At 38.6% G+C, this 121,896-nt stretch overlaps 1 protein-coding gene across 1 annotated transcript; it reads left to right on the forward strand.

The window, feature by feature from the left end:
• The first annotated feature begins 24,332 nt into the window (after positions 1-24,332).
• LARS2 (leucyl-tRNA synthetase 2, mitochondrial) lies at positions 24,333-111,780 on the forward strand. The gene is made up of 21 exons (XM_069860002.1): positions 24,333-24,455; positions 28,108-28,358; positions 30,158-30,286; positions 39,184-39,275; positions 43,071-43,131; positions 50,635-50,724; positions 54,835-54,978; positions 65,748-65,855; positions 67,059-67,218; positions 70,505-70,609; positions 73,599-73,714; positions 74,693-74,976; positions 77,981-78,079; positions 80,309-80,446; positions 88,985-89,088; positions 90,277-90,459; positions 92,680-92,849; positions 93,882-93,959; positions 96,109-96,220; positions 105,005-105,132; positions 110,631-111,780. The coding sequence occupies exons 2-21, from the start codon at positions 28,125-28,127 to the stop codon at positions 110,808-110,810; spliced, it is 2,715 nt and encodes a 904-aa protein (XP_069716103.1). The 5' UTR covers positions 24,333-24,455; positions 28,108-28,124; the 3' UTR covers positions 110,811-111,780.
• Positions 111,781-121,896: the final 10,116 nt, after the last annotated feature.

Consider the following 121,896-nt stretch of genomic DNA (forward strand, 5'->3'; position numbering starts at 1 on the left):
TCAAGTGAGATCACCTTGGGCACGGAGCAGTTTAGCCCTGTTCTGTTCACCTCTTACAAGGAGGCTGGAGGGAAGATGAAAGATGCTTCTCCCCACCCTGCAAGTTACATGGATGCTTTTCACTACAGGAAAATGTCGCTGTGAAATTAAAACAAAAGCAACTGCCCTTCGTGCGAGCTTCAAACAACGCTGACAACTTGAACATTGAAGCAAAGCTCTTTCAAACCAGCCTTTCAGTAGGAGCAGCTGTCTCTCCCCAGTGCACATTCCTCCAAGGAGCTGGAAAGCAGTGACAACTGGAATTCCCCCGGAAGGCACCAGCAGCCACTGAACAGAGCTGAGGGATGTGCTCCCAAGTGCCCTTCATAAAGGCAGCATGGACATGCCAGAATGGCTCCACTGCTGCTTGAGACGAGAGGTGCTACTGAAGTTGGCTATGGCCTCCGAGGAAAGGGACAATCAGTTGCATTTTATTTTTATACCCTGAGCTTTCATCTTTACACTGATAAAGGAACAGCTGCCTCTAATCTCACTTCTAAACCCCAGGCCTGGTATGGCGACCTCTGTGGCATCATGGTTGCTATCCTTAACTGGCCATTGAGATTCAAATGCCAGCTATTATCCTTACGGCAACTATGCATGGCATTAATCATGGGTCTTTTTTGCTGCCTATTTAATTTTCACAGTAGCAGTTGGAGTCTGAGAGTCAGAGAAAATCACTGCTGTCACTCCTCTTGCTAAACATTCATATTCACTCACTAGAGGCATTGTTGGTGGCTGTGTTGACACTACAGGTTTCATTTCCAGAGACTGTTACACAGTGATGCAAACTGCCAGGGGAATTGAAGCACTGATGATTAATGCGTAGTAAGGTAACCTGTGGACTAGCTGAGCCACTATTCCTCTGGAAAGAGTGGCTTGTAGTATCTCATTTATATAAGAGCAATGAGACACTATGGCCTCAGAAGTGCTGTGGGCTGAGTTCATCATTTCCATAATAAATGTGAAGAGGGGCATTGGGTTCTTTGTCAAAGTAGGCAACACACAGCTCTTCCCTCCATAGATGAGCCTCGGCAGAGGCCACGGAGGTGGGGCTGTGGGAAGGCAACCTGCTCTGCCTGTATGTAGACCTGCTCCAGCAAAGAAACAGCCCTGTGATATATTTCTGCCTTTTGGAAATTAACAGGGGGAACTTAATTTCAAATTACTACAAGAACATGGGAACAAATCTATTAGTATTATGTGTGGAAGCTCTTCCACTATCAGTCAAGGAAGAACTCAACGCAGGTGTAAGAAAAATTATACGTGTCTTCCCTGAAGTTCATAGTTAAGCACGAAAAGGCATTCCCTCTTCTTTTTGCTAACTTTTACTAGAATCAAAGAATTCCTTCCAAAAACTTGCCTACCACATACTTCTATGTGGATCAGTGGAGGCAATGCTGAGTAAAGCCATCCGCCTGGAGGACAAATGAATGTCTGGGAAAGAGATGCCAAATACCTCTTGCTTTCCAGATGGGAAGGGACACAGAGCAACTAAAGAAGATATATCTCAGGTCTCTTCCACTCTATGAAGGTGTGATTAAAGGGGCAGATGCCCAACATGCTGACATGGAAAAGAAGCAAAGGTTTTCTTCCATCACCCTGTATTATGTTCTAGAATAGCTGTAGGATTGAGTCTTTTCAGATATATGACAAATACCTACCTCAGATATAGTTAAAACCTTTTTCCATTTTTATTGTACCAGTAAATCACCCCACATACCTTCCACTGAAAAGCAGATCTCTTTGAAATGAATCACCTGGGCTAATACTTTGGGTTTGAATGCACTGGTTATGCTTTGGTATTCTTGATTCCTGCTCTTCAAAAGTTCATAGTTATCAAGCAATCTACAAAGGCAAATATGAAAGCCTTCTATACCAGCACTGTAGTCCTGATTTGTTGGGACAGTCCAAAGCTCGGTTTTATTTCTCTGCTACGTTTTTTCTTAATCTGTTTGTAGAATACCTTTTTCCTACAATATCCTTACATGGCAAAGGCTAATCTGAAAGACTTTTGTTCACCAGGCATTGCCTTCCACTAGCAAGCATATTCTGTTAGAGCTATAGTGTTCCACTCTGGTTGTTTGACTGCCCATCTATGAAAGCCAGTAGCTGGCCCACTCTCCTTGAACAAGGAGATAGTTGAGTCCCTTCAAGATAGGAGTCCCTTCAAGACCCTGTTCTTCTGTTGGTTTGCAAGCTAGTTCTGAGCTAGTAATCCCCTCAATATAAATAGCTTTCCTTTTGTTTCATTGCTATAGTCATTCAAGAAGGAAAAGAAACCAGAAGACATCTAGCTGTGCCAGTTAAGCAACATCTCTGCGATTTGCAAGTAACTTGTACATTAACTGCCCATTCAAACCAATGTTTTCATTACCCTGTTTTGCTTCTGCAGTCACAACTAGCTTGAGAAAGATTGAGCTGTTTATGTGCAACTTAAAATGGATGTCCAAGACATCATTTTTTAACATAATTGTTTTGAATTGCTGACTGATATTCTACTGAACAGGCACAGTTACTCAAATGATGCTGTGATAGTCATGCTTTGTTTTCTGTTCAGTACCAGGAAATTTGTCTCATGAATATTAGACGTGCTGCCATCTGCAATACAGACATTTCTATCAGCAGATATGACCAGGAAAACGTATTGTTTGTGAGAAATTTCTTCTTAAAATAAGCACTGTCTCTTAAAAGTGAAATAGGAGAGTGATATGTAGCTTTAAAACCATTCTTCTAGTTAGTAGCAGAAAATAACCCACATCTGTGACTATTTTGTAAGGCAAATACCATTGGCATGGAGCAAGGTGCTAATCCCCTCTCAGCCCAAATGCAGTTTTTGAAACTCCACAACAGTGTTGGGGCCACCTGCTGCAACCATATTTAGGACCAACCTTCAGAAGGATTTGAGGGTTCCCAGGTGATGGTCCCAGCTCCATTCACCTCTGAAGGGGTATGAACCTTCCTTTTGTTCACATGGTGGATAGGAGATGCAATAGCAAGGGGCAGGAATATAGCATGGACACTTAAGCTACTGAAAGGGGAAGGAAAAGCTAGCATGGGTCAGATCAAGGGGCAGGATCAGACCTTATCCTTATCCCAAAGAACTAACCTGGGCAGCTTCCATACACCCTCTGAATAGCACAACAGACTTTCTTTTGCAGCTGTTAACCAAGGGAGTGAATCAGAGCCTGTAACCACTAGATTAACATATGACAGCTCTTTGTGTCTTTCTCTTAGCACCAAGTCTTTTGTGCCTCCAAGAGACCATTAAATTGACATCAACTTTTTAATATACTTGCTCTAATGACAGGATTTTTTTTACTCCTAGCTGCACCCCTTGCTTTAGCTTCAGACAGGGCCTTTAACTTTTTAAATGCTGCATGGGTGGTAATGCATTAAGCACAGACAGTAACTGCCAGTTATCATTTTTTCCCACAAACTCACAAAGGGAGGAATATTTTGTCCACTCTGTTAGACATGGAATATGAAAAGATCACTGATTCAGTCTCTAGCACAAATGAAGGGGCAGAAACCTGTGGCCAGGAGGCAGGGGGACAGAAACAGGGCAGGAACCTCTTAGAAAGGCAATAGGAAAGTCAACTAGTTGTAGTCTGTGAAAACAATAAACAGTAAGTAGTCCACCATTTAACCCCTTACTTGTTTTGTCATAGTTAGTCATTAAATCTCAGCATGATGAATAAAATCCTCATTTCCAGAAGTGCTTAGTTTCTGGTTTGTCTGAGGGAAACAACTTGAGAGGCTTTTTTAAGGCTCTTTTTTTGGTTTTAAGGCAGGGCCAAACTTGTCTCTAAAAGTTGCTGCTTTCTACCGGGAGCATCAGAAACATCTGGCAACTTGGACTTCCAGATAAGAGAAACAATCACTACTGGCACTGAAAACAGAGAAAACATCTTCCCACACCCTACATTGGCGTGCCCCGTTGACAAGAACTCAAGGACATTCCATTATCTGCTGTTGGTCAGGAGTCAGCAGGGCATTTCTGGAGTCTTGTACTTCACAATGTCCATGGAAAAAAATAATCTTATAATCTTAGCTAACGGGGTGAACAAAAGTGTGAAGCACTCCTCTGCTTTCTGAGAACAGGACACATAAACTGAATCGATTTCCACTTGCCAACTTGTCATTCTTACCCATATGCACCTCCTCGAGCCAATCTAGTAAACAAGAAGGGAAAACTTTCACACCAGGACTCCCAGCAAAGCAGAGGGGAGTCTACTTAGCAGAGGGAACTATGGAGCCAGTTGAGGGTCACTGTCCTGGTGCATTACCTGTGCTCTGCTCAAGGGACAGCATCCTCCAGGCAGTCCCACTGATGAATGGGCTTCAAGGGCACTTTTTCTTGGGTGTGAGCATTTGATAGCAGAATCTGAGCTTTTAAATTATGATTTCAGATAGGTTTTGTCTGGGTTGCTTTTTTTTTTTTTACTTGCTCAAGCTACAAGATACATGAGCCTTGAGAAGAGGAGGCTGAGGGGGGACCTCATTGCTCTCTACAACTACCTGAAAGGAGGTTGTGGAGAGGAGGGAGCTGGCCTCTTCTCCCAAGTGACAGGGGACAGGACGAGAGGGAATGGCCTCAAGCTCCACCAGGGGAGGTTCAGGCTGGACATTAGGAAAAAATATTTCATGAAAAGGGTCATTGGGTACTGGAACAGGCTGCCCAGGGAAGGGGTTGAGTCACCTTCCCTGGAGGGGTTTAAGGGACGGGTGGACAAGGTGCTGAGGGGCATGGTTTAGTGATTGATGGGAATGGTTGGACTCGATGATCTGGTGGGTCTTTTCCAACCTGGTGATTCTATGATTCTATGATTCTATGAAAGCCACAGAAACTTAGGCAGAGAGCATAATCTGGAGAACACATGTAGGATGCACTATGGGAAAGTGTTGGGAGAAATTTGTGGAAAACGAGCAGAAGAAAATTATTATCAGTTGTCAAAAAGATTTTCTTTACAAAGTGATAGTCTAATCAAAGGAAGTGGTAAGAAATCCTGGATGCCTGGACCCTACAATTAGGGTGAAGAGAGAAACAGTCTGCACTGACTGGGCATGTTCTTCTTCCCCCAAAACCCGTAGCTCTGAGTCAGCTCTTTCATAATTATTTTACAGCACAGCTCACTATGCAGACTGCAGGGTGAGGCCAGTTGTGTGGCCATTTCTGCCCCTAATGGCCTGCTCTTCTACAGCCCATGTAAACCAGTAAGAAATATTCTCACTTGAAAAAAGGCCCTGAAATATAGCTGATAAATCAGCAGCAGTGTTGGCATTGCATAAAGGGCAGGGTGAATAATAATAGCAACAAAGAACTCCTAGCATCCAGAAAGCATGGCAGAGGTTAGGCTTTGTTCAGGAGAGGTTTAAATGTTTTAAAGGAAAGCTCAGCCGGGCAACCATGCAGGGAGCTACTAAAAGGCTTGGTTTCAGCCACAGACCCTGGGTGCTGGGTGCTGGCTAAGGATGCTGCCATAGAGCATGGCCTCTTCAGCACTTCTCCACATGTCTCCAAGCATGCATGTCCACCACAGGTGGTTCAGCCTGTACGGATAGGCTGTTAAAACTGAAACCCCCTCCTCAGCAGCCTGCTAAAAGGTGCCTCCAGCAACCTGCACTCTAGCCAGCTCTTTCTCCCCTCTCCAGCAGCCACCTCGACAACTTTCAGCTCAGTGAAGCTGCCACCATCCAACCTCATCCTCCACTCCCATTGCAGTATGTTGCCAGACATTCCCCTGCAGACCCTAACCATGTTCCCACTGGCCGCTGCATTCCCAGCAAATTCTCTCCCCATCCCTTCAGGGAAGCCTTAGAGGAACACATTGCCACAACTATCTTCACTGTCGAATGGCTCTTTGGATTCTGGACAGACTACAGTATTCTCAAATGTGTTTGTCCTTCGCTGGATTATTTCTGAATTCCTTCAACAATTAATTCTTGGTCTGCACCCTGACTCACTGAGTGCTGTACTTCTCTTAAGTAATGCATGCTAATGATCATCTGCTCTGGATTTCATAGCTAGTAGTGGTGAAAGATGAAAACCCAGTACTGCCTATTATACTGTGAATATGGTCAGATATTAAAAAGAAACCAACCTCCAAGATGATATCTGTTGTAGCCAAAGTTCACATATTCCTTTATGAAAAATTCAACTACATGAAAAAAAAAGACAATTTGCAGTAGATGGAGGATGAGTCATACTTAAATATACAGACGAATGTCACTCAAAATTCTCTCTTTTCCCTAGTCCTTGCTGGTTTGTGAGTCCAGCCAGGGAGGAACTATGATCAGATAATAAATCTCCATTTTCTTACCTTGCCCTTCAGCATTTCATCAGAAATAACAGTAAAATCTGGTGCTCTTTTGACATCATGCAAATAACATTTCCTGGCTTTCTTCTGCTCTCTCTACTGTGCTTTATCTTCCACTGCTCAGCAGTTCTTCAAATGAAGCTAATGTTTAGCTGCAAAAACAAAGTGTATGGAGGATATGCGTGAATACAGAAAGTAGCAGGACTGTTAGTGAATGGCCTTTCTTTGAATAAACTGTCCTCATTTCAGTGGTTAGTGAACAGCTGCCTGCCAGCTGAGATTTATCAGCTAAAGACAAGGTGATGCAAAATCTAGCAAAAGCAAAAGAGAGCTGTGAAAAATGGAGGATTTATTTCTAGATGTAGTTTGGGAGTGTCCAAGCCTGGTCATTTATGCGTAGGATGCCCAGGTTGTGTATGAGTAGCAGATCTGCTCCCAGCAGCTCCCATTGGGAAGAAATGGGCCCCTGCATTGAAAAGACACTGCTGCTTGAGTGCCAACTAGCAGAAGAAAGCAAAGCTAAAGCCCTGAGACAACTGCTCATGTTGGTGTCTGGCACAGTCTCCTGTACCTCTGAGCTGCAGAACTAGATCAGAAATTCAAACAGAAGGAGATCAGAAACTTAAGAGAGACATTATAGCATTTCTATCAGAATGGCAAGTGCTTCCTTGGATGATCCCCGATTTGCAGCTGCTGAGCATCTTCCCTTTACTCTTGGTCACTTCAGTCCCTTGGTCACTTCGACTAAAATCCAAAGCCAAACCAGGCCTTCTGCCCCAGCTGTGCAATGCCACAGGCAGAGCTGGAAAGATGCTGGACCATGGAGGGAGGGAGGATGCTACAGCAGCCGTGGTTGTCTGTGAGACATGGGCGTCCTTCCATGGGCTCACATCTCCATGATGTATTTCTGAGGACTACAATTTGCTGTAATTCAGAATGAAGTGATTGCAGTTTTGTAGGGGAAGAATAGCTTGCCAATACGTCAGCACACCTCCAAGGCAGCCACAGCTGGATTGTCAGTGACTTGGTGGCATGTGAAACCAGGTTGCAGGAATGAGACAGGGAACATGGCACCTATGTAGGTCTCCTACGAAACCATGGAAGAAAAAAAATGAGGCCAGGATCCTGCAGACAGGAGAGACAATGGAGAGAAGCATGCAGACGTGGAAACCATCTCCCATTGCCCAGGGGAGTTTGAGGGTGAGCTGTGTTTTGTGCAATATAAACTTTCAGCATCTCCCTGGGAGATTCTGTCTTCTATAAGCCTATGTTGTTTTTTTCTTATTATATCATTCAGACTTCATGTACCTGTGAGTTTCACAGCCGAGCTGGATCCTTCGGGAGGATGCTTGAGTGGGGTCCTGTGAGGCTGCAGCCTGGGACAATGGCAGGAGGTGGTGCAGAAGAGAGTGGGGCGGTGTTTTAAAGTTTTTTCATATGGCAGTTGGTATAAAAAGACAGATGAGCTGACTAGTGGGGAATTCACCTGGCTCGCAAGCAACCATGGGGACAGAGTCCTGCAAGGCTGTTGATTCTCCTTGGCATTGCAAGTCCCTGAGCCAGAATGCACCTGAACAGCTTCGGTACTATCATTCTGGAATGAGAGGGATACGTTGTGATGAACAATTCAGCAGCAAAAAGGCACTACCAAAAGCCTAGGTGCTTTGTTTTTTTCTTATTATATCATCCAGACTTCATGTACCTGCGAGTTTCACAGCAGAGCTGCATCCTTGGGGAGGATGCTTGAGCAGGGAACTGTGAGGCTCCAGCCTGGGACCATAGCAGTGAGGGAGGGCATCCCAAATAAACCATACCAGGCAAAGTAACAAGAATACTAGCCAAGAACCATGAAGACTACTTTGAAGTTAAGTCTAGGGGTTTTTTTGTCCTTCTTTCATGCCTCAGGATGTTCTGACTTCTGAGGGTTTTATGGTTGCTCTGGCAATTGAATGATTCTCTGTGGGAACAAAAATGTTATTCACAAAAATGCCTTGCGAAAAAGTGACAATTAACTGCCAGCAATTTTTGCAATGCTCACTGCAATCACAGCTACCACAGCAGTGATTAAAACCAAGTGCCAACCCCTGCAGATATATGAGGGAAATCACTCATGGTCTCTTGCAATTACGCATGCTCACAACTCACCAGAGCACCCTGGCTCAAGTCTGGCCAATAAAGCACAGAACAGGTTTTTCACATGTTTCTCCACTAGGATTTGGTGTTAATGGAACAGGATGTTCCAATAACCTTTTAAAAGGTTAGACTAATTCAGCTGTTTGAGTTTGCAAGAGCCAAGCTGTGTTGGTCTGGCTATTGGATGACAAGCAAAGAGAGTGGCGTAGAGGGGAGTGGGGTAGTGTTTCAAGGTATTTTCACGTGGCAGTTGGTATAAAAAGATGAGCTGACCAGTGGGGAAATCATCTTGCTTACAAGTGACCAAGGGGACAGAGTCCTACTTGGCATTGCAAATCCTTGAGCCAGAATGCACCTGTACTATCATTCTGGAATGAGAGGGATACATGGGGATGAATAATTCAGCTGTAAATCAGCACTCCGACTGCACAGCATTTTTTTCTGGCTTTCTATTTTTAATTTAGATACTCCCACATGTGTGTTTGGTGGATTAGAGACATATGAGAAATAGGCGAATGTGGCTGATGCAGGCAGGTAGCAGAGCCTGAGGGTGGTGGAAGCTGAACCTGTCCTGTGAGCACCATCCTGGAGCACATCCTGTGCCACCTTCCTGCTGAGGGCAGCATGGAGCTGAGCACCTCTAAGCCCTACTTACTTCAGCAGGAGCTGAAAGTACTCAGCACTGCTTGCTTGGATTTGCAGCCCTGTGTTGGCAATCATAAAGAAACAGCAGAGATGCCCAAATAGTTATAGCTGGGGCTGGATTTCAGGAGATCTGGATTCAGTTTTGAGGCCTGCTACTTATTTCCACTGTGTAAACCTTGTAAATCCTCTTTCTTGTATTTATAGATTCATTAGTGGGAAAAAACTTTACCATTGATTCCTTTGGTCTGCCTCACCCAGCTATAAACCCTGGGGAAGAAACCACTGCTGCTTGTTTCTAGCATATTTAGCTATAGAGGATAACTCACAGGGGAGCCTCTTCTGTTGTAAGGTGGCATCTGCCTATCACATTTTTCAATCACAAACATCAGAGGGAGAGAGTTGTCAAAATGGCTTAAGATGAAAAAAGTTTTATCTGCAGCAGCTCAATGAGGAGGTGGGGGACTGTGGGAAACAATGGAAATCCTGTCATGTGTGAGAATCTTCCCCCCGCCCTTGCTGTGTATACAGTGTTTTCCAATAAATTACTTCAGATGAGATCTCATACTAATATTAACCATTTTTACAAAGTCTAGACTGCTTTTGCAAGTCCCTGTCTGGTAGAGGCATACATGTGCTCCTGCAGACTCGAGGAAAGCTTTGAAATTTAGAGTAGTTCACTCTCTTGTTAAGTCATACAGTATCCTAACTCTTCAGCACTAAGCCACTGGATATGGTGAACAAGTATTTGAAACCCAAAAGTGATCAACTAATGTGAGATCATTCTGTAGATCACTGCTAGGGAAAAGCATCCATGTTTCCAAGGAATGGTGCACCATGCTGGCCCTTCTCAGCATCTAAAGAAAAAGTTTTATGTAAGAAAGGCCCTTTACTTCTTTTTCTATTTCTTGACCTTTATGATCAAGAAAATTCTGGACTATTGCTTAATTGCTCAATTCTAGATCAGGAAAATCTGCTTTTGCTCCCAAGTTTTTTTAGCGAAAAGAAGGGAAGTAGAAAAGTAATCCATAGTGATGAAGAAGCCAATATCCCTCACAACAGAAATTTTGTGAACAATGTTTTACAAAGCCTGGTGGTCAGTTATAACCATGCAATTTCCAGGAATTAAAAGCACTCTTAGTTATGCTTCATTCAGAGTGTAGGTCATTAGCCAACCAGCTAAATGTCTAATTAGCTCCGTTTATCATACACCTTTGGCTTCCTGGCTTCTCCTAGGAAAACAATGAGCACCAGCAGGTACACACCACATGGTGACTTGTCATACGAACATTTTATGAAGAGTAGCTGCAATTTTAAAACACAAAACAACATGCCAGACAAAGGTTTCTCTTTCTTTTCTAAAACACGAATTTAATCTCCAAAACCTGTACTTACCTGCAGCATTCAAACAGCAAGTCTTCAGCTCTAAAATGAAGTCTGGCTCAAGATACAGAACTCTTGGAGGCATTAAGGCAGAAAGAATCTCATTATATCATTAGAAAGCCAAGACTGTCTAGGGATTATAAAGCATTTTGTTTACAGCTGGTTCTGCACAAGATATTGAGCCATAGCACTGGCCCCAGAATTAGCTTTTGTATATTCATTGCACACCATTTTAGAGTTTCTAAACTTTTATCAAAAACTAAATTACTTTTCTTCTCTGTAATGGCATGTCTAAAGGCATGCTGCAGACATCTTATGCACCTTCTTACCCACCTACTTCTCCATCACTTCCTGCAGATTTATGGAAAGTTTTTGGCATGTAAATTTTTTTCTAGCTGGTCTTCTCTGGTTTTATTAAAGCTCAGATGGATCAGGAGACAGCCACTGACCCACTTTCAGCCTGTGAATAAGCCATAGTACAGTCATTTGGTGGAATTCTATCAGGAAAACACTGACATTTGATTTCCCATCAGTGCTTTGATAAGTTATAGACTGATGATAGACTGTGTTAGACATCTCCCAAGACATTTGTGCAGCCAGCGTACACTTGTGACACTGGATGTATGGGGGTCCCACCACTCATGTGGGGAATGTTGCTGCTCTCCAGCATGCCATGAGTCCCAGCACGTCCTGTGGTCCAGAAGCTGCTGCTGAATGATTGTCCACAGTTTACTACGGGAAATATCCTGTGTTGGATTGACACCTCAGCCACAAGCCAGCTAACATGGGAGAAGTCCTGGGATGAAGAAAAGTGAGGAGTACTTCAAACAAAGCCTGAAAGTGCGTAGAAATTACTCCTTGACTTTTCTATCCTTCTTTGTACAAATTAAAGGCTATTTTTTCACCATGTACAGCAAAGCACTTCTTACAGAACAGGCACTAAAAATTCTGGACAGGCCTTAAGAAATCTAAGTGTTGCATTCACACAAAGGCAGTTCTAATGTGGGCTGGGGATTCTAGGTGTCAAGCTTCCTTCTAATCTTAACTCTTCTAGTGGGCTTTTGAATGTTAAAGAGTAGAAAACAATATTTAAATTAGCAAAAAGTAACAGTTTAAGTATTTGGTTTGCAAAACATATTTAAAAACTGCAAACATTGTGTGCTTTGCTTAGACTCGGGAATGTTAACAGAAAAGAATGTTCAAAAAACCCTCTAGAAGTAAGAAAACTTAGAAGTAGGAATCTGACTGCATGGGCTGTATGTATGGAGTTCCCAAGTGGTGTTTTGGTATTTTGTTTACTTCATGTAAATTCTTCCCAAGTACAAGCTGAACCAAAAGAAAAAAGATTAGAATTTGGCTACTGAAGCAACTCTGTGCTTCTCATGTAGGGCACAACCACAAGATATACAGAGCAGTCACCTCAGCATCACAGTGGGTCTACATAGCTAGAAGCAAAACTCGCCTTGATTTCCAGAGTATAACTTAGCATTATTGAGTTTATTTATGGCAACAGAGTCTAAATTGAGCCATACTCTCCAAAGATAACAATTATTAAAACTTGCACTTTGTAAAAAGTCTTATGTTGGAAAATAACCACTTAACATTTAAAATACATTTTCGGTTTTTAGATATATGACATAAATCTAAGTAATCTTTTATTAAGAAGCAATATACTCCATTTTCTTACCAATTTTTTGCGACATCTTTTCCTATAATTTCAGCTACAAAGAGAAAATGAGTGGCAGGTTTTATAACATCAAATCCTGAAAATGAGGTGCTAATTAGTATTTAGGAATTGCAGTCCAGAGTGTTCAATCCTCCTATTAGTTATCTAATCATTGGGAAGCAAGAGGTTTTCTATCTAGTACCAATAGATTCGAATAGCATATGCATTACAGCTAACAACCAAGACCATTCTATGTAATTAAATTAATATCTCCACTGTCGATGTGACATTAAATATACCTATTTGACAGTCACATTAATAAACAAAGAAAAATAGAAAAAAAATGGACAGAAGTTAAATCATGGTAGATGATCATTAAGAAAGAATGCCAAACTTCAAATGGCATACACGATGCTTTACTAATCCTGTTTTGATTCCTTTTCAAAGAAAATTAAATTAAGAATTCCTTTAACAGGACTTACCACTGCAAACAGTGCTAATGAAGAATATAAGGTAACTGCAATTGCATGAACAGGGGATGGAAACAGCATCATAACTTTCCCAGTTGTAACATATGCAGTCTTCTAAAGCTGCATAATAGTCTCTCTGCTGGACTGCGAGCAGGCATCCTCTCTTCCCTGTGCATAACCTCCCTGACAGAGCGGCTTGCTGGGTCCAGTAGCTACTTGTGCTTGTGCTCGTCCTGCTTGGGCTCCCCTACCTAAATAGCCTTCACTATTTCCAGACCTCATATGAACTCTTTCTGGGACTTGGGGCTCCTGGCCCAACATTTTTCCCTCCTCCGCTTTGCTATTGGGCTGAGAGTCTGGCTTTAAAGAGCCAGTTGTTAGTGACTTCACTCCTCCTAGGACTTCTCCATTTATCATCTCTTGTGTTTGTTGATGATAGAGTCCTTCCTGCATTAGCAGTGTGGCACACAGATTTAGACAAAACATCACACTCAGTTCTTCATGAAATTTCTTACACTCAAGCTATCAAGCTATTCTTATGCACTGTTGGCTTTTCTGCATATTTTCCTCCCTGTCCTGGCATTATGAGAAGCATCTGGTTGGTAAAGGAACATAAAAGTATTAATTTTAAAATGCAGATATGTCCTGCAGCTTTCACATCCTTGTAAGAGCCCACCATGCCCAAAGAGCACAGTGGAGCAGGTTGTTGATAAAAGCTATACTTATGGGAAGCCATCTCCCTTCTTTGGCACCTTCTGTGGACAAGAGAGAGAGCAGAGGTCTGCCTTAAGTACCCTGCATTGCCACAGGATGAACGTCCTCCCACAGTGCAAAGCGTTCCTCAACTAAAATAGACCCTGGTAAATACTGTCCCCAGCCTCATGTCCGAGGTGGGCTCCACAGGATCCTACTTGGAGTTCCACATGCATCTCCTCACTGGCCCAGGGACAAAGTGATCCAGACAATCTGGCTACCTTAGGTATAAAATAGGCACAATGTCCTGGCACAAAGACACAGTCTAGCTGTCCTTTGCAGCTCTACCTGCTTTATCGCTCCAACAGCAAGGAGCTGCCATGGTTCAGCTGTGAAAAAATGCTGTTAGGGAACAGTGTTGAGTCTCCACCCATGACCACCATTCCCGGCCTTAGATCATTCTTGAGTGAACAAGTCGGGGGTTTATGTCAATAAGGTACAAATTGAAGTATATCCTGTGCTGAAATTGCATGCCCTTTGGTTGAATCTGGTTTTTGGACCAGGAAGGCATAGAGCATCCTTTCCTGCATTTCTCTAGCGAGTCATTTCAATGGGAGGAAGGAATGCTGAGTGAGCTTATCCAGCACATCTGGTACACCCGCAAGCCAAGCAGGCAGTTTTGCTGAAAAATGTGCAAAAGAACCTTCCCCCTGTTGAAACTTAATTTTTCTTTTTTATTAAAGCATAATGAGTTTTGAAGGGGGAGCAGAAAGTGATTTACGGAAATGCCAAGTTTGTTTTACATCTGTGAGACCCTCAGGCTTCCCACTGCACTGTAGGATGAATAGCACGCCTGTTTCTGCCTTACTTTGTGATTCACAGCTAATTGCTAGCAAGTAAGGCTCCCATTTTAAATGTTACTTCACAAGGTAATTTCATTTTTTCCTAGGGAAATAAGGACTTGAATGACTAGCTACAGTATTTCAAAGGGCCACCTGCATTACCTAACCTAGACCAGACCATAGCTCTCCACAGAGATCATGCCACATCATCTTTTCTGTTAACAGGATGACTTTAATTCCAAAAGTTGATAGTTATTGGAGGACCTTTCTGAATCAGCAGTGAGAACCTACTGTTGCTTTCCACTTTGAATGTAACATGGTTACTTGGGCTTTTTTTTTATTCTTTTTCTTACATAGCTCTTCTCTGTTACTGGTCTTAAGTGAACTGATACATTCCTAGAAAGAGATCAGTATCCTACTATAGCCTTTGTTTTTTAGACTAAGAAGTACTTAATGTCATCTCTCATATGACATGCTTTGTTGTGCCTCTGCCTTGATTGCAAATTCATCTTTCCTACAGAAAGATGATAGCAGTTGTGTTGCAAATATGCACTCACCCATACCTTCCACAACGAAACTTTCTCTTTTTACTGGAAATACCTTGTCTGTTGTATGCTATGAGCATGTTCACATTCTTCATGGCTTCATAGTCAATTCATAGTCACCCTGTGATCATCTATGACAGCCAGAGTTCTCCCCACCTGAGTCATCTCTCATCTTCCTTAAAGAATATTACAAACACTGGTCCTAAAATTGGCCCTTGAGGAACTCACAGTAACTTGCTTCTTTACTCTTCTTTTTTCTTCCTTTTCCTCTGCCTTTTCCATCATTCAATTCTTCCCCACCTTTCATGGCAGGGGGCTTGGAACTAGATGATCTTCAAGGTTCCTTCCAACCCTAATGATTCTACGATTCTATGATTCTATGATTCATGTCCTCTGTTAACCTCCATCTGCTTTTGCTTCATTAATATTTTTCCATGTAGGAGCATATCAAGTGTTTTGCTAAGGTCCAAATGAGATTTATCACATTTTCTATTCTGAAAAAAATCCATTGTTTCATTTAAGGAAAGCTATCAGATTGTTCTGGCACCACGTTCCCCTGGCAAATCCAGATTCCTTTCATCTTGTTTTCTGTTTAGCTAGAAAGAATAATTTAATCATTCTTTCTCCTTTGGTAATTATACTGTGTTTATAAATACAGAAAAAAATAGGTAGATTTGATTTATTTCTACCTAGGTAATTTTTATGCATAAAGATAGAAAACATGCATATTTGTATGTGTATATGCATGTATATGTTATGTGTTTATATGTATATATGTGTGTAGGCAACATAGAATCATAGAATCACCAGGCTGAATAAGACCCATTGAATCAAGTCCAACCATTCCTATCAAATACTAAACCGTGCCCCTCAGCACCTCGTCCACCTGTTAAACATATACACATGCATGCAAATATGTGTATACAACAGCTTCCAAGCTGCACCAAGCCTTTAAGTAAATATTAGCATTTTAATTTTCCATACAATAAAGATCAATTAATGCTTATTAATTTCAATTAATGCTTGTTAATTTTAAGATTTGCAGATATTTTCCTCCTAGTCTACACCAGTTCTTCTTCTGGAGCCAGCTGACAGCCAGCTGACAGCCAAGGAGACAAATCCAGTGTGCAGGATGATTTTACCCAGCACTCAAAACTGTTTCCTGTTGTCAGATATCATTACAAAGTTTAAGTGCAATCTAGTTGTTGGATAATTGCAGTGATGAAGTTTAGCTGTCAGAGTAAATAGCTGTTTTAATAGTCACAGTGAATGGAAAATGTCCATTCACCACCTAATTTAAATACGAGGGTCTGGTTCTTAATGAAAGAAACATCATCACATGACAAGGGTTTAATTAATGAGTGGCTGTCTTGTTATTCTCTTCTGTCTAACACGGTAGCACACATGTTTGTAATACACAAATGTGCTGTGAAAGATGGTGGGGAAAAGGGGCACAATGCTATAAGGTGACCTTCCTAAGAGCTTTGCTAACAGCTTCAAGCAGCTGCAATTGCCTGCCCCTTGGCTCACAACTGACCCACCATCTCAAATGACAGGCTTTGACAAAAGTGAGAAAGAAAACCCAGGTTTCCAAAATTTGCATTCCTACCTATAACAAGGAGCTCTAATCTTCCCAGATGCATTTGAGTTGTGGATAACTTAATGACAATATGCTATCACCATAACCAGAGTCCACCAGCTTGTGAGGATTGGGCTCTTAGCTCTGTGACTGCAAATTCAAAACTTTAAGCACTCTTACAAACAGCTTTTTTCCTGATTAAAAGCAAGAAATGCAGAGCTTTGAATGCTGGAAAAAAAACTTTGCTCACCGCTGTGTATAGCTAGCTCCAAACAACAGCAAAATTGTGCTGGCGAATTAGAAGATGGTAAAGATGAAAACACAGCACAGATTACTTTGCTTGAAAACTGGACAGTTGATGAAAGGCAAAAAATAAAAAGGATATTGATTTTGATAACTTCTCCCCACCTACATGCACATACCTATTCACAAACTTTAGTTTGAATCAGTAAGAAGCTGTTAACTGCCACAGATGCTGGTCTGATACCTTTGCGTGAAACATCAAGGATGTGCATTTTAGATTAAATGTACCCCTCTGCAAACACCCAAAAGTATACAGGTGCTGCACAAAATTCCCTCAGAATAAGGCTCACCTATGACTCAACATGGATCCAGTCCCACAGCCCAGCTCCATGCTCAGGGGCCAACATCAGCCTGCTAAAACAATACTGGTAAAGACAATTCCACTGTTGGGTTCTTGCACCTTTTCAAAATTCTTCAGCATCATTCAGCGTTGTAATAAGTAGGGGACAGGTTCATGGATTTTGTAACCAGACGGGGCCATCCTGGTCACCGAGCACAGATCCCTGGATGGGGGTAGGTGAAGTTGTAAACTTCTTATTTCACTGATCTCTTTTTTCCATTGATGTATTCTGTAAGTTCTTCTTCATCCTGCAAAACCAAATAATGATAAGCCTGTGTTGGTTCGAATTACAAGAACCTCCTCTGTCATCAAGGCCAACTGGAGCGGGCATCAACCATATCATGTAACACCTGTTACAAGTTAAGCCCCACCCCTAATAATGTGACCAGTCTTGCCCAAATCCATTCCTTCCCATCCCAAAAGCATAACTTTATCTCTTCTATCTGTTTTAAGAATTTATTCTTCCATTATCACAATATTTGAGTGCTTCCAAAATAAAATCTATGGCAAAAATGAAGCTTGTATTGGTCTTCATGGGGTTTACTCAGAATCCTTCCCTCTGAGGTCTAGGCTCAGATGGTGGACGCGGCTTTGAGAGGTGATTTTTTTTTTTAAATTTAGTCTATTCTTTCTTGGGGGTTAATATTCTCAAATGCTATTATTCACATCCCTGCAATCCAATCACCTCCATGCTTTATCTGCCCTTATGTTTTAAAGCAAAAACATGAAATATATGTATATGTAAATAAAGGCAAAATGAAACTCAGAAATGAAACATGCTTTCAAGGAGTTTAATAGAAAAAAACAAGCAAACTCTTTAATTACATGAAATGGGGCTGGGATTTGAAGTATGCAGGCAATAAAAATTATTTTATATTCCAAATGCTGGTTTTAATGTTGTTTTTGTAGGAGGCTGGAAACATACTAGTCATGTTGTTGATGTAGGAGCAAAAGAGCAATGCCAGGAAACACAATCATCAATTCTGGAAACTATCAGCAAAGACAAAATTATACTTGTACGGAAATCTGGGAAGCATGTCTATTTAAATAGCAGACAACTGGGCACTTCTGCACATTTCCCATACAGGAACTAATGAATTACCTAAGTACTTAATCATCTCCAGGCATTGTGTCGAATAACAAAAATGCTAACAAACATGTTTGTGTAAATTCTAAAAGATTAAACAGGGGAATATCAGCCTCATGGAAAATAGTTTATTCACAAGATTATTATTAAGACAAATACAAATGTCATTATATCATTAATTTCCCATAACGAAAGGAGACCGAGAAAACAGCCCAGGTTAGCAAGCAACGCCCATGTGGTGTAGGTCCCTGTTTGGAACAGTCTGAGGATCTCTTGTATATGTACTGTTACAATACACTCCACTGTTTGTGAGGTTAATAGGCTGATATTTTGTCTTGATCCCCTGGCACGTCTGGATGCTCTCAAATGTAGCAAGGCACTTAGTATAAACTCTACTGCTTCATTTATTCGACTCACTCAGAAATTAAAGAAAAATGCAGTTCCCTGAAAGCTCCCTATAATTTTTAGCACTGTCTCAACCTCCCTCTCATTTTAAAAGAGCATTGCCCTGGTGATTTTCTCAAACTATTTTTCTGTTTGTCATACATACAGCAGGCAAACTACCCTCCTTAAACAACTTGGACAACCTTTCACTTATCTGAACATGCAGACAAGAAAACCTGACCTGCCATTGCTGGATGAGGAACATATCTTAGAGAGGTTAGCACACTTGAATAAGACCACAGCAAAAGTCAAGCAGAAAGCTTTGGTGTGATTTTCATTGTGCTTTTCAGACCATGGGACAATAATCCATGGCCATTTCTAGGACTTAGTGCTGACATAGGATATGGGTACCAAACAATTAGCATTTAATAGGCAGAGAAGTCACTACTACTCTTAGCACGAACATATCAATGAACAAGCCCAAATGCCAAACTGTAAATCTGCAAGTTTTTTATCTTTGTAGATTATCACACTACTCAAACTACTTTTGCTCTTCCTTCTTTCTGTGTACACGTCTAGTCAGTATTGGTTTTTCTTATCTAGTGTTAATTTCTGTTTACAGATAATCTTGCATCTTGTTTTTCTTCTTCTGATATTGGCTGCCTTCTTCGTTATCAGAATCCAGTCAGCAGAATGAGATTCCATAAAACGTGAAAGTGACACAAATGAAGAGTTCAATGTAGTCTTGGAGTAAGTTCCCAGTAGCATCTTGGCAGAAATAATCTTCTACGTGTCCTGAAGTAACACACATTCAAACCTGTGTTGAATGAGCTTGGCTTGTTTTTCTTGATTAGCTATGTGTTTAGCAGCTAATCAGAATCGTATCTGAAAGTCCTCCCAGAAGAAAATAAGGAATAAAAGAAAACAACAGTCTTCATTTTTTTACTTTTCTCCAGTTTATTTTTTGGAAATTGTGGGTGCCAAGTGGCACCTAGAGCCAAAACTTGGCACAATGCATGTATAAACCCCTCTGGAAATACCCATTTTAGCAGTATCAAAAGCTATATTAGAGCTTGACCCAAGCCCAGTTTGAGTTGTTGCATAATTTGGTGAACAACGAAGCGCTGGCAGCTCCACATGGGCCAAACCTGTTTCCAAAGTATGGAGATTCTGCATTTGTGAACAGCGCCCATCTAACTTCTTTGAAGGCATATAAGATTGTGATAAATTTAATATTAATCTAAACAGATTATCCTCAGCTTCAAGCAAATGAAATACATAAGTAGATTGTCAGGATGAGAAACCCATATTTTAGTGAAATGAACGGATTAAAAAGATAAGACAAAGGTCTGACTACTCAGTCAGCTATAATCTTGATGGCAGGCCTTGAGAAATATAGGTCAGTGTGTTTAATGTTAGATACTTCAACTGCCCAGAGTTTTAAATGATTTTTAAAAATCATAATTCTAAATCTGAGAGAGTGATTGGACTTTCAAAATTTTTTAAGATAAGATAAAATAACTCTCTCATTATTTTTCTGCCTCCACTCACTCTGATCTCTACTATGTTGCCCCCAGTCAAGGTGAAAGGCACTACACACACAAAGCAAAGAGGTTTTCATAGAATCATAGAATAGTTTGGGTTGGAAGGGACCTTAAAAATCATCTAGTTCCAACTCCCCTGCCATGGGCAGGGACATCCCACTAGGTCAGGCTGCCCTTTGCAAAGAAGGACAGCCAGGTCTTCCATATGAGATCCCTTCTCTTCGGAAGTGGGGACCTCTCAGGTGCCTGAGCCGAATATGACAGGAATCATGAATCAGGGTTGTGAGCTGCCATAGTTTACAGCCCACCCTATGGATGAAAATTAAATTCAACAAGGGTTCATCTTAATAAGGCCAGGCAGGGTCTGGGTACACTGCTCACTCATCTATCTCTACCAGGCAGTAACCCCTGCAGAGGGCAGGTAGTGAGTGGGGACACAAGCCCTCAAACAGTCCTACCTGAATTTGTAGGGGTCAGGGATCAGGGTTGGTGTTGATGAAGGAATTCAGACCTAGTTACAAACAGTAACAAGATAAAAATCAAGGCCAAAAACACAAGCAGTAATAGGGTGGCAGGAACTTGGCAAACAAAAAGAGTGTTTATAACACTGTGCAGGTTCTTGAGGATCTGTTCATAGCAGGGATACTTTGTAGCTTTTTAATGAAGAAGGTAGTTGATCTTCTGTTAGTTTAAAACAATAAGATTGGAATGAAGTCAAGAATCCATATCTAACATATCCCTGTCCATATCCAAAATTAACCATAGGACATTTGGAAACTACAAATCACACCAAGAATATTACATGTGAATAAGACACCTCCTGCTTATTTGATATTTAAGTAGAATGTAGGTGTGCACCTAGGGATCTTTTACCATGAAATCACAATGAACCAATAAGAAAAGTGATTGTATCTTAGTTCTTTGTTTGGATGTCTAAAAATACTCTATAATCAGACTGGCAAGGTGTGCTGGCTGTGTTGAATGCTTGGCACCCGGTTTTGCAGAACTGAGATAAATACAAATATCTCGACTCTGTGTATTGATTAGGTTTATGCATACCAAAAGAACAACTCTATTTTTGGGACAACTGTGCGATGGAAATTATCCTTCGACATGAAAACACATCTCAGGTGGTCACAAGCTCTCATTTATCCTGAGGTAGGGTCTCAGGCGAGGACTTCACTGCCTGTTCCTCGACGCTGCAAAATGCCCCATCCTTCCCCAGTCCAGGAACTTATACAAAAGCAAATTCAGAGAGAGATTTGGAATGGGAAGGTCACCACCACTGGCTGAAAGGGAGATCAACAGGAAAGCAAAACAAAATTATGCAGAGTTGTGGTGAAATTGTAGTATGTTATAAGCAGAGTAAGAATCAGAGCTGGTCTCAATTCTGTTTTTGCTGTTAAAAGGTCATAATTTAAGCATACTTGACAGATATACACAACCAAGCAGAAAACTTCCACTCACTAAATACCTATATTTAGTCATATAAGAAGCCCCTCTATCTAGACTACAAAAAGGTTAACCCTACTGTAGGCATTTGCATTGCATAAATAGATTGTGTTGGTTTAAACTCTGCAGAAAACACAATGGTGAATAAAAAGGTTTAAAACCGAAAACAATTGAAAGTTGCCAGCAGGAAAAGGGCACAATCCACAGGAAAAAAAACCAGAACAACTCCTTAGAGGCTACTACAAGCTATTTGCAGTACTTAAAAACGACTCTTAATTGCACAGTGTTGACAACTGGGTAAGATGATGTTTTCCAGACAGAGGTAGAATTAATTACGCTGCTCTAGATTGTTTTTATTGACTTCTGCTTTTTTTCTCATTAGTCAAAATGACACTACAAAACAACTATTGGCTTTATTTCAGAATCTGCCTTTAAATAAATAAAATTCTAAAAATTACAGAAGGTGAATAAAATTATTGAATACAAAATGCTACTCAAGATCTAGACCTACAGTATATGGTCACCTTACAGAGTATCTGTATATGCTGTGGAGGCAAGAAAAAAAAACTGGTCTGTTCAGCCTGCAGAAGAGAAGACTGAGGGGAGACCTCATTGCAGTCTACAGCTTGCTCGCAAGAGAAGAAAAGAGAAGCAGGTGCTGACCTCTTCTCTGCAGCAACCAAAGACAGGACCAGATGGAATTGCAGGGGCATGTGCCATGGGAGGTTTAGGTTGGATAGTAGAAGGTTCTTCACCCAGAGCGTGGAGGAACACTGGAACAGGCTCCCCAGGGAAGCAATGATGGCGCCAAGCTTGACAATATTCAAGAAGCATCTGGACAATGCCCCCAGACACATGGTATAAATGTACGGGTTGTCCTATGCAGGGAGAGACTTGATGATCCTTGTGAGTCTCTTCCAACTCAGGACATTCTACGATCCTATGATTCTATATTCAAACACTGTGGAACTTAGATTCGATCCCAGTTAATTTGATATTTTTATTTACTGTTGACTCCCTAGGTTTGCGCGTTAAATATTGAAATACAAAGATACAGTGACAAATTTGTCCTCACAGTGGCCCGCACAAGCTCCTTCTGATCCTTAGGAGTGCTCTGTCATGTTACTGGGGTGATCAGCCTGCTTTTGTCCTCCATCCTCCTCATCAAACACCTACTGAAACATTTGCAGGGCTGATGGGCTGAGGACTTTAGAGCTATCAGGCCACCATTCCCAAGGCAAGGACAGCAGTCTCGTGGGGTGCTGTTCGGTCTTCTAAAATGCATAGCTGTACCTATAGCCATTAATTAAAACTGTTGCTACCAACCTCCAAGTTAAGTTAAAGAAGAAACAAAGGTAATGTGTGGTCACTACTGAAATTAATAAGCCATGGAGGTGATTCGCAGTCTCCTCTTGTTCTCCATCTTCCCCGACAAGATCTCCCAATGCTCTGCCTCTCAAGGCAGAAATGTGGAGAACAACCAGCAGTGGATGGGGATCAAGTCAGGGATCACTTGAGCAAACACAATCCTCACTGCTCTACAGGATGGGAGGGGAAGCATCCCAGGGAGCTGAGAGCACGGGACAACATCACAGTGAAGCCACTCTCCATCATCTTTCAAAGGTCATGGAATCTGTGGAATCTCCCTGACAACTGGCACCACTCACACATTGCAGGTCCTTTTAAGAAATGGCCAGTGGATGAGAAGAGGAACTAAAAGCTGTGCCCCAGAGCGTGTCCACTCAGATCCCACATCTGGGTGTTGGAAAGAGGAGGTGACCAGCTTTACCCAGGGTAGGTTGTGCCTGGCCACCTTTTTGGATGGCCTATTTGTGATGAAAAGACAGAATTGCTGGATGTGGGGAGAGCAGTGGATAGTAACTATCACTGTTTAAATTACACTTCTGCCCTAGATTTTGCAGGGCAAGTTCCCAATGTGGGTTCCATGGGGATCCTGTCTAAAGTGGCCATCGCACCTAGCTGGCTATCAGGAATGCTGCCCTTTTGGAGGGCCATGCTTCCCTCCCATTCTGCACACGGTGAGCCCTGAGGCCTGGAACCATTTCATCCTGGCCAGCCAGGTGCCGAAGTCCCCAGTACCTGGGCTGGGCATAGAACGGCTGGGCTCAGCACAGCACGGCTGGGCTTGGCACAGCTTGGCTCAGCACGGCATGACAGGGCATGGCACTGCACTGCTGGGCTCAGCACCGCTCAGCACGGCACAGCACGGCTCAGCTTGGCACCAGTCGGCATGGCATGGCACACCTTGGTTCAGCGCGGCATAGAATCATAGAATCATAGAATAACCAGGTTGGAAGAGACCCACCGGATCATCGAGTCCAACCATTCCTATCAAACACTAAACCATGTCCCTTAGCACCTCGGCCACCCATCCCTTAAACACCTCCACGGAAGGTGACTCAACCACCTCCCTGGGCAGCCTCTGCCAGTGCCCAATGACCCTTTCTGTGAAGAATTTTTTCCTACTGTCCAGCCTAAACCTCCCCTGGTGGAGCTTGAGGCCATTCCCTCTTGTCCTGTCCCCTGTCACTTGGGAGAAGAGGCCAGCACCCTCCTCTCCACAACCTCCTTTCAGGTAGTTGTAGAGAGCAATGAGGTCTCCCCTCAGCCTCCTCTTCTCCAGGCTAAACAACCCCAGCTCTCTCAGCCGCTCTCCAGCCCCTTCACCAGCTTCGTTGCTCTTCTCTGGACTCGTTCCAGAGCCTCAACCATCCTTCTTGTGGTGAGGGGCCCAGAACTGAACACAGGATTCGAGTATTCGAGGCACGGCTCAGCTTGGCACAGACCTGCTTGGTTCGGCTGGACTCAGCTAGGTTGGGCTGGGCCGGACTCGACTGGACTGGGCTCAGCACGGCCCCCTCCCTCCAGCCCCCGTCCCCCCTCCCCGCACGCACGCACGCACGTGACGCCGTGCGTATGCGGCGCGCGCGCCGTACGGCGGAACCCAATGAGACCAAGATGGCGGCGCACAGGGAGAGGAAGGGGAGCTGAGGGCGAGCGAGAGGCGCGCAGGTAATGGTGTCCCCGACCCCTCTCCTGTCGCGCCCCCACCGGCCCGAACGCCGCCCCTGCCTCCCGCCCCGGCGCCCGCAGCTTCCTCGGGCCCGTGGCTGCTCCGCCGCCCGCCCCTTGGCTCCGAGAGAGCCGCGTGGTCCCTCCCCAGCGCGCCGGCTCATCGACTGCGGGGGACGCCGAAAAGGCCGGCGAATAAACTCTGCAAGACTCGTTTTAGAAAGCCAGCGCTCTTTATCAGGGCTGGGCAACGCGATTTCCATCTGTCGTGTGCAGCGAGACGAGAGCTGGACAGGATGTATTTCCCACCCACAAATGTATAAATTGTCCCAGAAATCTTATGCAGGTTCTCTTACCTTCCAAGAACTGACTTTAATGTTATTATGAGTTTCATAGCAGTCAAAACTCTCGCTAATTTGGGGCTTTGGAACCAGTTCTGCCTAACCTTGCATTTGAGATAAGAAAGCTCCATACAGAGGAGGTTACAGAAGACACATCTACTCAGCACAGATCACACTGCACACAAGACTTGTGTCACCTCCAAAGAATTAACATTATTGAGAGAAAGCATGCTTGCTGTCAGAGGAACGTTCTGTCTGACTTTCAAAAAACACTGCTGTTTAGACAAAACATAACTCTAGCTTAAATCAAAATATTCCACTTTTTGGAACAGTAACTACTTCTTGTATTGCGGGAACATTTTTGTTTACTTTTCTTTAATTCAAATTTGAGCTGCAGGGAAGTTTCTTCATCAAAAGGGTTACTGGGCTGTGTAACTGATAGAAGAAGTAGATTCTATTATAAAAAGCAGGATATGTTTTATTTAAGCTAAAACATACCTCATCTAAGTAATTGTACTGTTTGAAAGTTAGACAGAATGTCCCTCTGACAGCATGTTTTCTTTCAACACAGTGTTTTTTTCCAGATGCTGTTCATTATTTGGAGATGGTAAAGTCTTGTGTGCAGAGGGATAGGAACAGAAGTCTCTTCTTCTGTAACCAGCTCTGTTTGGAGCCTTTCCCTATCTCAAATGCAAGGTCAGGCAGAGCTGGTATCAAAGCTCCTAATTGGCAGGAGTTTTGGCTGTTGTGACATTCATAAAAATATTAAAATTAGTCCTTGGAAATTAACAGAACATGCATAATATTTCTGGGAAAGCTTCTACACATGCGTGTGAGTGGGAAATACATTCTGTTCCAGCTCTTGTCTCACTGCACATGAATGATGGAGATTGTTCCTTTCTGTTGCCCAAGCCTGATAAAGGGTGCTTGCTTTCTAAAAAAACAAAGTGTGTCTTAAAGAGTTTTTTGCTGGCATTTTTAGTATCAGAACAGGGAAGTGGGTGATTCACTATCCCTGGAGGTATTGAAAAGACGGGTAGATGAGGTGCTTGAGGATATAGTTTAGTAGTGGACTGGTACGGGTGGACTTGATGATCTCAAAGGTTTTTTCCTACCTAGTGAAAGGGATTTGCTTGTCTGCCTTACTTTTAAGATGAGTGAAACATGCTGGCCCTTGCCAAGCAATTTTCAGTACCTAAATTTAGTAAAGATCTCCTTTCCTGTGTGCTTATTGCATCTTTCTAAAGCAAGGTCTCAATCTTTGTTCCTTGCTCAGTCTGACCTCTTTACCCTCTTTTTGGGCCACCTGACAGAGTTGGACAGTCTGGGCTTGTAACGTGCTCCTTTGAAGACCCACACAGCTCTGGGCTGAAATGACCATGACTGGAGGAGGGAGGGGCGCACCCTCCTTGGTCCTCGTCCCATACACACAAGCCTGGAAAGGCGAAACGATCTCCTGCACGTTACGTTTCCTGGCATTGGCGAGCGGGCTTCTTTTGAGCTTTGTGTGTTTCATTTGTCTCCAACAAAGGATACCTGTGTATGTAACATTCATGTATTAAAATACATCAATAGTAAATCAGCAATGCTGAAGGTAGCCTACTGTAAGAATGGGAAGAGCTCCATTCTGTTGTAAAATAAATTTAAATAATTGAAATAAATTTAGAAGAAGCTATTCATAAAAATAAGCAAAACAGCAAAGTATTGAATGAAGAAGTGTAAGGTTATGGAGGGGGAGAAATTAGGTATCTCCTGAATAACTCGGGTCCACCTGCACTGGGCATCCTGAATTCAGTCATGGATTTGTTGTTGTTACAACTGTGAGAGATTTTAGATATTAGCAACACAAAGTTCAAGGCACTGGCTTGGCTCATTAGGAAAAAATTCTTCACAGAAAGGGTCATTGGGCACTGGAACAGGCTGCACAGGCAGGTGGTTGAGTCACCTTCCCTGGAGGTGTTTAAGGGACGGGTGGACAAGGTGCTAAGGGGCATGGTTTAGTGTTTGATAGGAATGGTTGGACTCGATGATCCGGTGGTTCTCTTCCAACCTGGTTATTCTATGATTCTATGTAAATGAAAAATGTTTGAGAGAGCCTATTTGATAAATAAACAGAGAAAAGGTGCAATTCTTTATATATGTAGTGATACAGGCAATGAGGGCTTGCGTATGCATATATAGTGCATGTTAAGAGTGTGTAACTCCCACTCCAGCTATACTGGGGACCTTGTTTGGGTGGTCTAGCAGTTATTTCCACTGATAATGTTGCTATCATATGGGAAATAACTAAATAAAACTGTTTCTTATACAGAGTATCTGTACACAGAGATGGTCTGATATAATACTGCAAGAAAAATTATGAACTGACAGAAACAGCTTGTTATAGTCAAGTATATAGATCGGAATATAAAAAAATAAAGCAGTTATTGAGGATATGGATATAAATATATATAAATATATATATAAATAAACAAATAAACTTTTTTAAAAAGGAATTAGGAGTGGAGATGGGGAAGAAATCTCAGCCTAAGATTTGCTTTAATGCCATACTTCCCACTGTAGGAAGTAAAACCAGTAAATAGCTTGTTAAAACTGATTCTGAACTTGCAGACTGTTTGATTCTTCTCACATCTGAGTACTTTTATTTGAGAAGGCTCATTCTAGAGCAAAAGAAGAGTTGTTTTAACAGGTTTTTTACTTGAAAGAGAACTGAATTGCTTTACTTGCTTGAGTTGTTAAATTATATCTTTTCTAAACAGTAAGTTCTTCATGTAGTTCTCGCTGAAAACTATGCCGACGAGGAAGCCTTTAGCAAAATACTGAATTTAGACTGTCTAGTTGAAATCTGCTAATTATAGTCATCTTCCTACATTTCTTTTCAGTGATGACAAATTCAGTAGTTTTACAGGATAATTTCATCCAACATCCTCTTCTCCTTATTTTCATTCTAAATTTTACTAACGCCCTGATAGCCATCTTCTTTTGTACAGTCAGCCAAGTTTCTTGAACCTTCAGTTGTCTGAACCTGCTTTTATGGGAGACTGAATACAAGTATTTTATCTTATTAGAGAAGAAATCTAATGAACATTTTTGTTTTATGCAAGGGCCACAGTTATTTCTCCTGGCTAAAAAATAAATGCTTTTATAATTCAAACACATGCTAATAAAATGTAAGTACTACGAAAAACAGCCAAGTAATCTAAATCAAACTAAAATATGTTTCATAGCTACCAGTTTTCTGTATGACCATAATAACCACTGAATTCCTGTTGCATGCTGCAGACTGAAATACATATTTTTGTCTTTTTCAGATATCATAACCTTAAGAATGCAGTTGGTTTGTCAGAGAGTTGGCACTTGTTCCTCATGTTTGAAGAGACAACTAAATGGCTTCCTGGGATTAATTAAATGGCAGAGGAGACTGATTCCTTCCTGTGTCAGGACTATTTACAGTGAGACAGGGAAATGGGAAAAAAACTATGGATTGGAGACAAGAAAAAGAGTTGAAAAGTGGTGGCTTCCAAGAATAAAGGATGAGTTCTGCAAAATATCAGAAACTGATGTAAGCATTACTAAGAAGTTTGGAAATTACTTTTTTGATATTTTTTGTTTTCTCAGAAAGAAATTAATTGAAAATTACTTATTACAGTTGGCTTATAATGATAAGATGTATATTATGTTTCAGAGGAAAATACTGTTACATGACAGTAGATTATTAAAAACAGTTGATGGCATAAATGGCAAAATAATAATAAAAAACCCATGAGGCAAAACAGGATCAGCAAGGTATGAGCTTGTAAATTCAGGAAGTGTTTGAGTAGTCAATTCTTTGTATACTATACCACATTTAGGAATTAATTATTTAAAGTACTAAAAGAAACATTTTCTACATTCATAGCCTTTGTAAGCAATTAATTTTCTAAAGATCTAATTTGAAATGGTTATGACACATCTACTACCCTGCACATTGTGATTCATTAAAATCTGTATTAAGGGAAGATGAGTTTTAAAGAATATTTTTTGGTTTACAGTATCTTTAGAAATAATGAGAAACTTGCAGGAAAAAAAAGTTTTCCCATGCAATAAAGGATGTTGAAAACAATTGTAATCTCAGTCTCTGACTCTTTTTGCCTTCACAATTATGTTCAGTCATGTAGGTATAAAACATTTTTGTGCTCCTTCATGTTTGTTTGTTCTTCTTCCCTAAGATGTGCCCCCTCTCCAACAAAAAAAAAAATGTTTCATCAAAATGTTGAAGAGAGAAGAGGGGAATGCTTTTTATGAGGAAGAAAACTGGGGTGAAAATGGTGTTAATGCACACGTGTAGCAGGCAAAATGTTCATTTAGGCTTGCGTCTTTAGTAGGTATCATATGTATCATACATGTGCTAAGTTCTGAATCATGCTTTTTAATTCTATTTTTGTTTTATCCTTACTGTTGAAGTAAATTTAATAACATCTCACATTAAGAAGCAAATGGTGTATAGTGCTGCAGTGAAGCATTTCAGATTTTTGCTGTTATTGGACAAAAGCAATAAAGAAGTAATATTTAATAAATATTAATAGAGTTTGTTTCAGAATTGTGAAAGCCACCTATAAGTTTATTTTTCTATTAACATACGAAAAATACCGTAGGAGCTTATCAAGCCTATATCAATAATAAATTCAATGGTAGTCATGATGTATTAGGAATAATTTAAGTGAGAGGGGTAATGCTTGATTTCTTTGTAACTTTTGTCAATTCACTCAAACCTAGCTAAATGAATTGTTGCTTTCTTTTCCCTGTGCAAGATACTGCTTGTAAGATGTCGTTGGATCGGAGCATGCATAGTGGAAATGAACAGTTTCACTTCAGTGGTTGTTCATGCAATTGCAAATGATTGAGTCAGTCACTCAGTGAGTTACTGCAGTCCAGCTGACAAAAGGCAACTGGCCTTGAATGAGCTCCATGTTTGTTGTGAATATGAAGTAAAATACTTACGTAATCTTGTCAAGTTTTCATTTTTTTGGTGGGACAGTTCAGGAGCACCTCGATAATCAGTGACAGATGCTATGGTAGGGAATGGTGATTTGCTAAGCTGCCATTATGTTAATATATCTTTTATTGGGTAAAAGTTGATTAAAACCAATTTTCAAGTGTCATATAAATACTAATATAAATTGATGAGCTAGCAGCAAAGTCTAGCAAAACATTTACAACCCCAAATAATTTGATCCTAGTAACTTTGTCTGTACTCATTTGGATCAGTTCCAGCAGAACCATGTGTCTTTTCGTGGCACTGTCATTTATAATGTGTGCATGTATTTATTCAAGTGAAATGCTAACTTGTGTAGTTATAACGTTTTAAAAATCTCTTTCTAGAAATCAAGACCAAAATTTTATGTGCTTTCTATGTTCCCATATCCTTCTGGAAAGCTCCACATGGGCCATGTTCGTGTCTACACCATCAGTGATGCAGTAGCTCGGTTCCAGAAAATGAGAGGGATGCAGGTAAGAAAAGATCGGCAGTAGGACTGGATGTGAAGAAGGTGGGGGAGAACTGTGGTCTGAGTGCCAACCGTATTAAAGGGGAAGAAGATATTGGGTAGGGAGGAAATGTTAAGACTCTGGGAAACAGTAAGAAGGAGGAATATGGAAAGAGAATACTCGAATTTTAGGGCAGGGAACAAAGGAGAGAATTGGCTGTGAGCAAGAATCGAGGATGAGACTTGGAAAGGAATTCTCTCTTAATATATGAGAGAAGGAGCAGTTCAAGAATATAGGAACTAGACCCTCAAAAGTACAAAGATGATGAAATGGAGAAATAAATGTTACTTGCTGGTTGTGGTACTAAGTGCAATTTCCTTGCTACAAGTGCTGCAGAAGTGTAGCGTTGCCTGGATTTATCACCATCCATGAGATTCTTAAAGGTATTGTCACTGAATTATTCAGTGTGCTGCCTTTCCAAATACTATTTATTTTATGCCAATGAAGAACACGTTGTGCACTGAATACATGCTATTGCTTTACAGAAATGCGTTCTCGTGCTTTTAAATTTACAGGAGAAAATAAATAACTTCCTTAGGCTTCCAGTGAGAAAAAAACCCCGTATGTCTGTTGTAATGCTAGTATTCCTAACTCATCTGAATGACTAGGACTTAGATCTTATTAAAAAAATAGAGCCAACTCGGCTCTTGAAGGGAATTATGATTCTTGCTTGATGTTAAGACCACTGGAGATGTTATTTCAGCACATAGATCATCTCTTACCAATAACAGTGGAGATATCCATTACATTTCTGTTCAGAGAGAAGAAAACATGCTTCCTTTTCTACTACTTAAAGTGAAAATAAGTGTCTACATCCAGTAGGATGCTGTAAGTGGTGGCTTTTGAATACAAGGGAAGTAAGCACCTTTAGTAGGAACCTTTGGAGAAAATAAGAAGGTAATATAGTTGCAATGAAATACAAGAACCACTACGAAGGCAAGTTTTTATTTCCACGATTGCCTGTTTTTATCCAGTGAAGTTCTGGAAGTCTTTTAAAGTTTTTAAATCTTATATTTGAGCTTGTTTTTTCATTTCATGTAAAGATTACTTTGAAGGATATTAGAGTGCCTGTAGAACATGCTGAATTTCTATAAATACCTCTATCTTCTGTTGTGTTAACCACATTGAACATCTATTTATGACTAAAGGTGGGCAGCCGAAGAATGTAACCTTCATGTACAATTAAGAGACATTAAAGTTCTCTCAAATGGTTTTCTGAGTATGTCTGAAAGACATTGTGTTAGTGATGTATATTAACTTGCTGGAACTTACATTTATCTTAAAAAAAAATTCCATTATTAGCCAAGCTGATTTTTTCATTACTTAGAATTAAAGTGTTTATAATTGATTTTCTCCTTACAATTAATTTATCAGCTTCTAGATGTTTTCTGTGGTCATTGTCACAGTTGTCCAGTCTGTTAAATATTTCTTTATTGTGAAGTTTGTAGGCTGTGACATGGTTATGTCTTATCATACGTAAAATTTGATATACACAAGAAAAATATTTTTCCCTGTATTTAGGGAACTACTGGAATTCTTCAGTATATAACAAGATAAAGAATGCTTTAGAAACTAAAATATGATTATGCATAAATTTGAAATTATTCTATTGAGGTTTTTTTTTCCTTACTGGACATGCAGCTTTAATATTGCATGTTTGAAAGTTCAGGTACTTCTAATTTTTCCCAAGTCAAAATTCTAAGCAGAAATGAATGCATTTTGGTTGTTCAAGGCAAGTTTAGGATAAAGCTTTTGAGGAGTAATTGCTTCCATTGTTTCCAAACTAACAAAAAGGAAGAATCATTGAAAATAATCTTAGTAACTTTATCTCTGCATATAGACGTAGAACTGGCCTTGGTTAGCAAGTCATAAAACTGTGCTAGAAGCAATACAGATGAATTGAAAGTGTTTGTCAGGCATCAAGAAATGATGGGCTGTTATGAAAAAACAGGCAAAACCTTTCAGACTCACAGTTCCCAGGGAAAACTTCATATTAGAATGTATATTTGTTGTGTAATAAACAGTGAGGGAAAATCTATATGGTTTGTATGTAGCTGACTAGTATATATAATTGAGTAAGAGAATAATATACGTTGAATAAGGTGGAAGTATGTTTCTTAGAGAATGCCTTCATGAGAGAATAGTAAATTAGTTTCATATTGATTTAATCTGAACAAGCAAGAATTGTTTTGTTTTTACATAAGTAAGGATAAGATTGAATGCCTTTACAAAGGGATTAGAGATCCTTTAGTAAATTGGACCCATTCTTTGATATGCATTAATGTAATTTCTTCATATTGGAGGTAGTTTGATATCTTAATTGGAGAAGTGTTAAATCATTTAGATGCTGCGTTTGTTTTTTTTTTCTAGAATGGAACATTAGTATTTCATTTTTTCTAACTCGTTAGGATCTGATTTTCTAAAATATTCTGGAAACGTAATACACACTGAAGTCTACAGAAACCTGTACTTCACCAGTATTTTAAGTGGGCAAATAAGTATATGTTGCTTTTCTCTCTTCTCTCCCCTCACCCCCCCTTATTTTTGGGATAACTACTGTTTCAACATAAAGCTGTAGATGATATAGTTGACTAATGACACTGAAATGGGCGATCAAACAGATTACCTAATGAGTAGCAGCCTTTTCTGAAACATGTGACTGGCTGGTCATTTATTAAATGGTGTGCAGGGGTGGGGTTTAGTGGAACTGTAACATTGCAGTAACCAGTCGCTTTTTCAATGTGCTGATGAGTGATAAACTCTGAAACTTGAAAACGCTGAAAATTTGCTAAACTTTTCAGTAGGAGGTATTTTAATGTTTGTATTGCAGTAGAGAGTTAATCAGCAGAGTTGTATTGATACAGGGCCAGCACGCTGTGCTGATGGATAATGAAGTCCTCTTTGTTTTCACCTGGAGATCTGACCAGTGAAGCCTTGTCTTGTTCCAAAACTAAAGTACCTGTAGGCAATTTATAGGAAACAAACTCTGTCATGCACTTGATTGAGTTGCTGGGTAAATGATTTGTAGAATACATCTGTTGTAGGATAAGTTGTTTACATTCTAATTACTGAAGATGAAGTTTGAAGTCTTTGCGTGGGAACTGTAAACCACAGAGATTACTTCACACGAATGCAGTGAACTAGTCTCTTTCGAAAATGTGTTAAAGATAACATTTTTCTTGAAGTGCAATTAGAACTATTTTTGTGTATGGAGAGGTCTAGTCACAGTTCTTATTACTAACATGGTTCTTTGAAAATGCTATGAAAAAGTAATTTGAATATTTGAAATTACAGTTTGCTATCTATTAGTACCAATGCAGACCTAAACTGTGAAGTTTCTCGTTCCATTTTCTCCATAAATTTACATGCATGTTGTGAATTCAAATGTACAAGTTTTGTAAGAAGTTAAGAGATTTCCTGTTTATTATTTGAGAGTGCCATGTACAAGTTAGAGATATTCATGGTGATTTTCACCATGGCAGATTTCCAGTCTCCTGCTGTTTGGGGAGTGTATTTACCATTGCTTTATCATCCTATCATTATCACGTCTTTGATAAATTCTAAAGTGGATAATTTGTGCCTCTCAGAGGACCGAGAATAATTCCCTTAGCAGTCTGTAAGGAGAGAGTAATTCAGTTCAGTAGTTCCTGTGATATCTATTTAATAAAATTTTTAATTGTAATTGATAGCACAGCAAGATTGTCATATGCAAGTTGTGCAGAAATGAGAATGATCTTTGAACAATTTAGGGTGAGATTCTGTACAACAGGATCTGATTTCTTAACTTTTACTTAAACTGCTCCTGATAGGTGGGATTAGAATATTGTCAGTCATGTTTCCACGGTATTCCAAAGTTACTTGAAGAACATTTTCATTTTATCGAGAATACCTTTATTTAAATCGGATATATTTTCATTCATTTTTCCTTTCAGCACTGAATCTTAATACTCCTGAAATTGTGAAAGTGAGTGGTATCGAAGAAAGACAGGCAAGTTTTAATTAAAACTTTATAATGAGTTCATCAGTAGGATGAATTATTTCAATACAGTTCCATTTTGTGATGATCATTAGCTGCTCTTCACCATTTTTTTCTGTTAGGCTGTTGTGTCCTTTTGCTAGGTTATTTTCTGTGGTATAAACCAGGTGGAAAATGTTACGAGTGTCCTGTGTGAATTGAATCTTATTTAAAATTAGTTTTCCACTAGCAAGTACTGAAAGTGTTCATTAGCTCACTCTGTTTCATTTTGAAAGAAAGTGACAGAAAATGAGATTTTTTTTTTAAATGCAATTATGTTATACAAGAATGTGTGAGATTAAGGAGGCGAGTGATACTTTTGTTCTATAAATGTTTATAGTAGTACGTGGACGCAGAATAATTTCTTGTATTTGTTCTTGTGAGAACAAGAAATAAATGAGAGCATTTTATGAGCTGAGTTATGTTTTGATAGAAATCAGTTTGAGTTGATTATTTTTTAATTTGAAAGTGCCTTATCTGAATGCAAATATGCAGCATTCTGTTTCAGACAATCATTGAAATATCCCTTGTTAGAATGTATGCCTAGTCACAGTTTCATTATTTTAATCTACTTCTAGGTGTGCCTTGTCTGCTTGGGGTTTTTTTGGTTGTTGGTGGTGGTGGTAATTTTTAGCTGTTGCCTAACAGTGTTTATTACCTAGTGCACTTAAAAGACCGTCTAGGCTGTATTCATTCAGGTGGAGAAAGTTGCTGCTGGAGCCAGAGCTGTTTTCTAGCAGCTGGAACCCATGACCACAGATCATCTGTTTTATCAGTCTATTTTGGTTAATGCTCATGGAGCGTGACATGGGGCTACAACTAGAAACAGGAATCTAGAATTTGCTGTATTGATTCAGATCACTATCTGTCAGCAGGCCACTCCATTTTCATTTTTGGTTCTTTTCTCTTATCACACATTCTCTGAAATAAATTTATTTATTTACAGGCATTTTTGACACCGATTCTGCTGTCTTTATTAAAATTTAGAATGCATCGATCCCAATGTAAGAAAGATGTGTCAACTCCCTCGTCGCAGTTTTCAGTCAAGAGAGCAAACAAGTTCTTTGTTTCCTGACAAATATTAAGGAAAATTCACTGAATTGTCTGTCCTAGTTATGTTGACAGAGGCAGAGAACTTCCTCATATGAGATCATTGTCAGCTTTGTGTTATATAGTACCTGCTGCTCTCGCCTACTAATGTCAGTGTGATGGGCTGATTGTTATGGCAGTGAATAGATGAAAATCCTTTGAAAGGAAGATCTGAAATCTCAGAAATGAATTAATGGAGTTACCTCATATTCTGCTTCATCCCACAGTCGTGTTAAGAGCTCTGGCCATCATCGATGCCAGATTTTTGACCATGCTTTGAAATGATTCTTACAGCAATGCTTCAAGCTAATATTACATCAGAGTCTTTGGGATCTAAAATGTTTCAAGATGTAACTTTTTTCCTTTTTAACAATCTGCTCCTGAAAAGACTGCTCACTGTGGCAGTTGCAAAGCACTTTGCTCCCCACATACTAGTAAATAATTTCCTTGCAACTTCATCTCCCTGTGCAAAACATAGTATGCCGAGTGGTAGAAAACACCAGTCTTCAATAGTTTTCCTGCCAGGTCATCTGATCTTTGGATGATCTTAAACCCTCTGTGTCAAGACTAACCTAGCAGTTTTAACCAGGAAGAATTCATCTGTCTGCTCCATTGTGAAGACCAGAAACACACAGCTGCGTTTGGTCATAGTACTGGCTTCTGCTGCCTTAAAATGACTGAAAATATAGCCTGCCTTCTTTTACCAGGTATAGACATCCTCAGATGTATGCAGGTCCCCTGCCTTTGCAGGATATGTCCATTATTTTTTTTTCTTTCTTCTTGCGGCTTAGACAAAATACTTTCTGTACAGAGAGATGATGCTTGGAAGAATGGTCACTGTAGTGAGCAGAATTGATCCCTTAGTTGCATAAGGTTTAGAGACTGCTGTCAGAAGCAATCAAGTCAGCATTCAAGAAAGCAGATGCCTCTTTTTCCTTTTCTTCTGCTCACCTGGGATGCGAGAGGCAGCAGTCATATTTTCCACTAGTTAGAGCCTCTGACCAACCCATCAAGGAGCTGCAAGGAGTACCCTTTGGTCTTCACAATTGCTTTCTTCCTATCTTTTCTTTGTTGTGAACATTTGAACTGTTACTTTATTTTTTTGTGCCAACTTCTGATGTGTTAGTAATGTATTTTCTTTTCCTCTTCCATCTCTCTTGAGATTTTTGATGCTTTTCAGAACTCTCTAGTTAATCTCAGCCTTGTGTTTTATGTTGGCTACGTAGAGTTAAGATGTAATGCCAAGTGCTTTCTAGAGACCTTGATATTTTAACTGTAGATACAAAACACACATTCCAGCCAGAAGCAGCTGACCTATTGTTTAGACAAATGCATTTCACAAACCTTTCAAATCCATTTACGGTAGAGAAGTAAAAGAGACAATAAACTTGAAATAATTTTCTAAACCACTGTGCATGTTACATTCATCTCTATAGCAACTACATAAATAGATCTATCCTGGAAATTAATGTGAGGATATTTTTAATGTTTCTTTCAATTCAGGTTTCTGATTGAAACTTGAATTAGCATTGTTCTTCACCCCCTTAACTTGAAGGATGCTATTGGTTGTTAAATTGAACTGTCTTTTGAAAGTGATAAATGAATACACTGTATGATATTTTTAATATACATTATAGAATTGGAAAGATCTCTGTGAGCAGATAACTCCGGCTAGTGCTGATGGTGCAGTGATAAAATGTCTGCACATTAGCTGTCTGGCATATCAGTCAGACCTTTTGGGGAGCCTGTAGCCGATAGTGAATCTGTTCTTCCCTCACCCTTTTTCTCATGAGCGTAAGGAATGAGATTGTGCCTTCCTTTTGGCTGCCTTTATATCCAGGAGATCTTCAGAAACCATTTTTTTCAAAAATTAATCAAGAGTCATCTTTTTAATCTCACTTAGTGTGCATCAGCTTATAGTAAAAGAGGCTATTTACAGGGATGCAAATGTCAGGCATTCGTCTAAACAGATGGGTTTTAAATAAAAGAAAATATGTATTGTATACCAAAAAAACACTCTGATTTATTTTATAATTTCTGTCCAGAGGCAGAAATAGTAGTGGTCAAAAAGAGCTGAGCTGCGAAAACTAATATTTTATTGTGTCCTTAATAAATTCTATTGAGATTTGTAGTTTATATAAAGTTTAACTTTCTGATGGGGGAGAGGAAGAGGAGGGGGGCAGGGGAGAGGTGTGTTTCAACGAGGCGTTGACAGGTGGTTTAGGCTCCAAGTAACGCTTGCAACGTCAGGAAGCAGGGAGTTAGGAAATCTGACTCTCATATTTTCTGGCACTGTGATATGAGGAACAATGATCCATCTGATTATAGGGAAAATGCATAACACAGCATAGAATTCTGGTTTCTATTAGATTTATACATAAAAACTGTGTTGTGTATGGAGCCTTACTGTGCTGGCTTGAATCACAGTTGGTCCCAGGTTAATATCTATGGTTTCATTGCTGCACCAGCAGGGTAATGATATACAGCAGGTTTAGTTTTAGCTCAGTATTGAAAACAAGAATGCTGAGGAGTCGTATCTGTCAAATTCTGTTGCTTTTATGCTGAGCTGACGCCCAGGGCACCTTTATAAAGATGTCTATAAAATATTTTTTATGAAAGAATCCGTTGAAGTCAGAGGATTGGAAGGTTGTGGCAAAGAAGAATAAAAATAACTCATACTAGTGGCAAAAGTAGCTTATGTTTCAGAAATGAACATTTCTTTTTCATGGAGATAGCTTATGAGATTGGTATTGCTGGGCTTGTTTTCTTACTGCTTGCTTGCTTACACTGAAGAAGTTCTTTATATTTTTAAGGGTAAAAAATCTTGCTGTCTTAGAACCTGTAAAAAGTTACCCAATCATATTTTGCTATTTTTATATTTGTGTAACATTAATCATAGTTATTGAATTTATAGCACATTTGTAGGTGTAAGAAATGGGATTGGTTTTGTCAGGTATCTAATATGTAAGTGTATTTAATGACAGCATCCTAAGTACTGGCCTTTCTTTCACTGGTCCTTAAACAGATTTTTTGAATACATACTGCGTTGCTAGATTATTTTTCTAGATAATTTGTGTCTTAATACGAAAGATATGTATCTGTTTCAACAGAATTTATCTGTTGTATTTTATTATCTATTAGATTTTTTTTCCCACCTTTCTTTATTTGTTGTCATGAAATGCATTTTGTCGCTCTGCAGACTGTATTTACAAAAAAAAAATTAGTAAAATTTGACAAAACCAGATTTCCCCTTCCTTTTCATTTTATCTGTTGGATTTAAGGTTATCAGAGAGCATTTTTCTTTTTATGCTTCAATAAAAAGAAAAATAAGTAGGCTGCACATCAGGTACAATTATAAAATGGTTGGTTCAATTAGTTTTGCTTGCTTTCTTCTTCTTTAGGATGAATATTTGATTCTGTTTAGCATTAGCGTTAATGCTGATTTTGGCCACCATACAAATTTACAAAGGATTGATTTTTGGCATTGTTAACCTGGTATTGAAATAGTTGTGAGGATTTATTATGTGATAATTTAAGCTCCCTCTGTCATCACATTGTAGATAGCAAGTGTGCTTCATACCTAGCTGAGGTGAGCATGTTTTGACGAAATTCAATTCAGACAAGATAAATGCTAAAATGCAAAACACCAGTTAATTTTAGGGATGCAAAACATCGTTTGTTATTTAGAGGCCTGCGTATGTTCTTGATGCCAATCCAGAAAGTTATGTAAAATTGTGTTTTTCCTTTTTGCTAATAGGTCATAAATCCAATGGGGTGGGACGCATTTGGTTTACCAGCAGAAAACGCTGCAGTTGAACATGGGCTTCACCCTGCAAGCTGGACACAAAGGTAGTTTTTAATGAATTTAAGTAAAACATTTCTACCATGAATATCTGTACTGTGGCCACCATAAACCAACAAAACAGAGCAAAACCAGCGTAGAAGTAGAAGGGAGGTGGTACAGAAAGAACCAGAGTTGTTTGCCAGTGTTTTATGGAACTGCAGATGATTCAGTTTTGAGAAACAAGTGTATCAGGATGATTTTCATCTCAATTACTTTTAACTTGTAAAAAGGTAGAATATTGAAAGAGTGACATTTCTCAAACACCTAAATCAGTGAATAAGACAGATCAGGATTTCGTTATGGCGAGTTATATCTTAGGATAGAATTCACTTTTGAAAATGACAAGCTACATGGTTAGGTGTTCTAGCAGTTTTTGGTACTGTACAAAAGAGAAAGATTTTTCATTTGAGACTGGGACTTGAAAGGTGATAAGCTGTGAAAATTTTGAGCTTCAGACCACAGAACAGGATGTTGTGTTCCCCTAATATTCTTTAAAGACAGGAAGATATATAAATAACCATTAATTTCTATAAATGATTCACAAAAACAGTCTTTTTAAGTGAAGCTGTTCGTTGTGCTCTGGGTGCAGTAATCTAGCTGTGGTATCTTTTTGGACCTTGATTCATTTCCTTCTTTGATAATACTGTTTCTTTTAAGTTTTTTTCATGCTTCTGGTCTCATATTAAGATACTTGACACTTTTCCAGCTAAAATATGATGGTAACTGATTTCATTTATGGAGAACGCATGAGTGCATTGCGCACACATTCTGAATTATTTGTATTCATTTTTAAGAATTTCCTTTGTGTATGTATTAGATGGGAATATGCATAAGAACCAGTTACCATTGACACACCAAACCCTGTTTTTGTTCTTCTGAAAGTCTGAAACATCACTGTGTTGTGGGCTATCAGTTATGGCTGGCTATAGCATGGTCAGTAAATTGAAGATTTTTGTCTTCCTTCAGTAAACCTACTGAAGCTCAGCTGTAAAACAGATCTATATATCTGTTTTATCTGAGTGCTTCATTTTTAACTTATTTATCTTGATGGAACCTGCACCGGATAGAGGATTACTGTGATCCTTAGCTACATGACAAATGAGGCACAAAGAAGCAGAGGTCTAGTTTTGAGACGAGACTGACATTAAGTACTTGTTAATACAAAAGGGTCAGTGTTTTCCACTCCTCTCTATTAAGTGGACCATCCTTACCTATTATACTAGCTTTGGCACTTGGTAGAACATCTTGTTGAACTGACTCAGCTTGTTAACTCAGAAGAAAGCTGTTCTACCATCTGACTGAGTTGAATTGGCTGAACAGAAAAGCAGAGAGTGTGTGAGAAAGAGAAACTGCAAAACAAAGTGCCCTATCAGCTCAGCCTGTCTCATTTAAGCTCAGTCATATCAAAAAGCGTGTGACAGGGCACAGCCAGACCTGATTTTCTTCTGTTACTTTTTGGGCTTTTTGGTTTTTCTCTTTTCTTGTAAATAGGTGCATGTTGTTCCATATACTTAAAGCAGTTCAGCTAGTAGTTTCAAGAACAAGATGTTGTTTCCTGGAAGAAAATTTTGCTTTGGAAATTTCCTTTGTACTGAAAAGAGTGATTGTCTGATTTTAAGAGTTAAATAATAAAATTATAACAACGAACTGAGACACATCATAGAGAGTGATTACAGCAACCAAAAAGGAAAATTATTTACATACCAATTTTTTTTTGTTATACTAAGGAAGGCAGTTTAAAATCTGACCACTGTCTCCCATTTTCTTCACTGTCCCTGTCCTGAATGTTTCTCATGCCTGCAGCAGGTATGACTGAACTGAATGAGAAGCTTTGATGGTGTGATAGCAACCTGATATGTTTTAGTTATCCCTAGAGCAGAGCCAGCCACCCATGTAAAAGGGGACACACTGTAAGTGTTTCAACTGAATTGGCTTAGGAGTGAACAACCAGATTTCAGATCATCATAAAGTTCTGAAGAGGTGATTTAAAAAGAGCTCCAATTGATTCTTACTTCTTAAATTCTCAAAGCTAGGGATAAAAACATAAACCAAATTGAAGACAGTTGCTTGTATGAAATGTTTGTTAGTAAGAATTATTATAATGGCAGAAGCTTTGTGAAAATACACTGAAGTTTGAAATTTTTTTTTATTCATATGGTTCATTTTGAGTGGGAATTTAATATAAGCAGTACTACTGAAAGTATGCTTTCTCCCAGGGGAAGCTATGAGTCTTTAAGAGGATTTTCTGGTATAGCTGTACTGCTATGACCCTGCTGGCAGGCCTGTTCTTGTGTAACTGGGACTCTGCAACTGTTAATACAGAATACTTGCATTACTCAGTTATTCAGCAGTGCAAGTTTGTTCTGGGTCAGAATTAAATTCTTGATATCATGACTGTCAAATTAGCCAGTGTGGAAGGACAGATGATACTTTATCTGACATAATGCATTTTAATAGGAAGTTTGAAGTCCATAAGAAATTTTAAGTGATTTTGAAGTGTGTGAATGGATTCACAATGGGTCTCTAGTTGATACTGTGAAGTTGTATTTTAATAAGCTGGTTTTAGTATGTTTTCAAACTAAAGCTTCATTGTATATTCTGGTGCATATCATTTCATATTATGAATATAATCATTTAGGGGCAAGGTCTAGCCTTGCACTTTCACAGTTGACCTGAGTTTATCCATGGCTGTGCTGCCACCAGAAGTTTGGGGGTTCCTTGTCACCTCTCAATATACAAGTTCCCACCACTTACTTTCTTTTGGCACAGCTGTTTTTGCAGCCACAGTATGATTAAAAGGACAATGGAGTCACAAATTCATGTTCAAAGACAAGGGATAGCTCTTGAGGAGGCTGAGGGGAGACCTCATTGCTCTCTACAACTACCTGAAAGGAGATTGTAGAGAGGAGGAAGCTGGCCTCTTCTCCCAAGTGACAGGGGACAGGACAAGAGGGAATGGCCTCAAGCTCCGCCAGGGGAGGTTTAGGCTAGACGTTAGGAAAAAATTTTTCACAGAAAGGGTCATTGGGCACTGGAACAGGCTGCCCAGGGAGGTGGTTGATTCACCTTCCCTGGAGGTGTTTAAGGCACGGGTGGACGAGGTGCTGAGGGATATGGTTTAGTGTTTGGTAGGAACGGTTGGACTCGGTGATCCGGTGGGTCTCTTCCAACCTGGTTATTCTGTGATTCTGTGATTCTGTATTGGTGTAATCAGCCTGTTGATCAGAGGGAAGCAAAAACGCTGGTGGATTAGGGTATGGAGAACATTTTGTAGAGCACGTCTTTCACTGAATGAGTATGGTGATTCCACTCATCCTATAGCCACATGATCACCAGAGCCAAAGCCAAATATAGCCAGGATAGCACTTCCAGGACACACTAGGATTAAGCTGATAGTGGAAGTACATCCTAGTGCATTGTGAAGATTTTAGCGTGCCCTTTGTCTCAGCTGCTGAAAAAGAGAATTAAAAATAATGAGAAATGATGCATCAGGAACATTTCCCTCAAGCTGCAGTGCCATGTATGCTTTTCAGTAATGGTTAAATCAAGAGAAGAAAAATCATTGTTTTGTACACACAGCCATGAAAATGGAACCAGAATATGTCAGGGACTTTTAAAAGAACTACTTAAGATTAATATTCTGACACTTCCTTGAGTTCCACTGTTAGTAAGATAATAGCGTTTAGACATAAGCTAGTGCTTTTGATTTCAAAGAACCCTACATTCAGCTGATTTTAAATATGACGTTATGCTATAAATATTTTTAAGTTAATAAATGTTTTAATTTTTTTATTTTGCAGTAATATTCAGCACATGAGGGAACAGTTTGATGCACTAGGTCTATCTTTTACATGGGAAAGGGTAAGATTTTCTTTTTTTAAGGTTTGCTACTTTATGATATGATGGAACATTGAAAAACATGGAATTTCACCATTTTATTTATCACAATATAGAGGTGACCAGTTTAGGCTGTTAAACTGTAAAATTACACTTGATAAAAGTGAGAAGTTGAGCTTCTCTCAAGCTTCTTATCAAACTTCTCTTACTTTTGATATACTGACATCATCTGATAATCAAAGTAGTACTTTTCTGTGTTAGAAGTTAGGCAATAGTCTAAATAGATATTTATGAAGCGGCATGCCTTTGTCTTAAGGTGTATATACGTTTTGAGGAGTGTTTTTCTTCAATGTGTATGTTTTTATAATATAATCAACAGTTTCAAGCTAGTAGCTTTATATGGGGGTTTGATTATGTCATTCTACATTTGAAGCATTAGTCTGCATTTTTTGTAGGTGTTTCATATCATAACCATTTTGGAAAACAGAAATTTTATTTAAAACACTGATGCTGAAAAATCAGATGTTCACCTTAGAAACCTTAGCAACATGATCAGACATAAGCAAATGTCATTTTCAAGATAAAAAAGAAATTAATTTTTGAAGCAATTGTGAAGTTATTGAATTTACCAGTGAATCAAAGTCAGTCAGTACCTTTATATTCTCAGCAATAACCACTGCTTATCATCTTAATATGATTCTGAATAGAGTGATGGAGATGCTAATCTTGGACTTTTATAGCAGTATTGTAGACCTGAAAAGGAAAAGGATTAGTTTTCTGGCAATCTGAGACCTACCATCTGTTTTCTTTTATCTTGAAGGTGATTTTGTTTATTTGTATTCCCCATATTTCATCATGTAATATATATTGCAAGATTTTCAGTACAAGCCATTTTAGTAGGATTTTCATTTCCTTGATAGCCAGAAATTTGCTCTGAAAATAAACAGTTTGTTGTGGAAGTCGTACTGCACACATTCTTGACAGTTGTTTTCTTATATTTAAAACTGTTAGTATCTCAGAGATTTTCTGTACATGTAATACAGCAGTACTTCAAAACAGTGGAAGCATATGTGTAGGCTGTATTATGGATTGTACCAGAGCTGAATGTTGCAGAGTGCCTTTCAAGAAAATTGTGAAAATGCATGTCTGCATATGGAATTTGTTTAACCCTTCCCTTCTGAAGAAGAGAAGAAGGAACTGGCATTACTGAAAACCATGGCCGGAAGTACAAAGGAAAGTAATTTCTTATCTCTGTGCCTGTTCTTTGAGTCTTACTTTCACTTTTCTAGTAAACCGTGTTTTGGTTAATGAACTTTAAGAAGTGTCTGAATACTTGTGGAAAGAACTTTGATGCTGAGCAACAAAGTTAATTTGAACAGTTGTGCAATTAAAAGAGTTTAGAATTCTCAAGGGACGCATAGATCTTACCTTTCCCTTGAAAGGTAAGGTTTTAAAACAGCTGACAAGTTTTCTTGAAACACAATGGATTTGGGAGTTTTTACTCCTTAGCTTATTAGTTAAGTTCTATTTTGCCTAAAAAGCCTGCCTTATTAACTGGAGCAAAAGTGATCTGAATGGTAACCATTAGAAATACATGTGTTTATTCATTGCAAAAACTGTATGATGCATGACGTATAGCTTGATTACATGATCTCCACATGCACAAGTATTTGAGGTAGCCGTGAAAGAACTACCTTTGGAAGCAGAGTGGCTAAGCTGTGGCAGAGTGTATTTTCCAGGCTGTTAAAACCTGCTTCTCTGCAAGGCTAATTAGGCTGGGAAGAGCATTTTACTGCCTCAGCCGTGCTGTTTCTGGGCTAGCTCAAACATCTTTGCACAGCAATGCACTGAGCTGTGCAGGTACTTATCTTAAAAGTGAGCTCTTTGAGGTAAGACATATATTTTTTTTATTATTCTGTACTTCTGTAGCACTAAATCAGTGTCTTACAAAATACTGTGACAATGTAAATAAACCCACTAGTGTTTGTGACTCCTATGAAAAATACAAGAAAACAACTTTTTATATGGGTTAGTCTAATTAACTAAGAATACTGTACAGCACCACAGTTTGGTTTTAATTTAATTTCATTGATGTAGATTGAATGTCTGGCTTCATTGTGCTACAGAATAGTACCTAGCAAACATATGCTGGAGGGAACACATTCCCTTGCCTTAGATCCCTATCGTAGTGTGAGCTGAATTGCCTTTTGGAGGTGTGAACCTTTTCTGTTAACTGCCTCTGTCCTCTGTGGCAAGCTTAGAGTATATGCCTAGATGATGTGAAGGAAACTTATATAAATGTTACCATTTTACAAATGTTAAGGGGAAGAAAAAGTAAGAAAGTAATAAAAAGTGCATTTTTAATACCTTCTGCATTTAGCTGCACTGAAGAACCTGCTGCTTATAAAGTCGTGTCTAGTGTTCAAGAAGGTCCTGTGCAGGAATATGAAGACTAGTTCTAGCTTTATTGCTTGATAAAATTATTATGAATAAACCCCAGCGCACCTTGAATGCTAGAAGTTTCCTTTTATTTATCTGGAGTTTTTTCATTGTTCCATCTGCCTTGCATATCAAATGCAAAAGTATTTTTATGTTGTAGCAGTTACTGAAATTACTTAACCAGTAAAGCACCACAAATAGAGCATTATCAAAAATTAATTAGATTATTTCAGAAAGCCAGCTTACAGAGACACTTGAAAATCATTCTCCTAAACAAAAAATGTAAGCAACCTAAAATGGTAATTAGATGCATAAAATTAGCTCTGTAAGTACTTTGCCTTAGTTTTGAATACTAGTAGTGGTCTGATATTTTTTCCCTGAAACATGAAGGTATTTTAAGAGCCCCAAGTAAAGAATGTTATATTTTTGAATGATTTTATGGGTTTGGGGAGAGATTTTTAAAATGAATAAGAGAGAAGAGAACATTTCTGTTTTGAATATTTATATTTGTCTGCTCCAGAGTTAAAAATGTGTGGTTTGAGGATGGATGGAATGTCTCTGAAAAGAAAACATTTTACACACCTAGAAAACAAAAAACAACATTGTGGTTATGTTTTGTTTTTAAGATAACAGTAATTCAGGCATTCCTGGTGGTCAAATTCCTCCAAAATACCATCCCAGACAGCACAGTAAACTGCCTGCCTCTTCTTTTAACATGATTTTCAGGGGAATTAGGCAATAATATTTTCAAAGATTCATACCATGAGCAGCAGGGGATAGAGGACACGTAACATTTTTCCTTTCTTTCACTCAGGAGTGCGTCAGACTGAATGCATGTTCCCAGTAAGCCATCAGTTCACCACTGTGTTATCAGCTGTAACTTTCCTCTAGAAGGTAGCTCATACTGCCAACATTTTTTAGTCCTTTGAATCCAGGCGTGCAGAGTGACATAATTTCTTGCATAAGAGAAATGTACTCCTTTTGCTTTGTACATTGAAAAAAGATTAAATCTTTGGTAGATTTTCTTTGTGCAGATATTTTTCTATTTAGTCTTGAAGTTGTCATTCTCGTGCACTGCCTGAGCATGCATTAAACTGTAACAGTAGACAGAGCACTACCTATTAAATTTTCTCTTTATCCACATATCACTGGTAATCAGTTACCCTACTTGTAATTAAATAAAAAGGGAAATAATTGATAAAAATCTACTTTTTTTTTTTTGCGGGGAAGGTATTCATGCTCTAAAATGTAGGCACTGCATGACATTTGCATTTGTAGCTAATAAAGCATAAAACTAAGGGTCTGTGAAATACAAATATTCAAATTAATTCAGAAATGTAGTTTGATCTAGTTCTAAACCTCTGAAATTCAAATCATTATGCTTCCATATGAGGTAGTGCATGCCCTTTAATACCAAAATAGGCAAATGATAGATTGTAGAGTGTTTTATCTTCCCACATAGGTTTTGAAGAAAATCCATACCAACTTTTTCTCCTCATCACCTTTTTAACAGGTATCAAGCGCAACATGGCTATTTTCAGCATAGCATAAGACTATGCTAGAAATAAAATTTTTAGTCATAAACTAGGAAATTACTTCTCTGAATTCTAGTTATGTTATTCACAAAGCCTGGTGGATCATACAACAAATAAACGCTTTTACACAGCCTGTAAATGTTACTTTTATTTAAAAACAGTAGCCGTGACAGTAGCTTGAAGATGTAACTTTCTTAAAAAACAAAGAAAGAAAAACACTTTTAGGGTCAGAGCTACGTAATAGAAAGTGGTAAGCATGGAATAGATTTAGAACAAATGATGATTTATAAAAAAAGGTACTTGAAAATTACTTTTTTTTTTTATTACTGACCAAAAACTTCCATCCAATTTAGGCGTTTTTTTGTTTATCCAGGATTCTTTACTGTTAGTTTCCTCATATTTTTGGTAGCTGGAGGTTTTTTCCTCAGGTTTTTTAGTAATGAACAGCTCTTTAACCTTAACATGAAGTGGTTGCTTCCCAAGTGGCACTGCTGTCAAATCTAAATTGTAATACTGCTATTTAGTCTCATAGCTGAGTATTTACTTGCTAAAATAAATAAGAAATTAACCACTACATTATGCTATTCGTTAGGAACATTGCTGTGCTGTGATAAAGGGATTACACAAGGCGGTTTTTGGTAAGGTTAGGGATCTGTCACTTCCATATATTGGCAATATTTTTAAAAGCAGGCTACTTTTAAAGGTGGTTTCTTTTAATTGATTTAATGAATTGTTTTGGTGAATGAGTGTCCTTCCTGCAGGAATAAGGAGGAGTAACAGTAACCAGGAATAAAGTTGCGTTTTGGTGACAGGACCAGATACTCTTTAACTAGCAAGATGACAAAAGGAAAAGGGTTGGGGAGAAGAGGGAGATGCTATCCCTTCCATTTTATGTGCTGGGGGGATGAGTTATCACTAAGTCTGTCACAGAGCACTGAAGAGCACATGCAGTAGGCAGCTGAGCAGCATATTTCATATTTATAAAAAAGATTCTTATTTTTAGTATTCATTTTGTCTTTGGAAAAATATGCTAAAATCTTGTTTATATATATTCACTGAACTGCTTTATGATGTGGAGTTCTGTATGTATGCTGTTACGCTAGTGCTCAGCTCACAAATGAGAAGCAATAAAGTTATATTTTTTGGCAGGGTGGAAGGGCTCCATCATGCTATTTTGCAAACTCTTGTGTAAACCATTTTCGGTATTTCTGAGTTCAGTCAGTTCTGTTAATGCACTGCAAACTTTTCCTGTACTCATAAAGTATAAGTAGGTATGTTAATATTCACCTTAATCTAAACATGATAGCAGCCTAATGGAAACTTTTTACCATACATTATTTATTTAATCAAGATCAGTAACTGGCATACATGGAAAATTATTTTTCACCTTAAGTCTTAGTGTGCTAAATGATAGTGAAAAAAACCAAAACTCATTTTAAGACTGACGAACAGTTGCTGACTTGTCATCAGCAGCTCATTTCACTTGGTAGTGATGTAGTTTGTCTTTCTTCATCAACTTCGAATGTCACTTCAAACCTTCAAGGTTATAAAGTTAAATGATGAACCTGAGTGATCTTTTTGCAGCTCAGTGACCACAGAGCAAATTTTCTTCAGTGATAGTCAGCTGTGTTTCTTCCTAAATGTGTCAATTTACAGCCTGTGAGAGAGTATGTATATGGGATTCTGTTTCCAGGAGTTAACTGGTACCTTGTAGCTCAAACTTGTGTAGTTTGTAGCTCAATATAAACATGCTTCTTTTGATTGAGAAATATCATCTCCTTTTCTTTCAATTAACACGTATCTACTGCTCAGGATCACAAGGACAAATCTTGGTCCATTTTACTATTTTTATTTGACAGTTCACTTCAGTTGTCTTGCCCGTTTGCCTTTTGCTGACATAATCTTAAATTATACCAAAAGGTCTCTCTTCTTTTGTCTCTGATAGAACAGTGATGAAGCTCTGTTGCCTGTAGTGGCATCACATTGGCAGGAGAACTCCCCTATGTGGCAGAACAGGAGAAAAAAACCCACATCATTTAAATGGATGCTGTTTAGTTGGAGAGATGGGAATCAGACTTTCGTCAAGTGTTTTTTTCAGAGCAAAGCACAAAGATTTAATCAAGCAACTGTTTTTCATGCCCAAGTCTTCACATGCTGTGCAGAAGACTTGCCATTAAATGTCTCTGGTCTTGAAAGCCTCTTATACACACTTTTGAGGCATAGCTATTCAAAGTTATTAATTGTTCAAAGCAACATTCCAGCACTGGAATATAAAGTTGTAGAAAAAGAATAAAATTTGTATGCTAAGAGTGTTTCAGATGTCATTTGAATAGCAGCTGATATTCCTGATGTTGTGTGTATAGGAAGCTTAGGTGATGGGAGAGCCTGGGTGAAAGACATTTCTCTTTTGGAACTATTTTACGTAGTTGATAACTATTTGCAAACAGAATAAATTTTATCAGTGGCTGGCTGTTAACCTTGGAACTCTAAAACCAAGAGAAGTTCTTGATTTAAAGTTCAATGTAGTAGTCCTCTTCCACTTCAGTAAGTACAAATGTGGTCAAGCAGAAAGTTTATAGAAACGTTTCTTCTTTAAACAAGTCCAAGTTAAATAGGAAGGCTGTCTAGGAGGAAGGTGTGATTTGTTTATTGTTACGTATTTGTAATTGGAACTTAAAGATTAAGTTCCATGGTTGTTTACACTTTGACCAAACTTCAAAATATGTGGGTGAAACTGTATGTGTATCCATTGTGCCCAAAAAACACTGTGCTTGTGTTCAGAAAACTGAGAATCTATAATGACTTAATCCTGTAGTCATCTTTGCATATTGAGATGTTTATTTGGCATGCAGGGTTTTGGGGTTTTTTTGTGACTTTTTCCATGACATCAACCCACAGCTTTCTCCTCCCTGAAGCTGACCTTTTAAAATAGTCACTTTTTTGACCTTTGACTGTGACATATCCTTTGCAAGTCTTTCATCTTGAAGTTTAGAGTCTTACCCTGTGTTCATTCCCGTCTGCCCCATGTGCTCTATTTGTCTGCAGCCTCAGTTCCTCAGTCCTGTTCTGCTGTCATCCTGGATCTACTGCTTCTGCCGTAGGCTCCTCCAGTTTGCTAGCTTCGCTGCAGCCAGCTCTCAGCTGCCTCTGAGCAGTTGACAGACTGTTCCTGTTTTTCATTGCTGAGCAACAGAGGAAAAGGCAGCATGGCTAAGATGCAGTTCTACTTTCTTCTGCTTTTGCTGTTTCCCTGGTCAGACAGCTGTGGCAATTTCCATTCATTTTCTGTTCTTATATCTATCAACATTGATTTCACAGGGTTCTTATATCCCGTGTTAACAGGGAAATTTTCCTTTGCACATCAGACCCACACAAAGCCCATGTTCGCTAGGTTTTTGTACAGGTGAATATCACTCATTATAAACAGTACCCAAAATTGCATTTATGTTTTCTCTGTGACATCTTTTATACACTCTTGAATTAATTAAGTTTAAAAACATAAGGAATTACTAAAAAGAGCTTCAGGAATTTTTATTTTATTTCATTTCTGCAGGAAATAACCACTTGCTTACCAGAGTACTACAAATGGACACAATATCTCTTTCTTAAGCTTTTTGAAGCTGGGCTAGTGTATCAGAAAGAGGTAGGTACAAACTTTGACCTTTAATACTTTGCAGGTGCACTAATTCAAGTCACTCGTGGCACATTTCTGGATTGTCCATTCACGTTCATTAAGTGGATATGTATTTATTATGCTCTATTGGCTGTAAATCACTTCAAAGTATATTTTTTTATATATAACTGAATTTTATATATAGGTGAGTTCTAAATGTAATTAACTAACATGAATAGTTATGTAGCAAGTCAAATCAGAAATTTTTATTGTCAATGATTTACATTGGAGTGCAGGATCAGAATATAGCTGCTATTAGTTTATTTCATGGCTTTAATATGGAATTTTCTAGGTCTTAAATTTCCTTTCATTGAAACATATAAGACGATGTGATCATAAGGAGTCTGTTTAGCAGCAACACTATTTAACTGTATGTTACTGTGATGCTGTCTCAGAACTGATAGGACTGGATAGTTGGAGATCATGTGCCTAACTGTCCAATTCCTAGACCTCATTTGTAATCTCCAAGATGTTATAGATCTATTAGATGCTGTAAGACTATCACAGCTGTTTTTCTTAGAATAGATTAAAAAAATGTTGACCCTATAACATTTTGTAAATAACATCTATCAGGCTACCTGAAAATGGAAGAGTTACATTAACTTCTTAAGCAGGAGGTGAAACAAAGATGTTAAATGGGCTTTCCAAAGAATTCTCTGTATATCCAAGGCAACACAGTTCCAAAATATGTGAACAGTTGCACCTAAGCAAAGCTGCAATTCAGTGAATGTTTCTAACTTAAAATGGAAACTCAAGATTTCTGTAATATGCTTTGGCATTTCATTTGTATTCTGTAGAAACCAGGAAACTCCATAGGATATAATTAGGGGCGTCGTCTAATTGTTCTCTGAACTCGGAGAAAGAGGTAGATGGCGAAAGGTAGCATTTGGAATGGTGGGGTGTTACTGAACTACTTCTTCCATTTCTATTGGCAAGATATATTCAGAGATCTTAAATGACAACCAGCAAAAAGATTAAATATTTGATATGTCCTAACATGTTGGGTTTGGGGGCAGGGGTGTTGTATTTTCTGTAGTTATTTTCTTTGTAGTAAAAAAATGAAAACCCTAGCTTTGTCACAACAAACTTATTTTTATCTGTAAATTTGTTTCCTTGACAAGTAATCCCAGATGAAGGTTTGTTGCTTTGTTGGAAGCAGTGGTGATATGCAAAATAAATTTTGCATGCAGGCTCCCAGTACTGTGGGATCTTGGAGGCGTTTGGGTACCAGTGATTGGATCTGCTTCCCTCTTAAGAATCAAGGATCAATTTGAGGACTTAAATCAACATCTGTCTGCTTGTTGGGAGTAAAATCTCTGGTGGATATAAACCAGTTGCTTTTTGGCAGGAAACAGATGGCAGAGAGAACCTGTAGCCCTGGGTCCCTTCAGTCACATATACTTAAAGCAGGCATTTATCCCATGTCTTCAGCCTACCTGCAGTATGTGTTAGGCAATACTTTTCCACAGCTTGGTCTTCTGCTTTACAATTTCATTGTGGTTACAAGGAGATAATTCATAGCTTTACTGTGGTGATAAAAATAATACATGTAGAGTGTTAGTCTAGTTAATAGTCTGTTACAGGAGTATGTGTGTCTGGCCAGAGATTATCCTGGTAGGGATACACAAGCTTGGTATATCTGGGAGCTGGAATCAGTGAGAGTTAACAGTGTCTGCCTGGGTGCTGCAGCATCCTTAGAAGACATCTTTATTCGCTGTAGCAAAATCCTCTCTCTCTTCTTCCAGCAATACTGATCTAGTCAATGTACTATGGAGATTATTGACCTGGCCAGATGTGGGTGTCTAATTTCGATTGAGATTAATTTGTGCCTAGACTCTGGATTTCGTTTAGGTATCTGTAGACTGAAGTGGAACCATAGACACCAAACCTAGAGATGGATACCTATGCTATAGATAACTGAAGTTAGAGATGATGAATCCTATGTTAAAAGCATATGGTCTGCATTGGTGTAGTGAGGAGATCTAAATAATTTGTGGTCTCTATACACTTTTGCACTGTGATTTCTTTGTGTACGTATCATTTAACAGCTTTCAGAGGCTGTCATTGTCAAGAAGTTGCCTGTGTGAAGTATGAGTAGGAACAAAGGATTTAATGTAATATCCAGGCTCTGGATATTAGTCAAAAGGCTGTGAGAGATGGAAGGATCAAAATGCACTCGCAAACAAGGCCTTTCAGCTGTAGACTTTTTAAATGTGTATTTGCTTTGTTTTGCCTGATTTATTTAAATAAATCTTACCATTATTAATCATGAGGATATATTATGCTAAGTAATTGTACTCATATAGATCAGTTCGGTTACCTTCTACAATTTTCATCATAAATTTGATCCAATATCAGCAAAACAGAAACAGTATTTTTTCTCAACTTTGAGTCATAGCCAGTTTAAAACATGCATATGCTAATAACTGCTTTGTGAAACTGGCATTTTATTACTTCTTAATATTTTATTACCTATCTTTCTTTAGCTGTTATTTTAATGTAGTGGTGTGAGTTTTTTCAGAACTTTTGGATTAAAAGATATTATTTTATAGCCAACTTCATTATGTTACATCATTACTGAAGAATTTATGTGTATGGAAAGTCTAGAAATTAGATCTGTATTAGTGGAATATATTGATTGCTTTTAATTTCCCAATTAAGTTTTAGAAGCCTTTTATAAGAGACAATGTGGTGTTATTGGTTGGTAACAGATAAAAGATAGGCATACTGTAAAAAGTTTGAATTCCAGTGACACAGTGAATTCACACAAGCTTTGTTTCAGAGTGAGTTTATTTTCATCAAAGAATGACTTTTATTTGTTTCATTATAATTAATTTTGTATAAATCGATTTAGGTGATCAGACTTCATGTGCACACACGCACATATGCACTGATAATCAGCAACACTATTCCTAAGGAAGAGGATCCATCCATCTGTCTTCCTGCTGTCCTCACTATAAGATTTCTAAACTAGTTTTTATATTTGCTCTTTGTAAGAATATGTAACATATTTAAAACTAAGTAGCATCAGTTGTTTGAGAACCGGGACATTTCTGAAGGTCATCAGTGATACATAAAATGTAAAGTGAGGAGAGTGATTTGTTTTCAGATCGAGATACTAAGTTCTCCCCATATCCAAATAACACATTTGAAATTTTCAAATAATGTCTAACATATTAGAATGCAATGAAGCTGAAGCTACTGTCTTGCAGTCAGGCTGATTTAACTTTGATTTAATTCAAATACTAAGTAACACTTAAAATAATGGATTACTCTTCTTTATCTCTTTGGGGTTTGTGTGGTTGGGTTTTTTATTCTTTCTGTTAATCTTTTTTCAAATTAACGTCTTATATGGAACGCCCCTTCTGTTACGACCACTAGGATTCTGTTGCATTCTTGGATCCTTCATGATAAATTATCAACTAAATTGTTCAGCACTGGAGGGAGGGAGTTTGATTTTTGCTCACTCTCCAGTGTGTTATGTCTTATATTTCAGTTAGCAAGGTTTGTAGAGTTGAACACCAACATTTATTTTGCTTTAAATTTTCTTTAATGTTTTTGTATTGATAAAGAAAGATGGTTCCAAAAGCAATTCAAGCATTCAATAGAAGTTATGTACAGGAAATACTGACTCTTTCACTTGAAATATAGTTGACCACTATAATACTTCTTTGTGATTCTGTCCTCTCAGTTTGGAGATCCTCAGTTATTCATGTCCCTCAGTCTCTGTGCTTTTAGATTTGTGGTGGACAGCTGTTAAACATCAGACTGTGTAGTTTGCAGTACAGTCAATTGAAACACTTACCTATTTAATATTCAAGTGTCAGCCTATCCTACTAGCATGACCAGTCAAGGCACATACTGCCAGTTCCATTCTTGGAGTTTCTGAGTTCTGAGAAGGTGGAAATTGAAAACATCCTCAGTTGAGTCACTGTCACTGATTCAAATGGACGTTATAAAAGCATAGAAAACTCCGTGTCCCGAGGAACGTTTCTAGGTAATTCTTCTGGTGTCTGAAAAGTAAGATGCTGGCTTTGAAATAGCTACTGAAAATACTTTTTCTTCCTGCTACTTTTTTAGGCCTTGGTTAATTGGGATCCAGTGGATCAGACTGTTCTAGCTAATGAACAGGTGGATGATAATGGTTGCTCATGGCGTTCAGGAGCAAAAGTGGAACAGAAATACCTCAAACAGTGGTTTATCAAAACTACTGCTTATGCAAAGGTATGAGAATATATTTTTTGGAAGTTACGGTAGCACTTAAAAGAGGTGAGTTTTCATCCAGAGATATTAATCAAGCTGAATGTGTTCTTTTATATATGCCTGTTTGTGTAGTATATAATTTTATAGTAATATATGTGATCTATCCTTGTGTATGTATATAAAATTTATTGTTGCTAAAGTCTTTCTGTTCACATCTTTAAGATTTTAATTAATTGGTGTGGGATTAAGATTTGAATTTTTTAAAAAAGCATAATATAGAGGTGAATGAGTGAATTGTGCATTCACACATTGTCTTCCCTGTTTACCATTAAGTGCTTTGCTGCATATTTTGAATGTACAACCATGCAATCTTTTGAACTAGAAACTTGTTTAGCTAGTCAGCCCGTTGGACTTATGAGTGTGGTATAAGCCTCTTGTTAACCTTCATTTCCACATGTCTGAAGCAGAGTTCTTTATGTTGAAGATCATCTGGACCTTCTGTTATACTTTACTTCATTCTCTATTTAATTATTTGTAATTTAAAAAATATTTTCAAGTTATTTGAACATCTCCCTTTTTAGAAGCTCAAATTTTTATTGTGATGGCATAGCACAGTTTTCACACCTAGGAAAGTCTTAAGCAAAACTTTTGGTTTTGTGCTCTGTGAGATAAAAGAATCAACTTGCTGTTTTATCTGGGTGAAGTTTTTGTTCCATCCAAGTTTTCTATGTATTAAGACTTCAATTACAAATTGAGAAAGTTATTTCTAAGAAAATATTAAAAATCCATCTTTGATGTTTTTTGGAGGCTCAGAGGCTGAGATTCAAGAGACCAAATTTCTACCATCATCTAAGGATAAGAAATCCAGATCTGACTCTAGGTCCATTCATAATAAAGAGAAAAAACATCTATATCCTGCCTGATGCTTTGATCTCACACACACAAAGAAGGTACTTGAGGTGCATGTTTTCTGTGATTGTGCTGTCTGTTCTGGCAGTAAGGAGGGAACATTTGCTGTAGTGGAAGGAAAAATGGAGTATATCTGAGCAATCACAAAATGAGCACAATATTCTGAGTGTTTTCTCGGTGCTCTTGTCACCATATTTCATGATCACCTTTGTGATGTTTCAGAGGCTGCCTCAACTCACTGTTTCCCTCAGTTTGAGGCTGGAGCTTTATTAGAGTTCCTACCTTTGCTGGCACATCTTTTGTCTATTTTCTTTATAGAGGTTGTAGGAAAAATGGGTGGTATTTCTGGGTTGTACTCATAAAGACCAAAAGACAAGACTGAGGAGTTTTTCAGTAACCTTGAAAACGCCCTTGGCTTACAGGGTTATTATGTCTTGCTTAATATCCACTTCTAGGGAGGAGGATTCATCTATTGTCTTTAGTCTCTAACCAAAGAAATGTCATTACAGGAAAAGCATCAGCTCATGGGCTGATCATGTCTCCCACATGTCATTCTCCAGTAAGTAGGCTCAGCTGATAATGCGAAGAACTTGTGCCTCCATAGCAACCTCTCATCTTCCCAAAGAGGTTACTTCAGATTACCTACCTACATGAAGGGCAAAAGTGCAAACAACCCCTTGTTCTTGAGCATCTTAGTGGCATCATGAAAGACAACTGCTTCTACTTCTCATCTGGGGATAAATATTTACATCAACCTCTACAAAACCTTTATGCATAACTGCAGAGGTCAGTTGAGTACTCTACAGATCTCTCTGTTTCCCAAAATTTTGTTCTGTGCATGACTGATATTCTGTGAGGTGTATGATAGCTGATGAATGATGCCACATTGCTCCAAGCTCAAGTGCTTTGGCGAGCGTTGCCTTCATGTGCTCCCACTTCTTGTACTGTGACAGATGCTACCAAGTATCCGCAGGTGGTTTGGATTTTCGTTTTCACTTACCCTCCACTGACTCCCATTTTTGCTGCTTTGGTTCTGGCATATTTTGAACAGTCTCACTCTGCTTCTTTTGGCAAGGGTTTTAAACATTTGGTTGTAGAGGGGGGAAATTACATTTTTTTCCCCCACAAACCTTGAAATAAGATAGCAGATTACCAGACTCTGCTTCTAGTCCAGTATCTGGTATTTAGATGGATTTCATGCTTTAGAAGATTAAAATAAATAAATTCTATTTTCCTTTCAAGTTGCAAGAGGCTAGATTACATAGCATGTTATATCTTATTTTCTGAAGACCATTTTGTCCCTACAGTTCTGAGTGACCCATGAACAGCAAGCTGCAACTGAAGATTGTCCATTGGAGGGAGACTGCCTCTGAGCTAATACTGGTCAAGTACTTCAATCTCTTAGAAGTTCTGCACCCACACTGATATAACCAGGAATCTTCACAACAGCATTTTAAGAGAAGCCAAATTACAGATCTTAAATGCTACACTTTGGCTCCTCTTTCTGAATATCTTGACTAATTATCCTCAAAACTCAACTTTCCACACATTTGTTCATTCCTTACAGCAGTCATCCCTGTACTTTTCAAAGGGTGAAAAGTCATTTCTTCTAAATCTGATTTTTTTGTATGCTTTTTCTTTGATTCAAGCTGTTGACAGTTGTACTGAATCCATATCATCCTAAATAGTGTTTGAACAGCTATCCCTCTTCCTACCCTGTTCCTCAAGCCTTCTTCCCCACCTCTTTTCAAAAGCCCTTGACAGGATGCTCCACATTTTACAGAGCTTGTCCTAACAGGACAGGTGTGGAGGATAGAAACATCTCTTTAACTTTAAGAAGCTAAAGATCTTTAATCACTAATATGATTTTAGGATTATAATATTAGTGGTGATAATATCTTCACTTCAGCAGGGGGGATTATTTCATGTCTCTTAATCTTGAACACATGAATTTCCATAAAGAGATTTTCCTGTCTTACATTCTGGACCAGAATCACTACCACTACAACTTCCTTTTTTTGAAAGTCTTTCCTGTTCAGAGACTTCAGGTATTTGTGCTTCTAATGATAAATATGTACAACAATTAGGGTTTTTATCCTTAGCTGACATGTTGACAATGAACACACATGTCTAGAATAACACCAGGTTCTTTATGGATCTCATTTCCCCTTTTCTTCAGTTGTTTGGGACTCACCGTGAATATGCGTATAGTGCCTTCTCTGCAGTTATTTTCAGGCACCTGAAGGCTCAGGATACTGGGGTAATAAAAGCATATTTACACAAGCTGGGCTTAGATGGTGAAGGTTCCTTAACGGTGCTCCATATGACAGACTCCTGTAAATGGGAAATCTGGGAGGACATTATGTAGATGAATGGGACTTGCCTGACCCCAAGGTCTTTATTCTTCATTTCTGAGTCAATTGCCTGTTGAACGTCTTTTGTCTAGCATTGCTTCTTTTGAAGGTATTCAGAAGGTTAAGGCAAGATGGTGCCAGATCCATGTGGTCAGAATCATTCTGATCCAAAGACCCGTGTTTTCTGTTAGCATACAGTTGCTTTTAGGTCTTTGAGGCATACTACCAGAATTCATATCAGAACTCACCTGGGCCTTGATTTCCTTTATCTTCACAGCTTGGACAAGTTCATGGGCACGGAGCAGATTTATTCATTCCTTATGCAAGATGTTTGGGAGAAGGTAGAGAGCTAACTGGTTGAGGCTTTCAGTGAGTTGTATGGCTAGATCTCAGTTATCCACTGAAGTTTCACTACTTCTTATTTTGAAATTAAAAAATGGGAGGCAGTAAGCAATTATCTGATAGTGATTTAATCCTTGCATCTTTTGGGGAAGATTTGATTTTTTTATTTTCCTGCTGTGGCTGGTTTTAGACTCAGATGGTTAGTATTCCTTAAGTATATTCTACTTCTCCCACTCATTTTCTCCAGTGAGGCCTTAATCTAGTTTCAATATCTCATGGAGAAAACCATTCGATTCTGGTCGCCTTTTGCTTTGCACCTTCACAGTGACTATTATTTCTTCTGAAAACCTTATAGAAGTCCAAGGCCAAATGTCAGAAAATTCCACCTTCCTTGCCCTTTTTCTGCAACAAGGCTCTCTGCATATATGTTCCCTGTTCCTCTCAGAAGTTATCCCTGAATTGTGTTTAAATTGATATAGTAGGAAAGCATGTTGAAAAAGAGCTTTATTTCTAGTAACTTTTTTTCTGTGTGGCTTAGAGGAAAATGTAAGTCTTTATTTCATAACCATGTTTCATAGACAAAGTTCCATTTAAAATAAACTTAATGAATCTGCTATCCCCTAATTCTTCATGCAAATTACCAGTTAGCAAATGAGTGAATATGAATGCATACAACTTATTCTCTACTTGGAACATCCACAAATTATTTCGTTGTAATTATTCAACCTAATTTATACTGCATATTGATGATCTTTCTAGTCATCTGTGTTCCTCTCTTTCACTCATTTATCATTTTATGGTTTTGCCTGTATCTTGCAACCTTAAATTAAAACAAATGCTACTAAGGATAATCTTCATCTGTAATGCTTTAATTATTAGTCAAATAGCAACAAAGATTTACATAATCATTGATGGGCGGTGAAATTATCTCATGTTTTACTGGAGTCTGTTTCATTCCTACACACGCTGTTCTTTAGATTTCTCTTGTGTCCAGAGGAATCATCTTCTGTGTATTTGCTTTGATTTCTTTATTGTTACTGCACCAGCCAGTCTTTCTTGAAATAAAAAATGCAGCAAATAAAGCATTGTTTGCTCACAGGGCAATTTATCGTTGACAATGAATCTTTTTTGAAGGTCAAAAATATTGACCATGCTTTAAATGCTTAGGAGAAAGCATTTTGGTTATGTAAAGTAATAAAAGTAATCATGACCTATTTTTTAAAATGTTAAGTATATTTGAAATGGCCTAAAAGCTTTTATGGATTTTTAAAGAACATTTTAATTGTCATTTTTCTTTTGACAGATTTCTGTGATAAAAGTATAATGCCTTAACTGATGGTATTGTTATTCAAATTGTTGTCTGTGCATTTAAGATGTTTTAGCTAAAACATTTAGTTGCTATGGTTACCCAGCTGAATCTGTAGGCAGATTCATTGGAAAAATCTATCTGTAAATGTTAGTATTTTCTGTGTGTACCTGTAAATCGCTATGTGGTCTTTTATGCAGTCAACTGAGTCCTGAATCTATAAGGTTTGTCTTTGCATAGTACCTTTTCTTCCTAAAATAATTTGATACAATATTTTTTCATATTTTGCTTTTCAAAAATCACCTAAATAACCAGGAAATTATCTTTTTGAACAAAATAAAAAGTAGAAACAACTTTGAAGCCTCAAATTTTGCCTTAAATCATCTCCCTTTCTGCACAACAATAAGACAGCATATGTATGTTTAATTTAAATACTAGCAGAAGTGACAGAGCCTACAAAATTGTGCCGCTCTAATTTACCGTTGCCATACAGATAAGTAGTATTCTTTTTCTTTTATTTTTTTAATTTTTCATTCATACATTCAGAGACAAATCCCTACATTCTGTGAAGGGCAGGAATGTAGATGTCTAGCATGGTGTGAACTCTATGAAAGGGAAACAGCAAAAGATCTACAAGTTCTTCTCCAGCTTTTCTCTGGATTTGCACTGTATCTGACAGCCTCTTTGTCTGGTCGGGAATAGAATTGGAATTGTTTTATGTTATCGTGTTTTCCTTGTTTTTATTTATGTTCTATTTTATTTCTGAGATATCAAGCAGAGTGGCAGTGAAATGTAATGAAACTGAAGTTCTGCGTTTTAGGATGTTAAGATCTTGACAGTACTTTGGATTTTATAGCATGAGCTAATGCCTCATCATTGAGGAAAATAGAAGTGCTGGCTCTTTAGATTTCATGCTTTGCATCTGATTTTTTCATTTCCCATGCTTGAGTTCTTGCTCATGTTGTCTTCTTCCAACAGAATGGGCCTGAGAAGCCTTACTTTGAAACTCTTCATCTTGAGTTAGGCTGAGAGCTCTCTCCTGGACAGGGACAAAGAGCACTCTCCCCACAGTTTGCTTAGCAATTCATTAATGAAAAAAAATGACACCTGTTTTGTCAGCTTAGCAAGGCAGAAAATTGTTTGTGGATATCCAGACCAGGCTGATCTTTTCATCTTAGTTTAAACACAGCTAAACACATTTGATGCTACAGGAATATGAATTTAAATTCCTGTTGGTATAAGATTAACCGAAACAGTGAATGCTCAGTGCTGCTAAAAATGATAACAAATGTTTTAACAAGCTTTTATATTTATGGAATGAATTACTCATTTATGCCAAAGACGCATTTCATTATAGTGGAAAGGGAATATCTTCTCTTTGATAATTGCTACAAAGAGGATAGCTCTGGAGAGCAAATCTGACTTTACTTTTTACTTTTGAGGAATAGTTTATTTGCCTCAGTTCTTCATAATCAAACCAGAGATGTGTATCAACCATAAATTACATGATAAAGAAAGGGGAAAACTGATGGTTCAGATATTTACAAGGAAGAACTTTTAAGCACATACAGCATCTGTGTTGTTGCTCCTTTTTAATGTTTGTTTTCAGTATACTTCACACCTGGGAAATAAGAGTTAAAAGTGACCTATGATAGTACAGGCAGAAATGACTGAAAGTGGAAAAAAACCCAAAAAAAGCAACAAAAAAATGAAACAAGGAGAAATTGAATGCAAGCAGAAGCTGTACTGCATAATCACAGTAGGAACTGTGTAACAGTGCGCAAAATAAAACAGTGGGCAGCCTAACTTCAGTTTTACATACCTTAGTTAATATATTAAGTTGTGTTGAATGATTTTATGTAGTCTTTAGCTTTTTTTTTAGTCCTGTTATGTTGCAAGTTTGTCAAAATTTTTAAAGTATCTTCGTGGAAAAAAGAGTAAACATTTGGCTTTATAGCTTACATTTAGGTTTTTCACTTTATTTCGTTTACTGTCATGGAGGAGTTGAAATCTTCTCACTAAGTATGACATTAGTGGCAGACATTGATCACACTAAAAATTTCAATTTCCCGAGTCAGAGACTGATTTTTTTCTCTGCTCAGCAGAATTCTCCCTCTTTTAACTACAAGCAGAGAGGGAATTTCGGAGTTGAGATACACTTAGGAAATTATAAAACACTTCTGTTCTTTAATTTTATTTACTTTTTTCTGCCTGAAGATTGTGAAACTGAAGTTCTGTTTCTGTACGAATTTTCAAAAGAATAAACAGCTGGATATATGAGATCAGTTTTCCACTTTCCATTATTTCTAGTTTCAGACATGGTCATTGTGTGATGAATTTTCAGCAAACTTATCTTGATTTTGTGACTCTCTGCTCATCTGAACTGGTTAACTTTCATCTTCTAGCTATGCCAGAATTTTCTAGGTGTTCCGAAAGAGTGAAGCAGTACTGTGAACATCAGTTTATCCTGAATGTTTAACCTCTCCAGCACTTAAGTCAAACTTTCCCAGAGGTTTAAAAGCCTTGAAGTCATTCTTATCCCTGAATGTAGCTTTGATTTCTTTAGCTTTTTCATGACTCTATCTTCAGATCTGAAAGACTGCCAAAATGTATTTACGCTTTACCTTGACTTGTGTTTAATTAAGATGGGAATAATTTCTCCTGTAATTAGATGTTTTTGTTTTACATTTTATCATCTCTTCCCGAGCCATGAAAAATGAAAGTATAAAGACTGCTCCATAATGTTTCCAAGTTTGTCACTTTAAATCATCCACAGAGATTTCAAAATGAAATTTATTTGATAAGGTTATTGCTCTCTGCTTACTGGATTGTAATGCTGCTATTGTTCTTTGTCCCTTGCAGAATCCAGCATAGTTTTACTTTTATTTACTTGCCTGCGTGCTGGGAATCTTCTTGATTGCCTTTTCTGGGTTACCTAGTTAACACAGTGGTGGCACAGATGACTAGGAGTTAGATACATGCCCTTAAGGGTCAGAATTTTTGTTTAAGGAATTGTGTCAGTACTTCCAAAATAACAATTGGAGCCGAATTCATAAGATGTTTTACCAGATGTGGCAGTGATATTAGAAAAGAATGTGGAGGCAAAATTCATGGAGTTAAATATTTAACTCTTTAATGATTGGCTTATTATATTCAGGAATGCTAATGTTGGTCAGATTCAGTTCAAGAGTTTCCTAAACTGGCTACATATAACTTTTAAAAATTAATAATAGTTTTAACATGTATTTACAGATTTGTGATTTTGCAGGGTGTAATATAACTGGATTTGAAAATGAAAGGTTTTTTTTAAAGGGTTTCCATTAAGCAATTTTTAAAAACCTCTTTATTTGCATGGATGAATTTTGAATGTACAATGAATTAATGGGTGTAAGAATTAATGTGCTTTTCTGCCTTCCTGTTAATGAGTATCCTAGGTTAATTTATCATACAGAAACACTTACTAACATGCTAGCAGTATACATACAATATTTTTTTTTTGCCTCTATAACAATATGTAAAGTGTTTGCTTTATATATATTTAATTATCTACTCCACCTGCTATTTGTAGCCTTGATAAGAAACCGAAGTAGTGTGTTGATTACAAAAGAACCATAATTCCATATTGAATTTTTTAAGGTTTTTTGTTTGTTTTTGTTTTATCATACTATACTACTGCTCATGTGTATATAATGGTTTGTCTTTGCAAACCTTGGCTTGTCATCATGCAGAATAAGTTTTATCTTTGTTCAGGTGAAGCTTCAGATGGAGCTTATTGATTCTTACTGTATTTAGCTGCATGAAGCAATTGCATTATTGGGAGAAGAATGTGGCTAAGTCAGACTGTAGCCTATAGTTCCTAAAAAGGCCACCTAGAGTTCAAATCATTATCACACTGGTGTTAAGGATCTTGCTGTATTAATCCTGCAGTGAAAAACATTTAGAAAGTTTAGCTGGCAAGCAATTACAAGCTGTACAGTTTCAGTAGATCGTATGCACATTTAGCTGCTTCTGCCAGCAAAATGTAATGTAGATTAGGGTGGATATTCAAGCAGAAGAATTTATAAACATCTGCTAATGTGTCCAGCAAGTTCTGTACGTACTGCCACAATTTCACTCTTTCTAAAATGCATAAAATTCTTACAAAGAATGTTTCCAAAGTGCTGTATACTTGTATCTCTACATCTATCTATATATCTCCAGTTATTTATTATGCTTTAGTAGGTATATATGTACATGGGTTTCTCATGGAAGATAAAGCTTATTAGTCTCTGCAACACTAAAATTAATAAGACTAATGAAATTTGGAATTCTCTGTGATATGGTATACTTGCAATTGTGAGCTGCAACTGATTAAAGTTACAGTGTGTTTCAGAACCTTCTAAAACCTTATCACTCTTTTATTTATAAATCATCAGAAAATGAAATTGATTCGTAAGGATGCAGAAAGCAATAATAATCCCAAGTGGTTGTGTAATTTTATGATTCATGAAGGACATATCCTTTGTTGTATTTTGAATTATAGACATACAACAGAGCAGTAACTAGAAAGTAATCTTTATAATGTCTTTTATGCATCTTACTTTGAAATATTTAAGAATGTAGTTAAAATGCAAGAGTTGGGGGGGGGGGCAAAAAAAGAGTTGTGTATTCACTGACTACTATGTAATGACCCACTGTTTAATTTGATCAGCACGTAATAGCTACTGCCCATTCTTGCAGGTTGTTGTCAATCAATGAGATAAGAAAGAGCTTGCACATTTGGTATTGGGACCAGAGTTGAAGGAAAAATTATTCAACATGTTACCTTATTCTTAGACTTTAACTGTAATTGTTCAGTGTATCCACCATCTGTCTGAGTGACTCATGCCTCTGGCTGTACTCTGCCAAAGTACAGAATTTGGACAGTCATGGAGTATTCTTAATACAAATTTGAAATTATGAAGTGAAAAATGAGATGAGCTTTGAGTTATCCAGCCCTTTGTATGTCTTCTCCTTTACTTCTTTATAGATTTCTTTTATTAAAAACACACTGTTCAAATGGTTTAGGCAAATATTAGTTGAATTGGAATAGTCTGTTATGCTTCCATGCTACACATCAGAAAGCTCATAAATATATGGATCTGTCTCTTCCTTAGTATAAATATACATAGAAGTTACAGGCTGGTTGTTAGACATTATGGCTAACAAAGGAGCCAACACTTAATTTCTTCCCTGCTGCATAATAGGTTATACTATTGTTGAAATGATGATGTGGGGGTTGGGTTTTGGTGTTTTTTTTAAAGGATGATATCACCTAAAGATCCCACTCAATTTTACAGCCTGTTGTTCTTGCTAAAATATCAGTATGAAATATGAAAAATACATAGGCAGCTGGAAACTCAATTTTGCCATTTTAGGTCAGAGCTTGAAAATTTTAGGTCATATGAGTGTGTTTTATCTGGTTGCCATCTCCGTGCTGTTGCCTAGAATAACTAATCCAAGTGCAGGTTTCATACCTGCAAGCACATCTCTTATGTGTCAGTAATCTTGTTCAGCCTATTAGATCATTTAGATTTCCCACTATTTACACCCACTGGGAATGTTTTCTGTTTGTTTACTTATCAGGTTTTTCTTTTGTGTTTAAAGTTTAGCCCATTCAAAAGGAAGGCCTCTTTTAATAGCAGTAGGATTTCTGTTGGATATGTCTTACTTCTTGGCTTGTGCCATGTTAATTCTGTTCTCAAAGAGATTAATTTGGAGCAGCAGCAACAGTATAAAAACAGCTCACTGTGTTTTTACCAGCACCTTATCATTTTTCTGTTAGTTATAATTAAATCCATAGTCTTAATTTGTACACTTATAAAAGCTGAATGTTCTAATTCTTTCGTTCATTGCATCAGGCTATGTTTGATGGTTTGTCCGATCTCCCTGAGTGGTATGGTATAAAGGAAATGCAAGCAAATTGGATAGGTGACTGTGTTGGATGCTCTCTTGACTTCTTCCTAAAGGTAAGTCAGAAATATCAATGCTGCTATCTTGATTGGGCTAGCCACAACCCCTGGAATGCGTGATGGGAACAGATTTTCGTATCAAAAAACCCCGAAACCTGCTAAAAGAGATTATTGTATGTTCGTGCACAGACCAGCACAGATCCTGAAGAACACCACTTGTGGATTGAAGACATGCTCCTTGCTGTCCTCCTTAGGAAAGGGTTTGTGTGTTCCAAGTGCAACATTAGATGCAAATTGGCTGTATGTATTTGTGTGAAAATACATGCCAACTAATAAGCATTCCTGAAAGCCAGGACATTTAGGGGAGTACTACCAAAAGCACTATCAAGTAAGACTGCACAAGTCAGCCCTTGGGCTTCAGAGTTTTATTTTGCTCATTTACTTTGATCTAAGATTATACAAGTGACTTCTTATTTTGAAATACTGATTTTTGGGGAACCTCAATTTAAGATAGCTTAAGCTTTCTTAATACTTCTGAGTTGTACACTGCTAGAAGGTGTATTTTTGTGTTTAAGGTTTTTTTGACAATTGCTTCTGAAAATGTATATCAATATCTATTGTAGAAAAATCTCATCCTAAAACCCCCCATACACTCCACAGTTAATCGACTGAAAAATATAGAGTCTGTTGATAGTGGTGGGTGATAATTCGTAAGCAGTCTTCTAGGTTTATTACTCTCATTTTATGTCCAGTTGTTTTAATGCTGTGTCACCTTTTATTATTTGACTCCTCTACATAAGTTGCAGCATTGCCTTAATCAGAGGAGTGTGGTGGAAAGCCTAGTAGCTGAGAATATCTTAAATTCTTTTAGATTTCAGAGGTAACATCTTATTTCCATTTCCTGGGAACCGCATGAGTATTAAAAGGGAGTAGAAGGATTCCAGGTTACATAACCAGGGATTTAATTTGGATCAGTAGCACAACATAATATTGCATATGATTTTAGAATATCAATATTTTTATAAATATTTGGATAAACTGAGGCAAGATTGTATAGCAACTTTCTCAAGGTCTTAAATGTAAATTTTGTCAAGATTTTATTCTGCAAGCTCCCTATAGTGGGAATACTTCTGGCTTTCTATTCAGAATTTTAAGGGTGATATATGTTAGTTGCATAAAAACAAAGGGGAATCTAAAACCACTGCACTTCCAATGGAGAAAAAAAGAAATTAATCAGGGATATTTTCTGCTCTTTTTCAGGTTAGTGGTAAAGTAACAGAAGAGAAGCTAGCAGCTTACACCTATACACCTGAAGCCATTTATGGAGCTTCTCATTTATATATCTTACCAACTCACAGATTGCTGCATGGGAACAGCAGTCTCAAGGAAGTCTTTCAGAGGGAGTTCATCCCAGGAAAAGGTGATATTTTTCTGCTGCATTTTTTTGTAGAAGAGTAAAAATTGTAGAGAACAGTCTTCAGAGAATGAGTGTCAAGCTGAGCATGAGCTGTTCCTTTTGAAAAGCAAAGGGTCTTTTTATTCTTTGTGTATGTCACACAGAATCACGTCAGCCTGTCCTGACTTCAGATACAGTAACAGCAGGTACCTTAGAATTCTTCCTTTCGCAATGGCTGTAAAACTTCATAGTGCATAAAAGCAATGGAATAGATTCTTCTTTCCTCATGTACCAGAAGTGAATAGTCCAAATCTGACTGTGTCAGCCTGTTGGAAATTCTCATGGCTTTACAGTAGTTTGTTATTAGCACAAAGACGGCAGAACCCACTCTTGCACCAATGATGATGTCTTCCTGCTGTAGGGAATAGAAAGAAGGAAAGAGATCACTAGTACATAGCAAAGTGGGTCACTGGTAGATTGCAAAACAGTACTCTGTTGTGCAGAGCCTTAATTAATACAAAATCCTGGTGGAGTAAATTCAGAGTAGCCCTGTGGTAGGTCCTGACTTGGACAGAGGATACAAAAAAGAAGTAATTCTTTAATTGGCGTAAACTGGTTTCCTGAAGGCTTCTGACATCATTCTGCCATTATTTATCATCCCTGGCATACAGGTTTTTTGTTATTTGGAAAATCTGAACATGTTAAGAGTAAATACAAAGTATACTGAACATTTTTTTGTTTCCACTTCAGGATGCTGTTCGATATTTACTTCTTCATCACTGGTAAATGCGTGGCTTCATTGTCTATATAATATCTGATGTCAAGAGCAATGAAGCAGTAATCTCAAGGGAATTTGGGACGGTTGAACAGAATCTACTTTATTCTTGAGTGTTTCATTTCTCTAACCTTAATATAAGTTCACTTGCTGGCAGAAAACTGAGTGTGTTGAGTATGTAGAGCCCTTGTCTCAGAGCTGAGCAAAGCCTGGAGCATTTTTATTGAGGAACAAAGGAATCTGCAGTTCTTATAATTCAGCCAAATCAAAGCACTAACCCCAGAAACGCACATCCATGTGCGTACCTGTATCTTTGTTGGATTTTATATTTTAAGACAAACCACATAGGTGCTAAACTTGTTTTTAATAAGAACTACAATGTATTTTTTTAGATTTTTTTTAATGTGAAGATACTTCTGTGTGTGTGTGTGTCTATTAACAATAGGCTTTACCTTTGGCTAAATTAAGAAACTCTTGTCCGGAATAATGACAGCCAGAAGACTTTGAAAAGGAAGTCTTAAGGTGGACATAATTCCCAAATTGTAAATCTGCTATTGCTGTGTAATCCTGCTACTTCTCAATATACTTATATGCATTCTTCTGTTGAAATTGGCTGATACTTCATACTATTTCTCGAGCATTAGAAAGGCACAGACTGGTATTTTTCAAAGAAGGGAAGTTAAATAATTTCTACATGGACTTTCCAATTTTCATTTCAGTCCCGATACGTGTAAAGGGTCAAAAATGGCATTTAAATAAAAAGAATTTTTTTTTGTTTGCCTTGGATAGACCGTATTTTCTCATTAACCAATATATTTTAAAAAGATTCCCCAGTAACATGAAAATGTTAATTGTTTTCTTTTCAGTAAATTTAGTCTTGTAACTCCCTTTCTTCACTGTGTTCTTATTTAAATAATTCACAAGGTGTGTTTTTGTGTTTTATAGGAGAGGGGAAAAAAAAGATGTTAGATGGCAAAGTAGCTTAAGGTTCTAATACCTTTACTCTAAGAGTACAGCTCTGTATTTTAGACTACTATTATGTAAACAATATTATGTAAATAGAGATGAGCAACCAGTTTTAAACATGCTTATTTTTTTTTAGCCTAGCAGAATTTGTATTAAGTTAGAATCTTGTAAGTCTTCTAGTTTTATCATTGTGAGGTATCTGAGATAAAGATTTGACCCTTACATTGTTCATTATCCCATTATAATACTATTCATACGTTGTTTTACATTTGAAACTGTAATATCACCTCTTTACAGCTATTAGAGTAATGATGTGAGCAAATGAACAAAAGAAAGAGTGCCTTCATAAGCAGGAGTTATTATTTTGGGTTCCAGCATAAAATCAAAGGTATTGCTGGGTGGAAGAGAGAGGTTATTTTTAAAAGCAGATTGTCCTACCCACCCAGCATCCTGCTCATCAGGCTTTTTGCTTAGTTGCTTTAAAAGAGTGAAATTATTCCTTTTATACATTTTTTTAAACAGAAGAGGAAAGCTTTGTGAGGTGGTTTGAACATGAGAAATTATATCTAGAACATGGCTATCTCGGAGAACTGATATTTGGAAAAGTAGTTATCATATATAAATAAATTTATTGTTTCTATTATCAAGACTGCTGAGATATAGTAGCCATATTCTCTAAGATGCTGCTACTTCATTTCAAGAAGACTTCATGCATGGCAATGCAAGACTGAAATTTTCCTAGGCTTAGCTATGAAGATAGATGACAGGAAGCTCTTAGCAGTCTGTATTATAATTATTTTAATTATAAATATATTTTTATTTATAAATATAAATTTATTTATAAATATAAATTTTAATTATAAATATAAATATATGTGGACCAGAAACAGGTCCACAATGAGATGTGAGGTTTGGATCCTCAAAACCTGGAGTATTCAGGATTGATTTTCTTCTTGCTGAGCCACCAAAAGTACACATTGTAAATCAATTTTAGTTTATCAGCCTTGATTCTCTTCTCTCTCCCCTTCCCTGTGGACATAGGGGTTCTCATCTCTGACATGAATATTCTGTTTGGAAATCAATCGGTTATTTAGGTTCCTGTTTTTACACTGCTGAATATTTCTCATGATTTGTAGTTCTTCTGTAAGAAAGCAAATCATAAGCCCCTTCAGTTTCATCTGAGTAACTGGAATTTTTGCTTAATTTTGTAATGTCTCCTAGTATATAATTCAGGACTTCCTAAAGCTAATTCATACAACTCTGCAGCACACAAGTAGTAGTGGAGGACTTTTTTTTTTTTTCTTTTTTTAAGTAGTCTAAATACTCTGGTTTTATTCAGGTGTTTGTTATAAGTATGCTTTCTAATCATGAAAATTATTATCAGTCAGACTTACTGAAGATTTTAATATTTCTGAAATTTTAGAAATATGATTAGGCTTTTCATTTCATATTTAAACAAAATTCTAATTTAAATTTCATGCAAGTTTCACTGAGTTTTTATAGTAAGTAATGTTCTTAGCTTATTTTCTGTCATATTTTACTTACTGCGATCATTACATTTGTTTTCAGACTCACTTACTTCAGTGACAGCTGTGAGTTTGCTTACCAATCAGGAAATTCCTGTAGTCATCTCAGCAAAAGACAGTTTTGAGAATTTTCTTGATACTAAAATAGGTATGTGACATTTAATGTGTAAGTGAAATAGTATAGTTTTCAATTGCTGTGTATTGTTGCGGCAAATCTTTCAACATGGTGACTCTCTTCTGGACTTTGGAGTGTTCGTTACTGTTCTTCATACGAAAAGAAGGAAGGGAAAACTACCTATGTGGAATCTTTCTGGAGGACAGATTTTCAGGATGGTAAATTTTAATGGAAATATTATAAAACTAATCCATTTAATGGGCTAAATTTGCAGACTGGCATATCTTAAGGGGATCGGTTACCTACAATGCATGTGTATTTCACTGTCTCTCATCATTCTTAATTGAAACAGAACCGTACCATTGTTTGACTTAAACATTTAGCAATCAACCCAAACTTTTAGCTTGTTTTGTGTCTTATGTTTGCATAGATTTTGTATTTACATAAATTATCAAGAAATGTTTCAGGCAGTAAATGTACGAAACTTCCAAGCTTGACTTTTATCTGATGATATTTGTCTTGAGATCAGTAAAATAATTCAGAAAAGGTAATAATTCTGTACAGGTAGTGTTGGATGGTTATCTTGGACCCTTTGTCTCTAAAGGTAGCATTAGGACTGAACATCCATAAATGAGGGAGAGGAGCATCACTACAGGACACCCTTAGTTGCCTGGAGTGGGCTTCTCTTCTCAAACTCATCCTATGAAGCAGCTTTTACTCATTTCCTGTGTAGGGAGCCTAGCCTTTCAACTTAGGCAGGTAACTAAATATGGTTAGATGATGTGACTGTACTTCTTAGTAAAACTAGAAATTGTACTAACTTTTAAAAATTGTGTCCATTTTAATCTGCAAAGCCTATCTTCACCAACAGCCCCCACCAAGCTCTTTGATTACTGTGGTGTTTTGCAGTGTCTCATCTCAGCTGCATTGAGTAGGCAATGTTCTGTGCTGGTCCTAACAGGAAATAGTTCTTCCCCCTTTCCGCTATAGCCTTATCCCTTAAGTCCCTTTTGTTGCCTCCCTGTCGTTGATACTCCTTTCCTGCCCTGGAGCTGCTCCCGTTCTCCTATACGCTGCTGCCAATGTTGGCTGTTCATGCACAACAACTGGACTGAATAAAACCAGCTGTCTGCGCAAAAATGTCTTAAATGACTGTCACAAGGCTGACAGAAATTATCCACTTGGGCAGTGTACCTTCCTTATAACCTGTCTGCATCTTACTCTTTAGGAATGAATCTGGTTTTGAGAGCCAGAACCTTCCCTTGTGTAAGAGAAGCCAAATAATTGAGATACCTAATCTTATCTTTTGTTAAAAGCTTCCGTCTTGGACACTGGCACAGCACGTACCTTAGCCTTATGTCTGTTGGAAACAGCCCAGCTCTTCCCAGGAAGTTCTGGATGCCAGCTGTTGAGCTTTGTGAATGTACATGAATAGCATCATCTTTTCAAAAGAAGGAAGACCAAAAAGCAGAGCCCACTTTTTTTTCCATTTGCAGAGCATATTGTGAAACCACCTGTTGCAGGCTGCAAGGCTCTCTGACAAATTAAGATACATACATTACTCTACAATAGGGCCTTGAAATGGCAAGAGCGTACGTCTGCTGGAAAGATAAAATAGCAATTCCTTATTTTGCTACTTAAGAAGTTATTTGTCACAGGGGAATTTTGCTTGGTTTCCTTTAGTTATCTGCTTCCAAACTTCCATATATTGACAGAGTTGATGTATTTGCCATAGGACCCCTTTCATTGCTTGAGCAAAGATAGTTGTAAAACTGGTTCGAATTTAAGTCATTTGTATGTTAATACTTCTAATGTGCTCAGGAATATTTTGAGTGGTTTTTATTTTTTTTAGATTTCAGCAACCTGATGCTAAAATTAACTTGTTGAAATAAGTTTCTTTGCCTCTTAAAGGTGACGGCAAATGTGCAAGATTGGTCAAAATATTAAATAAAGTATCACTGAAAGGGAAACTATGCAGAAAGATGTATATCCCTGTGGAAATAATAAATCTTTTAGTATCTCAATCTTACTCCAGAATACATCTCAATAACAAACTTAAGAGATCTCTTAGCTCACCCTGAAAGGTAGTCCTCCAAGGTAGAACAAAGTATCTTTTAAAATACATGCAGCAAAATCAGAGGGAAGTTGTCATCTTTTATCACTATGAATAAGAAATATTTAAAGATTGTGCATCATTTTATGGTGCTGGTAGACTGCTGTAATAAAAAAGAGATCTGTGTGGCTTAGAAGAACTACTTGAGTACAAGATGCATAACCCAAGTAATAAGATCCAAAGGGAAAGATAGTATCCGGGGCCTTGAATACTTTAAGTTCTATGATTGACTTGAACAGTAGGAGGAGGTGCTCTCTGTAGCTATGTTCTGAGTAGAAAATTGATGGGGTTTTTAATTCTTTTCCTGAGTTTATAAACATATTGTCTTTCATAATAAGTTATGGTGATAGTCATGTTAGAAACTGTTGTGTTGTGGTACATTTTAATAAACTATAAAATTAGAAAGAGATTAAATTTAGTGTTGAAATGAGAGGACAATTTCAGCTATTTTAGTATTTGCTTCTCTTGTTAGCAAATATAGCTTAAATTCATATTATTAAAACATATTATATTTAGATAATATAATTTAATAATATACTTTAAATAAAATATATATTTAGATCATATAATGTAATAATATAATTTAGTTTTATTTATCCAAATTTTATAGCTTTATTTTTAGGCTTTTTTCTGAAACATCTTATTTTCAGCCTTTTCTGAGGTAGGATATTGAAAAACATTTGGATTACAGAGAAACTGGGAAATGGTATTTGTAGTTATTGCTGCTTGAAATTTACTGCTTAAAGAACATGAAAATATTTTTCTTGTTCTTAGATTTTTAAACTCCTTTGGGAAACATAAGTTGTTATAACAAGAACATCATAGAAATAAAATGCTTTATCCTGAAAGTGATGAATGATATCCATGTTAGTCAATCCCAGGACTGATTCAGTTTCCCCCCCCCCCCAGGAATACCTTGTACAAGTGCAGAAGATGCTGCAGTAGCAAAGAATCTGGGCATTTCTTTCACTGAAGTTATTGAGACATTGCCAAATGGTTTGGAGAAAATTATTAATTCTGGAGAGGTTAGTATACAAGTATGGAGTTCTTTCCAAACGATGATAGTAATGCAAACTAAATCTGTTTTCTCAAGAGTGCCAAATACTTTGTGTGATTAAAGAGATTCTTATTTTTTTTAAGAATCAAGCCAGGCTTATGCTACAAATTTTCTAGGAATAACTAGAGCGACGAAGTATGTTTGCTCTTCTGTAGCAATAAAATGTTTGTTTTCCTTTTGTACATGAAAGGAAAGAACAGTATTGGTCTGAGTTTTATAATGGAAACTGAATAATGAAACCCATGTTAAAAGTCAATTCTTATTTCTCATCTCAATACATTTTTAAGCTAAATATTAACATATTAGTCTTTTTTCCATATACTCACTGAAGTGTGGTGTAAGCCTTTATGGTAACATATCTTCCTGAAGTGACATAGAAATCTTAGCTTTAAATAAAGTATGTATGGTGGTATAGCTTTTGAAAAAAATGCATTTGATAGCAGAAACAAAGCGCATATTCTGTTACTTGACAGGTAGAGTCTAAGTGGTTAAGGTGTCTGTGAAAACAAGACTGGAACCCCCCCCAATGAATGCGGGAGAAAGAAAGTTGTTTTACCATCTGCATTTCCTCAGTCTTTGCCTTGTGTTGACAATACTCTCAAAGTTTCATACACAGCATTTGATTATAATATCAGCAGTAAATCCAAGTATCTGCCAGTCAAGGCTGAGGGGGGTCTACAGCTGTTTTCTCAGCCTTGTCCTATTCAGGCCATCAAGAACATTACCCTTTGAATAAGAGCCTTTAAATGACTGAAGCAACTGCTATGTGAATAATTTCTTGGATAGAAGGATGTTAAGCAGCAGGAAGGGGAATATCAATATGAAGCTCATAAACTTTGATTCTCAGAAGTTGCATTTTTAACTTTTTTTTCTCTGTTCTTGCATTTTCACTGACAGCAAATATAAATTTTTTCTTTCTTCTGCTGCTTTTCTGTTTTTTAATCAGATCACAGGCATGACTCGGGAGGAGGCTTTAAAAGCTATTACCCAGCAGGCCAAAAAGAAAGGAATAGGTGGAGACCTAACAAGTGATAAATTAAGAGACTGGTTAATATCTCGACAGCGGTACTGGGGAACACCTATTCCTGTCATTCACTGCCAGGTGTGCGGCACTGTCCCTGTGCCTTATGAAGACTTACCTGTGGTGTTGCCCAGCGTAACCACATTCACAGGAAAGGGAGCCTCACCTTTAGAAACTTCTCCAGAATGGGTGAATTGTTCCTGTCCAAGGTAAGGCAATGTGGCATTTACTGCAGACTGGGAAAGGTTGCTTTGTACCTGCCTGCTTCTTGTGCTCTTTCTGTAAATGTTGGCAACTGACCACATTGAGACAGGGTACTGCTCTATAATGATGTATAGTCTGACCCAGCACAGGGTTTTTTTTTCCCCTATATGCTCTGTAAAACTTTTTTTGCAACACAGACACCCACTGCTATTCTTTCAATAACAAGCCGAAGCAAAGCTCACTGGTTTTAAGGAAAGGAAAAAAGGGAAAAGAGAACAATTTTCTCCCCATCCTCCGTTTCTTAACCATATTTCTCACTTCATTTACTACAAAAATTTCTTTATCTTTCACCAGCAGAGTTCATAGAGAGCTTATAATAATTATTGAATTATTTCCTTTGTTAAAGAAACTAATCATGTTAATTTTCTTAGCGGTAGTGCAACAGTAGAGTGTTTCCTCAGCTACATAATTCTTTATCATGAAGAATCATGTTCACTGTGTATTAGAGATCACAGCATTGAAGGAGATAGTAGCTACATGCATCTTGTCAGTGTTGTAATCTTTATTGTTTGTAGCCCAGCTATTTAAGAAATATAACAGCCTTAATTAAATAGTGAGAAGTAAGTCATAAAAATCAGTTGTCTAATCTTGAGGGCTGCTTAGATAATCTGTACACCGAAGTTTGCATACAGGTTCTGCAAAAGAGCATGTTAGAACATGAGTTATCCCAGAGAAATTTTATATCAGCAGTGCAATCCAATGCTGCTGCTAACAGACTGACCAAATGGGAAGGACGTTATCAGCCTGCCAGGCAGGGGAATCAGGTGTAAAAATGGCATTAGGGCTCTCGTTGATAACGCAGCAGCAGTTTCATAACATCTCCCTGTACTTTAAAATTTGCAGGGTAGAATATCAGTGTGGTTTTTGTTTCTAATCAGGTACCTTACACACAGCAGTTCCATGGTTCTCTGGGGACATATATTTTGACCTTTGTTGATAACATGACCTTAATTCAAAAATGATTTTGTTGTTTACCAGGCAACAAGGTACTTCAGATGTATAGTGAAATGTTATGGTTTCTGGATAGTTATTGTGACTGCCCTACTTAGAAGTTAATCAAGGGCATTTCTTTAGTCAGAAATAAAAGCATGCAGGATTAGTTTCATAGTGGTAGTTTTCTGAAATTAGAATTTTTTTCAGTTCTCAACTTTGTCTCCTTTATTCTCACCTATTTGACAGCTGTGTTCAGTATTGCTCATCCATTTATCTGCTGCAATTCCGAATCCTTCGAGTTATTGCCTTTGCATGTGCAGTCCTCCTTGGTTTTCCTTGCTCTGAGAAATTACTTCATCCCTTCCTTTAGTCTTTCTTTCCAGTAATGTTTTTTTTCATTAGTTATATTTAATATCTAGACTTAATAAGGAAAGCAAGCTGGAAAGCTGCAAAAGTTGGTAAGTATTTGAGTGACGATAATGTAAGCAATTATAAGTGGGAGGAGTTGCCCAAATTATTAATTGTTATTCAGGTCCAGGTAATTGTGTTAGTTGTCTGAAGATCATATAACGAGATTACAGTATTGTGTCTGTTGTGTAAATATTGAAAAGTGCCCATGCTGTCTGTGTCTTAGTGAGCTGTGTCCATTTAGAGTACAGGCAACATCAGAAGCATGAAGCAGATATAGTTGTGGTTCAATGACTGTGAAGTATTCTTGCTTTTGACTAAAAAGCCATTCTGTTTCAGTATAATAGTATTATTTTACGTTGACCAAGACTCTGCTTATATATACAATTTAATTAACTGATTATTCTCTATTAAAAAGCACTTAGAAGTACATTATTCCCATTGGAAAAAAATTTGCTGGTAGAAAAGGACCTGGGGCAGAGACAGAGAGAAGGAAAATGTTAATTTGTGATAGTCTCCTAAACTTGCCTCAGCAAGCCAAGCTGAAGCATCAGGCAGACAGGCAGATACACGTTACAGCTCAGTAATCAAGCCTGATCACAGACTAAATATGTGTTTGGAAATTATTAAATAGCCAGTGCCCATTTATTACATATATTTATTACGCATATACATCCATTTATAAATTGCATACATTTGTTACATATAGCGAGCGGTACTTATGAACAAGTTCATCACAGGTTGCAAAGTTTTATTTGTATTGGAATAATCCCGTTGTTTTAACAGTAAAAGTTTTAAAGAGGGTTCCTTTATAACAATTGAAAGCTTATTAAATGTTATTGTTGGCTGCTACAAACAAATAATTTATATTCAGGAAGAAACTATCAGAAAGCAGCCTAAGCTTCTAAACTTTATTTTTAAAGTGTTTCTCAGGATTGCCAACATATTATAACTCAAGGCAAAAATTGATTTACTCTAGTCACAAATTAAAATTGTGCGACAAGTTCTAGAAGAGATTTGCTACATCTCAGTGAAAGCTGAAATTAGACTAAGTTCATTTTTTCTAGAGATAATAAATTGAATCTGCAACGACCTTTTTATACTGACAATCAGAAAGACAACCACCTGCTCCTTCTGCTTAATGTATATAAAATTATTTGTCATCTGGTGCCTAATGTGGGGGATGTGTGTGTATGTGTGTATACATATAGATACACACATACATATATATATTCAGTACCCATTAACACTATGGCAAAATATACCTATCTGTGTTTAAGATTTTCTTAGATTTTATCCTTATAAAATGGCAATTCTAAAAAATTCCAGAAACATACAATGGAGAGGCCTGTCTGATGCAATGCTGTCTTCTGCTGTTGCTTGGTGTTATAGCTGTTCAGGCTTCTTCTTGGTTTGTATTTGGTTTGGTTTGAGAGGGACAGGGGGCCTTGTTACTGGTGTTGGACTTTTTCTGGACATGTAACTCTTGGGACTGTTCAGACCTGTTCAGTTTTCAATCTAAATGTCTTCATGGCCACTCTGTGCATAGTTGTTTTCTTCTAAGCATGCCGCTTACCTAAAAATAGGTTGTCCATCTCTCTTGCTCAGGTGTAAGGCAGCAGCACAGCGAGAAGTTGACACCATGGATACATTTGTTGATTCCGCTTGGTACTACCTGAGGTACACGGACCCTCACAACACAGAGAGGTGAGTGCTGCAGGCACGGGTCCGTTGGGTGGGTAAGCCCGCTTCATGGAGCGAGGGAAGGAAGAAAGAGGAAAAAGACCAAACACTGTGGTGCTTCTGGCTTGTAACTACCTTTGCAGAAGATGACATAAACACCTGGTTCCTCTGATTGTGGGTCCACACTGTGGCGCAGCAGAGGGTGGACTAGAAATTGCTCTAAAAATGTGATATTTGATTGCTTCCATGCCAGAAGATCTGCAAGAGCCAGATGTGAAGACACAACTGTGTAAGCACATGAGCTACAGGACTAGGGGCAGAAGTTTGTGTGAGAGGGTGTTATGGGGCAGGGCACAGAGGAAGTGTTCAGCTGAGAAGCTGAAGATTGCCCTTAGTGTAGGATGTCAAGAATGACAGCCTAACTCTAACCCTAAGCACACTCTGTGCCTACAGACAGTGCTTTTCCACCAGTAGGAAGAGGAATAGACTCATTTAACAACCAGCTACCAAGAATGGCAGCTTCATTTCTCTCCATTTGAATTCCAGTAACTCTTGCTACTTCCTTGAGCACAGACCTAAAGTGAAGTGGCATCGCAGCAGACTCCCGCTGTGTCAGCTCTTTGACTACGTGAATAATTAATGAAAGGAGACTTTTTATATGCTGTGTGTTAGTGGCTACAGCATGAAGAGCTTGGGAAGACAGATTTAGTTATTTACCTGGTTTTCTGCCTGTAGTAGCACTGCTGACAGCACTGTTTTTTTCCAAGGAGGAATTAGTGGAACAGTTCTACTATGTAGTCTGAGGGAGACAAGAATGAGTCATGTTTTTAGATATTGATAAGACATTGTAGTAGTGTTTGGGGAGTTATTTATTTATTTATTTGTTGTCCAGAGCAGTGTCTGGGTTCATTCTACATACCAAGTGATTTAATACAGCTGGGCTATTTATTTTTATACATTGACAGCACCAGTTTAGTTAAGCTAAAGAAATATCTTCTGCGAATACCTTTATCTCACATCTATTTTACTTATTTTCTAGTGATACTGTAAATTTATTATTAACTTTATTAAGTTATGGAGACTGCTTCCTCTCCAGTAACAATTTAAAATATTTTTTGTGCAAGGACAAGAGATACTTTTCCAGAAGTTGAATCAGATGTAAAATTCAGCTGTCAAAATAACAGCTTAGTGTAGCTAAATCTGTTTTATATTGAAATAACATTTTTATGGACTTCTACACTTGATTACTACCTCCATTTGATTTATTGATTTTGGATTTTATTTAGCTAAGCTAGGTATACATAAACTCTTTATTTCCATAAGTCATATTTCACAGGTCTAGAATTTGGCAAAATTATTCTGCTTATTTTGGAACACTGTGAACAAGTTAGTTTCGATTTGTTCCACTGAAGACATGAATCCCAGATCCATTATTTGCTTCTGGGCTCATCTGTGAGGAAAAAGCATTGCTATTACAAAAATTACAGATGGAATAATCAAACAAGCTGACAAAACAAGTAGATTTCTTAGAAGGGTGCCATAAAGCATGCAATAAAGAATAACTTACATACAAATGGTATTTTGAAGGCAGAAGCCCATTACAGGAGACGTAACAGTATTTAATGAAGCAGTAAGCAATGCTAGGAAACTATGCAGGTGACCTCCAACGACATAGTAAATATGCTCTAAATGACAAATTTACTGTGAATTCATAGAGCATCCATCTGTTGAAGTACGGTGACCCATACAACGACCAACCCGACTCTTCAAATGATTTGCAACCTTATAACAAACTGCTTCATTGTCCCCTAATGGTAACAATGCAAACCTCCAATTAAAAGAAAAATCAACTGGTTTTGAGTGGGCATGTCTTTTGTCTTTCTTTTTTCTTTTTGTAATATATTTGTATGTAAAGCTTGATAAATACTAAAAAATTTAAAAGCAAGCCACAGGGTATCTATGTAAAATCATTTCAAGAATAAACAAGTGTTTTCATCACTTTCTCAGGTAACGTGAAATCTTAGTTGCTTCCCTAAAATGTATGAAAATAATATTTTTGTGGATCTGCTTTTCAGGTAATTAAAATTTTGTCTATAATTTATAAGAATATCACTTCTTAAAATTAAAAAATCTGATAACAAAATAGAAGTTATATTACACGTAGTGATATCTAGTCAAGTATAACGAGCTACTTCAGTGGATCTGATCCTCATTTTTCACATTGTATTTTTTTCTATAATTGTGTTTTTTCAGGCCCTTTAATAGTGACTTAGCAGACTTCTGGATGCCTGTGGATTTGTACATCGGAGGAAAGGAGCATGCAGTAATGCACTTATTTTATGCAAGGTTTTTCAGCCATTTTTGCCATGACCTAAAGATGACAAAACACAAGTAAGCCTTATGTATTTCTATAAAAAGCTTTCAGATTTCATTTGATTAGCAAGGATGTATTAGTATATTGTTATGATGATAGAACATTACATTGAATAAGCCTGAATTTTCTTGTTTGTCAGTCTTGGCTAACTACTTGGTTTCTCACAGTCAGTTGCATTTTCTGTATGCATATAAGTATAACATTTTCATTACACGAGTATTAACTGGCTCAGAGCAAGTGATAAAATGTTGGTGTAAATTGTCAGCTTGCAAAAATTTGTAACTTCAGGCATTCTGAGTAGTGCTATTATTTCAAATTAGGTAACTTCATGCATAGTAATGCTATTAATTTCAGTGGAACCATACCTATGTAGAAAAATAAGCACTCATAATTCACTGCGCCATTGGAGCTGAGCAGCACAAAACAGTTCTTGATAAGCAAAAGCAGTGTATGTGTCTGCTGTCTATTTCTTTTTCATTTGATAACTTTTATATGTTTACTTTTAACTATTCTTGTTGCTGATGCTACTATAATCTAATTCATCATCCTCCAGCTTTGTTAGAGGTAAAGTTTGAGGCAGGAAGGTGAGTCATCTGATGCTCTGTTCTTTGTTCTGTCAGGTTCCCAGCTTGACATCCCCATTTCTACTGAAATTCTGCCCTTTTTTAACCTCAAAATGCCGTCACACTTCAACAGGGAGAATACTGGTGTCAGAATAGTGAAATACTGCCCTATGCTTCCCCATCAGCAGAAACATTTGACTAGATTGAATCAAAATGAGTGATTCCATGAAAGTAAGTGCTTGGTAGTTTCTCAGCTGGCAAGTCATATATGTTCATTCTTTACTTGTATCCATTCTAAAAACTTGATGTAAAAGAGAAACCTACCTGCACAGGACACTGAACTCCCTTGAATGCAGCACTTTTCTACAAAACCAGAACTTAATTAGTTGTGTGCCAGAAAAAGATGGACTAGTTAGTGGAGCTGGCAGAATATTTCCCTAAGTTCTTTATGATGATTTGAAGAAAACAGGTGATGCATTTTCATCACTTATCCTTGCCTGCAAAGTAGTTTGCAGTGAAAGCTGTATTTGAGAATTTGGATGTGAATTATTTGTGTACCTGTGTTTCACCCTGTTGCCTTCAGCTTGCACAGCTGCAGCAGGGAGGCTCTTCCTTCTCTAAGAGAGTGGTTCTCTTGAAGCAGATGCTTTCTGTCATATACATTGTTCCTTTAAGCAGAGAATTTCAGAGCTTCTCCTTACAAGGAATTTCAGGCTTATCAGTTCTACAACAAATTTGACAATGCAAATCTATCAGCCACCCTGTGGAGCTGTGACACACAGCAGCAAAATGTTCTGTTGCTAGTCAAATTCTTCCACCTCCCAATACATTAACTGTGGTGGCTGAAGTATTGTCACTGTGAATTGAGATCATGAGGAAGGGGAAGTTTACTTGCAAAGTGGTCCATTCTGGTGTGCAAGAAAATGAGGAGGTATGGAAAGTGGCCAGCCTGACTGAAAAGAGACCTCCTGAGTGAGCTCAAACACTAGAAGAAGTGCATGGAAAGGAGAAACGAGGATGAGCTACTCCTAAAAGAATTTGGAAGCATTAACTGGGTAGGCAGAATCGAACTAAAAAAGGCTATAGCTTATCTAGAATTGAAACTAGTGAAGAACATGAAGGGCTTCTGCAGATATGTTGACAAGAACATCAAGGAAAGCGTTGACCTGATAGAAAATCAAAGAGCCTGATAGCAGAGGATAATCTTTGCCTTGGCCATTGCTATTAAGGTTTGTGCATAGTAGAGGAGTTTGAGGGAGAGAGGTACTACCCACCGTAGAGTAGGATTGAGTCAAGGATCACTTAAGCAAACCAGACATGTACGAGTCCATGGGGCTAAACGGATACTGAAGGAACTAGCCTTTGCCATTGTAAGGCTGCTGCCAATTGTTTTTTGGCAGGAAGTCCCATCTGGGATACTGAGTCCAGTTTTGAGGCCCTCCAGTGTGTGGGACTTTATCAAACTGGAGAGGGTCCAGTGGAGGGGCACTAAGATGCCATTCACCCAGGAGGAGAGAAGGCTAAGGAGGGAGTGTAATTGCAGGATAATTATAGAAAGGGCAGAACCAAACTCTTCTCAGAGATGTACTGAGAAAGAAAAAGGGTAACAATCAAAGTTTGCAGCCAAGTCCAACTAAATAGAAAGAAAATAATTTCAATAGTGGAAGTGGTCAGACATGAACAGTTTGACCAGAAAGGTTGTGGGATCTCCATCACTGGGTATTTTCAAAACCCATCTGGACAAGGCACTGAGCAACCTGAAGTTAGGTCTGCTGTAAGGCAGGGGTTGGACTGAATGGCCTCCAAAATTCCTTTCCAACCTACATCTGTGGGTCTGTGGCTGTATGAAATTGGAATGTGTTTTGTTAATACTCCACTGCGACAGAGTAGTAGCACCAAAGCACTGTGCCTAGAGAGATCTGAATATAGCATCAAAGAATCATAGAGTGGTTTGGATTGCAAGACACCTTTATAGGTCATCTACTCTGACCTCCCTGCGGTAAGTGGGGACACCTTCAACTAGATCAGATTGCTTAGAACCCTGTCCAACCTGACCATGACTTTTTGCGGGGATGGGATTCTACCACCTGTCTGGAAAATCTGTTTCAATGTTTCGTCACCCTCATTGTAAAAAATGTTTTCCTTATCTCTAATCTAAATCTACCCTCTTCTAGTTTAAAACCATTACCCCTTGTCCTGTTGCTACAGGCCCTGCTAAAAAGTTTGTCCCCGTCATTCTTATAGGTCTCCATTTAAGTATTTAAAGGCCACAATAAGATCTTCCTGGAGCCTTCTCTTCTCCAGGCTGAACAACCCCAACCCTATCAAAATTTCTCCATAGGAGAGATGTTCCATCCCTCTGATCATTTTTGTGGCCTTCCTCTGGATCTGCTCCAACGAGTCCATGTCTTTCCTGGGTTCCAGGAGGGCTCCAGAGCTGGACACCGAACTCCAGTGGGACCTTACCAGAGCAGAGGGACAAAATCACCTCCCTTGACTTGCTGGCCATGCTTCTTTTGATGCAGGCAAGGGTATGGGCTGCAAGTGCATATTGCTGGCTCATGTCCATGTTTTCATCCACCAGTACCACTAAGTCCTTCTCCACAGGGCTGCTCTCAATCCCTTCCTTCCCCAGCCTTTCTTGATACAAAAGGCTGCCCCAGCCCAGGTGTAGGACTTGCACTTGCCTTGTTGAACCTCATGAGGTTCACACAGGCCTCGTTCTCAAGCTTGACCAGGTCCCTCTGGATGGCATCCCATCCCTCAGGCATGTGAACTGCACCACTCATCTTGGTGTCATCTGCACGCTTGCTGAGGGCACACTCAATCCCATTGTCTGTGTCATTTGTGAAGATATTAATATGATAAGGGCAGTAAATTAGAAAAAAAGCCTCTTAACATCAATGAAAAAATACTGAAGAAGCACTGTGTATGTCTAGTGACAATAGCAGAGAAAATCAAGATTGCTTTTGGTAAAAGTAGTTTACAAGACTATGGAAAGTTCATTGGAGGCCCTATACAATCCAGAAACTGTTGCGCACGTGAAGATGTTACAGCATTGCCCCTAGGATCAGCTATTTGTACTGCTTATAGGTGTGCTTAGACTGCAAGATGACTGTAACAAAATCATCATACATATTAATTGCTTGCTTGCTTTAGCTCTATGCACTTAAAGCTTTATGTTATTTTAATCCATGAAGTCAAATTAGGATTTTGTTTTGATGTGGAGATCTCAACTCTTTTGTAAATACTGCCCCATGTCTTAAATACATTTTAGCAGTGGTCAGAAGCCACTTTTGCTCATTCTTCTGTTAGGATTGCTCAAGGGCTAGCCTGAGAGGTCTGGAAGGGGTGATTAGAAACAACAAGCTTATCGTTAGAAAGCTCAAAGTCATGGTGTCAAAGCCCACTGTTCTGCAGGAAAACATCAAAATGTTAAAAAACACTGCCCTCTTGTGCATTTTCAGTCTTTCTCTAACAGCTTGTATCTTGTTCACTGATTAAATTAGTAAAGTTCTGCTACGTTTCAGTTAATGAGAGCTGCCACCATTTATAGTGTTATTGAGTATCCTGACAAATGTTTATGATTCTCCTATTAATCTGTAGTAGTTTTCATTTCGATAGGTTTTCTTCATGGAAATTTTCATTCTTTGGCTCCCGTCTACTGACTTTCAAACCCATTGGAAATACTTAATAATAATCTTAAATTCTGTACTAATGGCTATTAATATAATAATGATGTTGAAAACAAAAGTTTAAAATGTCATAGTTTAGATTTGCAAAGCAGTCTTTTCATAGCAATTATTACAATGGCAATATTATAGGGCATTCACTTACAGATGTCACACATGCTTTCATAGAAGATGCAATGCTTATAGACTTCTAAAATTGTAAAGGTATCAATTTAGTTTAAATATCCCTTGAAAGTGGGCCATGATCTTCTGTTTTATCTATTTTAACGCACTGGGCTGGAGATGGTGGGAAGTGCTGTTCATTCCCTCAGTAATGACAAGTAGAATAAATAGTACCCTCTGGGTATTGGTACATGTGACAACAGATTAAGCCCAAATTGATGTAATTTTCTTTTAGCAATCTGGTCTGTAAAGTGCATCAGTTCTGGAATTAATTCAGAAGCCAGCTAGCCCTCTCATCTGTGAAACCTCTGGGCGAGGGGCCACATAGGCAGAGGGGACCAGCAACCTCCTCATCCATCCCAGCTTCATCCAGCATGATGTATGTGTGCTGGCATACTTGGTTACACCTGCTCAACTGCTTTATTGCAAATACAAGTTACACGGAATTTGGCTCTTCCCTAGAGTTTATAATCAGTTCTGTCTAATTGAATAATCTCACACACTCTCTCTGAAGGACTGTAAAGCAATAAAAAAGTTTATTGTTGCCATTAAGTCAGCAGATTTGACTGTGACAGAGAGCAAATCTATTGAGCAAGAAGGCACTATTTTTTCATAGCTGCATTGCAGAATAAAAGAAGATACTTGTGTGACAGAAACAGCTTATTCTGTAAGGGTAGAGTATTAGAGCTTCTCTACATTCATTAGGGACTTTATCACTACAGTTGATTTTAAATAAAAGCACTCAGCTATTGACTGTGTAAAAAGTTGAACATTCAATAATGTTTGATCTTTTTCCTGCCCAAAATGATCAGCTCCCCCATCCTCCAATCACTTCTGTCCTTCTACAGGACTGCCAGATTGTTACAGATAGGTCTAATTGCAGATTGCACAATTAAGCTGACAGTCACCCACCAAGGTTTTGTCTTGACTCTAGGACACAGTGTCAGGCACTCTCAGCCTTTCTTTACATGTGGGATGCCAATATACGCAGTGAGCTCCCTGGCTAGAGCTATTCCTTCTTCTGAGTCCACTGTTTATCCACTAAGTCCTTCCAGACAGGTCATCTGTAATTGGATTGAAAGTCTCACTAGTCACTTTGCACAGAGCAGAGCAAAGAGCCTCAGAACATGGCACTGAGCTGGAGTTTGATCTGTCAGTCACACTTGCTCTTCCATCCATCGTGTGCTCCTACGTGGAGAGATTGGTCTGTCATCGAAATGTGCCTTTGTATGAACGTTACTGAAGGGAAAAGGGTAGATTACACACTTTGTGGCTAGCACAGCTGATCTTTCTTGGAGGTGTCAGGCAGACTTAATAGGTGGGATTCCATCTGATATATGACACAATCAAAACCTGCGCACAACTAAGACCACAGTGCCCATACTCTAGCGTGGGCAAAACCAGACTGCGGGCAGGGGAAGGTATATCTCGTTCCATCCTTACAACTTGAAATGGGATTGAGTGTTCAAAGAAACTCAAGCCACCTCTTCACAGTGCCAGAAGTGTCTGTCTGTCTGAACATAGCTGAGTTCAGTTGTTCCCAGTGGTGTGGCTCAGGAGGTATTTATGACACCAGGCCATGAATGGGTGCTGTAGTGTTTAGATCAGAATTGCATCACACCTGATGTGCTGCAGTGTCCTGGCAGTCCACTTCCATGGCCAAGAAACACATCAGTTTCTTAAAAGGGGTAGGTTTTAGGTGTGTGGTTTTATTAATATAAATGAAAGTGTAACTTTATATGTGACCATGAGATGGAGCCACCACATCACTGGCAAAATCACTGCACATCAGGAGTAATTCAGTACAGGGCTCAATCTGTTTCTGAGCCCTGTGTTTATTAGATGAGCTCTGGTTTTCTCATTTTGGGCATGTCTCCACTCTCCTGCGGTCTCCTGTTAGGAATATGTGAGGGTTTTTTCCTCCATGCTTGGTAAAGTATATTGTCTGCATTTTTGTAGCCTCTGTCAGCGTAAACAAAAATAGGAAATGCTCACTCCTGCCTTCAGCTTATAATAACTTGGCGTATGATCTGAACTCCCTCTTTGTCATTAAAACTAAGTGTTCCTTGAAAAATCACTTCCAGTAGAGAGCCCTGTCTGGTTTGGATATTCTCGCTATCTCATTAGCTTTATTTTAGATAGCAGCTCTTTTAATAACTGCTTGAGATCTTAAACAGACTGAAGTACTGAATGACGGGGGGAAAATTCTTTTTGTTTTTCCTTGATGTAATGTCTTTAGTTTGTAGAAGGGACTTATTCTGAACAGTTATTTCCTGAAGCATTTTTGCAGCATTTGTTGATGATAGAATTACAAGGGTTTTGTTACCATTATTCATCTTCTAATTCACTTTTACTTCAGTTCTCATCTCCTAAATTCTGTTGATTTCTTTCTAAACAACAGGATTTTTCAGTCAATCTGTGAAATATTGTCTAAAAAATATTTCTAGAGACAGTTGAATTGCTACCTTTGCTTAGCATTGTTGATAAAACCAGGTGGCACGGTAGAGACAACACAAGTGCTGCTTGACAACTGAATTATACATCACTATGTGCCAGTACTTGCACAATATTTACAAGTATGTAAAATATGCAAGGAAGGAAACTCATGTTCAAACATGAATATGTTGAAATATGAAGCCTATCACTTTCTCCCAGTTTAAGACTTCTGTTTCAAGTATCTCCTTCCTTCAGAGTCATCAAAAGGGTTTGAAGACTAGTACTTGTAAGATATCTGCTTTGTTACAGTTAAAAGATGCATAAGTGTTACGTAATTTAATGACACTTTATTATTAAATACATTACTGTGTTTTAAATCAAGGGATAAATTGTTACATAATTTATATTTCCTAATAATGCAAAATAATAAATTAATGGCTTAAAAGTAAGTAGTACTTTGGATTATGACTTTTTTGGACATGTGAAGTGAAATGTTTTACTGGTTTTACTATTTCTTCTTAAAATAGATTTATTCTAGCTTTTTGAAAAATATGTAAATAGGAGTACTGCATGTGGTGCATATGTGGGTCTTTGTTAGGTGGAAGTGGGGAGAATTCCGATTGCTTGTTAAGCACACATGTGAGCATTAAGAGATGCAAGTCAGTAGTAACCAGCACTGATTGTCATGGCCTCCAAAATGATGGTCACCAGTGTCCCCATCTTGGAGGATCCCATGAGAAGGCTTCCCAGGCTGTGTATGCCTTCTGGGTCTGTCTCCGTACCTCTTCCCTGGCCCCAGCTGTTCTTGGGGTTGCTGTTAGAACCTGGCCTATTGAGTGGGGGCCAAAACCTCTAGAGATTAATTTTGTAATCTTTTTCTCAGTGAAAACAGCAACAAACATCTGAGTCGATGAATTAGAAATGCAAGACTGTTAAAGGAGGTGGCCACGATAATGTATGTGTCAATCACAGCACTGTTTACTTTGAGTTTATTTCCTGCCGAGTGCAATACTGCCCTTAGCTTTGGTGCTTGTAAGGCTCTTTTTTCTTTATTATACACACATTTGATGGGAGTTTACCCTTCCTGATGTGAATTTTGCTAGAATAGTAAAGTCCAAGATGCTAAAAATTTGTCCCCTGACCTATGAATTTTCCAGCATTGCTATTTTTCCAGTGTACTTTTTTCTTACTGCTAGTTCTGCAAAGGGACAAAGCAGGCAAGTGCTTACATTAGAGAAACTATGTTCTCTGTTTATAGAGAGTAATTTGCAGTGAGATTTTAATTTGTCCAATATACTGTGCTCCTCAGAAAGAAGCTAAACCTAAATATTTTTAAGACTGTGAGGCCAGTTACTTTGAATGCTTTTACACATGGAGATCTAGCTAGATTGCACTGCTGGCTAGGGAACTTTTGTATACCATTCATATGCTAATTTGGAAAATAACATTAGAATAGCTGGGTTTGAAATCAGGGCGCAAGAATGTGTGCAGAATACAAATAAATACATAGCAGCCAGCCACCATGAATAAATATACAAAGTACTCTTTCTAAGGTGACAACCAACCATTTATGTGTAGTCAACTTAAAATTATTGTTTCATTAAATAATTGTTCCTGATCGGCTCAACACCTGAGGCTTATCAGAAAGTATGCTTTTGACAACTCTTTTCAACAGATAAGTTTCTTTTCCTTTCATCCTTAGGGAGCCTTTTCATAAGCTCTTGGTTCAAGGTCTTATCAAGAATCAGACATTCAGATTAACAACAACAGGCCAGTGTTTGAAGAAAGAGGAGGTTGATCTCACTGGTAAGAAACACTGTATGGTAAAATCAGCATGGGTGCATCCAGAAAGTCAGAGACTGTTTTGGTGTACAAGTCTCAGTGCTGGGAAAATTTGGAAGAGAAAATGAATCCTTGTAATATTTAAACTGCTGAGCAACTACTGTGGGGTTTGGATTCATTTGTGCTGCTTGAGTGCACAGGCACCCTACTAATCCAGCAGCTTCTAATTGCATCAAAACACAGAAACAGTGCTATGGTATTATTTTGTCTCCCATGTGGTCCAAAAGATCAGAACTCAGTTTTGTTAAAATACTGCCCAGCAGCTTGCTGAGTGGAGCTAGTAGTGCCAGCAAATGGACAGTTTGCAAAAACATTGTGGCACAGCTGACACGGTTGTTGGTATGTTCAGTAGATATTAAGAGTGCAAATGTATAGGAAAAAGGGCTGTTTCTCATGTTCTGTCTGGTGTCTTCACTGCATAAGCTGGAGCAGCAAGTCCTGGCCTAGGGACCTGTAGCAGCAAAAGTGGTTTGGTCATATTTGCCTCCCTCAAGCACTCCTCCTGAACAACCTTGTTTTCACTCTTCTTCTGTGTATGAACCAAGTAAATCAGTTAAAAAAACAAACCAACCCCCTTACATTTACCACTGTGTGTTATCCTATTTTCTTCCAGAAAACCTAGGGCTTTTCTGTAGCAGATGGTTTCGCTTGGTTGCACCTTTATCAGTGTGAACGCCCATTTCCATCTCTCAATTCATGCAACAGAAGCATGTTCATGTCAGGATAATGTACTGCAATTGAAACCTATAAATCTGGTGTTTGTAAAAGCTAAGTGCAGATCAGAATTGTACTGAACCAGTATACCTGTCTGGGAGGTTTTAAATGTCATGGTTATAGCAATGCTTGAATCTCAAGGGGGCTATCGAGGTGGCACATGGAATGAGTGCCAGATAAAATTTCCAAATGGTAAGAGGCATTCTGTCATGATGTAATGCAAGCATTGGGATGTTACTTGCGTTAAAACATTAAAGCAGGAAAAGCTTGGGAGGGAAGAAGTTGTTTACAATGTGTGTTTTTCCTCTTTAAGCTGTTTGGAAACTGGAAAAGCCCGCTAGGTGTAGTTCTTTCTTCTAATGCCTAAAGAACAAAATCAATTGCTGTTACAAATGAGCAAACTTCAGTTCAATATTTTGCATATGTCTTAATATTTAGGAACTGAACCAGTTCACCTAAAAACTGGTGAGAAGCTTCAAGTTACTTGGGAAAAAATGAGCAAATCTAAGCACAATGGAATAGACCCCGAAGAGTTAGTGAAAGAATATGGCATTGACACCCTACGTCTTTACATTCTGTTTGCTGCTCCTCCGGAACAAGACATTTTGTGGGATACTAAAAGTAAGTAGAATTGTTTCTATCACTTGATTTCATTTTCTGTCTAGTGTGTTGTATTTTAAACACAAAATTAATACAGTTGTTGATACTCAAGATTTGGAACAATTGAATTAAAAGGGTATAATAAGCAGGATTTATTGTTTGTCTCTTTTAAAAGAGAGGGAGTCACAAAGCTGTCACTGAGAGGCAGGCTTGCAAGCTTATTTCAGGCAGCTTACCTCCTGTTAGCTAAAAGCATGTATGAAAAGTGCTACTTAAGTGGTATTTTCTTCTGCAAACTTAGACCTTATTCTCTTATTTTGTTATTAGCAATGATTAATTGCAAATTATTATTTTAAGATTATTTTCTTCATTATAATCTGCTTTTTAAAATCATATCAGATTACAGATAAAACTTTGCAGTATTTTATTATTTCCCTATGTATGCAATGGCTTTTGTAAGCTGAACTATAAAATACTTCTCAGAAGAATCTCATTAGAACATAATCAGAGTTCCTAGTAACTAATATTTGTACACACGTGACGTTTTTATGAGCTTATAAGTTAAGATTTACCCTCCTACACATGTATTTACTGCCATAATGCAATTTGTCATTCTGACAGATCTTAATTTCTTTAATCTACTGTGGTTCATACATTTTAATGTAGTCTTATGCGTGCATTTAAATCTAGCTCTCCTGCTTCATACGGCTTTAATAAAATACTCCATGCCTCATTTCAAAAGGTGTGCTACTTCATTCTTGCATTAGCTCCTTTCTACTTAATTCAACTTAGAGTAATCATTATTGCAGTTGATGTTTGTTTACATTCGTATATGTTCATTTATACATTATTGCACTACTGTATGTACTGGAGGAGCGGGCTTTATGACTTTTCTCATTTGGCTTTCTGTCACTATCTAATCACACCAGTACAAACCTAGGGATGTGAAAAAGTCTCTTAAAAGAACCAACCACTTGGAATCAAGCTTTAACTCCTGCATCCCTAACAGCACACAGGTATATAATTCCCTCTGAAGCAGCAGATTCAGCAATGCACAATCTTTTTGTTGTATTTTTCCATCTTGAAAACTGAATAATTAAATCAGTGTGAAAATTATGGGTACAAAATAGTAGTTGCAAAGTATGCTAGAGCTTGGTGGTTAAACTTTTTTTAAGAAAACTAAGCACATGCAAGTATAACATTAACAAAGAATGCATCTATTCATTCAAACCAACCTGTTTACCACTTGAGAAATACAAACAAAGATTTTGGAGTCATGTCATATTAAAAGTGTATTGAAAAATGTGAACAAAAGGAGATATTGGCAGCCTAAAGGTACTGCCAGGGGAAGGAGGGAAATGGAAAGTAGGTGAAAAGTATCGCTTAAATCCTTAAGCTTTGTCTGAATTTCTTAATAACAAAACAGTGAATGTTTAAATTGAAGATATCAAGCAAGCTGGGCTGAATGTGACCATGGCTGGATGCTAAGTGTCCGACAGGTTGCTCTGTCACTCCCCTCTCTTCAACTGGACGAAGGGAATCAAGCATGGCAAAATGCTCATGGGCTGAGATAACGGCAGGGAGATCAGTCAGTGATTACCATCATAGGCAAAACAGACTTGACTCGGGGAAATTAATTTATTACCAATCAAAATCAGAGTAGGGTAACAAGAAATAAAATCAAATCTTATAACGGGTGTTTTGACACACAGACTAATCTGTGTCAAAAGATGGTACAAAGCATTGGAGCCTATACTCATTAGTGCAGTAGCATCTCTGTAGCAACAGAAGTGTATGTGATTTCTAAAATCAAAGCTTAGAAGAAACTTCTCAACTTAAAAAAAAAAATGTGTGTATATGTATGTTTGTATTCTTCCCTGAGTTTGAAAAATGAGGGCATGTACAACTGTTTTGTTGAGTCATTAAAATAAGATATGAGCGTTCTAACATTGACATACTATTGGGTTATTTTTCAGATATAGGAAATATTCTTGCTATATTAATGTTTTTGAGTCATTGCAGAAAAATACTTTTGTTTTATTCTATTGATTTCTCTCCATTAGGGCAACTCATCATTATTTGTATAGGCATTTTTAATTGCATTGACAATTCTAATTTGAAAGACAAGGTTTCTTAAAACATGTTTTAACTAGCATTTGGTTTCCTTTCTGCTTTTCTTTAATGTTTTGGATTAATTCCTTGTAACTGAAATTTGTTTCTGCAATCTTTCCTTAATGTCAGCTGATGCTATGCCAGGTGTTCAGAGATGGCAGACGCGCCTCTGGACTCTTGTAACCAAACTTATTGAAGCAAGAACTTCAGGTACCATGCCCAATCCTGAGCTTCTGAGTAAGAAAGAGAAGGCTGAAGCCAGAAAGATCTGGGGGCAGAAGAATCTGGTGATTTCTGAGGTTAGAAGAAACACTTAAATAGTTTGTAAATAGACTAAATAAGTCACTGCTTATGCTAAAACTGTATGCTTGACTAACACAACCAAAAGCTGAAGAGTAGCTCAGAATTTTTAAGTTAATTATTCTCTGTATAAGTAATTTTATTTATCTAGAAATTTGATAGTGCAGAACTTTTTTGGAAATTAGTAACATTTGGATTGGCAACATTTCTCTGCTCTGTGCCTCACTTAAAGAATGAAATGTTATGGCATTGAAATGTTATCAGTCTGGGGTTTGGGTAACTCCATGTGCAGTTAGCAAAGTTATAGGTGAGTTATGCAGGTTATCTCTAGCAAAAGCTTTTGATCTGTTTGCTTCACACCTCATTATCCTGTCTGCTGTTTCATATGGAATGAAGGAAAGTTACTGGTGAAAATACTTTAGCGTATCCTGAAAAAACAACTCCTGAAATCATCGTTCATCTCTTCTTACATGTTGTCTCCTGCTGAGATTAGTGTCGATTCAATTATCCAAGACTCAAGGGGAAACATAAATACCTGCAAAGTAACTTAAAATATTCTTCTATGCATAAACCCCTTCCCTTATTTAAACTCCGTGGTGAGGGATGTTCCTGGTATTTTAACAGATTTTAGAATTATAAGCTTGCAATCTGCGGACAAGCTTTCACCAGCATAACTGGATTTACAAGTATGAAGGTCTCTTGTAGAGACAAAGGGAAGATATTTTATTAAAGGAAATAGAGGGTTATTGCTAATACACAGTACTTATCGGCATTGATTGAAGCTTTTAGCATCCTGAAACAAAAGGGAAGCTAGGCAACTGAATTTTTATATGTTTATTATTTGCCCATACACACATGGGATTGCATATCTGGTATGTTTGCATGCTACAATGATTTTCATGTAAAAGGTACGATGGGCATATTTCACAAATTGAAATTGATTATCAATTTTTCTTTTTCTTTTAAAAACCTGGTATTCCATGTTTGACAATTTTAGGTAATTACTGATAGATCTTTTCTTCTAATACAAGGTAACAGAGTACTTCACAAAGGATCATTTGTTCAATGCAGCTATTTCCCGATTGATGAGCCTCAGTAACATACTCCATGTAAGTACACAATATTAATGAAGATATTTTTTCTCTCAGACCCTGTTCCAGTACATCTTTATACAAAGCAGGAGCTGCCTCAGCTATAGATCCAGCTTTGCATGAGTCATTTACTGTTATAAACATTGCTACAAAATCAAAAGCCTCATTGAAATATTCTGTTCAAGAGGAGAACATTCTAGTATCCCTCTAACTCCGAAATACACAAGTTTCGTGGGAAGAGCTTGATGGTATTAGAGCCAGTAGGTTCTGATATTTATGTCTGCATACTGTAATTTCAAAAGGAAATGTTTTGTTTAGCTCTGTTGTTTGCTTTCTTTTGTTTTTAAGCAAGTTGCATAGGTAGCTAGGTAAAGTATAATAATACATTATCAAATTAATAAACATCCTGATTTAAAGAAAAGGGTTATTCTTTGCAAGGAAAATCACACATCATCTTACATTCTTCAGAGACAGCTTTCACCACTGAACTGTCTGCTAGTAATAGAGTTTGCACGCTCCCCTTTTTAAAACAAGTGTAAAAATAACGTTAGCATTTTTTATTTAGATTATTATCAGCTAGTGAGAACAGATCAAATATAATAAACTGTTATCATAGAATCAGAGAATAGTTTGGATTGGAAGGGACCTTAAAGATCATCTAGTTCCAACCCCACTGCCACAGGCAGGGACACGTCATTATTTTTATTACTACTCTTCGATCTGTTTGAGCAGTCCTTCAGGCATATAATGGTAAGCTGATCTAGACCAGAAATCAAATAAAAATTTGGATTTTTCAACTTCTTTATTGAAATACCATTTTATACCGTATGGATTCTATGGAGATTATTGACAAAGCCAAGGAACATAACAAAAAGTTAGGTAGGGTGTGCACAAGTCTGTACTGAGGTAATTTAAATTTGGGATTCTGTGTAGTGTTGGGAAGGTGACAGGGTTCTGTATCTCCACCTCAGTGATTCATATGCATTTTGGACTGGTGGATGGTGATAAGTGAATGCTGAAAAGTACATAAATAAAAATCAGTGTCCTACAGACAGCCAGATGTTTGAGCACTAACGTATTCCTTGACCAAACAAGTCAGTGCAGTATCTTTCAAGAACAAGTTTCCGTATAGCATGCTGGCACTTCCTCTTTCAGTCCCATTTGAAAAGAGGAAGTGGGGAGGTGGATGAAGATTAAATATAGAAAACAGGTAGTAGTTACTAAAACTTACTCAAATCTAGTTTTCACTGAGGCTCTTAGTGTCAGTGATAAGAAGGTGCCATCTGACAACATTTGTGGTCTGTGCCAAACAAATGAGTGGGTTTGGACAATTTTCTAGTAGACAGGAATGGATGTTCATCACACCCACCAAATAATTCTCATAAGCTGATGTGTATTAACATTTTTCTGTGATGTTTCATTAGGGGGGTGAGTTACAAAATAAACACAGAATCTGAACTTAACCACAGGATGTATCTCTCTGAGTCAGGACAGGCAAAGAAAGAAAAGGTTTATCCAGCTACCTTTAGTGCTATACCTTTTTTATTAAGATACATTGCATAGGGGAATGAAGGTTCAAATTTTGTCAGCCTATCACCTTTTGCAAGAAATTGAAAATTTTCTGTACTAGAGAAGCATATCTGAACATCAAACTATAAAAGGCTGTGCTTTTCGTTCCCGATGCTTCCTTCAGCTCTAAAACCTCACTTCATCACTGAATTCAGCTTGTCGCAACAAAACCATTTGGTGTTCGTCACAGTTAGACACCTTTTTACAAGTATTTCACATCTTATCAGATAGCGCTGATTTTGTCTACAATTACACTTCTAGAAGTGGCAACACACAAAAAATATTTTTGAGGGCCACAATTTCCACATAGATCCGTGTTCAGACTCCTGTCTCAGGGCAGATCCCCATGGGTCTGCATCAGGCTCTTTGGGATTAGTTTCCAAGTGTTAGAGGGCACCACGTGACCAAGAGTTGCAGCTTTAATTCTGCAGAACTTTTTGTAAGTTTCTAACTTATTATGATATTAGACTGTACTGACCGTAGACATATATTTTAGGTTTTATTACTGCATTATCTTATTAATTAAACTACTTCCCCTCCCAACCCAGAACATTTGTATTAACAGCTGATTTTCTTTTCTTTCTGTCTTTTTTCCTAGCAAGCTTCTCAGCCTCTTATTCTCCACAGTACAGAATTCGAAGATGCTTTAGCTACGCTCTGCATAATGGTTGCGCCTATGGCTCCACACATTGCATCAGAGATGTGGAAAGGTACTTCTAGAAAGAAATTTTTTATTCATGTTACATGAACAAAGGCAAAAAACATTTTCAAAAATGTCTTTAAGGTAGTACATATGTCACTTACCCTTGAATTCTGCATCTATCTTGTCACCTTCTGTCATAATTCCTAAACAAACTTGAAATTTGTGGTGTTCCCAGATCTTTCAATTTTTAGTTTCTTTTCCCTTGCATACAAAGGTGGCATTCTTAAGAGTAGGCAGAGAAAGGGAGAAGGAAGAAAAATTCAAGACAGGACTTGCATGAGGAATTCATATGTCAGCTGCTGCTGTATATGGACAACAGTATTAAGAGCTGTTTTTCGAACAACTGTTTCAGAGTTTTGGACTACAAGTAATTGCATTCAGAAATTCAGACAGAGATGACCATGTCAGAGGGCTGTGTACTAAAAAGGCTAAACAAGTGTTCAGTAAAAATTGTACTCTTGTAAAATTCTCCAGAGCCTGAGGGACATTGTGCTGCAAATTAACCTCTCTCAGAGAGTGGGAATGGTAGACAGGAAATCTTTTTTAAGATCTGTCATGGTTGTTAAACCTTGAATTCTCAGTCCCAAGTGGGTTAACTTGCATGATGCTGCTGCAATTGAAGCCTGTGAAGTAAGGGATGTGCATGCCAGAGTCCAGCAGTTGCTTTTAAAGTTTATTGGGAGAAGTCCCAAGATGTATGTGGGAAGATAGAAATATATTCTGCATTAAGACTGACCACAAATTGCTATGTGGTTTTGGACCTAATGTTAGCTTTTGAATGCTGTTTTGACAGTTTTATTTTCAACAGTCCTCCTAAAACTTTGTGCATTCAAGTGTTTACAGAGCACAGTTACATAGTTGCTTACATTTCAAAGCTGTACGCAGCCCTGTAATAATATTAATTGCCAATGAAAGGGTGATTTTGTTAACAGCAATAACATAGGGACAGAGCCTCTGGAAATAGAAAGATCTGTTAGGGAGGAGTAGGGTGTTTTCTGGTTTTGCATTTCAAATGTTTTTACGATGTTTTAATTAAAGCTTAATTGTTTAGAATAAAGAGTGGCATCAGACATGACCCAGCTAGAGAAATCTACTTCGGATCAATATTCTCTTACAATATGAAGTACTGTCTAATTAAAATTTATACTTAAATGGTAGTAATTGGCATGACTTTGTTTTCCACGTTGGTTGAGATGAAGGTGGAAAAGATCCAGCCTAATTACTTATACATCCAATGCATTGTGAACTTAAAATTCAAAGGAATGTTAGGGAATACATAAACATCAAATATGTTTGATAATATAACAAAGCACACTAAGATGTCTTAATTAACATGACTCACCAAACATAAAGCTTAAGCCTGTAATGTTGAATGTTAGAGAAGGAAGTTTTTTCTTGCTGCTAAAATCACTAGAGAATGAGAATGATCTCTCTCTGATGTAAGGAATCATAATGAAAATTAGGAGTGTATTGTCCTTGGCTTCTCTCTGCATTTAAAGATAAAATGTTGCTTGTATGGTCCAAAGACTGTGTTGCAGTTCAGTGCAACTAGCATAGAAAAACCATTGTGTTGTGATTATTACCTGAAGAATTTTATGACTGAACGTGAAAAAAAACAATCTCTTTTAGCATGGTCATCATTATATTACATCAAAGTTATAAAAACTGTTTTGTCAGGAGAACATATGCACGTTTAACTACTGTGTTGTAGTAAGAAGACTATTTTTTTTTTAAATAGCCAACATCTAGCAATTCTGTCCTGCATTGGGATGTCTGGTGAAAAATGTCCTCTATTCTAGAAACAGATTCCCCAAGCTCGTGTTCTGAATTGCACTCTGATTCTTCTGAAGGAACTAATTTCTTAAACTTTATTATGTATATGTGATGATGCTTTCTTATTTTAAAGAATTTCATTATAAAAATCAAGCTTTCTAAATACTCTCTGTAGTGGGGTTTTGTGCTTTAGTTCTCCATACACACTCAGAGTAAGCCTCTCATTTTGCACCTTGGCTTTGCATCTAAATGTAGGGATGGTGCTGCTTCCTCTCTCATAAACTAGTCAGGAAGAGGACTTTGTATATGATTAGCTCTATAAATAGGACCTATAGCAGTGGACTCCCACACTTTGATGGAAGCCTCTGTCTCCTATTGTAATGCCAATAATAAACAACACATGTGCAATGTATTTATAATTAAATGCTGACATTTCATTCTAAAATAACTTGTACGCAGACTTAACATCTTGTTTGATTTACTGATAAAATCAGGGAGCATTTTTCTTCTACAGGGGAGAATTAAACTGGGAAATTTGGAAGCGCTATAGGTAATGTCAAACAGATAATTTAACATTAGAGTAGGAATGCTGGTAGGAAGAGAGTGACTTGTGTTAGCTCTGAACCACGTTATGCATCCTTGTGTATTTAAGCTTTTTTTTTAAAGAAAAATTAATTGCTTTCTTCTTAGTGTTTCTTACTAGAAGGTTTACTACATAGTCAGATACGCCTAATATTAACTTCCTTAAAAGAGAGAGAAGAAAAAATCATCGTCATTAATTTTGACTGTTTGCATTGTGCTTCACAGGATGAATAATACTTCTACTGTTGCTTTGTAGTCTCTCTTTTCATGCTTTGCTGTTCACTGGTTATGATCAAGCAATATTTAAGAAGAAATTACAATAGAATTTAAAACTGAACATGAAATAATGACAACCTATAATAAGGCCCTGACTTAATGTATCATATTGTATTAAGTTAATTCTGCCAAAGATTTGAAGACTATTAAACCACAGAACTGTAGAACTTTTTGGCTGAGCACCTGGAAAGAGGCTTTGTGGCAGTAATAAAGTAATTTTTGATAACTGGAAGCTCTTCTCCAAACCATTCTGTGATTCCCAGTTTAAATGTCAAGGGTGTTGGAAATGGAAAAAATCAACCTTTTTTCCTTTTCTAGTCTTGGAATTAAAAACTAGGCAAAAGATGCTAGCATCTATAGATATTAAAATCTTGAAGTGGTCTTACATAAAAAAATATCTGATACTGTTAGTTTTATTGAGTAATTACATAAAAATATTTTCCTTTGCTCAACAAAAATAATGTTTAACTGCAAAACACATTATGGTTTATTTTAAGTATCTAACAAATTATCTTAAATGCTTCCATTCTAAATGCATTTATATTTAAATAGCAGAAAATGACTTTTTGTATTTTAATATATTTCCATCTCAATCTAAAAGCTATTTGACACAATGAAATGTAAAAAAAATGCAGATTAGTATTTCATAATACACTAGCTTGTAAAAATTCAAACTTGGACAACATATAATTACATACATAACTATCCTCTTGGTTAGCAAAAAGTTCTTTAGAGCTGGATTTAAATGCAAATTAGACCCTCTTAATGATTACCAAGTAAAGAAAATATTAGGAAAATTATAGAGAATTTTATAGTTAATTAAAGATACTTCGCTTGACATTTTAAGTAATGACTAGCATCAGTGGTATAAGTAGTTCTGATTGTAATACTGTTTTCCTGCTCTGTAGGAGTTGCATCAGAGTTCATTTGAAATCTTAGCTTTAAGTCCACTGTGTTTGCTTTATTAGTTTGTTGATAAACTTCGCAAACTCCAAACTTCAGTTTGATAACCCAAAGATGCTTCTGATGCAATGTGCAGCTTCTAGGTATATGTAAAAGTAAATTAGGTAGATCCTAATCTCCTGAGGGGAGACCTCATTGCTCTCTACAGCTACCTTAAAGGAGGTTGTAGAGAGGAGGGAGCTGGCCTCTTCTCCCAAGTGACAGGGGACAGGACAAGAGGGAATGGCCTCAAGCTCCGCCAGGGGAGATTTAGGCTGAACATGAGGAAAAAATTCTTCACAGAAAGGGTCATTGGGCACTGGAACAGGCTGCCCAGGGAGGTCGTTGAGTCACCTTCCCTGGAGGTGTTTAAGGCACGGGTGGACAAGGTGCTGAGGGGCATGGTTTAGCGTTTGATAGGAGTGGTTGGACTCGATGATCCGGTGGGTCTCTTCCAACCTGGAGATTCTATGATTCTATGATCCAAGATACAGCAATTTTTATTGTTCTGCAGCTGAAGAGTTATTCTTCCATGGAAGAATTCCATGTTTAGTTCATATGTCACCGTTTTGTTTCCATGCATCAGGAAGGAATGAAGAGTTTGGTCCTTTTGTGAGCTGGATGAAGAGCACACGTCAGTATTGGCAGTAAATATGTCCAGTTTGAATGAGGGAAGAACTGCTTGAATGCTGTTTGATAAGTGCCTTACCTTTCAGCAGCTGAACAATAGTAATACACTGCTTTGATATTTTCTGTGTTCTTTCTCCTGCTTAGAGGAGGAACAGTGTTCAGTATTTTGGTGTGTTGACCTAATGGTCTTAATGGTGCAGTGAATACACTGGTTTATCGTTTAATCACATAAAAAAGTGACTGTAGCCCCTCAGTGTGGGAAGAGTTCGTCTGGCTGATCTCTTGGTAGTTTATGAACACTAACAGGATGAGGAAATCTGTTTCCTTCCTGAAACCTTGTATCTGAGGAATATACAGACACCATTTGAGACTTTTCTTTTTTTTTTTAGCTTGTTTGTAGTAGTACAGTATTTTGCTGTCCAGACAAGGATATGAAACTGCTTATTGTGAGTTGTTACATTTTTATTAGAGGTAGAAGCTAATCAATGTTTGATATTTTAATTGAAAATCTGAATGCAGAAGTCCCCTTTCACAAATCCAACAAGAAATACAGTTTGGAATTTAAAAAAAAAAATTTCCTCCAGCAATAATAACCCAAAATGAAGGATAGCGAATACTTACAAAGGGAGGAAGGCAGATCATTTTCAGAAGGTTAAAAGGATTTCTGTGGAGTTTGCTGAATTGGAAACGTATTCTAGAGTTAGCATTTAGTAACCTGGGCTTTTCACAACCCTCCTTGGTGGTCCACGTCTGTCACTAGGGAACATATAAAATGAATCCCCTAGCCCTGTATTGAATAAATGTACGTTTTCCTAATTTTACCCAGTCCTATACTACTATACCAGTAGTATAACACAGTTTTTCTCAGAGCAGGAAACAGCTGCAATTGTATTGCTTTCATTTCTCTGAGAGTGCAGATCATTTCACATCTAACTGACAGATTTATTCCTCCTGGGCTGCAGAAAGGTATTTCAGATATGCAACTTGCCTGAATCTGTCAATTGGGAAGATTTGTTAAACAGTCAAAAAGCATACCAAGAGCAAAGTAAAGCGCTAACAATCCTGTCTTTGGAAGAGGCAGTGGAGGGATGTAAGGTACTGACCCTGAATGCATTTCCACTTACTGTTACTCACTCCTGCTCTGAGCTTTTTAAAAACTTCATCTGCTTGTCTGCTGCTGTGGTGGATTTTTACTTAACACAAATTTCTGTTGTTTTGTTTTTGCTAAATCCAAAGGTTATCAACATTTGGACAATGTACCCTCATGGTCACTGTATAATACTCCCTCTGATCTTCTTATATCTCCTGTTAGAAAATCCCTAGTCCTTAACTCTGATACTGGCATTGCTTCAGATGCTTTCATTAACTTCCTTTTATTGCCCATTAAGACTTCCGTCCTTCTTGCTTTTTCTGCCTTGTTAACCATTCTGTGCCAGCACTTGTCCCATGCCAGCTCTTACTCAGTTTACCTCCTAATCACATCTTTGTCTCTTGCCCATATAATTTTGTGTTAAACTAGCTGCACTATTGGTGGAATTTTACAGCTAATTTTTCTAGAGCTTTTTTTTTCTGTAAGACTGGAATTAACCTTGCAGTCCTAACTTACCCTGCTGATGTACAATTGCTTCCACATCTTCCTTCTTAAATCTCTTTAAAATGAGAATTTACTCTTCCCCCCAAATAGCATCTTACGGAAAGTATTATGTTTATGAAATACTCAGGTAATGCTAATGGAACATAGCCATGAGCTGAAATGTTTTTGGGCTTGTCCTGTCCCATCCTTTATCCAGAGAGGTGGTAGAAGACCCATTGCTGGAAACCATCAAGGTCAAGTTGGACAGGGCTCTGAGCAGCCTGATCTAGTCGAAGATGTCCCTGCTCATTGAAGGGAGGTTGAACTAGATGACCAGTAAAGGTCCCTTCTAACCCAAACTTTTCTGTGATTCTATGATTCTCTCAACTCACTCATTTAGAGTATGCGTTTAACTTAATGTATTAACTTGTGTTCCCATGCTGTGAATTACTGGTTAGGGAAACCTTGTTTCAGTATTGGCTTGCTAGGCAGCAAAAGTCCATTGAAGCAGATCCACTTGCAGGATCAGGCCTTCAGATTGAGCATAAACATTATCCATGATCTGTCTTGGGAAATGACTGTACATGACAGTATGTGACTGTACTCGGTTGTCTTTCTGTCCTACATCTGCAAGAGTATTTAAAGCCATAAAAGCAAAAGAAGTCAAAAAAATAAAGAAAGTGCATGTTGCTTCATAACATGCACTTTCCTAGGTGTTTTGCAGTACGATAAGAGAGTGAAACGCATTTTTAATGTTTTCGCAATGAAAGACACTGAAATGGTCCGTTCTTAATTTCTCAAACAGCATTTTTGTATAATGTCTCAGAATCGAGTGGGAAGGCTGGAGGAGGCTTCTGTCTGGTTCCTGAAAATGGCTCTTGCCATTCTGGATCCTGGCAGTGAAGCTTCTGGGTTTGTGTGTTGCATTTTGAAAATGCAAACCAAATCATTGCGTTTTCTATGTTCTGCAGTTCACAAAATGTGAATTAAGGCAGGAAGCCAAACAGGCAACATTAACTAAAACCTCCATTTTGGTTTCCTGTTGAACTCTGTTTTCTGAAACTAGTTCTGTTGACTTTTGCACTTTTTCTTCTTATATGGATGAGCTCATAGTTCATTTTGCAACAAGAAAATGAACCAGAAGATCAACATTGTGCTTAGACATGCTTTATCTGCTTCAGAATATATTTTAATTTTTTTTTAATTAGTGAGTTTATTAGAACTGATAGCCTCTGCAGGGATTAGAAGTGACTCTAGTTTTGCTTTTGTGAAGAGAATCTCTCGTCTTCTGTCAGAAAGTGGGTTTTAAATTGTGTGAGGAATCCACTTCAACAGGAAAATAAGGAGTGGCCAGTATACATGCTTCTGCAACGATGCATGTGATCAGTTGGAAAGATGTGAGCTCATCTGGATCTTCAGAAGCTAAAAAGGGAAGAATTTAGCAGCTGTTGGCTTTAAAGTCAATGTGATAATGAATCACCAATGCGAAGATATTTTTCTGCTCAAGTTCCTATCTTTTGCTCTTAAAGTTTCTGAGCTGCTGTCACGAGAGAAAAAAAAATAGTATACAAATCCAGATCCATTAAAGTGTTTTAATCAATTATTTACTTTATAAGATTGTCTTAGTTGTAATTCTTAAGAAATGTGCATGTTCTTGCTTGCCTTTAGAAATAGCTCCCATCGGTCCACCCCACTGCCCCTTTCTGAATCATCCAGCAAATAGCAAGGCTCTGTGTCATTTTACCAAAGTGCTTTGTCTGAAAAAGTGCTGACAAAAATCTGGCAGTTTTTTCTGGAGGAAGATGAATTCCCTTTATGTGTCTGTTTGCTATTATTTGCTGTATTGGTCTAAGCAATACAGCCAGGTAAATATACGTATGTATTATGCATGACTTGGTTTTCCTCCTATGTCTGCTGTTCTGCTGTGTTTTGAACAGCTTCAAGTACCTCAGTCTCAACACTGAATCTTGTGCTGATGAGTTTTCTTCATGCTATTGCTGGAGTTTCCCCAAACCAGATGAGATTTGAAACACATTTTGCAGTTCTGAATGGAGCATGTGCTTAAAAAAAGTTTTAATCTGTATTCATATTCATACACAGAGAATGTTTTTAATTTCAAAATCCCCTGGCTTTGGTGAGAATCACAAGAGCTACCATCATCAATATTGATCATATTTGACAGCTTCCTGTTAAGGGAAATCTTTTTATTTTGTCGTACAGTTGGAGTAAACAGCAATATAAATCCGACTCAGAAGTTCTTAATTCAGTTAAAGAATGCAGCTTCAGAATGAATTGCATCCTACTGTCCTATTGCTTAAACAAATCAGGAATGAATTGTCTTGGGGAGAGCAAAGCCTATTTAATTAAAGGACATCACTTATAGCCATTTTAGGAGTTTTTAAAAATAAAATCAAAGGATAAAGTATATCAGAATGTACATATCGTAAGAGGGAGAGCAAGCTGTGCAAGTTATTCTTATGTAGCACATTTAATTCATGAAAAAAATAAATGTTTCACAAAATATGGAAAAATCTTGCAAGTTGCAAATTTAGAAACCTCCCCAGCGTATTACAGATGGTAAAATACTAAGCCATAATTGTGTATCTTTTTGAGTTATTAGTAAGATTTTTATCAATCCATTGGTGTTATTGAAAAAAAACCAGAGTATTATGAATGATTTCTAGAAGCAGAGGTCTGTTTGTGTTGCAGTATTACAATTTAAAATAATAAACAGTGGTCTTCTGTACTTTTTGCAAGTCTTCGGAGTACTAATCCAAATCTCAGATGTGCCCACATTCATGTTGCCATTCCTACACATGGTATAAAACAAGTGGTTCAAAGATGTGTGTCTTTCTGTTTATAATGTGCTGTATGCTAATCTAAACAATGTTATTTCCTCCAAAGGAATTTACTTTTAAAGTCAACTTTATTCTGATCTCATTTATCAAACAAGTTCCAAAGAGGGAGTGCTCTGGTTACAGTACAGCTGAATGTTTGACTGGTTTCATTTTCCAGGTTTGGCACATATGCAGAATAAACTTTGTACTCACCATCACTGGGATGTGGATGTGCTGCATCAGTCCTGGCCCAAAGTCGACCCAGACTACCTTCAGCCGTCAGATGTTGTGGAGATGTCTGTTCTGGTGAGAGTGTTTTCATTTATTTTCAGTGGTGGTCATATAATGAATTGTGAGCTCAGAGAACGACAAAATTTCTGCTGTTGTGGAAGTCGGTTCCCTTCTCAGGTGGAAGTCTGGAAGGGAAATGATCTAAATGTATATCTTTTTGAGTGACTGCATGGATTTGACCAATGAACAGCCATGAGCAAGGACAGTACCGTCAAAACTGTGATCAAAATACAAGTCCCCCCCAGATTTTTTTTCTGGCAGTGCATTTATGATCTTGGCCCTGTACAAGGTGACATTTCTTGCGGTACCTGTAGTGCTATGACTGCCTAATACAATTTATAAGCTGGGTTAAGTTGCTGTGCTTCTTGCCAAATGATGTTTTCCATCTGCCTCAGGCTGAGCTTCTGGCACATTTCAGCAGAGTGTATTTGCTGGAATGAGTTTGAGGAAAAACAGGTATCTTTCCTAGTGTTAGAACTGCATTCCAATTTCTCTTTGGGTTCTAACAGTTTCGTGATATAGGAAACAAGCTGGCAATTCAGGAGAAGATGGGCATAAAACTCTGTTTAGTTAACCTGTTGTTTTTCCAAAGTGCATATGTGCACATGCACACTGTAGTTTAATTAACTAGTCTGTATTCGGCATCATTAAGCTTTATCATTACATGGAGCACAGCAGCAAGTGCCACTGCAGGCCATATAAAGACTACAGGGCTTGGAGCCTGGGGTTGGGACCTATTAGATCTGCAGGGCTCCTGCCTTTTTCACTGCTCAACAAAGAATAACTTTTAATATACCACACAGACATTCTCAACTTAAATGTTAAATTACCTGAAAAGAGGTTATAATCAGGTAGATGCTGGTCTTCCAAGTAACAAGTGATAGGATGAGAGGAAATGGCCTCGGGTTGCACCAGGGGAGGTTTAGACTGGGTATTAGAAAAAAAAACCTGTTTGCTGAAAGAGTGGTGGAGCACTGGAACAGGCTGCCCAAGGAATTGGTGGAGTCTCCTTCCCTGAAGGCATTAAAAAACCATGTAAACATGGCACTTTGGGACATGGTTTAGTGGTCATGGTGGTGTTGGGCTGGTGGTTGAACTGGATGGTCTTAGAGGTCTTTTCCAACCTTAATGATTCTGCAATTCTAATTTAAAATAAATGTTTCAACTTAAAAACTTTTTGTGTTTCTGGACAGTAAGTGAGGTGGAGCTTCTCAAAGAAATGCCACTTGATCATGTAAAACTGCGTGCTCTGTGTGTGTGCGTGTGTGTGTATGCGCATGTTTGTGTAAGGGAAAGAGAAGCTATGTTTTTTATCTCTATGTTATCTATTTTGTTATGTTAGCTTCTTTGGGTAGGAAGAGTAAGTTTTTTTGAGGAGGGAGGAGACTGGTTGGATTTAGGGGAAGTTGTGTTGCTATAGATTTCCTTAATCAAAGTGTCTTTGCAAATAATTTCTTATCTTGGCACATCTCAGTCACGGTCCACTTGAACAGAATGAGAAATGCTGCTAAAAAACTAATTTTTCTAACCTTTAATATACATGCTTAGCAGAGGCCACAGAGTATGTCTTTTTGGAGGAAGTTCTCAGCTGGCATATTTTCCTAAGCCAAGCATAAGGACTGAAGTGCCAACTGGAGTTAATAACAGACAGCGTAATATTGACTGTGGATTTATTGGGTGGGGTTTTTTCGTTTTTTTTTTCCTTAGGTGATAGGTATTTATTTATAGCAGTAAAAAGGTCATATACCAACAAAAATCTTCACTTGCGCAAGCTTAAAATAAACCTTCACCTTCAGGTACAGCTAGCAAACATCTGAAATTCTAGTGTTCACTTTATAAGGAAGTCATGAATGAGAAATTGTGCAATTATAGAAACTTCTTTATGATTGTGGTTAAAGCAAACATATTATTAAATATATCTTTAAAACAAAAACTTCAGCAATACAGGGAAAGCTCTGAACGCAGTGTTTTTAACACTGTACAACTGAACAGAAAGCATTTAAACACTTCACTGATACTTTTCTGCTGATATTAAAACTTTGTTCTCAAAAAAAAGAAAACAGAAGAATAAAAAGTAATTTTGCTTTAAATGACCATTATGAAAATTATTTTTGTTTCTTTCCCTGGTTGACTTTGTCAAAGCCATTACCTTGCATAAAAATCTTGTAACAGAGAAAAAGCAATCCCTGTGTTCCCCTTCCATATTCATGAAAGAAAACGATGTATACAAACCACCTTCCTTAGGTACAAGAGAGCAACTGACTGGAAGACCAGAGAGATGTTCCTTTTTTGAATTGGGAATAATTCTTAGAAGTAATGACTGGGGGATGTGCCTGGCTTTCTAAATATAAGAGTGAAGCAAAAGGGAAATACAGAGGAGCAGGGAATAATCATCATAAATGTGAATATTTTGAAGTCTTGTGGACACTGTAGTTTTTTGTATGGCTGTAAAAATAAATCGCCCTCATTAAACCAAGAAACACTCGACATATGGAGGAATTGGTTAATTGCAAAGAGGCAGTGTCTCTTCACAAGGCTGCACAGTCCCACTGAGTCTTTGGGCCACAATCCTATTCTTCTCAAGACATCAAACTGCCTCAGGCTGCCAGAGATTTGCCTGCTGAGACATTATGGTTTTATTTCTCTTGACACAAAATAGTTCATTATTTCCTGTCTGTACTGGAGTTATGTCTTTCCATATTTAACACAAAGCAGCAAAAGCAGCGAACTCACTGCCTCCTTGGCTAATATAATACAGATTGCCTGCAAGAAAGACATTTAAATTCACTTGGTATGTATGGTATCTGTTATTCTAAATGTTACTGCAAAGTTGACTATTTTCAATTGTGCTGTATATTCTTAATGCTGTGAAAAATCTGACCTGAATGTAGTGTGCATTTCATCCTAAGAACACGCTTCCAACTGGCATTCCTCACATTTGCTAGGTGGTGCAGAACTGTTAGCAGCTGCAGGGTTATAACTGATGTTTTCATAAATAGGGAAAAAAAAAAACCCAACCCAGTTGGTGTCATTTTTCTTGCTTTGGCCTAAAACTGCACCAGTGTTTCTTTTCCTTTTTACTTTTCAGAGGGATTATGTATCAATGGTAAAAAAATATTTGAGTTGAACTAAAAATTCCTCTCTGCAGCCTCCAGGTGCTTAGTTTTCAGTCTTTGGTGATTTCATTTCATCTTTCATAACCTCTCTAGCTCCCTCTAAATCTAAAATAGTCTAATTTCAAAAAAAAAAAAAAAAAAAAGAAGAAAAGAAAAAGCAACAGCTTTCTTCCCCAGGGGAAGTAAGGGCCTAAGCCTGATTTATTTCTTTTCTTGCAGTTTGCCATGGTTTTTCAGAGAAACAAGGCTGCCAGCACCTATGTTTCTTCTGCTGGCACTTTTACCTGGAACTGCCAAGGGTTAATGCTGGTTTAAGTGAGACAGAGACAGATGAAAAGACAGCAGAAGATATTTGTCCTGAGACTCTAACCCCTCAACTAAAAGAATATTTGGATAGGATGTTTGTTACACATTAGTGTGTGATTAAATCTTCAGGTGCTTATTTTAAGAATACATTTGACTTTGTGTCACGATACCTACACTATAATGAAAGCCAGGCTGCAAACACATGCTGAAATCATAACCCATCTGTTGTTTGATAGGATTTATGGACTCAGTTCACAGCACAGTGTTGGAAGTCCAGGGGAGATGCTGTTGTCTGGGCTTCTCAACCTTTCTAGGAAAGCCCAACCATTGCAGTCATTTATTTACTAAGTTGATTTAGGCAGCTTGGCTTTTCTGTTGAGAACAGCACCAAATAGGTTAGTTGTGGCAAGGTTCCCCCTGCCAACGTCCATCCACTGGGACATATTAGTTTGTATCGTGGAGGACAGTGAATGACATTTTAACTAAGCAGGCATAGTTTTGAACTGCAGGCTGTGTGTCTTAGCAGCTAGCTCACAGGCTTGCTCTATATTCTCACTAAAACTGTATCTGTTTGGATTTGACCATTTTCTTTTTCCTGTGGAATGCATTTCTTCTCTGAAGTGCCCTGTCAAAAAGAACTGCTTGTATTTATTTTTTGCCAAAGCTTTAAGAATTAATTCTTCTGTGTTTTTCAAGGGGTTTACTTTGTACAGAGTGCTAAAGGCAAAGTTTAACACAGCCAGCCTTTTATGGTTCCATGTTCTGGATGCGTGTGGGCATAGCTAAAAAGCCTGCCTACGTTATTACTGGAAACTGATGTCAAGTTTAGTCAAAAAAACCCCAGAAATTACTTATCTCAGCTGCATTTGAAACTTCATCTTCCTCCTTAAAAGTCTCTCCCAACTTCCTCTCTCTGAGAATTGCACAGATTTTTTTTTTATTTTTAATAAAATACAAACTAAGTGAGTGAAGTAGGTCTCTCTCATTTGTGGGATGTTGCATGTGTGTATGCTGAATAAAATCCAGGTGAAAACCAAGCTGTGTGCATTTTTCTGTCCAAGCTGTATGAAGCAACATATTTTCCTTTTAGATGATTGAAAACTCATTGCAATTATGTCTAAAGGTCAAAGATCTGTGATACCCGCAGCAGATTTTTATGCAAATAATTTGATTGAAGTGGATTAAAAAAATATTTTTTTTTCATTTCCTAAAATGTGGGATTGGTATTATTTTCATTAATCTACTGGAAGTACTCCATATAATTCTGAAGGCTTTTGTAATAATGAATTTTATGCCAGTTCCAGAAAGGTACTCAGTATGGCTCTGTAGTCTCTGTAAGTTATCTGGTTTTACTGAGTGACAGAAAAGGGGTGTAAGACTATTTGATCAATTAAGGTGATTCCCCTGAAGACCTCACATGATTCTGCCCTGCTGACCCAAAACCAGTATGGGAGCTGCTCTGAAAACCAACCATGCACAGGAAAGGTTACCTTGTGAGTGGTTGTCTTCTTTGTGGTCAGTTGGCTTAATGAGCCACGCGTTTAGTACGAATGCAACATACAATGAGTTACAGCCTATTAATCTAAAATTGAGTGATGAGGGGTCTTTCAGATATCTTTTCAGCCACAAATAGTTTTATTTTAACAAATCTTCCATTTGAGTCTCTGTAAGGCATTGTTTAGCTGTAAAGAATCCACATGGCAGGCTAGAAGTGTGTACAAACCAAGTTTCCCACCTGACAAACTATTAAGTTCACTCTCATTATTCAGCTTGTCTAACTGTTGCATTTTTAAACTTAAAAGATCACCGCATTGCGTAGTCACATGCTACTCACTATGATCAAAACTAAGACTTCATTTGGCCACTTCTTCATTTTCCTTGAGTATCGTGAGTCAGAGTTTCATTTTCTTATTTTATGGTAGAGGGACAGGAGGTATGGAGAATTTGATCTTCTACTTAGGCAGTTTTGTGTTGTAGAAAAGAGAGTTTGATCAATATTCTTGCCCCACGTATAATGAAATGGATTGAAATTGCGCAAATCAGTCTAATAACTTCTGGTTTTCCTTGGTTTTGTGTCTCTCTCTTTTTCAGATCAATAACAAAGCTTGTGGCAAAGTTTTTGTGCCTCAGCAAGCAGCCCGTAATTATGAAGAAGTCCACGAATTAGTTCTTCAAAGTGAACTTGGAATGAAGCATCTCCAGGGACGAATCATTAAAAAGGCCTTTCTGTCTCCCAGAACTGCCCTTATCAACTTCTTAGTGCAAGAATAACAAAGGATCTGCTGAGCTGTAAAAGGGAACTGACAGCTTTCAAGATGAAACCAGTTAAAAAATATGAGTTATGGTTATTTAAATTTCATGCAACGGTAGATAAATGATGTTATTACAATCACGTTGCTGCTAAATCTTCATTGCAGCGTGGAGAAATGCAGAGAATTAAAAGTTTCTTGTCAGGTCATGATGAGATGTTGTTTGTGTTCTTGGAGGGGATGAGAAGGAAGCGCAGAAGAACCAAATGATTCTAACAGAATGTGTATTATATAAAGTGCAGAGGTTTTAGTGTCAGCCTCAGGAATATGTCCTATTGGAAAGTTGACTTGGGTAAATGCAGAGGCATAAGTATGATTCCAGGACTAAAACAGCTGTCCTATGTTCTCCACCAAATGTTAGGTGTACCACAGTCAGTCTTTGTTCCCTATATCTCATGTTTGGGTACCCTACCACTAATTAACATTTTAAGTTGTAAGAGAATGTTACTATAGAGTGCTAATTGTAAAAATGATTTGTTTAGCATTGGCCTTAGGCACAGCAGGTAGTCAGAATGGGGTGGTTTGATACATTTCACATACCTTTCAGAGCCAAGCCAAGAAGAAGGTCAGACTATTTGGCCAAACCTTCCTTAGCCAGGATCCTCCTTCCTCGCTGGCATATTTTTGTTGGCTCATACACGAGAGATTCAACTTCAGCAAAGTCCTGGCAGTCTTTCAGCACAGAACAAAAAGGAACTTACTTCTAAATATGAACCATCTCAGAGACTTTTGGGGGGATTCAAGAAAGGGATGAGTCAGCTGCTAGAGATGCAGCAGTGGGGAAGACAGACAGCGGTTTTTGCCTCTGCTCCTAGTTCTGTTGCACCTATATCGTAAAACTTGAATTGAAAGTCTTTCTTTATTTTCTGAGGGGTTCTTTCAGTGGAAATAACTGTCTCGTTTCTAAAAAAATCAATCAGACTTTCATAAAACACAGTCATTCTCATGCCTCATTTCAACCATTTTAATTGTACACTGCCTTACTGTTAAATCCACATGGAAATGTTTATTGTATTTAGCAAATGCTTGAAAAAGGGTTTCCAAAGAGACAATTACAGGGTTCATTGTCTAAGAATGTCTTTTCTTTAGCAGCCATTAAACTAAGTAGTCTGATAAACCAGCCATTTATGAGCCATTCTGACAATAAAGAAGTTGGCAATAAGAACCAGCTAAGCAAATAAGAGGTCTGTATCAACCCTCCAGCCCAGCAGTCATACAGACTCTGTATTTGCGTACAAGGAAACCAACAACCATCTCCCTGTTAGCAATAAGTCCAACAGATGCTAAGCAACTAGCATCAAGATAGATCACACTGCAGTGCAAGTTCTAGCTAAGCAATACCAGTATTAATTTTGGTTTTATGCATTTTTGTTATCGAAGCCCTAGCTGCAGCATAGAGATGCCAGGCTCGGCAAGCAGATTCGGCTCCTCACGTCCCTACTGCTGCAATAAAACTCTTCTGATTTCTGCTCCCTCCTGGAGCGCACTTGTGCAGATTTTCTCTTCAGTGGTCCTTTGACTCAAAAATGACTAAGAAATGGAATATTTATAGTGAAGATACAGTCTCTGCAGTTTTAAGGCTCAAAAAATCTCAGCCACAAAGGAATGCATTCAAACATTCAAACACAGGCCTTTAGTTGGAGTTAAAATAATTTGAATTCCAGTGTCTGCCTGGCATATATGTTGTTATAAATTCATAAAACTCCTGTTCAGAAGCCCCTAAAGGAACTGTGAAAGAGATCCTTTAAAGTAAAATCTGTAACACAGGGCAGCCCTGCTTTTTTTTTTTTTTTTTCCCTGTATAAAAGTTTAACACACCCTGTGGAACCATTTTAACAGAGTTTTTTCTTTGGGGAAAAGTTGACATGTTTGATGTAAATAAAAACTTTTAAAATTTATAAGGATGAAGAAAGATGCTGTGAGCCCAGCAGCCCTTGAACAAAAGTTGCAGTCACTCCAGAGCTGAGCAGCAGCCCACAGTGTTTATTGCTGTTACCATTGGTGGGTATTTGCTCTTGCAGGAGGAAGCGAATTGTGGATGTCATTTGGTGATTCAGGCAAAAATCAAAATAAGGAATGGATTTTTACAAGCTGAAAAAGGAAAGGCAGTGAACAGCAATTGCACACAAAGTGTACGGTCAGAAGGCACAGCAGCATGTTTACAGTAAGTTGAAATTCGGTGTGATCTGAAGGATATCCTCTTCTCCCAAGTGGCAGGGGACAGGACGAGAGGGAATGGCCTCAAGCTCCACTAGGGGAGGTTTAGGCTGAACATTAGGAAAAAATTTTTCACAGAAAGGGTCACTGGGCACTGGCACAGGCTGCCCAGGGAGGTGGTTGAGTCACCTTCCCTGGAGGTGTTTAAGGGGAGGGGTGGACGAGGTGCTGAGGGGCATGGTTTAGTGATTGATAGGAGTGGTTGGACTCGATGATCCTGTAGGTCTCTTCCAACCTGGTGATTCTATGATTCATGACATGGAAGGGACATTTCCTGCATCCTGTCACTCAAGGTGGTAGAAGCCTGGTCATGGCATTCATCCAGTCTGTATCAAATTTCCACTTTAAGTAATATAAAATTTTATAAATAATTATTGGCACACCTTTTACTCCAAAATTGTTCACGCAGCTGAATTTCTAAAAAGTCTGGCCTTCAAACATTGATTCTGGAGAAACAAAAATTGGCCAAGTCCTTAAAGATCACTAAGTGCTTTTCCAAAGCCATAAGAATCTCAGATGCTGGGGTGATGAGGGCACTGAAATGTGCTAGAAGACACCATCCTGAAGAAAAACGTGGGTTTAGGCATGGATGTTTCATAGTCCTCTCCAGTGGCTGAGATGACATGGACATGCCAGTGCTGCTTTGCAGCAAGGCATTAGGGCTTTGTACATCACATTAAGGAACAACGCAGCTTCAGCCACAAGCTAAGGCAGTTCTCTAGCTAAGTTGTCCCACCACTGCTTTGAAAAAAAAACTGTTTGAGGGTGTTGCTGAACAAGCATGTTTTTCCATACCCTTCTCTGGAATCCGAATGTGGAGGTTTGGTACAAAATCAAATCTCTGTGCTCTGTAGGTGACTTACTGGATTAAAGTCATGCTGCAGAACTGACATCTGGTTAATGATGGATTTTCCTGATTTGACTTTGTAAATGCCTGCTTTGGAGAGAGAAATTCCACACATAATGCAGGTCATACCATCTCTTTTCTTTGTCTCTCCTTTTTCAGTGTAAAGCCTCACAGAAAACTATTCCTCTTCTCTAAACTTTTTACAGTCAACGTGAACTAGAAAGAATGTTAATTAGCACTTTGCTGGTTGTTCCTGGTTTGCTGGTTGTAGGCAGGTTTGCAGTATATAAGATTTTTCTAAAAGCTTGGCTATAAATGAGGACAGAAGGAGAAATCACAGGTTTGGGGTTTTTTTCCTATTTTTGCAATACTACTTAGAATTCAAAGAGAGAAGACTGGCTTGATGTGTATTTACAAGCTTGAAAGAATACACACACTGGCTTTGCTGGGTGTTTTTTTCTCATGTCATTATTTCTTCAGTCCCCTCCTATTATGAGCTGAGCTGATATTGTATCAAAGCACTGTGCTGTAAGAGAACTGCTGAATGTGAAGCTGGTTGGTGAATATACTTATCAGCCCACTGATTTCTATCAGCCTGGTTGCCATCTGCTTTTGACTTTAAAAAAATGCCACTGGAACTACAGCCATTTTTTTATTTTCTCATGGAAATGCATGAGGCTGATCACAGTAGATCAGAGAGTTTCTAGCATGTCCCAGCTGTAGCAGGAGGAAAGCTGAACTGGAGCATTATCTCTGCGCAGGAGGGGACAGGATCAGAGCTCTCATCTGCAGCCCAGATGATAAAAGAGATCTTGCCCAACACGCGGAGGAAAGGTGGGATTTTTTTTCCCTTTCCTGAATAAAGTGACTTTCCGGTACCACAAAGCATTCTGCAATTCAGTAACCCCATCTGTCCCAGGAATCTCCGAGTCACACGTGCCCTTTGTATCTCATGGCACTTCTCTCACTCAGGTGAGCCTTGGGTTGGATAAGTTCAGGTCTAGTTTTAGCCCTGGCAAGCTGCAAATCACCATTGTCTTCCATATGAAATTAACTATGGTTTTATGTATACTCCAAGAGTTTAAATAGGTTTTCCTGGGTTTAGAAGTTGTTGGGATCTCTAAGCAAAACATACACATTCACATAGAATCATAGAATAGTTTGGGTTGGAAGGGACCTTAAAGATCATCTAGTTCCAACTGCCCTGCCATGGACAGGGACACCTCCCACTAGATCAGGCTGCCCAAGCCCCCATCCAACCTGGCCTCAAACACCTCCAGGAATGGGGCAGCCACAGCTTCCCTGGGCAACCTGTGCCAGGGCCTCACCACCTTCATAGTGAAGAAGTTCCCCCTTATGTCCAGTCTAAGTCTGCCCCTTTCCAGTTTATACCCATTGCCCCTTGTCCTATTGCTACAAGCCTTTGTAAAAAGTCCCTTCCCAGCTTTCCTGTAGCCCCTTCAGGTACTGGCAGGTCACTGTAAGGTCTCCTCGGAGCCTTCTCCAGGCTGAACAACCCCAACTCTCTCAGCTTGGTCTTATATGGGAGGTGCTCCAGCCCTCTGATCATCTTCGTAGCCCTCCGATCATCCTTGTAGCCCTCCTCTGGACCTGTTCCAACAGCTCCATATCCTTCTTATGTTGAGGATTCCAGAAATGGACACAATACTCCAGATGCGATCTCACAAGAGAGGAATAGAGGGGCAGAATCACCTCCCTCACACTGCTGGCCACGCTTCTTTTGATGCAGCCCAGGATACGATTGGCTGCCTGGGCTGCGAGCGCACATTGCCGGCTCCTGTCAAGCTTCTCATCAACCAGCACCCCCAAGGGCTGAGAAAACATAAACAGAAATGCATGCCTTTGTGCTTGCTCTCTTAGATACAAGCACTGTCTGGGCTGGTTGCAAGGGGAAGGTCCACAGTCACGTTGAAGGATCTGAACTTCCTTATCTACTGGTAGTTTTTTAAACGTGCCAAAAGCAAGGGTCAAAGGCCCAAGGTTTTCCCAGTACACCCACCTCCCGCTGCCAGAAAAAGCTCACGAGCTGCCGAGCAAGGAGAGTTGCTTTCCAATAACCGTGCTTGGTGCCAACAATATGGGAAGTGAAATACATAGTCCCAACAGCTCTAGGTGATCCAGTGCACTGATCAGGAATAATAAACACAGGGCTCATAACAGGGCAGAAAAGTGTGATTTAATAAAGGTACACGGCATATTGCTGGCATTGGCGGCCTGGGTTGTTTCTGATGAAGATTAAGAGAATTGGCAAAACAGGAAATTGTTTTCTGCTACAAAAGGAAATCAATTGTCCTTAAATACACAGCAGCGTAATTAGCAAATCTTATTAATTGCTGCAAAATAGAAATATAAGCATGTGTTGCAGTGCTGGCTAAGACAAGAAAGTGCTGTGAAAAAGAGTTGTAGAAGCTCTTAGAAAATAATATTTTTCATAAGTATGTCTCCATCCCTGGAGATCCACGTGGCTGGACAAAATAGCAAGGGTGCAATAAAAATATATACTTCACAATTTTCCCATGTGAAAGAGCATTTAAAAACATCTGTTAGTCAGAGAGCTGCTCCTCTGACATGCACGGAAGAATGGGGTGGATACACTGACTGCATCTGGCAAGTCCACTCCAAGTCCACCAAGCCACGTGAGGCCGATCCCTGATGGCAGGATGTCATCTGACCCATGGAGTGTCTCCAGCCGAGGCTTGCTAAAGGCCACGTATGTTGGTTAAACAGGTCATGGTGCTGTTTGTGTTAATGCGCTGATAAAGAGGCAGGGAAACGGAGCTGGAAAATTCTCCAGGCAAGTTCTTGTCCTGATAAAAGGGTCTTTTTAGTTGAAAATGGAGAAAACAAATTATTCTGTATACTTTTGAGCACAGTTAGGAAAAACACCAATGCTGCAACTCTGCAGCCACCAAGCGTTTGGCCCAGCGGACTGATGGCAAAGGAAGAACAAGGTCTCTGCCACTGCACATGGGGATACTGAAGAAAGGAAGTTGAAATGCATTCTCTGTCCTGGAGCAGCAGCCAAGCACTTGGCACCTGCCTCTGGTTTTCCCTGGGGAGACCTAAGCACTGCAGCTCAGGATTCATAACCTTTTCTCTCTCTGCTGCTTCCTGGGCTCCTCATTGGCATCTCAGTGATTCCCCATGGGTCTTCTCCCTTCCCCAAAGTGTGCTCTGTCAGGTAACCCTTACCTGCCTCAGTTTACCCACTTGACAGCAGGGCCCACAGCATCCCCACTGAACTGATGCTGCAGGGCACAGAATCACGGAGTCATAGAGTGTCTTGGGTTGGAAGGGACCTACAAGGATCATCAAGTCCAACTCCTCTCCCTGCATAGGACATCCCCAACATTCACAACATGCATCTGAGGGCCTTGTCCAAATGCTTCCTGAATGTTGTCAGGCTTGGCACCATCACTGTTCCCTGGAAAGCCTGTTCCAGTGCTCCACCACCCTCTCAGTGAAGAACTTTTTTTCCTAATGTGAAGAAACTGTAGACCACAATGAGGTCTCCCCTCTCTCCTCTTCTCCAGGCTGAACAGAGCAAGTGACTTCAGCCTCTCCTCATACAACTTCCCACCTAGACCCTTCACCAACTTTGTGGCCCTCTTCCAAACACTCTCTGGGAGCTTTACATCCTTTTTATATTGTGATGCCCACAACTGCACACAGTACAGAAGGTGGGATGGTACCAGTGCAGAGTAAGGTGGGACAACCTCCTCCCTCGACCAGCAGCAATGCTGTGCTTGATGCACCCAAGGACACTGTTGGTCCTCTTGGCTGCCGGGGCTCACTGCTGGCTCATGTCCAACTCACCGTCAAACAGAACCCCCAGATCCCTTTCCACAGGGCAGCTCTTCAGCCTCTCACTCCCCAGTCTGTATGTATGTCCAGGGTTGCCGTGTCCCAGATGCAAAATCAAAATCCAGCACTTACCCTTGTTAATCTTCATGCAGCTGGTGATTGCCCAGCTCTCCAGTTTGTCTGGATCCTTCTGCTGGGCCTCTCTGCCCTGAAGTGTCCCTTAAAGTGTTTCTGTGAAGTGTCCGTACCACCCCAGAAAGGCAGTTTGGAAAGCTGTCCCAGTGCTGCCCTGGCACTTCTGTCCCATAACTGTTAATTAAATTACTCTTGGTGTAATTTATGGCAGAGATCATGCCCCGTAGCAGGCAATCAAACCACAACAGAAACAAAACAGCTAAGCCCAGACCCATTTCTGCCCTGGCCTCGGGAGCAGGGGATGCAGGCATCCGAGCTGCACGGTGGGGAGGCCCCAGTCCCCAGCCTGCCATGAAACTTGGGGGTTAAAGCATGTAGGCATGGCAGGGGGGAGGCAGGGAGCAGGGCAGGCCTCCTGGAGGAATGCAGAGGCGCCTGGGGCAGCGGTGGGGAGGATTAGCAGCTCCCAACCCTGCCCTGCCGCCTTCCTGCAGACTTTTCCAAGGGCAGAGGCTGAGCTTCATTTTCTCCACCTCCGCAGCATCCCTTCCAGCAGCCTGGTCCCCAGCTTGAGCCAAGATTTCCTGCTCCCAGCTCCCTCTATCCTTCCCTTTGCCACCATGCAGCCCTGTAGTTCACAGAATCACGGAATCACTAGGTTGGAAAAGCCCCACTGGATCATCGAGTCCAACCATTCCTATCAATCACTAAACCACGCCCCTCAGCACCTCATCCACCCTTCCAAGTTGCACATTTTAAGCGGAAAGAGGAGACATTTAGGTTAGATATTAGGAAGATATTTTTTTCCTGTGAGGATGATGAGGCACTGGAACAGGTTGCCCAAAGAATTCATGGATGCCCCATCCCTGGAGGTGTTCAAAGCCAGGCTGGATAAGGCTTTGAGCAACCTGATGCAGTGGAAGGTGTCCCTGCCCGTGGAAGAGGGGGTTGGAACTGGATGATCCTTAAGGTCCCTTCCAAGCAGTCTATTATTCTGGGATTTATTGAAAACCTCTATTACAAAGCCAGAGAGAGCGTTCATCATTTCCCAGTGCAATTCACTATCAAGAGTTTGGGAATGCACCTGTGCTACCTTGCGAGAGCCAAGAGATGCATTCGCTCCTGCAAGAACCAAGCCAGGCTCCATCCTGCGTTATAAATTGTTCACTCCATTTATATTCTTGCACCGAAGCCTTTATTCCTAAAGGACACCAGAGCATGTATCTCAGGCATTTCAGTGGTGTGTAATCCAGGTTTTTGCGGTAAATGACCTGCCTGGTACAGCTACAGCCCCAGGGAGGCGCAGGCACCAGGGATTAGACCTAGAAATGTCCACAGAGAAACTGGTGTGCTGCCAGCTACTGGTTCCTTGTACAGGCTTTCTTGCAAACAGAGAGTATACGATGGTTGCTTTTGGAGAGAGATGTAGATATAAAGTGTTACCCAGACACCTTCTAATCATCCTTTTCCACATACAGTCCTGCACTGTTGTTCTCCCTCAAAATCTGAGGGTGTTTTCTCCTAGGCAAACAAAAATGATGGGGGAAGGGGAGTGTGACTTTCTCCACATTTTCTCCCGCTCCCAGAGCCAAATGTGGCAGCAAAAACTAAAGACAGATGATCCTCTCCCTGCTCTCGTTCACGACTTCCCCATTTACCAGGGCAGGCAGCGCTTTGCCCCATCTTGCCGGCAGCTGCTGCACCTCACTGACCCTGCAAGGCTGTGCCACCCTGGCACAAGGCCACGGTGATGCGCCCAATAGTCCCATCGAGATGGGGCCCAAATGGGGGAACACCACTCGGGGCTACTTCTCCCCAAATTGCTGCCTCCCTCTGCCCCACAGGCAGCTGCAATTGCCACGTGGAGCAGGACTGCGTTACAAGGCATCATTTTGCATGAGTAAATGCAGTGTGTAAGCCTTGCCCACAGAAACACAAACAGATTAAATGAGCAATGTTGTTTTTTTTCTTCAAGGGACAGAGTCTAGAATAAGTTAATTCAAGCAGGCACGTAGATTTTGGTCCTGTGCTATTACAGCAACCACGGACCCCTTCACTCCTTAACAGGCATGGGCTGTAAAACTGACAGGAACTATAAAACTGTGGCACCATATCTAATTGCAGCATAAAGATCCGCCAGTCCATGTAGTATTACATCTCCAGTCTCTTAGAAAGTTCAAGTTAATCATCTGCTCGCTTGGGAATACCCCTAGACCAAGTCTCACAGAAAGAATAAATCCAAGCACGAAACTTCAAAGGTATTTTGCTGCCCAACATTTGCTGAAAGCGTTGCGAATTAAACACCGAAATGCCTTTGAATCGCTTGGCTGCGATTCCCCTTCTAAGGCGCTTGCCATCAAAGTGTCTGCTCATGCGTACGGAGCCTGGAAGGAGGCCAAGCCCGGCACGAAGGTTCTCTATCTGAAGGGCTTCAGCAGCCTTTTCCATGTTGTCTGCGTGAGCATTGTTCTGCAGACAGCTGATTTGATCCTTTGGCATAGGAAGGAAATGTACTTTACATAGCTAGTGAAGGTCAGCGGCATCCAGAGAGGCGAGTTGGCAAGAAGGCTGCTCCCTCCTCCTCTCCCGAGGTAGTGAGTGTGTCCAACTGTAAAAAGACTTACAAATGCTAGATAAAAAGTAATGGCAGAAAATGTATGCATGACCCTTAAAAAAAAAAAGAAAGTCAGAAAAAAGCCATGATCTGAGGGAAGTTACAGATTCTTCCCTGGTTTGTTTGTTGAAAGCTGAAAATAGAATCATGGATCATCGAACAGTTTGGGTTGCAAGGGACTTCAAAGATCATCCAGTTCCAAGCTTCCTGCCATGGGCAGGGACACCTCTCACTAGATCAGGTGCTCAAAGCCTCATCCAACCTGGCCTTGAATACCTCCAGGGGTGGGGTATCCATGAATTCTAAGGTAAGCAGTTCCGGTGCCTCACTACCCTCACAGGAAAAGATTCCTTCCTAATATCTAATCTAAACCTCCCCTTTCACCTTAAAACTGCTACCCCTCACGCTATCACTACAGTCCCTGATAAGCCCCTCCCTAGCTTTCCTATAGGCCCCCTAAATAGACACGTCTATTCCCCAAATACTTCTGTTCTGCTAAATGGTTTGTCTCCTACACGTCTGAAGAGCCTCATCTCGGTGTGTTTGCAGAAAAAAAAACCCAACAGGCACCATCTGAGTCTCCAATATGCTGGATAGGTGCATGCCTTCCCTTGATTAACTTTACATCCTTGGGCAAGGAGGAAGAAAGAAGGTGCAAGACTCATCTGTAATTTCCTTTGTGATTGCTCTTTGTCTGCTAGTATCACAGATTCCTCCTGCGAGTGACGCAGTGTTGGGTTTACACTCCCACCTTTATCTACCTGCTGCTCTGTTTCCTTTCTGCCATTCTCTCAGGCCATGCAAATACAGATTCAAGCAATCTGTTGCTCATTGACTCTGTACATTGTCAAAACCAGCGTTCTTGCACTAGCATCTGAGGATGCTCCTTAGACATTGAAACTTTGTTTTGGCTTCCACTGCAGCAGCTGAGCTTAACCTCAGATTCAACAGTTTCCATCAGGTCCCTCAGAAGAGGTAGTCCCTCTCGCTGTCATTCACTGGTGGCCTGAAGCTACCCCTGCCTGGCACAAAGCAGCTGCTGGGGGCCACCCTGGCCTCTCCTGGCCAGGAATTGGAGACAAATCATTTCTGCTCCAGCTAAAATGTGTCCAGCAGAGGCAGTGGCTTGCTGTGGCTTGTGTGATGGACCTCTGGAAGCAAGTTAAACCCTCCTGAACTGCTGGGGTTTGTGCAAGCTCTGCAAGTTTAGTCCCCAGGCACCCAGCTTCTCCCAGAGTGAAACAGGGATTGTGGGGCTCAGCCTGAGAAGACTGACACCCCTCTTTCCCTCATCCATATGGCAGAGGATGGCTTAGAAAGGTTTGGTAGATGGTATTACTTGGTAGATGGGATGTTTTTCTGATACTGTGTGAAAGACCCAGCACTATCAATCCCTTAGAAACTTGTCAG

This window comes from Phaenicophaeus curvirostris, chromosome 6, assembly GCF_032191515.1.
Source record: "Phaenicophaeus curvirostris isolate KB17595 chromosome 6, BPBGC_Pcur_1.0, whole genome shotgun sequence".
In the NCBI taxonomy this organism is placed as follows: domain Eukaryota; kingdom Metazoa; phylum Chordata; class Aves; order Cuculiformes; family Cuculidae; genus Phaenicophaeus; species Phaenicophaeus curvirostris.

Coding starts and splice junctions, on each gene's coding strand:
- LARS2 (XM_069860002.1), top strand. CDS start 28,125: ATGCAGTTGGTTTGTCAGAGAGTTGGCACTTGTTCCTCATGTTTGAAG. Junction 30,287..39,183: donor AGAAAATGAGAGGGATGCAG/GTAAGAAAAGAT, acceptor TTTTGCTAATAG/GTCATAAATCCAATGGGGTG. Junction 90,460..92,679: donor CATTTTGTGGGATACTAAAA/GTAAGTAGAATT, acceptor CCTTAATGTCAG/CTGATGCTATGCCAGGTGTT.